The sequence below is a fragment of the Anopheles moucheti genome, chromosome 3 (genome assembly GCF_943734755.1).
Source record: "Anopheles moucheti chromosome 3, idAnoMoucSN_F20_07, whole genome shotgun sequence".
Lineage (NCBI taxonomy): Eukaryota > Metazoa > Arthropoda > Insecta > Diptera > Culicidae > Anopheles > Anopheles moucheti.
Window position 1 is genome coordinate 21,354,314 of NC_069141.1, and position 130,687 is coordinate 21,485,000.

The following is a 130,687-nucleotide window of genomic DNA, read 5'->3' on the forward strand; positions in this document are numbered from 1 at the left end:
AAGGTTATCTTCCTTGTAAAAGCGATTGCGTAAAAACAAAAAAACTAGATGTTTTATCGGTGTTCACAGTGACAAGAAAAGGGTAAATGATGAAAATATCGCAAAATAAATCGTGCAATTCAAATGCCAGTAGTGGAATGGTTTAAACATCCGAAAGAAGTTACTAGAATGGGAACATATAGTGTCAAATATTGATAACGATCGGATAACGAAAGTAGCTCATAATAACTACCTGCCAGTTGATCCCACCATATGGCGGGAGCTGTTTTAGAGCTATTTGGGAAGAATTGCTTTCAAAGCATATACATTTGGGGCCGCTTACAGAAGATTATTTGAAAAATCAGGCGAAATACTCCGAATACGGATGGTAATTGAGGAGCTGGGATTGAGACTTCCTGCTTACGAAGTTTTGTTTCCAAACCTCTCATTGTGCGGCGTACGCTCCTCCTTGGCGTCTGTAAGTGTAAGTTTCGTTTGCAAATTTGGCTTGGACCACACAGACCGTACTTCACGGTTGTCCGGAATAGCAATAGTTACGAAATGCTATCTTTTTGTCGCCCTTAACCAGTTCCGCATTCCTACGGAGACATTGAATTTCGGATAGTCGGCTTTTATTTTGTTATTGTTTACCTTCTGCCTTTATGGGGCTACCCAATGCGCGAATTTTGACGTTTTGAGAAGTTCTGAACAAGCCCAAGATTGCTACAATAAAACATTTCGGAAAAAGCCATTCGTTTTCAAATAGCTCCGTTGTAATTTCCTCTATTCATAATGAAGTATGGGGAGCATTATTTACAAATTTATTGAGGTATTTACTTAAAAGCGTAACAACTATGCAACAATGTTTGCACCGGCCAGCGCATCTACCAAAGGATATTAGGTCCGCAAATAAATAACGGCCTTTTTTAAATCGACGGGGCCACTGTGGACTGTGGCGCGATTTTGACGTTTACAAACGTCATAAATCAAGTTCGGGAATGACATAATCAAACTGAGTAAACAGATTAGTGATTATTTCGTGCGAGTGAGGCCGTCTCCATATGGGCGTCTTGTATGCCACTTCGCCGCGATTGCCTGCCAAATCTCCGCGGCAGACTGTCAAACAGGCGCGGAAACGCGGCTTTGTTCAAGATGGACAACGCTGCGGAACAGCAGCCGCGGAAGATTTAACAACGAAAGTTATCGAAAGGTACCGCGGAAAACGCGGCCCATGTGGAGACGGCCTAAAAGTTCCTAGTCCTTGAAAATGTCTGATTTTGAGCCGGATAAGCGCCATATGCGGGAGGTGTTGCTGTTTTTGTTTCGAGCGAAGAAAACGGTAGCCGAAGCGCATCGAGAGCTTTGGAGTGTTTACGACGATGCTGCTCTAAGCGAAACAAGGTGTCGGGATTGGTTCCGACGCTTTTGAAGCGGTTATTTCGCCGTGGAGGATGCTCAATGTGAAGTAAGGCAAAAAACGGTCGCCGACGCAGAATTGACGGCTTTACTGGAGGAAAAACACTGCCAAACGCAGGAAGAGCGTGCAGCCGTGCTTGGTGTAACTCGTCAGGCCATATCATCACGGCTGAATGCGTTAGGCATGATACAGAAGGAGGGCAAATGGATACCACATGCATGTGTGAGACTCTGCATGTGTGAATTGCTGGTCCAGTGGCACAACAGAAAGGGGTTTCTGCACAGAATCGTGACGGCAGACGAGAAGTGGATTTTGTTCAGCAATCCTAAGCGCAAAAAATCATGGGGATCCTCCGGTCATACCCCAACATCATCAGCTCGACTGAACATGCATAGCTCGAAAGTTATGCTGAGTATTTGGGGGGACCAGCTCGGCGTCATCGGCGTACGAACTTCTGAAACCGGGAGAAACAATCACTGGTGAACGCTACCGGAAACAATTGATGAGTTTAAGCCGAGCACTGCGTGAAAAACGACCAGAATACTCATCACGCCACGACAAAGTTATTCTGCTGCATGACAATGCTCGGCCACATGTTGCCCAACCTGTGAAAAACTACCTTAATACCCTCAAATGGGATGTTTTACTGCACCCGCCATATTCACCGGATCTGGCACCATCAGATTTCTATCTGTACCGTTCCATGGCACATGGATTGGCTGACCAGCAGTTCTCCTCCTATGAACAGATCCAGAATTGGTTGGATACCTGGATTGCGTCGAAAAACGTATCATTTTTCCGAAAAGGAAATTGCGATTTACCCGAAAGGTGGAAGAAAGTAATAAATAATAATAGCCAATACTTTGATTGACCCAATTTCTTCGAATAAAAATGACACGAGTAAAAATAAACTTATATTTGCGCACCTAATATACTGGCTCGCGAACTAGTTTTGCTGCCGTTTGCTGGGAGAAGGTTTTCCAGGGCCGACACCATAAATGTTTGGAACCGATGGAGCTGTTTTTCCCTACCTATATTCAGAATCATCCGTTCGAAGGACTGCCCATCTGGCTAAAGGATAAATAAGGTCAAAGAAAGTCAGAAATTACCTAGATACAGCAGAAGATATTCAGGGTCATGTTGAATAAATATCATTAGTATGAGACTGTTGGCCATTAGATCGATCGATCTTCAAACCCATTTCTTTCTTCCAATATGTTTTGGTTTGAATTCGATAATGGCGTAATTTGAGAACAAACTGTACCATCTCACCCTTTGCCTCTTCATACACCTTGGTTTCTTTTAACAGGCGCACGTCATTGTTGTCAAAAAATCGGTGTTGTGTCAGCTGAAGAATTTGATACGTTGTGTGTATTTTTCCAATCCCCCTTCTCGTTGTTCGTATCATTTATTTGTACGGGTGTCCCACGTAGACCAAAGGCCGGACGTTACTTATTGTTTCACTGATAAAAAATATCAGCACCCTGCTGTTGGGCAAGGTGTTTCCAATCACATTCCCGCTCGTCAGTGTTCGTTGTGATCTCATCGTCTTGTTTGTGTGTGCTTTCGGACGGGCGGCGAGTCTTCCCGTTCCAACAATATGTGCCAATGGCAAAGCCTACCTCGGGAAGTTTCGATCTGAAGGAACCTCCGCCTTGGCAAAGCTGTCAATACTGCCTTTCTCCCGTATCGACCCGGACTGATCCATCGCTGCCGCAACATCATTATCCGCAGCAGCAACAACAGTGGCCACTGCACGACCCACAGTCTCACCAACAACAGCAGCAGCAACTGTTTTTGTTCAAAAACACCGAAGAGTTTGTAAGGTAGGGCACGGCATCTTTGATTCATAAAACCCACAACAGAGATATTTTAGTGATAGTGTGTCTGCACAGTCACGGTATAAAAAAAATCATCTGTCGATCAAGTTAACTGTGCATCTTCCATACGGCGGGACCGTATCAGTAACCGTGAGGTTAATTAGCACCAATTGCCGAAAACCTTGCGGGCCTCTCTATCTCTCTACCGTACGTCGCTCCAGGTCATAGTCGTCGTCGGGAATTGATCGGTATAATTGTTTTTACAGTTCCGTCTTTAGTTTCGCCTCCGCGTGTGGCGCAATCGGTACCATGCCCTCCCAATTTGAACGCTCAATTTGCTAACATGCCTTTCTCACTCTGCTCTACTTTTCCGATAGGCACCTTCGCCAGCAGCACTGCACCGTGGAAGGTGGCTCGTACGTGTGTCGCTATGGTTACAATGGTGTGTGCTCGTCGCTACCGTTGGACGGTGTTAGCGATCGTGATTACGACATGCACGTAACCCGGTGCCACGTAAACGCGCAGCAGAAGGAACCGCACGTCAAGTGGTCGGTGTTTTCGGCCGCCCAAAATCTGCCCGCCGTACTGAACGATCCGAGCCGGGGCAAGCAGACCAACTTTTTCACGAAGAAATGGGGCGACGCATTTGTAGAGGGTACGTCGATCGGTCCATCGCCTCGGCTCGCCGACATCCGGTGGGACCAGTTCGAAGCGTACCTGAAGCGCATCGGCAAACGCTACCGGGTGCATACGCGCATCGCTAATGTGCCGACAGCGAACGCTACTAGTCAGCAAGCGCTCGTAAGCGATCGACTCCCGAACGGTGCCACCGCCAGTCTGAAGGATATCCCGGAGGTGTTCCTCAAGCAGAACCTCGAACTGCACCGGCCGGCGACGTTTGGGGCGGCGTTTGCCGGCATTGGCACGGAGGGCGGCGAACAGACGAGACAATCGAGCCGGCAGCTACAGGAGCGGCTTAGCCACTATCTGGACATCGTGGAGGTGCTGATTGCGAAGCAGGTCGCGGACAAATCGTCCGCGTTTTTCCACGCCATGACGTCGCAGGATGCGATCATGGAGCAGATGACGGACGCGCTGGCAAATGTGAAGCGTTTGCGAGGCAAGATACAGCAGATCGATGATATGATCGTGAAGGAATCGCTCCAGGTGATCCGGGCGGAACGGATACGGGTCAACAACAATCTGGTGCTGGAAAAGCTAAAGCTGATGTCGACGGTACACCAAACGCAACCGATGATACAGCTGCTGCTCAGCACGCAGGACTACGTGGCGGCACTGGACCTCATCAGCACGACGCAGGAAATTCTCGGTCAGGAACTGACCGGTGTGCACTGCTTTCGCCATCTGCCGTCGCAGCTGTGCGAGATGGAGCTGCTGATCGATAAGATGCTAAAGACGGATTTTGAGCGGTACTCGACCGCTGATCTTAACCGGCCGTTTCCGGCCGACGCTGGCGAGGAGCGCGTACTGGAGGAGGACAAGCTGATATGCATCATCTCCGGGTTGTTGCGCAAGCGAAGCCTTGACTTTATCGATACGTACCGCGACGAAGCGATCACCACGGTACGGGCGATCGTGAAGCAGCTCGTGATCGAGGTGATCGCTTCGGGCGATGCGGAAGTATGTTTGACCGGGGCCGGTGAAGAAGCGCAAAGTTTGTCACTGTCGGAATGGATTCTGCTGCTCGAAGGCGCAACCGGGACGCTGTTGAAGCTGTTGCGGCGCATTCGGGCCGTGCATGATGTAATGCAGCAGACGGCCGATGCAAGTGCCGGCCGGCTTACGGATGACGTAAGCTTTATCGACACGGAAGCGTTCCTTTCGGCGGGTGATTATAGTGTCGTGCAGGATAAGCTGGCGAATCTGCTGCAGAGCGTATGCAATTACTGCCACGAGCGTTGTGCAAATCTTGTGTCGAACCAAAGCCTCGAGAAAAGTTCCGTCAGTGCGGAACAGATCGCACAGTTGGCGCAGATTGTGGAGCGGTTTACCGACGGATGTCAGACGGCGTGCGGTGTGCAGAGCGTCCCGTTAAAGCTGGCCCTCTGTGCGCAGGGCAATCGATTCGCGCAAAAGTTCCACACCGAGCGAAAGTCGAAGCTTGCCCTGTTGCTGGACAGCGAGCGCTGGAAGCAGGCCGAGGTGCCGGCAGAGTTTCAGACGATGATCGATTGCATTGCACGGGGAGAGTTTCACTGGAGCAAACCGCAAACACTGAATGGACCGCAGCAAACGAATGGTGTAACGCCATTACCACCACAATCCGTGCTAAAGGTGGAAGGCGAACCGTTCGCACTGGTAGGAGCCGCCTTGCTGTTGGTGCAGATCGTTAGCGAATATTGCCGGTGTGCGTCACAGTTGCCGGTGATCGCGCCGCAGCTCGGCCGGAATGTGGTCGATCTATTGCGCATGTTCAATTCCCGCTGCTGCCAGCTGGTTCTGGGAGCAGGAGCACTTCATGTAGCCGGCCTTAAAACCATCACAAGCAGCAACCTGGCACTGGTGTCCCGGGCGCTCGAACTAGTCCTGTGGCTATTGCCACACGTGAAACGACACTTCCGCTCACTTGACGGCTCCGGTGCGTCATCGCTTGCCACAGTCAATAACAACATTAACAACAACACCACTACTACCTCCGGAACGACCGGACCACAAACGAATGGAGGATCACACCCGATCAGTGCCGGCGGCAGTACTTCCTCCTCTGCTGGGTACGATTCGGTGGAGAAAGATTTCGTCAGCCACATCAAGGAGATCGAGAACAAGGTGCTGTCGATCGTGTGCGACGTGGTGACGGGTCAGCTCAACAATTGGGACGCACGGCCACCGGTGCCATCGCAACCGTTCCGCAACATTAGCCGCCAGTTCGTGAAGCTGCACGAAGCGATCGCACCGATCCTGCCGGAAAAGCAGGTGCACACGATCTACCGGACGGTGCAGCGGAACTTTAAGGATAAGCTGCGGGAACAGCTGCTGAAGAACAACATCACCAACAACGGTGGCCCGCAGCACGGGGTCGTCGTGTCGGAGCTTACGTTCTACATGGAAACGCTCCGGACGCTCCGCGCGATGCCGGTGAACGAACTGCACGACGATACGATGGATGATATTTGGTTGAAGTAGCACCAACAGCGGAACAGAGTAGGTACGGATACCCGGTTAGCATTCCAGCGGCTTCGGCATCAAAAGGCAGGAACAGGGGGAAACAGGGAGCAGAAGGGCTTTTAGTCATGTAAGAGGATAGGGAATGGTTCGTGCTTTTAGTTTTCCGATCGCAGTTGCACTAGCGCAACGGCTTTACACCAGTGCATTATTAGCTTCCTTGCATTTTTTTTTATTTGTACCAGGACGTACTTTGGTTTGTAGATTATTTTTATTGTGTGTGCACGCTGGCAAAGCCACATTCTCCTACCTTGCCAAATGTTTTCGGTTGTGTATAGTTTATGGAGTGAGTGAGTAGTAGACGTTACTTTCTGTCCAAGAATTTTCTTTCCTAATCTGGAGTGACTTTACCAGTACCGGAGTAATTTCCAGTCACAGTTACGGAAAGGAAACAGTTGCTAAACCTTCATATTAGAAAGCTTTTTGTTTTCGAAACAGTTTGTGGTAGATAGGAGCCTTTTAAGCTACGAATATGATTATTTACTTAAGCTTAAACGCATTACTAACTGTATCAATTCATACCAAAAAGGAAAGTGCTTTCAAACACACAAACACACACGCTAGTATTACGTTCAGAGACAGTTTTGTGCCGCAGTAGCATGGTTATTCGTTTACTATAGTGAGCGCTTTTCAACTTCCGTTTTCAAAACCACGAAACTTTCTCCTTTCCCAAAGGGAGGGATAGCTAGCTTTTCCACCCGTATCTAGTTCTAGCAAAAGACAGCAGGCCACAGTGGCAATGTGCAAAGACTGTGTGCGTGTGCACTAAGTGTAATTACGTCGCGTTTCGCATGTAGCGAGTATAAAACGCTTTAGATGTAAAGGATGCGGACATATGATTATAATCGATAAACGACAAATTGATAACGCCACTACCAGCACCACCGTGTTTAGGCCTCGGAGGGATTGGATGAATAGAGAAACGTAAGGTAGAGCAATTGCAGAAAATAGTGGAAACGAGTACCCATTAAAACCAAACATTCAGCTAGCCCCATATTCGGTAAACGCAACTCTTTGACCAATTCTGTGCTGCCCAAGCGGTTTTTGGAAGGAATTAGGCGGTGGCAGAATACGTTCAGACGTTTAGGTAAAAATATATGACGATACTTGCAGCAACAGGTGGATTTAATAAATAAATACAATTGGCAGCTCTCGTGTACAAATGGTGTTCGGGTGGGGAATTATTCAATTGAGAGAACACATGTGCTTAAAGGTAAGGTATGCATGCAATAAGCGCCATTGTTGAAGATACCCGGGTTGGATGCGCATCTGGGGGAAAGTTTTTAGTTTTGACAGAGATTGGACAATGTTTTGTGAAGCAGAAACTCCTATATTATCAATACTACTATCAATTGGAGTTGCGCATTCCTAGTACAATTGTACAATAAGATTGTGTTTTGGACCGGAAGGTGAAAAACCAATTGCTAAACTACAAGACGTGTGTAGGCATATTCGTCAGTCTCATAATCGGCTTCTTGTGTGTGAGAACCGGAACTATATAAGTTCTATGTAGATTAAGCCCAATTAAGCTCATCGCGAGAGGTCTTTTAACGATCCTGTTCTAATTTAATCTCGCCCAACGGCCAACTTGACTGAATTTGGCTCATAATAAATAGAGGCATAGGCTACACTGACAGGTACGTAAACAATGCATGACAATCGAAACGTCACAACAAAGCGAAAAATTGCGCGAATTATTTGTGTTGTGCATTTGCCCCACATCACATTGTTGCGCTTGTATCCTGGTAAATCTTCAGCGAAATAGTTAATTCTAGCCGTGTGTATTGCGATTCGTCCCATCCCATCACGATCCAGTACAAGTGTCCTTCGCCATGGATGTAGAGCAGTTGAAAACGTGTCACCGTGAAATTGGACACATTGTGTTTGATGCTAATGAGAAGGTAGTCCAAATCCTGTACGACTCGTTAGGAAATGATGAAAATTAGATTGCTCCGTTTCTTTTTCTAGATTACTACACGAAGAATTAGTAACACGTGGAATTTGGATAGTAAACAATCATTGGAAATCCTGCAGAAATGGGTTGAAGAGCAGAAAGAGGCAAAGAAGCTTTCCTTCGAGTATGTTCTTCGTGGGATCGATAAAAATGGAACCGTTTTTATCACTGTAAGTAAACAGCTGACGTAGGATAATTGTCGAGTGTTTGATGATTGTTTTGCGGTTCTTCTATTTCAGTTAGCAAATGAACAGAAAACGGAAAAAATATGTAAAATGTATCCAAAGTGCTCGAAAATGTTGTATTCCGCGGTAGTCGCATCGGACGTAAGGCCGTTGAATGTGTCGAATGATAACGAGTTCAGTGTCATCAATATACGGTTGAATTCCGAAAAACGTCTGCTTGATCAAGGTTCCTCACAACCTGCTCCAACCCAACCTACAGCTTCGGTGAAACAGGACCCAAAACAAGCCAAACCGAACATGTTTTCGATGGCCAGTAAACCTCCAGTGAAGGAGGAAAAGCGTTCACCACCGTCAACGCCGGCAATTGTGAAGTCGGAACCGAAACCGGCATCACCAACAAAACCTTCACCGAAGATCCAATCACCGAAAAAGGAGACAAAGAAGCTCGTCACTACCGGGAAGGGTGCTATTTCATCATTTTTCTCCTCCAAACCCACCCAAGCTTCTGCCCCCAAAGCTCCCATCAAACAGGAACCACAATCTCCCGCTCCGGCTGCTGTAGAAAAGAAGGAAACGGAAACGAAACAGGCGGAAAAGGAAACGAAACCGGCGGAAAAAACACGCAAAAGAACCATCACCGACGATGAGGCTACGGAGGAGGATGAAGATGTCATACCCAGCACGCCCCAGGAGGGCAAGAAGCGAAACGATAACAAAAAGCGCACCAGCAAACCGCTGTTACAGCGCAAAAAACCATCGAACCCGTCCAAGAAATCTCGCATCCTGCAAATTTGCGATTCATCCAGCGATGAGGAAATGGATGGGAAGGAAGCGGCCGAGCAACGAAGTGAGCGTTTGGTCGAGTTTGATGAGGAAATGACTGAGCCGGCGACGGAGCAGGAAGCAGTGCGGAAGTCACTTTCACCGGAGAAGCCCGTCGAGAATGATTCGAACAGTGTGAACCGTAATCGGGGCAAGGTTAAGAAGCTGATCACTAAAACTTACACCGATGAGAAGGGCTATTTGAGTAAGTGTTTATTGAAGAAGGTTTTGTTGAAAATCGTAATAATAAACATCACTTTCCCTCTTGCAGTCACCGTTAAGGACTATGAGATGGTATCGGAGGACGAGTCGGCGGGCAATGGAATGGAAACAGAAACCGCTACACCAACGGTCACAAAGCCTAAAGCAACGCCAAGCCAAGGGAAGGCGGCCTCCGGAGGGAAGAAGGAAACACCACCAACACCGAAAACTAAGCAAGGCTCAATAATGAGCTTTTTTGCGAAGAAATAAAATCTCAGTTCCCGCAAGTAAGGCCAACAATTGAATGGCGTTCCCTGTAAAGCAAAACAAATAAACGACCCCTTAATGGTCCTTCCGCGTTAATGTGTGGTGACCTTACGCTTCCTTACGGCATTATAGTGTGCGTGACTGCAACGAGAATGATGTCACACGGAACTTTTCCTATTCTTACCTTTTCCTTTATCTTTTAAAACCCATTGAAGAACCCATTTAAATCCTATTACCTCTATCGATGTCTCCGAGACTGTCTAATTGGACCCGTAATAACCTTCCTGCACTGAACGTAGCAGGATTCAGTACTGTTGTAGCTCGCATCCACAACAAACGTGTCCACGTATCGATGGAGGATGGCCGTGCTGTGGATTGTAGCATTGCTAATCTCTTTCTGTGCCGGACAGCTATTAAACGATACTTACGGTGGCCTTACTAAGCAGGTGACCGAATCGCCTCCAACACAAGTCGCTCGGTGGGACAGTTTGAAGCGCTATTCAATGTATTACGGTGCATCGGGTGCTCAAACTGCATTGTCCAGCGTGTCTGCTAAACGTGATTCGCTTTCATCGCGCATGTAAGTACAGCTGCGTCACCAGACATATGGCAATGTGTAAGCCCACGATTCTTTGTTTGCTGTAGGACATCGGGCGTCGTTGGTGGCGTCAAGCTGATCATCTACTTGTTTCGACTGATCGCTGATTTTCTGCGAAAGTTCGGTGCCGAACTTCGGGTGGCCAAGTGTCTGCTGATGTATTCGTTCACATTTCAACCGCTCAGCTCGAAGATCGCCGGCGGTACGATACAGAACTGGTTGACCGGTTACTTCGGTGCGGAGGATGCCCGCGATCTGTACCGCTTTCTGTCCCGCACCCTGTTCGCTCAGCTGGGACTCCCAACGGAGGTGTGATAGCTAGGTACGAGGGACAGTCAAACAACCCACCAAAACGCTGAACAACTCGGATCGTTTTAAGTCAGAAAATTGTATTACATTTTATTATAGTTTAAATCGACGGTGTCCCTACTGGACCGTATTCGTTCGTAGACTAACAGCACTACGGTCGAACGAATCTTTGCTACACATAGTAAATAAATCTCTACATATCATTTAGATCACTAGTTGCTGCTTACTGCTGCTCCGTCTCACATACGGTTTGAACCATTAACATACTTCTTCCATTCATTTGTAACCGAACTTCACAGATCGTCGCCTTCCAGCGTATGAAAATAGTAGACAGTGTACTAAGGCGAAAAATAAAGTAGTAAACAGTACACGGTTCTGTACAGCGCATTGGATTACGGTACGGATTGCGATTGTCGCACACCCTAATGCAGGGATTATAACTTAAGGAGTGGCGCAGTGGCGCGGAGATAAAGTGGTAAAACCGTAAATAATAAACACCGTTGAGAGGATCGTCGGATTGGGGCAGTTACGCGGTAGAGTAGACCGATGATCAGGGTCAATGGACCGTTCATAATTGGACAATAAAATAATAATAAAAAAACAGCAACGGTGTGAGAGAAACTATCAATTATGGCCGCTCAATATGTACAAAAAGGAAGGATGCTTCCTACACCTGTGCCAACAGCACCTCGTTTCCCTGGCTCTCTCTCTCTCTATCCGATAAACTGCGAAAGATCGGGGAACTGGAAGCCCTGGAAGGTGAACGGTTGCGATGCCGTTTGCTGCTGGACGATGCGGGACCGTGCCACACGCTGAGGAGGTGGCCGCAAGCTGATCGGGATGTTACGGCCCTGAGGAGAGGCGTTTTGTAGCACCAGTCCGCACTGCGCACTGCACACGTCGTCCCGGAGGATCACGTCACGGGGCCACTCGCGGGCAAGCTGGGCACAGTCGGTAATGCGTAGCGAGGCACATTGAGGCTGCGTGGTGTGAATAGTAGAAATACAAGTTAGCAAGCAACCACAAGCAGCAACCAGAACGGCTTATTCAACTGTGCTTACCCCTTCGTTGGTACAGATGCAGCTCGTACACGGCGATGGGAAGGCCGACTCTCCGACATTCACGTTCTTGCCACCGATCTGGCAACCCTGGACGATGTTTTCTCTCCACGCGCTGAGATCAATTTGTGGCATGGAACTGCACGGAACTCGTGGATTGCTAAAAGAGAGATAGTTGGACAATGAAGATCCGGTGCTATGCATGCTCTACCGAGTCATATACGTACAGGAAGTTGCTTGGCAGATCGAAAGCTGCTCGCTGCATATCACCGGTAATGTCTAGATTCTCGCAAATGATCCTCGCCAGTGTCGTCTTGCGGACCTCGGCCAACTGCTGCTCGGTAAACTTCGTCACTGGATCTTCGTTTTCGTACCTGTTGGAAAATACCGATCAGTAAAGACACACAGTTTCCTCCCCGTGCTTCACCAACACCTACCAGAAACGATCGCACTTGCGCAGCTGTCGGAACTGGATCGCAATAATGCAGGCGAACGTCGGTCCAACCAGTCCACCCTGCAGCGGACGCTCGGACATACCGCCCGGGAAGAGATCAATGTCGTCCACGTGTGCGTAAATGCGACGCAACCTAGCGATCACCTCCGGCGGGATTTCTCGACCCAGATCTTCCCATGTTTGAGCGCGCTTCAGATTACACAGCGCACGGTAGTTGTTGTACGAAGGCACACCATGATCACGGCCCCGGTGAATGTTTAGCGCGATCAAATCGAAACCCGAGAACGGAATGCGACGGTCCTCGAACAGATGGTTCGTAACCTCGCCGGTGATGAACTGATCGAGCGTTTCCATCGGTGTCGCGACGAGACCACGCGCAATCTCATCCACAAGTCCGGGTTGCAGGAAGTTGTCCGTGCGGAAGAATCCATCGCGCAGCAGCAGCGGTGGATCGATCGGTTGATGCTGCACGCTGAGCCGTGGAATGTGCGGGCGGAGCAACGAATGGCCGATGCGGAACGCGGCCGTTGCGAACTCCGTCACGATCGATGGATTGCAGGTTGGGTTGTACTCCTTGTAGTAGCCCTGCGTCAGCAGCTTCAAGCCGTACAGGTTGACCGCGTTCCAGCTGAGGATGCGTGGCAGGAACTCGTTGTAGGTGATGTGCTGGTTCTGGGCAATCACAATACGGCGCGCCTGCTCGTACAGCTGATCGCCGTTCCAGTGTGGATTGACACCGCGCAGCCCCTCGACGATGCGGTTATGCTCGCGCATGAATAGCGTGTGGATCGCGGTCAGACCTGGCTGTTCCGAGGCACGTCCATCGCCCGCAATGAAGCAGTATCCGCTCGGCGATTTACACTCGGGATGTACCGGGCTCTGAGGCAACAGTTCCTTGCCCTGTATCGGGTGGATCGTGGAGTTTAGACGACCCGAGAATCCGCGCAGCTTCTTCGCAATGCACCCGTTCTCGCCGTAGACCTGTGACGCATCCAGGAAGGCTGTATTCTGGTTGATCTGCTCACGGGGTCCGAGTGTCTGCTGACCGGGAAGGGAACGCATTGAAGGGAAGCACAACCGTTCGCCGCTGGTGACGTTCACCTCCGGGTAGTAGTGGTCGCGTGGTGGCACCGGGAATGGACTGCACTCCGGATGCACGGTACGGGGTGAGTCACACGACCGGCAGCTGGGGATCGACTCGTGGAAACCTTTGTGGATCGGTGTCATAGTGAGATCGTGATCAAGGAACTGTGCGTACTGCATCACCATCAGCGAATAGCGCGTGTGCAGGTTGGAGATGTCCGGATGGATTAGTGAGGATATGGAGCGAGGATTTGGCAACGGTGTGCCGGTGACGGAGAGTGATCGTGGCTGGGAAATGCCGTCATCATACACTGGAGGTAGTAGTCGGGCAAACACGGTAAGTGATTGTCCAAGTTCTGCGTTGCGCAGATTGTTACAATGGGCGGTTAGTGTACGGAAGGGCGTTGTGGTGTCACAGGGTGCTTCCAGATTTTCACACTGCGGTTCCAGATTGATGGGCGAGATCGAACCAGTAATGAACTGGTTGACGTCTACGCTTTGGAGTGCATTGCTGAAGTCGTCACTGGTAAATCCGCCCAGATTGTTGTCAAAGACTTGGCGCTTGCGACGTCGGAGCCTGGCGAAACACAAGAAGTTATGTTAATCGATCTGGTACTGCCCACCAGAGGTTCGTGCGAGACTACTTACGTATGCAGCGAGTTAACGATCTCGTTCGTGGCCAGCTCGTAGAACAGTGAGGTGTTAGCGATGATCAGTGCATTTCGGTTAGCTTTGCTGAAGGAAGCGGCCGTTCCGTCCGGAGACTTGGCATCGATGCCTCCCTCTGTGGATGATGAATGCGATGCAAATCAGGACAGTGTGATTAATGGCACGGAAAGCAGCACGCATGCAAGATTACTTACGTCGTACCCACGCCTCGTATTCCTGTCGCTTGCGTTCGTTGAGCCTCGTTTTGGCCTTGTTGATGGCGCTCGAGATCAGATCCATGTTGAGTTCCTCGAACTCGGGCGGTGTTGGCTGCTCTTCCTGCATGTACTCCTCCACCTCGTCGTCCTGTTCCGAGCGCCAGGCCGAAACGTCGAGCCCACCGAGCTGCTCACAGTTAAGCCGCGCGTTCAGGTACGGATCCTCGCGGATGAAGGCCTTCGGTTGGGCCCGCTGTACGTCCTTTGTTTCGCACAACAGACCGGAAAGCGTGACCCGGCGTATAGCCTGCAGCTGGGGCAGTGTCAGCGAGGACGGTGGCAGATCGTTCTCGTACCAGAACCGATCGCTGCTACGCATGTTCGCAAACTGGATTGCCATCAGGCAGGTTAGCGTGGGTCCGAACACTGTTCCCAAGGCCGAAGTTTCCATCAGTCCACCCACCAACAGATCGATATCTTCCGGATCTCTGCGGGTTTGAAATGAAGCGGTTAATTTAAGTACGGATAAATGGTTAAGTTCGATGGAATCGTACTCCAAGATAGACAGACTTACTGGTACATGCTCTCCAACACCTCGCGCTTGCCCTGTCCCAGCCCAAAGAACTGCATGTCGTCGAAGTTGAGCTTCGTGCCGAACGGTTTTCCAAAGCGCTTTTCACACAAATTGATCGCCTTGTGGTAGGCCGGTACGCCATGATCGCGCGCACGATGAATTGCCAGCGAAATCGGTGTCCACTCGTCGTTAAAGCTGGCATGGTCGGGGATGAACGTTTGCTGCATTGCCGGCGAAGAGAGCAAAATCTCGGCCGACATCGAGTCGTTGTACATGTCCGGAGGTAGCATCGTGAGGAAGGCTGGAATAGCACCGACGGCCACCTCTGCAAAGATGCCGGCACGGTTCGCGCTAGAGTAGCCACTGTAGTAGCCACCGGTTTCCAGCCGTAGATCGGGATTGTTCGTGATCTGGCTGCCCAGCAGGATGGGCAAGAATTCGTTGAACGTGATGTGCTGAATCTGTGCCATCACGATGCGGCGCGTTTCGTAGAACAGCGTTGTGTCGCTCCACTCCGGATTGAGCTTTGCGAGCTGATCGGCAATGCGGTTGTGTTCCTTTAGCAGCACCGTGTGCAGTGCACCGATGGCGCCCGGCTCGTTACAGCGCAAGCAGGCCCCGGTATCTACCTTCCCGTTCAGGAATGTGCGCAGCGCGTGAATTTCCTTCTCCGTCGTGCCGTACAGTCCCGAACCGTCCAGAAAGCCGGATGCCGCATTCATCTGGTCGCGATAGTGGAACTCGCAGTTGGAAGGATCGTGCGACGGGATCGATCGCTTGTACTCGCGACATCCTTCACCCATCCGTACGTAACACTGCACAACGTCGTCCTGCGTTTCGTCCGTTTGCGTTTGATTGCGACAGCAACGGTAGCGTGAGTTCGGGGACAATATCTGCACAAGATCGTACGCTAGCAGCTGTCCCCAGGCCGGCAGCATGGCCGTGATGTGCGGATGGAGGGCCTTCTCGTCGACGGACCGCTGCAGTTGATTCACGATGAAGTCGGGCGTGGGCAGTGCATGCGATCCGATCGACGTACGGGGCTTAAGTCTGCCGTCCGCATAGTCGGGCTGGAGCAGTCGTATGAAGGGATCCCCGCGGGCACCCCAGTAACGGCGGTTGAAGTTGTTGCATTCGCCCGACGCCGAACGGAACTTGCTCGGTGGGCAAGGTTGAGGCTGCTGCACTTGGCAGCTGGCAGAACCGTTCGGTTTTTCCAGTAGTAAAGCGGCACGGGCCCGTTCCTTGAGATCGGCTCCCGCCGTGCACTGTGCTAGGACTAGTAGTAATAGACCGCAAGCAGCTAGGTGCCATAGTCGGTACCTGGACGATTGGAAAGGGGAAGAAAACAAAGCAATTACGTTAAAAGGGCCCAAATGATTAGCGAAGGTCAATAACACTATCTGCGTTCATGGTCGTGTCGATAAAATGTCGTTTTCATTTGAGGCATTCATGAGCTATTTAAGGGAGAGTTCTTAATCCGGTTTTGTGTTTCGAGCGTCACAAGAGCATTCCGACGATGAAAACGGTAACGCGTGAATGGAGATGATTTGAATATTTAATTGATTAGCAAGGAGTCATCTGGCAAGTGGTGGCGTGATACGGCAAGATGGACGACGTCGTCCAACCTCGAGAAAATAGGCGCCCTCGGTGTACGGGGAGTTGAAGATGTAACGTGACGAAGGAATGCTGATTATCGTCACACCCCAAGTGGCGTCCGGTGGCGCTTGAAGGTTTCATAGCATGATAATGCTACAATCCGGTTTTGGGTGGTGTCATCATTGTGCGGCCGCTACATTCTTGGGATTCTATCTGGCTATTGCTGTTTTTGCTGGTGCGCGACCAGTTTAAGTGGTTTGTTGCTATAAATATATGAACAGGATCGTGGCGTGTTCGCGATTTAAACGAATTAGGAGTAATATTGTTTACGACCAGTGTGTGGAATGAAAGTGAAACTATGCAAAACTGACCAATTCGCAGAGAACTAAATTTTTCTCCATAATCAGTGTCATGCACGGATAGAATGCCGTTTACTGCGGTTTCTAAAATATAACCGGCACTTAAACAATAAGAAGTTCCAAGACTATTGATTTACTGTAGGGTAATTTCCCCGGACGTAGAGCTGTAGTAATTTATGCATCACAATCCGATCCATTTTTGGAGTGTCTGTGGACAACCTGTGTTTATGGTCAGAACCATAAACTGTCCGTGTAACTCTCCAAAAATGGGGAAAAGAAAGCAAGGCAGTATGTCGCGCTGGTGCGTTTGTTGCTTGAGTTGTAAAATTAATGAGCATCCCATTTCGAGTGCCATGTTTCGCCCAATATTACTGGAGAGTTTTGGTAAATTTGTCGCAACATGTCCAACAGGGGTGTTTTTTTGTTTGAATTTAAATTTATCGACATTCGAAAACCAGTTGTTTCCAGAGGCAGGGTTGATATTTACCAACCACGAGAATCCATCTTTGTGTTTGAATTTGGTTAATGCTCGGAAGATGTCGGCATGGCGCGTAGTATCAATGCCCCCACAGAGTATGTCGTCGGGCGGTAACGTGTACAGGACAAACAATAATCGTGTTGGAAATTGTTAGAATACGCTATAATAAGTACGCAGCACTTTTCTACTCGACTCGTCACACGCTTGGTTTTATTCTCTCACACATGTATACAATGACGCTTTTGCGTATCAAAACGGAAGTAGTTAGAATGACAGAAGAAATGTCATTTCGTTATTATGTCGTCTGCGTTGCACAGTGGGTGATCCCATGTCCAACACTCCTCCTCAACGAAGACGAGTTTACTTCCTGACGCCGATAGCTTCGCGATGTTTCTCGAGTTTGATGCGCTCCAACGGCTTGGTCATCATATCGGCTTGCATTTCATCTGTTGGCAAATAACGAAGATCGATTATGTCCCTTTTTCGCAGATCTTTAGTGTATGCATGTTTGGTATCGATATGCTTCGATCGATTGTCGATGCGGTCAGACTCAACCATCTTAATGCAAGACTGATTGTCTTCCCAGATGACGACGGTCCCGGGATCTGCTTCTCCCGAGTCGTTCAACAATCTTCTGATCCACATCAGTTCCTGGCAGCACGCCGATAGGGCCACGAATTCTGCTTCTGTTGATGATAAGGACACGCAAGTCTGTTTTCTGGTAGCCCATGAAATCAAGCCTCCGCCGTATTTGATCAAGAATCCAGAATTGGACTTTCTGTCGATTTCGTTGCCTGCCCAATCAGCATCCACAAAACATTCTAGCTTTCCTGCTTCGCTGCCCAGGTGCAGCCGAAGGTCTTTAGTACCTTTCAGGTACCGTAGCACTCGTTTAGCTTCCGTCCAATCACGGTTTGTTGGCATCGACACCTTTCTGCACAGTATGGATGTACTAACACTGATGTCCGGTCGGGTATTCACTGATATGTAAAGCAAACTTCCTACCAATGAACGATACGATGTGTTGGTTTCCAGGACTTTCTCCTCCTTTTGCTTTAGATAACATGGATCGAGCGGAATCTTCGATGGCTTTGCATCCTCGTGTCCGAATCTGCCAACTATCTTTTCGATGTAATTCTTTTGATCAAGTACGTAATGGCCGTCTATTTTCTCTATGTGTATGCCTAGAAATTGCCGCAAATCTCCCAGGTTGGACAGCTTAAACTGTTCTTTTAACACAGCGCTAATATTGTCGAATTCTTTTTCCGATTTGCAGAACACCACCATGTCGTCCACGTAGATCAATATGAAGCACCTTTCGCCTTCCTCGTTCTTCACGTACAAACACGAATCTGCCAGGCCAGGTTGGAACCCCATGTTCTTGAACACTCCGTCGATCTTTTTATTCCAAACCCGTGCAGATTGTTTTAAACCGTACAAGCTCCGTTTGAGTCGGCACACTAGATTTTCATCCGACTGGAACCCTGGAGGCTGCTTCATATATACTTCTTCTTCCAGATCTGCATACAAGTACGCACTCTTTATGTCCAGATGTTTTACCACCATACCCTTCCGAGATGCTATCGACAGCAAAGTCCGAAGAGTGGTTTGTTTCGCCACGGGGGCAAATACTTCGTCATAATCTGTGCCGAACTGTTGGGAGAATCCTTGTGCGACCAATCTCGCCTTGTACCGTACCACTTGACCATTTTCATTTTCCTTTCGCTTGTAGGTCCATTTACAACCTACTACTTTCTTTCCTGCGGGTAGCGGTACTAACTCCCACGTATGGTTTTCATTTAACGAATTTATTTCGTCTTCCATGGCTGACTGCCAAGCATCCTTTTCTGCGTGCTGAATTGCTTCCGAGTAGTTTCGGGGCTCACTTGCATCATGCTTTGTCAATCCCGATACTTCGACGTACCGCTCCGGTGGGACTCCTTTCGTAACTCGACCAGATCTTCTCGGACCATCTTCAGTATCCACGCTGTCGTTGCTACAGGGTGCTGAGTCTTCATCATTGTCGCTGTTGGCCGAATCGAATGTTTCTTCCTCGTTATCGCTGTTCTCTTCCAGATGATATGAAGGTTTCTTTAACATGGATTCGTATTCAACCTCCTCCTCGATGGCTTTAATTGATGATGCTGGTCTGATTCTGTTAGCGCTGAAATTAAAATTTTCGACAAAACGAACATCCCGGCTAACAATAACCTGTCGCGTTTCAAGATCAACAAATCTGTACGCTTTATGATCCGGTGAGTATCCCACGAACGTGAGCCGTTTTGCGGTAGAAGAGAGTTTGTTACGCTTTTCTTTTGGTATGTGTACCCACGCGCTGCAACCGAAGACCTTAAGATGCTTAACATTTGGCTTAACTCCATGCCATAATTCGAATGGTGACCGCTTTACTGCTTTTGTTGGTAAAATATTTTGGAGATATACTGCGGTATTCAGAGCCTCCGCCCAGTACAATTGGTCCATATTAGCATCAGCGAGTAAACATCTCACCATTTCGACGAGATAACGGTTCTTCCGTTCTGCCACGCCATTCTGCTGAGGACTGTATCCTGCTGTGAATTGCGCCTGTATGCCGTGACGTTTATAAAAGTCCTTCAGCTTATGTCCACGGTATTCTCCTCCTTGATCAGATCGGATAATTTTCGGATTGCGACCGAAAATATTCTTTACCATCAATACGTATTCTTCGATCTTGCTGGCAACGTCTGATTTGTTCTTAAGGAAGTAAAGAACACAATACCGAGAATAATCGTCGATCAATGTCATGAAGTATCGATATCCGGTAATGGAGGGTGTTTCTACTGGCCCACAGACATCTGTGTGTACGAGATCCATCGGAGCATTCGTCGATGAAAAAGATTCCCTCGGGAATGGAGTACGCACACTTTTACTTTTCATGCAGCATTCGCAGGGTTCATCAACGCCGCAGTGTACCATTTTGTATCCGGTGACAAGGTTTTCTCTGGACAGACGGTCAATTGCTCTGATCTCGCGGTGCCCGAATCTTTTGTGCCATACGTGCTCACAGTCTATGTTGTGGTGGCTTTGTGTCGCTAGCACGGCCCTGCAGGATTGCTTCAGTACATATAGGCCGTTAACTTCATATGCACAAGCGACGGTCGTATTTCCCAACGTGATTCGACATCCTATTCGATCGTCAAATGTTACTGTTGCACCTTTCTGGATGATTTGCGACACCGACAGCAGGTTTAGAGTCAAACTTGGTGTATATAAAGCATCACTTAGTTTAACCTCCCTGGGCTCTCCTTTCTCGTTGCATAGTGTTACCATCGCGGTACCCTTGCCTTTGACTGGAGCCTGTTTTCCATCTGCCAGCCTCACCCATTTTACATCGCTGCTTCTTAATTCGCTGAAACAATCCCGGTCTGCAACGGTGTGGCTGGATGCACCAGAATCTACAACCCAAATTTTGCTTTTATTATCCGTTTCACTTACCCCTGCAAACGCAAATGATACGCTGTCGTCCTTCTTCTGTGGTTTGCCACGGCTGCTGCTTCTATCAGACGCCCGAACCGATTGTGGACAATTCGGCTTCGTGTGGCCCGTCTTGTTGCACCGGTAACACACGATCGGCCTTCTCTGCTTGCTATGTCGTCCGATGCCAACCTCCAGCACGGAATCCGTTGTTACCTCGCGTTGCTTGTCGGCCTCGTCGATCAGCTTACTCTTCACGAGCTCCATTGTGAGATCGTCGTCTGCGCGAGCCTCCAAAGCGGTGGAGAGTGTGGCGAAGGAGTTTGGCAGGCTCCGCAGAATCATCGCGACCCTGAGGTTTTCTGGCAACTCCTGTCCAGCATTTCGCAGCTGCTCGAACAAATCTTCCATTTTAAATATGTGTTCGACCATATCTTCGCCATCCGAGTATCGCTTATCACAAATCCTTTTTAGGAGTGAAACTTTTGAGGTTAGAGTTGTCTTGCGATGATGGTTCTGTAGCGACAACCAAGCCTCGCGTGCCGTCCTCGAAGCACGAATTAACCCGTGTTGGTTGTCCTCTATCAGCAAACCGATTGTCGCCCTGGATTTTAGAACACCAGCGTCCCATGTAGCCTGCGATTCGCCATCCGGTTTGACACCCGGTTCTACGAAACGCCAAAGCTCCTCCCGGACGAGTAACAGCTCCACCTTAAAACGCCAACTGTTGTAGTTGCTGTTATTCAGCTTTGTTATGTTGAATCGGCTACCCTCCATTTTCGACATCGACTCAAAAGGATTTACAGCGGATAAAACGGTGTGCGCTGGGCCCATAACCTGTTAGAATACGCTATAATAAGTACGCAGCACTTTTCTACTCGACTCGTCACACGCTTGGTTTTATTCTCTCACACATGTATACAATGACGCTTTTGCGTATCAAAACGGAAGTAGTTAGAATGACAGAAGAAATGTCATTTCGTTATTATGTCGTCTGCGTTGCACAGTGGGTGATCCCATGTCCAACAGAAATTGTGTGCGTAATTTATTGATCGTGCCAACAAACGGAATTGAGAAAGAAAGCTGTACAGAAATATGTGTGGAGTTGGCGTGTATTGCAAGCACGCAGAAGCATTTGATCCGACCATTGATTTTGTCGAAGGTTATCTAACATCACTCAAGCGAGCTTACCAGCGTGCCAGAAAACGATCAACCGATCCGTCGTTTATGCATCGCGAAGAATTGCTTTGCAGCAGCAGGAATTGATGGCATCTCATTAATGATGATATCTAATCAAGCGCGAAAGGTCTTACCATACCGATCCGTTGTGCATCTTGGACCGCACGTCCAAATGCAGCAAACCGTAGATTAATCCATCGAAAAGCAATCCTCGCACGATCGTATAGCAAAAGCGCAAGGCAAAAGCCATTTCGCGAATGTGTTTTGCTTCAATATGCAACAGTGGACGACCTTTCGAGCTTAGACAAACGTTGGACACGGAAAAGAAGACACTTTACGGTTTGATTATCTGTCGCTCAACAGAAACGGTTGGAATGATACTAAAAGCTCCCATTCCCATTCCGTATGCGCCATCGAGCCACGTGGCCGCCGAATGCCGAAGGATTAATGGTGCGGTGTGCGAGAGTCAACAAAATGGCGTTACGCAAACAGGCTTGTGCAAATTCCGTTGGTGGAATCGTCACATCGGGAATGTGGAAGCGGAGGTTTTGTTTTAGCCGGATTTGTTCGGAAAATATTGAACACTACAGTCACGTACGAAGGTGACGTGGAGAAGCTGTTACCATATTTGATTTGCTGCTAGTTTGTACAAGTGCCCTTTTTTTGTCCGCGACTGTTTGTTTACATGTGTCAAAGGGAGCTTCTGTTGCCAGAGGGCTAAAATTCGATCCAGACACAATTCATTAAAGTAGGCGCGCGAGCAGATTGTTTGTAAAAAGTGGTTTAAGTGAAGTGTTGTAAAGTGCCCTATTTCCTTTCTTTGTGTCCTGCTTTAAATCTTAGCGTAAGTACTTTAGTTGGCAAAAATAGTAGTATAATTTGATAAGTAAGTTGTCGCAGACTTTTCTCCACATGCTCGCTGCTTCCGATCACGCGCAATCGTAGCGTGTTGGTTCGAGTCACTGTACCATCTTACGGCATGTATTCCTTGCCCGTCCAAGCACGGCAGCAGCTGGAAATTAGGTTATGTTTTGGTTTCACTTTCGTGCCTACGCCGGGTAAAAGTGGGCGAGTCCAAAACCCTCTCCCCCCGGGGTGGATCGATGGCACGATCAGCAATCACCACCCCATAACACACCTCCGTGATATTGTGCATTAGAGGTTGCTCGAGCGGAAAGACACAGTTTCTTGTGAGCTATTATTTATTTTGTGGCGAAAGGAGGAACACACACCTTACCCACCCTATACCAGGTTGGTAGGATCTCTGGGTATTGGGAATGGCCCACATTATTCCTTTAGCATTGCAGGTTCGTCGCAATTCGCGCAACGCAAATTAACACACTTTTTTGTTGTTGTTGCGACGATTATCGACCGGAACTATTTTTTTTTTTGGGCGGTTCGGTTTAATTCTTCTACAATCCCCCCAAACAATCGATTGGTGGTCGTTGAGTAACAGCTGATGAGCTATATATGGCGTAATATAATGGTGCACGAACCACTTTCTCCGGATTACTGATCAGCTCAGGTTGTTTTCTTCCGATCGTTGTTTTGCTGCGGTTTCGAGGATCTCTAGCTAGCCATCACGATTAAGTCGTGAGGGCATGTGACCTTCACTCCGTGCGGTTGGAGATTACATCAATCAACAGGTACCGAAAGAAGCATTTTGGGAATGAATGATGGCACGAAATGAAATAAGAAACATGACGTCAGGAACTAGTTTTAATTTATTTTGTTTAACTACAAAACTCAACAAATAAAACTTTTGAAACATATTTCATGTCAATCCCACATCCGCGTACATAAATTTCTACCGTCTTTAAGACGCACACAAAAAAAACACACAGAGCGCACACGCTAACTAAACAGGTTGTGATGGAATCGTTCGGCCTGACATGTCGGTGATGGATTTCGATTAAATCGGTACACGCACATGCATCGGTAAACGATCCCTTAAGAACGGAAACATAAATACAGCAAAACAAATGTATGTGTCCGGATCGTTTCTCCTTGTAAATGACTCGTCGTTGGTCGAAGATGGCGATGAGAGAATTGAGCATTAGGACAATAGCGACAAAAAGGCCAGCCTTTTAGAGGGAGGTACTGACACCGGTTCGTCAACGGAACGTGCGCGTCATCATCGCGTGTTGTTAAATGCTTTCGGTGATTTGGTTCGTTTCCGGCGAAGCAATTGCAGCACGATCGGCACGATCACTACCGTCCCGCCATCAGGTAGGACAGTTGCGAAGATATTCCGAGTCGAAGTATACGACCGTTATGGTAATGTCGTCCCGGAACAGCCTTACGATGTCCTGCGGCAGCGATAGCATGTGCGACAGTTTCGAGTGCTCCACACCGTACTCGGTTCCACCGAGGGCGTTCCGGATGAGATGGGTTGCCGCATTACGATCGAGCGGTTTCTTCTGCAGGCCCGCCTTTCGGGTGCTCAACATTTGACTAATTTCCCCAAGCGTAATATCCTGCTTCGGGAGCGTTAGTGGCTGCAAGAATGCCTTCCCGTACATGTGCTCCCCGACGAGATGGACCGTCTGCATCGCGCTCATCGTATCCCACAGCCCATCACTTGCGATGATGAGAAACTTGTCCCGGGGCGTCAAGATGTGGTGCGTAATTTCCGGACACGCGCTCAGGTACGGTGGCGTGAGGTAGTATGGCGCTATCACTTGCTCCCCGAACTGTGGCACGACCAGCTGTTCGAGCTGCTCGCGTGTCCACTTGTAGCGAAAATCACCCATCGCACGCAGCGGCGCTAATTGACCCAGTAAACGTTCGCCACGAATCACCGTATCCCGCTCCGTGGCCGGATGCTCGCTGAGCAAGCGACGAACCTCCCCAACGTTGTCGGAGTTGTGTTCGTTGGTGAGCTTCTTCGCAATCCACTGACCGGTATCGGTGACAGTGCCGAGCACGGCCGAGCAATCACCAACGGATGCAACGTGCAGATGGGGCCCGTCGATGTGTGCTACGAGCGCAACCGCTCCGCTCATCGCGACCGACATCGTCCGCAGGCTGGGCATTTCAATTGCCTCGCGGGAAAGGTCTTGATCCAGCCGGATAAAAGCATTCTCCAGTGTTTGATGCATCTGAAACCCGGCCAGCGTAGTGTTGGTGAGTTCGTTCGCGAACTGGTTGAAGCTTTTCTCGTACAGCTCCTTGATTTCGCTCACAAACTCAAGCTGCAATGAATAACCTCGGTCGGTTAGTGTGTCGGTTAAATGTTGTGCAACGCGGCGCATGTTCTTGCCTTATCATTATGGCAGCTCAGGAAGGAAAAGCTCTGCGCACCGCCAAGCATATGCTGGCGAAGATCATCCGGTGGCACGAGCGAAGCGGCAATGTATCGCATCAGCCGCTTGCTGATCACCTGCGAACAGGCCGGCCCACCATGACCATCGAATATCCCCACCAGCAAACCGGAGGTGTGCACGCAGCTCGCTTCGCTGCGTGAATCTTCAATAGGCGAGTTGGAGGCGAGCTGATTCGAGTCGTAGCTTTTAACGGATCCGCCAAAAAATTCTTGCGTGTGTTCGTTCCCTCGCAGTATACAGTTTACCTACGGATCGGGTAAGAGCGAGTGAGACAATATGGTAATTCGCAGGAAGGAGGAACCTGTTTCTTAGAAACCAGACCCCGTACCGGTACGTACATCGTATGGCGAGAGTTTCGGTGGTCCGGTTGGACGGTGGAGAGCACTGGCGCGGTGGTAACTTCGGCTGAACGTTGTCGCCAACGAGCGCATCCGTATGGCGAGGATTTTTGGCGACCAGTTTGACATCTTGTTGGTGCGCTTCCCGCTAGTATCGGATGATTGGGATGCGGAATTTCACTGTTCTCCGCTTCACATTTGTACCGCACACAAACCCGGCCACCGGCTGCTTATTACGACAAAGCAAATCGTACCGCCGGACGGTATAAAAATAGTTTATTGCACCTTAATGGCCCCTAATTATGTTCCGGCCGTGCATGTGTTTTGCTTTGCCACATTCGTTCGCGATGAAACGGTACACCAAAATGAGAGAAAAACGTAATCGGAACAGAATGTAAACAAACGTGTGCGTTTTGACATTTACTTTTCGCCGTGTAGTTTCGCTCGGAATGGATTTTCGCTTGAGCGTAAGATTTCCGGCAGAGGGCGATAGTATTGGAGAATGTTGTTTTTGAAGGAAGGTTCAAAAATATATTTTTTTGAAAGAAATGATGTAATTTTTTGTGGTATTTTGGGAACATTTTGATTCACGCTACCAACGAAATGCATTCTTTCCCATCAAATTAAAACGGCATGCTCTATTGGGATAAAAAAAAAACAAATATTCAAACATTATCGACCTTTTGAATTCCCTCCCGGAACTCGCGCAGATTCCGCAGGACCCGGATGTTGTGTTGCCTACCCGGCGGGTTATTATCAAGTACCGCCCAGTTATATCTTGGTCGGTTAAAAAGATCTCAAAAATCGATCCCGGACATTAATTTGGTTTAAACCGCACTAAACATCCGTGGGGCGAATTTAACTCAACATGTTGTTCGCTGCGATCCTTGTTCACGACAAAATTCGCTTGTCATGGTCTCGCGCTGTGTAATGTGCAGATCTTGTGTACCGGAATAAACTGCAGATAGTAGGACACAAAAAAAAACAACATTGGACCTCCCTCGGGGGCAGAACTATGAATGAAAATCACGGTTTTGCGCCATTAGCGTGAAGGCTCTGTACAAACATTGATGAATCGTTTAGCATGGCTGAGATAATAAGCCACTCATTATTGGGGATCTTTGCTGCAGGATGATGCTAGAATCCGTAGCTTGATTGGCGTGATAATTGAATTACGGTTGAAAAGGAGAGTACACGACGGTTGCCGGAACGTTAACAAACAACGGAACCTTTGGCAATGCTGTGCAGAATATTAGTTGTTCGTTGTCGTAATCGCATTCTCGGAGGCATCTCCATGATGCTATGAGCGATGAGAATGACATGAAGAATCAGTACAAAACACAACCCACTTCAATAACCTTCGGAGATCTTCAATTTGGAGATGATCTGATCGGCGTTGGTGATCGTGATTGATGACACCGGTTTCAGTAGTTCCCTTTTTTGGGTGATTTTGTGCAGCTTGTGCAAATAAGCAACTTGTTCGTCGTACCGACCGGCACTGTTGACCATTGCGAGACAATGCTGACCTTTATCATTCGTGGTGCGTTAGATAAATGGATTCGCCAACAGGGTGCAGGAGTAGCTAAAAGCGGCACACAGCGCTATGACCCGCGGTAAGATATGCGGTAATAAATCCTTCTCCCAATGCGCCCCCGGGGGGGACCGATTAAGTGCCGGCAAGAATGTGGCCGGTGGCACCCAATAATATCGGGTCGGTAAAAAGTGAAAGTAAATTGGTACGATCGTCCCAGGTGCGCACACGTCTGTTATATACAGCGGAATGGGATTTGGGAATAGTGCAACACACTCGCCGTCTAGTTCGATCCGCGTGCGAATAAGAATATAAATCAAACCATCGGTGACGTTGAGCGATCGGCTCTTGTTAGGAGCCGTCTCCCCCGGTAGAAGGACTACAATTATCTAACGCCATAATGTTGCGCCGTGTCGTGTTACGCTCCATTCGTGCCAGGGTGACTTGAATAGAGTCATCTTCTGACGCCAAAGGGACACTGATGAGAAGGCAAGTCGCGCATCGATTGTGAGTTTCGTGCTGAGAATTGCAGTTCGCAGCAACTGCCAATTTATGACTGTAACAGGCATCGTAAATCGTCCGGCCGGCGCGTCACCGTAGTCGTGCCCACGAGATATCTGCCACCGTCGTATTACAGCAGACCCTGACCGGCTTCTGTACTTTCGCCGCTAGGGATAGCGTCGATGTTTGTGTGGATGTTTGCCGAGTATGTCGCGGAATGCTAATTTGAATTCTTGCTGATGTTTAGTTTCGCCTGCCATCCCTGCGTCCGAGGCGAGGCTCATCGTCGAACGTGACTTGTGGCCAACGAGGTCTGATAGGTGGCAAGCTCACCACCAGAGGGCTGTGGAATGCATGTTTGTCCATCCCCCTGTGTGTGATTAAATCATCATCAACCTGGTGTGGTTAATTATGAATGGGTTTTTGGATAAGGTGTTGATTGTGCGGTTCTCCACTGTGTGTGCTACATTGTGTTGGATGCGGTCTTGGAATGATTTACGGATAAGCTTCGATGCAGGAGGCAAATAATACAAAGACAAAAGACTTCTCGTTAAGGAATGCATTATTCAGGCGACGAACCCTTTCGAACGCGGATGATACTATCTGTGAGCGGAAAGTAATACTATTCGCAAGTAGAAACAAAACAGATGATCTCACTATCGCCATTATGCCGTAGTTGATCTTGGTACACCTTTTTGACAGCTGCTCCGGTGTATGCGAGTTTCACAGGGCCCGCGTCTCGATGATCATGCAAATCTGCAAATCACAAACAATGTACTACCCGCCCCCAGTGCCGATGGTGGCTAAGAGCTCAAGATGTAATGTTTGCCCTTACCAGCTGTTTATTTGCGCACCACTTCACATCGACAAGCCACTAGCGCTGTAAGTGGAAGCGACAAGTGATTTTCGTGATAATAAATGCCGTACTCACACTGTGTTCACGCGGCTGGTTCTCGTTAGCGTTCTACGATGCCAAAAGTTCATTGTCACATTCCAGGAACTTTGAGCGGCAAAACATGTTCGGAATGGGGGATTCCCTGAATGGATGCGATCATCAGCATCATTAGTTGGTAAATGTAATTGATTTCGGATTGTTATGCATCGGAGTATTACTCACTGCGTGTCGTCGTGTAATCGCACGACCTTTGCATGAAAATTCTTTTTCGTTCACCTCCTAAAGCCACTAACCTCCAGAGCTGCAGTTCTTTGTGGGAAAATGTTGGATATTAATTAAAATTGTGCTAACCCAGTCAAGATGGCCTTATTAGTCTTCTTGAAACCCCCCAAGTGCACAATTGGTGATCGGTAGATCGATTCCATTTGGTCGATCGCTTATAAATAAAAGTGATTCCCTTGAACGATGAGCGTTACGATGATTGGTCGAAGTGTAGCTCTTTTGACCTACTAAAACCGTCGAATCCAATTCCCCAGTTGTCGATTAATGTATCAATTCAAAAGCTTTAAGCTCCACACACTCACTAGATGGCCTTAGCTGAAGGTTGTAAAGGGTTGTTGTGTTGGTTGTTTCTGTAAGATTATTATAAGCGAGAGCTCGAGATGGAAAGAAATCCGACACATTAAAACCCGACACAAGAGCCAATCTTTGAGACTAAAGGAATCGAAGGGTTCGAGTGCTGCTCGAGTGGTACCGGTAGTGAAGGGTTTTCCATCCCTGTTACCTTTACGAAAGAGTGCCAGAAGATTTAAAGTGTGCTTGTGTTATTTTTCGTGCTTGTCGGATCCGTCGGAGCTGTTTTCCATCGGTAAGTAAGCACTCCATGTGGCAAGTCTGTTAGTTTATGTGTAGGCAAAAACCACAAAATGAGCCCATTCGAAATCACTTCACAGCTGATGAATTCCCATCTGAAGTAACGACCGTACCGCGCGGCAGCGAAGGGTTCGTCGCCGCCACCTTAATGCGGTCGCGCATCGTTTATCGAAAGCGAAATCATCGTCCCTTTTTCGGCACGCATACACAACGGCTGGTTTCTGGTGCAGTGGGTCGGATGCAATAATGACACTTTGGTTTACATTTTTACGCTACCCCTATGCTCTAACCCGCTAGCCGCCTTCGGGCCAGGTAGCAATTGACACATTAGTTGGTAAGCACGGCACGTAATTATTGTGCACAAGCGTGGTTGGTGGTGTGGCGTAAGCGTGTGTTCCATAGACGCATCAACACGCATCGAGCGTGGGTGCATTTGGTCTTGCCATAAACGGTGGCAGCCACATTTACGAACAATGCAGTTTCGTCTCGCCGGACGGTTGGATGACCCACGACCGGAAGGGGTTTGGTTTTGAGGTTGCAAAATTTAATGGCCTTATTAAGGATTGTTGTGCATAAACATAGGCTTCAGGGGAAATGTAAATATTGCAACAGTAACGTGGCGTACACTCAGTGCGCCGGTTGACCTGCACGAAGGTCCGCTCGGGTCAACCCCCCTGGTTGGGGCCATTGACACCTTTTATCTTATCGGGTCGGATTGAAAAGCGAAGATAACCGCAACGGTTTGTAAATATTTATCATTGTTCAACATATCGATCTCGATCGTTTCCTACCGCATTTAATCGCTTTCCACGCAATTAACTAGATCGTGGTGATCGCACCGGCTTCCATTACAAAACCCCTTGTCGCACACACGCACCATCCACCCGGTAAGATGATTCCAAAGGCGAGGGCCGTGTTTAATGCTGTCCGAGCAACAAAGTCCACCACCGTCGGCCTATCGTTCCACCATAAATTGTCTGTGTTTGGGGTTTTGAAACGCTCGCCAATCGCGATGCAGTCGACTGGCGGCTGTTTTTCGGGTGTGGTGTGGAAAACTTGCCATTACGACGCTGCCTCAGTTCAATGGCTTAGCGTGTGTTTGCTGGACGCTTCGTGCCATCAGGAAGTGTAATGATGCGGCGAATGCGAAATGGTATGAATATTTTAAACCATGCTACTAACCCACCACACGGGTTCGGGTTAGTTTTTCCCAGCCCACGGTAAAGGGTAAAAAGATCGGTAACTTCCGCATTTAACGGTGTGTTGGGGTTGAGGTTTTTACAACCGTTTTACAGGCAGGCAGCGGGGAGCCATTATTATTGGGCTCGAGACCGCACACATTTCCCAGGCTCACCAATCACCGGGGCGCAATGGCGGGTTCGGGCAGTGGTTCGACATGATAGTGGGGCGATGCGATAGTGTGGCACACCGGCATGTTTAAAAGCCAGCGTGGGAACCACTGCACTGCATTCAATGGGACGTGCAATTCGAAGATTCCGCAAGATTCCGAGATTGCCTTGGGAAGAAGTGCGAGTTTCCGAACCCCTCCCCCCTCCTTTCCGATTCGGTTCGATCGCCAAACACCGGAATTGCGGTCACCCCGAAGGGAGTTCGTGGCATTTTTCGGCGGGAAGGTTGGAAATCAATTGGTGAGCATTTGGTGGCGCTTGGTAAGGATAAAAAAGGGAAAGTTTATGCAAAATAAAAGAACCATTTTCGGAATGGAAAACGTGATGGAAAATGCGAATAAATATCGCGTTAATTTGCTTTTAGTTTCTTAATCAACAAATGGTGTGTCCATTGCATAAATTTAGGCGCAAAACCTTTGTGGCGGTAATTTCATCATAGCTTACCAAAAAGCTTCCAGAAGTTCTCAGTTAGCTTGTCCGAGTCACCCACACCAACACTGGCAAAACCGCGATAGGTGTCAGGGCTAAACCATCCGACCAGCTTACCAGTTGCAACAGCGGCTAATGGTGAAATCCGTCCGGCGGTGGCAGAGTTGGACAAAAAGTGCGCGCGCGCGGGCAAAAAATATCATAATCGAATCGTCTTTCGGCAGCGATCGAAGTTATTACCGGAATGGTAGAGGAATTTCGATTCGCGTGCCTATTTCGAAATCGGCCTTCGGTGGCAACATTTTGGCAAGTTGGACCCCACGCCGGACGCCAGCAGGGGAGGGGTGTACATGCTGGCAATCAAATTTTCTGCTGCAAAGCCATGGATTTAAATTAACATAGTACATAGCAATTAACTTACCAGACTTGTGGTCGCTTTTTTTTCGCTGCGAAAGTTCTTTGAACCGGATGCAACTTGTAAAACAAAAAAATACCGTTCACAAATACCTTCATTGGAGGGTTCGTCGCTTGTGTCTGAAGCACGCAGAGAGAAGGTCAACAGAATCACCCTTTCTGGAGCCGCCCCCCCGCGACTGTGATGGGGAGAAAGTTTTGCACGACGAGCAGTGTTCCAAACCCCGAAGTGCAGAGTATACCAGAAAGCGATCGCTACACCCGCAAGAGTAAAACCTCTCGATCGATAAAGAAGCAAAGCAAACGAAGCTAAAGCATCTGCATCAGAAGTAGAGCGCACGGCGGGAACGATCGCGCACAGAGCGAGCCCGTGGAACTTTCATTTTCAATAAAACCCTTCGCAAACGTGTGTAGGTCGTCGCGTCAATTCCTGGTAGTAATGGGACATTCTTCTCTCTTTCTCTCTCTCTCTGTCTATCTCTTTCTATCGGTGGGTGCAATTTTCTCCTCTAGTCCGATGCAAAACAACGCGGGTTGCTCGAGCAGGGGGTGAGTTTTATTGCCATTCCCGGCTTAAAACAAGAAACTTCGCCGCGCGGTAGCCGGAAATGCAACCGAAAACATTATCTACCATGTACGGACAGACACATATATTGTTTTAGTTGTTCGAAAGTGGAAGTGGCTGGATGCTTTCGCGCTTAAATTATTACTCATAATTGAATACCAAAATAATAAAAAAAGTCCGAGATGCACACAAACAGCTGTCGTGGTCTTGGGTTGGTTTCCCTTTTTGCGTCAGTTGTTGGCGTAGCTGCACAACACTGCATGACATCGATACTGACCTGGAAGTATGGAGAGAAAGAGACAGAGAAAAGAAAGGAAACACATTTCATTAAAATGATGCATTTTTGTGTGTGTGTGTGTGATGTGGTGGCTTATGCAAGGCTTATGTCTTTGTGGTGGTGATTTTTTTGTGTGTGTTTTCTTTGCCATCGACTTATCTCCTATGCAAACTCCCTCCTACTACACACGGTGGCTAATAAACCGCCAAGCCCCTTTGGCCATGGGAAATGTCATGATCATTAGGAGAGAAAATTATAAGTTTAAGCGCAATAAAATATCGAAATTGATGTTAAACGCTCGAGCGTTTCATTGTGGTGCTAGAAATTGTATTGCATATTAAGTATGTTTAACACTCAAACACTAAACCCCCAACCATTGTGTGGGGTTGTGCTTAAGCATACGCATTCAAATGAAACTACTCAAACGCATCACTTTCCGATGGCCGATGGGTGCGGAAAACGAAAGCCCATGCTGCCCAGCAGCATCCCGCATCCACCGCAGCGGACTCACCCCGGGACGGACGCACACTTTCACGCGCATTGCCGCATTCACTTTCGATCTGCTTACTTCACCAACCTGCACAAACCCGAGCGGCACGCACCGCACCGCGATCGAGTAATGTGATGGGTTGCTTACGATCGTCCGTCCGTTTTCTGGGTGTTTGTGTGCATCACGAAAGGAAATGAAGCTCTTTCACCGTTTCGTTCAAAACCCATCGCCCCAATGCGGGTATAGAGGTTCGTGCGACTTGTGGTTCGCTTTTAATGCCAACGGTTCACTTCTTGCTCTCCTCCTCCGTGCGACATAACGTTCACGAATTGGAGGGGTGGGGTGGGGGGCTGGTTCGGGTGGAAAAAGAAGAAAAAGATTTTATAACATTTCCCACTTCCCCCCCCCCCCCCGCGGGAAAAAACAACTTCTTACGATCGGATCGAGTAACGCCGGATATGAGGCGAGATGTCGTGAAGGTTTTGTTTTTTTATTGGTGCTTGGTATGGCTGGGCTTAGCTGTGCGTTAAATAACACCGTGATAACAACGGATTGTTAACGGAGACAGAAAATTACGGGATGAGAGTGTAAATGTTATGCCATTTTCTAAAAACAAAAAACAAAACAACAACCCTTTGTTTTGAGTCACTCAAATAATAATTAAATAATGCAATAAATATCGAAAGACTTCAACAGTCGGGCAAGCGAGAAACCTTTCGATTCCCTTTCGTTGCACTATTTTATGTTAGCGATTGCTCTACTAATTACATTAAATTATCCACACCATTGCCCCGTTTTCGGAATCGGTGTGAAGGTGAGAACTGAAATTAAACTGTCTCATTACTGGTGCTAATTGGTTGCGAACCCGGGGGTTTGCACTATGCGATGCAAAGTCTTTAGAACAACGAAGCATCAGGTCAGGCAAAAGAATGGCATGCAAAACTGTGTGTGTGTGTGTGTGTGTGCCGATGCGCACGCGGAGACATTTTGCTGTGCTCATCTTCGCCCGGATTCCGAACCGGTTCTCCTTGAGCGATTCCGACCGGTATGCATCCGGCTGCCACCGTCTGGCAGGTTTGTTCGGTGCTGTATGTCTGTGTCGGTGGCAAAATAGTGGGTGTCGGAAAAGGAGCAACAACCTTGCGGGTAAAGTGTTGGCTGTGCAGCACAAATCCGAAAACACTAACATATCGCTGCAAATTTGCGTTAATTTGTATAAATATATTTTTGCTGCTCGCCTGGCAGCTGGGCCGTGTTTATTTGCTGGCAAGTGCCAGGTGTTTAATGTCACCATTTGTCTTGTTTCAAGTTCATAGCAGATAACCCTAGCCGGGGTTTCGGGGCACTCGCGGTACCGCACCGTGATGCGCCGAAACGGGTAAGGTCGCGTCAGTGTTTCCTCCACCGAAGCAATCAATCATGCACAGTGCGGTGACGCGCGAAGATCACCAACAGCGCTGTCTGTGCGTCGGTTGCAACACTTCGGCCACTCTGGCCCTCTCGCTTTGTATGTTAATTAAAGCTGGAACGAGGAAATGCAGCCAGCCCGCGTGATGGCGAACGAGTTTGGCAGTTTGGCAGCGGTCGGATCGGGCGCATTTGACAGCTCATTGGCGACCTCCTCCCACCGTGCCTGGAAGGGCGGCGAGATCGCTATCCGCTGTATGTGGGGGATCGCGCTACGAGTAGAAAGTGAAATATGGCGACGGTATCGAAATGCGAAACAAAAGGGTAGTTGAAGCGCCGGGAAGTGATAGAAAAACGAAGAGGTCGTCGCAGATGACGGCGATGATGTCAGCCATAAACGCACGGGGGCCCACACCGCAACACTCGGCCGACGGTTTTTCAAACGGTTACGGTCCGGAAGGTGACAAAACCGGAGCCGGTTTTCTGCACGTGCGTATTACAAAACCGCAACGCAAGGTTTCGTTCGTGGCGGATAGCACGTAAGACTCGTTTTTGTGATGCTGCCCTACACAGGGTGCCTCCACGGTGAAGTCTTCCCCGGCGCGTTTGTACCAAAAATAATCGCTCTCTCTCTCTCTCTCTCTCTTTTTTGCTCTCTCCCTTCCAATTTAAATTTGTATCTCCACACCACCAAAACACGGGGACGGGTTTGAAGATTTATGGGCTGGTGCGCGGGTTACCTGTGCGATCCCGGTTACGATCCCGGATCTTCGCGCGATTGGCGTGTCGCGGTCTCGCACTACACTTCTCACCTTACACTGCGCTGCGTCGTGTGATGGTGTGGTATTATGGATTGCTCAGTTGTAGGGAGAAAAAAAAACGGAGCACGTGTGTGTATTTGTCGAGAATTCCGGAAAATCTTCCCCCGTTTGAGTCAGAATCCGGGATTGCCGGGCGACGCATTCATTTGCGATAAGCGCTTCTTCCAACTGTGCATCTCAGAGTCAATTGCAAAAGCAAAAAAAAAAACAAGCACTTGAAACGATTGATCCGAAGGGTTGGGAAAGGGTAACAATAACGAGCGCACAGAGGAAAAAGGTTAATGATGTTAATTGGACAACATTGGGGGAGCATCGGTAGACGTGATGGGGCAACGGATGGGTTCTAATGCGATGCTTGCTCGTTTGCTAAGTATTTCCGTGGGAGCGTCCATTGCAACAGCTGCTCGGCTGACTGACGTACGGCACAGCACACAGCTGCGCGATCACGGGCCACGATCGGTAAAACCTGCCCGCCATGTCACGGAGTGTCACACTCTGAAGATCAGCCAAGCAGCCTCTTCTAGATGATCTGCCCTGGTGGTAGGAACACACAAACAAAACAAAAATTTAAAGATTCTAAGTTTCGCCTCGCACGGTGTTTGGCAGGTTTGTTTTTTTTTTCTTATTCGTGTCAAACCGGTCACGATCGCACTCGCACCGATCATTGTGCCGCGATGAGGAATGTCCAACACAGACAGTTATACCGAATTCATTCACCTTCGCAGTGGATTATGTTAATATGCGCAAGGATCGTCGAGGTTGCCGAGGTAGGGTTAGGGGTTTTTTTGTTAAATTCTTCAACATACAAAGTAGACACGATCGTTACGGTGGATAACTCGCACATCGGGATCGTATAGCTCCGGGCACATTGAGTGACACAGTGTACTTTCACTAGCAGCGTGTTGGCATATTTTTATTAAGTTATAAAATTAATAAAAACTCCTACTTAATGAGACAAATGATCTTATCAAGCTTCCGGGGGTTGCAAATTGTTACGATTGAAACTTAATTTTGCAATAAAGCAATCAAAATTCTTAGCAAAATCATCTCAACCGTCAAAAATCTGTCATGTGTGGAACAAAAGACTTATGCACGTTTTTGTAAGCGACGAACCCCACAAAACTGTGCCGTTGTTGCTCTTCCGCGTTCTCGTGCAAATTGTTCATGAAAATTCATCCGAATTCACCTGACGAGTCAGATGAACGATAGATGGAGTTGTATTTTTTCTTAAATTGTATCCAATAAACAAGATAATCTCTTAATGGTTTCGTAGAATGATGTTGTTGAATTGGAATGTCCTGTGCCGCGTACGATGCAATAATTATCGCGAGTGATTCATACGATCGTGTGCGCTGTGCAAGTCGTTGTCTGCACGCTGCGTCACGTCTGATCTCCGCACACACCGTAAGTGTCTGTCTCGATACTTGGCCAGCTCGCCATTGCCCTTCAAATTGGTTTGCAAATAGCACGAATGTCGTCCAATGCCAACCGGGAAAGCAGCACGGATCCGGGTGGCCTAAATTCGACTTCGGTGGGTTAGTAACAGAACCGGGGGGTGGTGGGAAATGATTATTTTGACGTTTGCCCAGCGCCAGCGTACTTATACCGCGATGCTTATCGAGTTTATGGCGTTACTGAGCTCCAAAACGGTAGCACACCCGTGGAACGTTACACATGTTCGATACGAGCGACGCTGGGCAGGCAAGTTATGCTCACGCTCTGCACGTTATGTTTGCATTACAGGCAAGCAATAAAATCGTAACAAGTAAACGCCACCACTCCAACCCGTTAGGTGCATAATATATTGGTTTCGGATTTGGCCGGCATCGTACGGGTGGCGTAACAGGGAAGGTCTTTATCTTCGGGCCTTTACTGGTGGTGCGGTGTGTGCGGTGCTTATCGCTGGTGGGGATGGTAACGAATGTCTCCGGGAAAGCTTATGTTTTATTAATGAGCCACAGCAGCGACGGCCGAAGCGAAAGGATCCGGAGCGTCGTAAGCAGGCGGAGGACTTCGCCAAACTTTTGGCGCTGTTACGTGGCCAATGCAGCACTACGCCACCGTCTGGATGGTTGCAAATTGTGTTGCCGTTGTTGCGAATGGATTCTGATTCGGGGCTTATTTATTACCATCGCCAAATTGTTTTTCTCCCTGGTTATCGTGTTTCTCCGTGCCAGTATCGGTCAGTAAGCTCCTCCAGCAGCAGCAGCAGCAGCAGCAGCAGGTGCAGAAAGCGTACAATAATGTGCTGCCCGTTCGATCACGGATCGACAGCGACAATAACAGGTCTTTCGGGTCATTTTGGACCGGTCCTGTAGGTAGGCGAGTTATTTCGGTGGGTCGATCTTCCTGGACCGAGAATTGGATAATAAGCCCCGGGCATTGGGGTTCATTTCAGGGTGCAGGAAGACAACAAAAAAAGCTGCCCATAGGAAGCGCAATCCTGCCCGGCACAGTAAGCGACAGCGTGCCAACAGGTTTGCGAACACTTCCAGCCGAATATCGTCCCAGGCGGCAGGTACTGTTGCCAACAGCCTTCCAATTGTCGCTGTTGCGTGCAGCCACAGTTCCGCGTTTGGGGCATAAAATTGTTCTGAACGGCTTTTCTTTACTCGTTGATGCGTTGGCAAAATTGTCAAAACGCTCCGTTAATTGACACGGCAAAACCACCAAACCGAATCACCAGACCGGCATTCGATCGATGCCATAAAAGATGATGTCAATTAAGTGAAGTTGGTTCGCGATCGCGAATTCGCCGGCTACCGACAAAAGCGCGCTTTGTTTTTCTTTTGGTTTTTGGTTTTTGCGTTTGATTTTATTTTGGTTTGGATTGTTTTGATGAATCTATGAATAGCGAAATTGTCCGAAAGTTGCTGGGGAATTGCAAATTGATATGAATTGTTGTTCACCGATTGTAGCAACAACAAAAAAAGAAGCGAATTAAAAGTCTGTTTATGTATCGACGAAGAAAGCATTTTCGATTTCACAAAGGGGTTTGAGTGTTTCCAGCCGTTTGTGTTTGTTATTTTCTTTTGCAACATAAATAAACAATCGTAAGCTACGAATTTTGGTATCATACTGTACACTAGTGGGTGTACGGAATTAATCTAATAATTTCACCAAAGGAAAGACTTCTTTATTCAACTACAAAATGCGCCAAATCCCTGGTGCTTGGTTCGACACTGCAAAGCATCACGCATCACGAGACAGGGAGAAACTTCGAGGCGGAAAACTCCAAACGATACCTCACCGAAATTGCCTTTTCGTACCTTACGCAACAGTGAGTGAGTGTGAACCAGTGAAGAAGAGAGCGTGGCGTGCGGTGGGTCCCGACCGGTGCGGGTGGAACGGTGTGCAAACATTGGCCGGTGCGCAAGTTGTCGATGCTGAAAAGTTATCTATCACGAAAAAAAAAACGACGATGTGGCACAGTACCCGCACCCCGTGAGATGAACCGGCCACGCACTATGGGGGCGTTGTAAAAAAAAAACAAGCAGTTGTAAGTTTATGCAGCTAAGAAAGGCTCGTCGCGTTTGTCGAAACAAAAAAGGCCGAAAACAGAAAAACCAAACCATCGTGGAAAAATGATTTAAAACCGTGAACTGCAAAAAGGCAGAAGGAAGTGCGTTACTGCTGCCCTTCGTGAAGTCCGCATTGCGTAGGCTGCAGGTGGCTTGGAATCACCAAATGTAACGACGGACAAAACAATGTTTTGCTCACTTTTCCGTTGTGGTAGTTTTTTTTTTAAGCTGGGAGCGTTGTGCAGAAAAATTGGAGAAGTGCATAAATCACGTCACCTCCAAACACCTCCGCGATGCGGTGAGAACAATAGCGGCTCACGAGAACTGGAGACTGCCGGAAGGCAAATGTGTTTTGTGCTTTGCAATTTGGGCTAATTGCAATGAGGCATCGAATTAATCTGGTTGAATCGTACAATTTCACGTCATTACATTAATTTTGCGCTAGCAAATTCGCTGCAATAATTCTGACTACGATGGGAAAGCGTTTTTATTGCCGATATGATTGCTAGAACCCATCTAGGTCAATATATTTTTGAGAGTTTCATCGTTTGAAATAAAAAAAATGTAAGGCTGCTTGTTGCTTTATTTAACTACATTAAAGTGCACAGCCGAACAAAAATTAGACTTGAAGTAGTAAAAACGGCTTTTTGTTTTTGTTTTTTTTTTACATTGCATAAATTAAGGCGTTAACGACTTGTAACGACACTCGAAATATTGATGCAAATACGGCAATAAAAGCTTATGGCCGTTATGCTGGTACTAATTAAAAATTCAAATTCACTTTTAAAAATGCCTTCGCCTTTTCGCGGTACTATAAAGCACCGGCACTGGTACAGGAGATTAGATTGAAAATGAAAAATTATTTTCCCAAAACAATAAAACCTACCTTGCTGAATGGACCGTCGTTGTGGTAATTAGATTCATCTTCGTTTCGTTCGGTGTGTGTGTGTGTGTGTGCTGTCAAGGCGCACGATTTACAGAAAACTGAACATAAGGTGCACTACGGTTAAACGATCAGTAACATAAGACGTATTGTTGCTTTCGTTCGAGTGTTATGGTTTGTGGCGTAACCTACCAGCGTGTCACTTGCAATCACTTATCACACTCTGTACATCAAGCACAAAAACTGCTCTAAGAATAAAATGGGAAATAAAAGGATAAAATACATGAAATGCACACCATTCACTTTCACACTGCCGGAAGCTTGTGTCTGGTAACGGAACACTTTGCGCGCGGGATGAGAATTTGCATCGGAAAAACAACCCCTTGCGGCAGACACTCTTTTGCACAACAACAAAACCAAGTCACCGTTTTCGCTTGTATTACCAACTTTCTTACACTTTAAACTGCTGGTTTTCGGCCTCCAATCCCGATGGTGGTGGCCAGACAACCCTCACACACCCTTTGCTTCTTCTCCCTTTCCGTTCACACTTCACCCTTTGCGGTGCCTTTGGAAACCAAACATTCAAGAAAGAAGATGGACAGACGATGGGACACTAATTGTTTGGCACACGGTGCTCACTCCGCAACGACTGCTCAGCGACTGGCGTGCGGTGCGTTGTGCTGATCGTGCTTTTATGAAATCAAACGGCACAGGGTGGGTGTTCGATACTCTCTCGGTCCTGGCTCTCTCGTGCTCGCAACGGTAGCTAACTGGTTTTGGACGGTTAAATCTCGTTAATGGTGTTGTGCACGTGCGTGCAGTTTGTTTTACGCTGAAATCCGCGAGATCCGCGAGATCCGCGAGATCGCTCTCGTGCGCGCGAGTGATGTCGTGTTTTTCTCCGTCGATCGACACCCGAGTGGAGAAAGTTTTGCTGAGCGCGCCCGGACGGACGGTTGGTGCAGCTGAAACCATCCAGCGAGCGTGCGATCGTGATCGTGAGCAAACAGTGCGCCAAGGCTGGAGCATGTTGCTTTGGGGGTGCGATTTGTGTTTTTCAATTTGCATAGGTAAGAACACGGCGGTTCGCATCCGTGTGGAGCAGCGGTGGCGTCATACAGAAAACATTGGGGATTTTATCGACCGTTTGGCATTTCCAACGATGGTAGAATATTTTTCGCTGTGTAATAGAGGTTTTTTGTTCATCTCCACAAATGATTCACTGCCAAATTTAGCCACTGTGTACCTTGTGGAACAAGCACTCGAAGAGAATTTCCGCAAGATGGCAATAAACGACGAACCTTCGTTCTGTTGACTTTTCAATGTTTATGATGTCATTTGAAAGATTTTAGATTTATCTTATTGATGTTTTATTTTTTTATATTATTCTACTCATTTTAAAGGATCTTAAAAAGGTTTTTAATTATTTATTTCAATATGAATTCTTTACATTTAATATAATTATATAATTAAAAAACAAACATGAGTACAAAGTCTTACAAAACAGCTCTTAAGCAGCTTAAAGTACCCGGTACAATGCGATTAAAACCGGCATTTGTTTGTTTTATTGTCCATCGGGCGGAAAAAATGTGTTCATGAATTGGAAGTTTGTTAATTGTGAGTGAATTTATGCGATCGCATGGTTCGTTGAAGATAAAGACATGATCCAACTTTATGAAACGGCACGTTCATCCGGTACGAAGTCATTTTCCTTCCCATTTATTGCCCATTGTGCCTGCTTAATCCTGTGCTGAGAGTGTTACTAGCTGGTACAATATAAGCATTTAATACTTAGTTTCTAGTGCACTTAGTGTGGCATTTCGCTTTAGTTGGCTCACGTTGTGAAATTGTTGTGACACTGCTGTGAATCAATGGTGCGATCGCCCCTAACCGCAACGATATTGTTGTTGCCAAAAGCACCATTTAGCACCCGAAAAATCCCTATCGGACGAATGATTAGAATTCATATTTTAATATGTCTAGAGTAAATTTGAATAGCAGATTTGGTTGTTAAATGGATGGGTAGAATGTTTTCTGCTGCTGTTTCCTTTCCATCAACCACAGCGCGCGTGTAAAACTCGATCGTAAATAAATAAGAAAAATAAAATTCTTTATACGACTCAACTCGACCCGTTGGGGGTTGAAGGGAATCCTTTACCGTAATGGTACCGGTGCAAACAATGCCAGCCGGAACCATCACGAAAAACAAAACCAGTCCCCAGTGGACAGGGACAGGCCCACCTGCTGCTGTTGGGGTTGAGTGCGTGCGTGTGCGGGTGTGCACAAAATTAATAATTAAGTTGCCGTTGCGCAACACCGCATTAACGCAGGGACGAACCGATGATGGGTTTGTGAGGGATCCGGACCGACCGGACTGGACTGTGGAAGGCCGTCCGAGTTCGTCGCGCATCTTGACGCCACTGGCTGTGCGCTACCCTAACGGACATTGTGTGCTGATTTGGTGGCTGAATGGTGTTGTTTTTGAATGTTTGTTTCCCTTGCGCCTCGTCGGAGCTTGAACCGTGCGATCGTGGCGGTGTAAATGACGTGGCGTGGAATGTAGGAGCCGGTATCGTCGTCAAACTTGACCTCGATGAGGATTTTGTGCGTTGTGTTTGAGTGTCCACCAAGGTCTTCTGCTTGATTCTCTTAATCCCCTTTCTCTGGCTGTCGTCTCACCTTCATTTTTCGTAGCTCTAAAACGGAGTTTGAATGCATCTTTTTTCATTGCACTTTACGAGTTGTGGCATAGATGCAACAGTTAACATAACCTCACAACACGATATCATTGAACTGAATGTTAAAGTTCATAAGATCTTTCAATTGGCATAAATATCACGATAAGACACCGGTCAAAGCCTTGCAATTCCTAGCACGGGATCGTTTCATTGCAACATGTTAGCATAAAAAAAGAAAAAGGAAATGTAAATGAAGGAAAAACATATTTATGCTAACCAGAGGAATGATGATTAAGCATGCGCAAAGGAATGCTTTCGGTTGCGCAGATTCACGAACCGATCAAGATCGAACCGATCCGACGATCGTTTCGCACGGTTTGTTGGAATTTACCTTCCGCCAGGGTGGTGGAGCAAATCTGTATCGATTAATTTTCATCGGTGCACGTGACCGAGGATAAATTTCATACCATTAATCTAAACCGAACCCCGTATTATCATAAAAGTTTCATAATTTCGTTCGTATCATAAATTATGCTACGACCGTGTGTTAGGATTGATTTCTTTGCTCTCACCGTGTTAATTTGTACAGTTCCAACCGACTTTCGGCCGGCAATCACAAACAGGAACATTATGCAATTTGTTTTGGGGTAAAAAGTATGATATTTGTTTCTTTTGGTGTACGATCGGGTTCACTTATTACCTCGAACGTGAAAACGATAATTCGCTCATCATGACAATGTTTTCGGCGGTAGAAAGTGCGCACTTCATCCCGTCAGTGATTTGCCAATTAGTATAGGAAATGTTGCAAAATTATTCAATCCGCGATTAGTCACTCAGAAAGCAGCCGGGAAGTAAGGTTTACGGATGTAAGAAAGTATGCTCCGGTTATGTGCGGTGAGAAAAACACGATCGATTGAATGAGCTAAACAGTTGCTTCAGCAATAATTCGTCATAGTTTGAGGGGAATCGTTCGGCATGGTGTAAATATCTTGATGGTGTCTTTCGCTTTTTAGAGGTTTTGGGGGCTTTTTAGCATTTATTAATTAACTAAAGAACAGCCTTTAGTATCTTTGATTACACTCATTTATGCTCAACCTGCTAAGGATTATAAAAGACGAAATATTTTTTTATCTACATCTAAAAATCACATTTAAATCTTTAAAAATTCCATGATAATATACATTTCTGGTATCTATTGATTGGAATGTGTGGATGTATATGTGGAATTTTTCCCATTTTCTAGTGCTTTTAAATGCAGAGTTTAGTTTAGTTTACAGCTGTTCCTATTCTTACATTTCTATAGCTTTCGGTGTGCAAGTTGAAAAAGTTTCCTGAAAGATTCCGTAACTACTTCAACACGTTCCAATTCCAGGTATAAGGCCTGCCATTTTTGGCTTACTTTGTCTTTATTTATTCGTACCAGTATAGTCAGCCCAGCATTTGGGAGATCGATCCGGATAGGATTTTGAACCGGTCCTTTCGTGTGAAGACCGTTGCCGATATCAATATACTACCAGACCGCTCCAAATCACATTCCAACTTCAACTGGAAAATAATCCAGGAATGATTTGAGCTATTCCAATTTTAACTCGTATAACCAGGATTTATAAATAACAAAAGCTAGGAAATTGTGCCAAAAACACGTGATGAAAGTTACAAATCAATTTGTTTCACTCAAAAAGCATTTGAAGATATGTTTATTCCCATAAAGCTAAGCTTCCTTTTTGAATTTAATTTTTAACTTCTTTATTTTTTGGCGTATTGATTAGATTTGTACCAAGTATTCCTAACATACTTAACTGATCTTTAATAGATCGTTATTCTTTCGAACCTAATAACTATATATCTCACCTCAACCATAACTCATCAGTAATCATCCTAAACATCCTAAAGCTCAAACTACCAAAGATGGTGTCTAAAAAAATCTCCAATCTCCACAGACCGCCGTTTTGCTGGCAGGAAATGTATGTCAGAAATGGTAAAAGGGCACATCAAGCGTGAAGAGAACTTCAAATATAAACAAAGCATAAAATGATGCGCCGTACCAAACACCGGTGGTGGAAGGCAAACTATTAGCCCCAACAGCCTCTTTCGTCATATGCACCCGTAGTGCACTCGTATGCTCGATCAGGCGCATAACCACCGTTTCTTGCCGGATCGTGCCGTGCGCGCAGTGTTTTCTACGCTTTTCTGTGTCACTAGTGTTTTAGCATTAGTGACCATACAACAACAGCGCATAGACCCGTACATAGGCAAAACAATCCTGCACCGGGTCTGGGGGGTGAGTAAAAGGGGTGAAAAAGGGGAGAGCGGAGGGTTTAAAGGGGTGGTGAATGTGGGAATGTAAAGAAGAAGCAGATTAACAACTGCTGCAAGTAATTGCTTTTGATGGTAGGTACTTCGCTCCTCGCCACTTCCCAGACACACACACACACACACACACACACTCTCTCAGCGGGGGAAGGGTTGGAGTTTTTTGTTTTTAGGCTGGTTTTCCTTCACAACACAGCGACGGTGTTGGGGTCCCAGTGCAGCGTTGTCAGCAGTTTAGGCCGTCCTTTTGGCTTCTTCTGTTGTTGCTACTGCTGCTGAACTTTATCTTCATGCTTAACGATCACCGCTTAAGCGGCGCTAGATGGCACCTTGACTGGATGGGATTAAGATGGGGAAGAAGAGAGAAGGAGAGAAAAAAGATGGGGGAGAGGGTTTGTGCAGGCCACTTTTTCCCGAGGCGTTCCTTCAATCGAGCGGAAGGTGATGAGGTTATGTGATTTAGAAATGTCATAATCAGCGGCGAGTGGCACGTAATTGCGTAATAGTGAGGGCACCGAGAGCCGTTTTGGGGATGGTTTGGTTGTTGTTGGGTGATTTCTGGAGCTAGGTATGGAAGAGGGACTCGGGGCAACCTTTCCCCACAGGTCCTTTTCCTTTCCCGCGAGGAACTCTCCTCGCGGTTGCATACAGGGAGACGCAGTGAGATTATATTTCACCTTTCTAGGCGCACGTTAAATGCTTGTGGTGATTTTTGGAGCACTTTTTGTTTGTTTATTTGACATAAATTTGGGGTTCGGAATATTTTACCGCCACGCTCAAACCGCAATCGCAATCGCGTATCTTTTGCTGCGTATGCGTTAACGCATTACTCTCCAACAGAAGGTGACGGGTTAGCACAACATGCGTCTGATCCAATTTCTCCCCGCGCGGTAAGCTAATGAAGCCGGCTTGATGTTGCAGGGCCAACGTTGTACAGGGCGCTACCGTCCCACTACCAACGCGACCGCGCTAATCATCACCACTAACCCGTAATCGATGGTGCAACAATGCACCTCACCGGACAAGATTTATTTTGCGCGCGCAAGTAGCTGGTGGAGTCGAGGGCTCCTACATGGAGACCCATACACGATCATCTGCTCCAGTCTTCAGCTGTTATGATGACGCCCGGGGAAGGTTTACCGTACCCATTAGCACATGTTAGGATGAACGTGCAAACGGTTGCCGTTTGCTGCATTCGCCACTTTCTCGTTCGTTTGAGCGGCGGGTTCGCTTCCGAATTTCCTTTCCGGGAGACACACAAACACACAGGCGGACGATGGGGCGGTTGTAATAATTTAGACGTTCAGCAAAAAGTGTCAAACATTTTAGCACGTCCGGCACCGAGTAACGATCAGTTTGGTTGTGATGAGCGAATGCCACCTTAGCCGCACGTGCATTTGATGTGCTGAAGGATGCGCGTAGGTACGCTGTTGACTAATGTATTCAGCGTTAATGTACGAAATGTTGTAATCGCTGCTCAAGGTTGCAGGAAGAATTGTGGTTGTGGGTGAGCGATTGAAGGATGCTTCAATAAAGTTGTCATGATTGCGAATTGTGTAATGAGGTTAGCGAGTTTGGGGTAAACACTAGAATTGTGCTTAATGTATCTTTTGCGAAGAGTCATTCATATGAATCTTTAACGAGGAATCATTCAAATCATGAGTCGATTCTCAAAAGATTGATGAATGATTGATCCTTAGAGATTCATGAGTCCTTAAAGATTCATGAATCTCTGAGATCTCATGAGTCCTCAGAGATTAATTAATATCTTCGGAAACATAATTTTCGGAAACATTAATCTAGAGGATGAACCTAGACAATTCATGAATCTCGATTATCCATGAATCTCTGAGGATTCATGAATATTCGGAATAGAGATTCAGATTCATCCATTCAGTTCAAAGATTCATTCAGATTAATGAATCTGAATCTGAGTTACCCAACGCTAGTAAACGCATCTATGAAGACGGTCATGTATGTTGTGAAGTATGACAACAAGTCCATTACTCCAACCGGCAGCCATTTTGCGTGATCCAGTGATCCAGTGATCCAGGCGGAGAATCAATCAGCCTCTAACGCTCGACAAACGGCGCACAGTATGATGGAATCGACAGACAAACCTACTGACTGAGTAACATAACCAAAACCAGAAGGGAAACAGCTGCCCTTCACCTAACGCGCGGCACCGCGCTTTCTTCCGACCGCCCGGTCGAAGAAAAAAAGGGGAGACAAGACGGACAAGAAAAAAATGCGAAATGAAAGTGATCAACATTTATGTAACAGGTGACAGCAGGGGGTGCACCTTGCCATCGTCTTGCTGCTGATGAATCCGGTACCGGCAGTTGTTTGTTGGTTGGTCGGTTGGTTGGTTGGTGGGATACATTATCTCGGTCCGGTGTCTTGTACGCCGGTGATCCCGGAGAGTGGAGCCAACCGTTCATTATCACTCTCATGGTGATGACGTATTTTTTCCCCAATGCTGGCAAATGGATGTTTGGATTATCGCAACCTAACCTCTTTCTCCGTCTCTGTTTTGGCCGGTCCCACTTTTCACTGGTCGGTTCAACTTTCGAAGGATGAAATTTCGCCGATATTTTTTGGCGCCCCGAAACGACGGCGACGAACCGCCAGACGACGGTTTTGCGGCTGATGATCGCATCCCGATTACGACGTTTTTTTTTTGTTGACGATCGGCGTTCCGACCGCGGGTCTCCGGGTGTGTGAATACGTGAGTGCTCTTTTATCGATTGTTACACATTGGATTTCCGGTTACTTAATAGTTCATCTTCTTTGCCTGCAGGTGGATGCTGCTAGTGGCATGCGTGCCTAAGGAACGCGAGCTTTCCAATTCGAACCAATTCATGCGCTGTGCTGGTTGGATCATGGCAATGTGCCATTGCTCTTCAATGGCTGCGATTTGTTTGATCCAACCCCCTAAATGGATTGTGCAATGGATAGGTTGGTGGTCGCGGTACCGCTGCAGACAGTACCACTTAAGGTTCTGTCCACCTCGGTACACCCCGTAATCATGCGCGTGAGCGTCCACGTGAGCGTCCAAGCGTCTAAGGCGCCAATGCGTACAGGAAATGCCTTCGGGGCGATTGCGCGATGAAGCCCTGCCGTGGACGCACGGCATCCATGTTGGGCCGGGTGGCGTTGGAAGCCGATTCATCGTCGGAATCGGACACTTTGGAGGCATTGATCGATTGCGAAAGAGGCATTGCCCGTGCAGAGCGCATCCATGCGGCGTACCTTCACAGTACGTTAGTTCTATGCGGCATTACACAGCTGTTGCACATGCGCTGGGCTGGAGGAGTTTGATTGCGCACGCGTGTGCTGGGCGAGGGAGGAGAACATAACCGGAGCGTTCTCTTGACACATTACCGCGTGAACCCGCACCGAAGCCATAACGGCGGGGCTCATCTTTACGCATAATATGACGCAGAAAAAAACACACACAAACCTGCTGGCATAATCGTGCACCGTGTGGCCATGATCCCAAAAATGCACCTGCAGCTATAGAAATGCCGTCACAGTTGCCGACAGTTGATGACCGATTTGCGAACGAAAGCGAAGACAGTGTTGGCACGGTGACCGTAAGTGCAACGGAGCGAAATTATAATTAAAAATTGGTCCCATCCTTCCTTGTCGCCATCCATTTGGCGCGTCTTCACATCCCCGCGATGATGGTGGCGCATGGCATGATCGATTGAAGAGGGTTAGTACTAATAACCACCTGTAGGTGTGTGGCATGCGTCACTCTCTCAATTAATATTCAATCGTCGCGTTGAACCTGATGGGACAAGGGCACGTTGTAAACACTCACCCTTGGCACGGGCACGCGGTTGTATGTTGTAATCGAGTTGGTGTTTGGTTTTTTGTCGTTGAACTTCAAACGTGCTGAAGAGCCAAACCACCGGCCAGTAAAAATTGAGGTATTGAAGGATGGTTTTTTTTCTCAATTGCCGCAAACGTGGGAACCTTTGTAAGATAGCGGGTTTTGTGGAATGTTTGACAATTTCACATGGAAGTGATTTATTTACATTGTGTGATCAGCTTTTTGATGATCAGCGGTACACGATTGTGAAAGATTAAATTTGTTGTAGTTTAATAAATACAACGGAGCGCCGATTATCCATGCTCATAGATACTCGGATAACAGACACGGATAATAGACACATATCCTATTTATGATTTATTTAGCGTATAATGTGTCATAGATAGGGCTTATTTTTCGAGTATAATTTATTCTTCCTGTGTGTTTTAATGTTGCAATAGAAATTGTAATAGTTTTCACTAAGAATTTGAGCTCATTTGATCGTATACAATTGCGGTTTTCAATTCTTCTGTCAACGGTGTTGCTGGAATATGTCAAAATTCCTTTAAAACTGTCATTGCCGAGCTGCACGGATAATCAGATACCCGTTTAAATGGCATGTGGGTAATCGGCATTTTCTAAATTTCTTAAAACGAATATGAACAGTCAACAGCAGAATTCGAGTTCATCTATTTGTAAGTTGAATTTGCGTTGAATTTTGAAGTGTTATGGTATAATGAATATTCCCATTGAATGTTTGGGAAGTCGTTTCTAACCTGGGTCAAAAATTCAAGAATTCCAAAAGCCTTTAAAAATATTTTACGATGGATTTGAAAATCTTAGGAATCTCGGGAGCTAGCCAAAATAATTTTAATATTTGGGAGTTCGCCAATAAGTAGTAGGACAGATTGAAAAAAGACTGATAAATTATTGAAACATCTTCGGATGAATTCTAAAATATCTGAGTGAATGTATGATACTGACGGGATACATTGGAAAGTCCAAGTTATGTTAATATTATTTTTCTAAAATTTATTTTCCATCAAGAAGGATTCAGTTAAAAAATAACATCAATTTCAATTAGCACATGACGTAAAAAATAGTAAAGATTCTTCATCTGCCTCTACATGTCTCATTTCAAGCGTGAAAACTGTTAATAACTTTTCAACATGAATGGTATAATTTTGTAAACTAGAGAAATATTGCAGTAGTAAAATTAGGGGTTCTTTTTGGTATAAGAAAAATTAATCTTTTGCTTGCGATAACAAATAAATACTGAATCAATTATCGTTTCGTGAAGAATGGGCCTCCCTGTGGTGGAATTTAACAAACTTGCATCCAATACTGTTAGCGGGCATACGTTTCTGTTGCGTACAAACCGGCTTTGCTCAGTTCACAACCTTCACATTTGGTGTAGCGATTCGAGCGTCAGTGTGCTCGCTCTTGCACATTGTGCTTTTATGTTGCTACGGTGACGTCAAGCATAAATTGAAAGCTGCGCTATCACTCGGTGCGCATGATGTTGGTAGCTATGTGGATTTGAAAGTATTTTTCAAAGCTACAGTTTATGCTTTTAACACATCATTTCAAAACACTGCATTTTAAAGAAGTTTAATTGTGCAAAACGAATTCCAAAAAAAAAATTGTAACAATTTTAAATATTCAAACAAGTCTTTTTTACATTAATCTACATTAGGAAGAAAAAGATGATCAGGAGGATAATTTAATAAAAACGTTTACTAAATCAGAAATACAAAAATCAGTTGCCTCATTTATACAACGTAATTTTATGTAACCCTAGCGAGTGCTTAACATCATTGCATTGTTTCACAGAAAAAAAAAAATGCTTGGAAAGAGAGCTTCTCCTACAGGATATAAACTTTATTTTCTATATCGCAAATTAGTTCGGTTTGTTTATTGACATTCTTTTTATGTGTTCTAATTTACTTTATATTAACAAAAGCTACTCATTATTAAATTTTCGATTATTGTTCATTTATTGATAAATTTTAATTGTTTTTCATTTTAGATTCGTCCTTTCCAATTAAAACCCTTTGTGAAGGCATAGTACAAAGGGTCTTGCATCGCTGCTACTACGTTTGAAGGTGAGTGTTTGCATTAAAACCAACGCAAGGGAAAAGCACCATCGCAATCGCCGCACTCAGGCACTCACGAGTGTCTTCCGCCTTTTTGTCGTCGTCCACGGTGAGTGCTACGATGCGGGCGAACGATTTTGTTCACCTCTCATGCGCGCGGGTGGCGAAAGGACATTTTTCGCCGACTGCAGGCCGCCCGAACCGTGTGCAGGGCGCGCACGATTTTCACCGTTTTCCATTTCGCCAGTCAAGGTTGATCACTCGGCAGGAGCGAACGGCAGCAAACGACCGCACCGGCTGTAAACGGAAGGCGTCGGACGACCGTGTTAGTACGCGTAGCAGATTTTTTTATTTCGGTATCCCCAACCGTATGTCATCCGACTGCGTGTGAACGGAACGACCAACAGTGCTTGTTTTGGTGCATGTGTGTGTGTGTGTGCGTGTTTTGCAAAACAAACCCGCCCCGAAAAGGAAAGGAAACGAAACAAAGATTCCCCCCGCACAAAACACCCCCGGCCGGGGGACGAAAGTGCAACCGCGTGCGCGTGTGTTTATGTGCGTGACCGGCCATTAGCAAAAATCTTCTTGCGTCGTCGTACCCCGACCAAGCGACCAACGCGCGAGGGAAAATGTCACGGGGCGGAAAATGGGGGTGGTACGCACCCGGATGCGTGTTGTTGTTGTTGACCCGTTGACCCGTGCACGGGATTTTCCCACGGTCCACAAAACCAGGCTGAGGGGTGGGAAGTTCCGAGTGGCGGAGGGGGGGGGGCTTGGATGGTGCAAAATTAGCCCCAACTCCGGTATGCGGTACGGAAAATCGTCGGAAAATGGAAGGTGTGTTTGTGTGTGAGGCAATACCCCGCGAGCGTGTATCTGTGTCGCCATTTAGTGTATGTATGAGTGTGGGTGTGTGTGTGTGCGTGTGTGCCGCAAGGTTTGTGTACACGGGTTGAGTGTTTTTGCGTGCGCAAAAGATAAAGAAAGCTCCGAATCACAGCAAGGTAAAACGGGATGAAAGAAAGTTCGTAATGGAAGGAGCGAGAAAAACAAAAAAAGCGCAAAACAGCTGGAACGGAAATCGCTTTCCGCTTTGTTTCTGCCGGGTCCGCTACGGGGGCCCGGTGCTGCGTGTGTACGGAGTGGAGTGGTCGCCACCAGGCGATTGTGAATTTGTAAGGAAAGAAAGCGTGGCGAAGCAAAGGAAAAAAGGTAGAGGGAAAGTTTGAAAAATCATCCCGGAAAACTGGCACGGCGCGGGAGTTAATACACTCGTCCACCCAAAGCTACTGCGTACTGCGTCACTTGCGCCGTCCTTTTGCAGCCGGTCGGTTCGTTGGTTCGTTTCGCTCCTGCCGTGGTCACCCGAAAACCTGACGAAAGCATGACGACGCGTGTGAATTTTCCCACAAACCCCTCCCCCTCCTGGAGGAGCCAGGAAGGCAGCAAAAGGGAATCGATGGGAGATTTTAAAGCAAAATTTTGCCGAAAATTGTAATACAACAAAAAAAAAAAACACGAGGATACGTTAGTTCGGTTCTTTCGTTTGACGTTGAAAGCAACGGTTCGTTCGGTTTTTGGTTTGTTTTCCCCGTCACGTCACGTTCTCTTCGGTGGTGCATCACCCTGCGGACGGTTGGAACGTTTCATGGGCGAAGAGTTCCGAAATAATTCGGTAATGAATATCCCAAACAAAGGGTACAGTAACGCGCAATGAACGAAATCATCATCCTGAGCGAGGGCTACTCGCGGTATGAGGATGGAGCGGTCCCGCAACCCGACGCCCCGATGCTGGCCAACTGCACCTGCACCCTGATCAAAGGCCCCGATTGCAACGTCATCGTCGACACGATGACACCTTGGGATGGCGATCTGCTTTTGCAGCGTAAGTACTAAGCCTTAAACACACATATTCTTCCATTAAGCCATTCAGGACACTCCGCAGCCGAAAAAAAAAAAAACATCAACCTGCCCCCTTCCGAAAAGAAGTCCGGAAATTAAGAGTTTAGACGCGTTGTATATATTTCGCATCTTCGTCCTGGGGAGGGAAAAGAAGGCTCATTACCTATACGGCGGGGCGCACTGGAAGTCCCGGGGTCTGCCAAAATCGAATTGCCATTTCTTTTGGCAAATGGTACCGAAAAGAACACGAGGGGCACACCAAACATTCAGCCGAACAGCAGCAGCAACAGCAGCAGGGGTCAAGTGCGAGCAGCATTTTCACTTTCCTCTGGACCCGTTCCAAAGCCATTTGCGATGTTTGTTCGTGTGCGATGTATGAGGACAACCTCATATGGGGGGGATGAGAAATACAACCACTTTCCTTAATCTGTTCGGTCTGGGTTTTTGTTGTTGTTGAAACCTGATGGAAGATGGTTAAACATCTCCGCACGACTTGTGACTGCCGATGGACACAATGGCTCAATATCCTTCGGCTGTGCTGCTGTTTCGCGCGACCCATCCACACACATCCATTCGAAGGGCGGCCATTTACTACGTCCATTGACTCGCACCCCCGGTATGTTGATATCGAGGCACACCAAGATGCCATTTTCTTTTACTTTTTTCTTGTGGGGCCACCCTTTCGGAAAAACCCTTTTCTTGGCGAACATTACCCGGAGTGGTAATGATGGCGTTGGCGCGATGGAGGCGCCCGGTTTTGGGTGGGCCCGTACACGCATTGGGATGGCGCGCGTTACCGAACAAACGATTCACAAAAGCGATTGTGGCAGCACGGGTACAGGGGTGGAAAGCATGGTGGGAGGTGTGGGGGGAAGAACTGGGTTCCTAAGGAGTAAGTTTTCCTCGTTGTTCGACGTTGATGTGCGTTGAGTGAGGTTTTCGGGGTGGTGCGCGCACCTTACCCGACAAGACAGGACTGTTTTGCGAATAGTTTTCCTTCCAGTGTGTGTGTGTGTGTGTGTGACCGGGAGGGAAAAATGGAAAGGGAAGGGGGTCCAGCCCAGCGGGGGGATGTTAGGGATTGGCACGACTTCACAAATCAGAAAACTCGGCACACAAAACCCCCAAAGCCGGGGAAACTTGGGGGCAGGTTTCAACCTTTGAAGTGAAAATGTGGAAAAGTGTTGGTGTACGGTTAGTTTCGCTCAGGTTTCCTTTTTCTCGGTTCCCGCAAACCAATCAATTCTTGTCACTTGGCAAAAAACGGGGAGGAATCCCGAAGAGGGGAGTGCTTTTGTATATATCCGTTCGTTTCAGGAAGCTTTTGTTGGGTAAAACTATCGTAAGTAGTAAGAGCGCGATATTATGGCAGTAAGACAGTGGAAATCATTCGCTTCGGGGTGAACCGGTGGGTTGGCCAGTGGAATGGAAAGAGGAAGCGAGACCGGGACAGAATAAAACATTCAAACGAGGGTTGAAAACTAAACGAGGTAGGACTGGCTGTGGGTTGTGTGTGTGTGTGTGTTTGCGAGCTTGCGAACATTTCCGGAACGAGGTGAAACATCGGAAAAGCACGCAATGACGAGCAGAGAAGTTCTGCAGCGCACCAACCGTCATCCGAAGCAGCGAAACAAACACGGTGGCAAAACATTCAGCAACAAACGCTGATACGGTACAGTTTTAGAATCCCGGGGTAAACGAAACCGTCCCGTCGTGCACACCGCTGGCTAAACGCCTTTCGCTTGTTGTTTCTTCGCCGGAACACACCGGGGCACGATTGCGAGTCAGCCTGTGCCACAGTAGTGAGTGGTGAACTTTTGATTAAGCTTTTGTCGTTTTGCGCGTTTGGTGCGTTTTTTTTTGTTTCTTCTTCGTCTTGTGCTTTGTGGCCGTTTGTTTCTTTTTTCCAGCTCAAACATACCGCAACGTACACACACACCGGTACACGGGGTCACGGTTTGGCCACCCGATGATGACGGTGGTCATTTGAATGGTTTTCTCAGTTTCTTTGCACGGGCACGGGACACACGGATACGACACGCGACACGAGGGGAAAATTGTTTGCCCCGAGGACGAGTGCGCGATAGCGATTTCGGTTGGCGTTTCCCGCAGTTCCTTTTGTTTTGTTTTGTTTTGTTTTTTTTTTGCTATTTATTTTCGCCATGCTCCAGAAGCTTTTCGAAGAAAGTTGGGCGAAGGTTTAGCCAATCGATGAGTACGGCGGGGATGAGATGAGGGTGCAAAGAAGCAGAGCAAATGGTTATTGTGGCCACGGGCTGCCACGGTAGGCTATTGGATGTGGATTTAGAAAATGTCTGCGCTCGGTTAAATGTGAGGTCTACAACGAAGTGTCTGTGCAGTTTTGCAGTGCACAATTGTGTTTATTTATTTTAAACAGCTTTCGTTAAGCGATTGATTAAGATGAAATTGAACTGTGTTTCCACAAATAACAAATAAAGGTATGGTAAACATGATACAAGTCCTAGCGTCGTAAATAATTCGCGTTGGCCACTCCAAACTATGCATAAAATGTCCTCGGGTTATTTAAACTTCAACTGTAGTCGTCATTGTTCGCCAGTGCGGTCCATGATCGCTTGATCCCAAATATTTTGATCCAAAATTCTGTTCTCGGAAGTGCCTTACACCGTAAAATGCTATCAAATACTTGGAAATTTTATTTTTAGACTGAACATTCTTATAATTCAGTCGCATATTGGCGGATGTTAAAATATGGTTTATATCATTCTCCTATGTTTTAGAGCTTCCAGTTGAAATAAAATGTTAAGAAGCACATGTAGTATTTGTTTCTTATGCGAAACATTCATCTACACATTTGATGGAAAGAATTAGGTGTTACGGGATAAAGTTTACAATTTACCATTAAAAGTTGGATTGGATTTGGGGTTTTTTGCTTTACGTATTGAAGAACATTTCAATCTTCCAGTGAAAGTTTATAGGGTTTTGGATGTAAGCTGCCGTTTTCCTTGAAATTCGCTGTTACCGTCGAATGGACCATAGGCTTCGGATAGGCTTCGGTAGAATTAGTACCAAAGCAGAAGCGATACGGAAAGGACGTACAAGAAAGTTTCATAATATAAGGAGGAACAAAACGTAGGTTTTTTTGGGATTTCGAGCAGAAGATGATAGAACAAAATACGAGATTTTGCTCCCGCTGAGCTGATATGGAGTCTACAACAGATTTATAAAATTATAAGCTAAGATGGTTAATTGCACAATACGGAGCTTTTGGAGTAAACAGATCTCTGAAACTCATTGAAAAGCTCACGAAGTCTTAAGCTGTATGGAAAGATGTTGATGTCTGGAAAAGTCGTCGAGGTATTTTTTTTATTGAACTACCATTACCAACATTAGGTACTGTCCCAATCATAATTATGGTGATGACGACTAGGAAACAATTTAATTATTCATTAATAGCTGCATATGTTGTTTACTGATTGTTGCAAATTCGGATTTTAAAAGTATATCTTTAACAGCCTCGTTATACTGAGAGAAGTTCAAAATTTATTGCTCGTCTTTTCTCGATTGCAACATGAATAGGGCGCGATCCTCGCAATGCAGCCCTTTTTAGTGCCTTGCTGGTGGCGCCCTCTCCCTTCATTTGTTTTAAGCTCCGATCCTCCAGATGAGCAGGTTGTGTCAAAAAACTTTGACACTGATCCTCTACGCCCCAATTCTGATTACCAGAAGTATGACTAAAACCGTGATGGAACTGAAAAGAAAAACCATGGTCCCATGTGCTATTGAGGTTAAACGTTTGGTCTAACACACCGATAGTCGTAGTTCGAACCGCATTTGAACCGACTTATCTAGTCTATCTTACTTTTCAAATTTATATATAATAAATAGTTAGTTACCTTATTATTATTATTTTTTTTTTTTTCGTTAGAACGGCCTGGCCGTATCGACTTATTTTACAACGTAGCAGGATAGTCAGTCCTTGCTACGGGGGATTGGTCCGGATGGGATTTTGGTCCGGTCCGTTCGTGTGAAGACCGGCTCCGCTACCATCATGCCATCGGGCCGCCCCTAGTTACCTTATTATTTCGAATAAAAAATACTTAAATAGTTACCTTATTATTTCGAATAAAAAAACACTACACACTTTGTTGTGCACCCCATGATGAACTATGAACCGCCATCAATTGGAAGCGACCGATTCAAGTTGAACGATATTTCAAAACACAATTCCGTACAGTTCATTTATTTTGCGCTCCTTTTCGTTGTGCCATTTTCCATCGAAATGGTTTGCCCCACAGCAGCAAGCTTAAAAATTTGAGAATAGTAGGCGAGCAAAAAACAAAAAAAAAAAAAAGAATCCAAGTAGGAACAAATCGCACAAAGGAGAGCATAACGCACACTGTGTGCAACTAATTTGGAAAGTTTTTTCATTTCCATTTCGGAAACTGCCCCCCCGCTCCCACCACCCGGAAGTGGTTGTTTTGAGTGTGTGTGTGTGTTCACAATTGATCGCGATATTGGCACACTAGATTGGTGAAGGTGGTATGTCACCGAGGGGGGAAGTGTGATCTGCGGTAGTTGCGAAATAAATTGATCCGGTACAAACGGATTAGAGGGGTGATTTTTGATTTTTTTTTTGGGGTTGCTTAAACTGCGTTTGACTTTGCAATTTTCAATTTAGAATCGAGTTGGTGGCAATAAGGGATGAAAAAATAATTCCTCGCGAAGAAGAACAAACTGATTGATGAATTTTCCGTTGTTGGTAAAGTGCAGATAAACACAACAACAACAACAACGAAAAAGAAAAACATTCCGTTTAAGTGGAATGGATGAATCGAGGATAAAAGCGGCAAAAGGACATGCTCATGTACATTAACCATTCGACGACAAATGGGGAGCGGCGAGAAATGTTATGTAAATAAGGGATAAAAGTTCGATGGTTTTTAACAGCAGTGCTGTGGCAACGGTGCATAATAAACGATGAAGAAGTTCGCTCGAGAGAGAAAGGGAGAGAGATGGAGGGAGAGAGACCGAGAGAACGCAAATGAAGATGGGAATCGATATAAAGTTAGCTAAAACCGACTGCGGGGTAGCAAATTATTTCGGTTTTTGCCGCAGGAACTCTGCCGATTGTCAATTCTCGACCGTGAGCGTCTAATAGCGTTTCTCAATGGCTTCCAACCCTGCCATCTCTTCATCCCCCACGGAAAACTTCATAATGATGGCAATCAGGCCAAACGAGGATTAACCTTCCGTCGGATTTTGCACATTCGCAATCGGATTGAAGAATCTCGCGGTAAACTTTTCTTCCCCGGTTTCACTGACACGCACCGGCCGCGCTATTGTCTCTCACCCATACACAGCTGCGGACGCTTTACACACTGACCTCCCCTCCCCCCGAACAGCGAAAGCGAGCGTGTTACCACAATTAACCGGCTGTAACGACTTTCCGACAAGGGGTGGAAGACCACGGAGGGCTTGAGCACAAGAAGCTCTTACTGGCGCTTCCGTTTCCGGGCTAGTAGGGGGGATGAGATGGGCACACTTGCCGCACAGACTGGACTGTAGTTTGGTAGTTTTCATAAAGTGGTTTTAGCAAACGGTCGGGAAGTTTTGTAGAACTCCTCTGCCCCCTCCTAACACCCTCTAGAACCTGATCCTGTGCAAATGATGGTCTGGTACGTTGTCCGCAGCACCGAAGTTCACTCTCCGGTTCGGTCTAATCTGCTGTACTAACCGGGCGCATGGGAGGCCGTTTTAGATATCAGCACATTACAACCAGTCCCGGCAAGCAAACTGTGATGCTGCCGCAACGGAACCATGTTTCGTGTTTCGCTTCCTTTTTTCTCCCTAAATCATATTTAGCTTCTCTGTTTCGGCTAAAGTTGGATGTGCACAGTGTCGATTTGAATAATCCAAGCAGCCAGCGGAGCAAACGTTTAGCGGGGTGGGGGTTGAAGCAAAACAAAAAAAAAATACCCAATGTGCAGCTGATGAGCGGGTGGGGCATTCTTTGCGAAAATGAGCACCCCCCCCCTGGTATTCGGTTTCGGGTGGTAAAGTATGAAATTTTGATGAATATTCATCGCCCGCTGAGCGTCGGGCGCCCATTGCAGCGGCGTGTACGGCATCTTGCGCGCATCGTGAAGTGGAATTCCTGTAAACTCACACACACAGTTCAAAGTGAAAAACACAGCGCGTATGAATATTTTTTGTTGTGATCCGACGTTAAAGCGAAAGCGAACGGTAGCTTCCGTAACATTATTCATGGCCGAAAGTGGAACCGATTCGACCACACAATCTCAGCAAAAACAAAGTAAAACAAAAATGTTTCTTACCTTCAAAAGTTGGGTCCCGCGCCGCCGGGACACAATGCGTCCTGTGTCGGGAAGGTATGCAAATTTAACATCCACTTTGTCTTCCATCGGTAACGAAGCACCTTCAAGCATGTCAGCTACAACCAATAAAGGCCACCCTGCCAATTCCTCTCCCCACGGTCAGCCACGAGGTTTGCCGTTGATCGATAATTTTAATTTGATGTCTTACATTTCAGATCGCTTGTTGTTTGTGAAGGATCCCTAAGCAAGAAACCTTACCGGTTGAAGGGGGGGGGGGGGATAAGAAACGCACCGCTGCAAAGGCGACAGCGCCGTGCTGGAACTAAATGGCGAGAACCGACGGTACACATTAACTTACCAGCATCGAGACATCGTCTAATCCCTTTTGATGTCCGATTATCAGGATTTGTGAGGCTTACGTTTTTCATTTCCTATATCTTCATTCAATTTTCGTACTCATTTCCCGGTGGAGCAGTGGCGTGGGGCACAGTGTGCTTTTGCGTTACCTGTGCGTTACCTGTGCTGGCAGAAGCATTATACCACGCCGATCCGGTCGACTGCGAAAGAAGCTTACGCGGGCTGATAGTGGTGCCGTTGTGAAATCCGGAAAGGATCTCCCGAGATTTGTAGGAGCCAGCGCACACCACTACTGCCAGCGAGCGAGGTTTTCGTGTGGCTATAGTTTATTGGGTTTTGGGGGGGGGGGGGGGGGGAGGGTTGATATGGTACAGAGGAGGAGGAGGTGGGGGGGGGGGGGCGGTGTAGGGGATCTCGTGACCGATTCCCCGAGAGCAGCACGATAAAACCACAATCGTTGAGAAGGGAGGATAGGGAGGATGGGGGGGGGGGGAGGTCATCGGATTGAAATGGGTGGCCGGAATGCGGCGGAATCCTGCTTTTGCCGAGTCACTCACGAACCGACCGAGCCGTTCGTGCTCGTTATCCTGTTGTAGCTTTTGCTGTATTACTGTACACAGCCAAATACGGTATGGCTACCGGAGAGAAAGAGAGAAAGAGAGAGAGAGTGAGAGAGAGAGAGAGAAACCGCACACGGGACAAGAAGCAACCGAGAGCGAGTCAAAATCGTTGATGTTGTTGGGGTTGTTGATGTTGTTGTTGAAGGCACTGGAAACTGTGCCCGTGAGTGGACGACTCTGTTCACGTGTGTGTGTGTGTGAAAAAGGGAATGAAAACTGCAGCCAGGCATTCGTGTCGAACCCATTCGCCGGTGGACCGCCACCCGCTAGTGTGAGGGGTTTTCCGGCTTTGCCCCTAACTAAGTGGAGAATCAGGAGATGAATGTAGTTATTGATTATTATAAGCCAGCAAGAAGCAGGGAACTGGTACAGCATCCCGGCCACAGCGGGGGATCCTCTGTGTATGTGTGTGTGTGTTTTTTTTTAAGTTGAAAGGATAGGATCGTTACGTACGGTTGCTGTGTTTTCGCACACACTCTCAACGGAAAGGTCGGTAAAAACCCCGAGAACCGTAATCTGCGAGCCGACGACGGGTACGTGACCACCGAAGACATTCGCTGCATGGGAATGCCGTTGCTTCCCCTTTCCAACTCGTATGTTTCATCCTGCCAGAAGCAGAAGGAGGGTGGTAATAAAAAAAAAAGCCAAGGAAGCAGCAGCATGGTGATGGTGATGGTAACGGCAACGTGTACAAGATACGGCAATTGTGCGATTTATGCGCTTTTGTTGTTTGTTCTTCTCCGACACCTAAGTTTCGAGGGGGGGAAGTTGGCGGGAAAAGGGTGCCCCCTCTATCTCCCCCCCCCCCTCCGCACGTGGGTTCATAATCGAACGATTCTGTGCTGCCTTTGCGTCGGTGAAGGTGATAAAACCCAACCCAACCCACCGGAAAACGCATAAAACCCCGTAAACCTCTGTACACACAAGTAGGCACAGCACAGGGGAAAGGCTTGACGGAAGCTTGGAACACGGAAAATCAATAGCGAGCTGGGGGAAGGGGGGGGGGGGGGGGGTTCGATTTTGCACTGTGCACCTGTGTGAGGAAGATTTGTTATATCGCTACCCGTGCGTGAGTTTGTTTTTTGGTTGAGAAGAGGTGGTTGTTTTTTTTTTGGTCAAAGCAACCTGTGCGAAACACTTCCGGTGTACGATGCCGACTAGATCGCATGTCATGTGTCGCATGATGATGATGATGATGGTGATGCATCATCAAAAGATTCTGGGAGATCAATTATGAAGGTCGGGAGTGAAGGGGCAGGGGGTGAGTTGTCTTTGAGGTTTGTGTATCACGGAGCCCTTAGCGAAAAGCACAAAAGCTGTACAAAGTGTATCGCATTTCTCATCGTTTTCCATCTGTCAGTGCTTGGTGCTGTGGAGGGGGGAGGGGGGGAGGGGGAGGGTGTCCAATTCGCCCTAGTCTGCTGACAACGGGGTTTTCCGTGTACCGAACACTCGCATCCCTCATTCTACTGTCTAACTGATGTGAAACCGCTTTGCTTTTATTCTCTTCCCCCGCCTGTTTCTTTCTGCCATATGCTCACAATGATGAATGCGCCCGTGGATGATGTGCGGCCCGTACGGAGCACAGGACTGCAGGAGCATCAGCTGCATCCGGACGACATCGACTACGTCGTGAGCACACATGGACATTCCGACCATCTGGGGAATAATAACCTTTTCCTGCGGGCGAAGCGGCACATCGTTGGCACTAATATTTCCCACCGGAATCGTTACTACGTCCATGATTTCGACGCCGGTAAGTAGCTGGGCTGAATTTGCGGGATGTGTGTGGGTGGTATATGATTCGGGATGGTGGGCCAAGTTCTCAGTTTTCCCTTTTTCGGTGAAGCAGCTAGCCAAGATGCTCGGGACCCCGATTTCGTTAGCAAAATGCCTTTGATGGTTGTTGGTCTGTTTGTATCGTTTCTTAGAACGAGCTCCACTTTCGGTTAGCAGATTTGGCAAGCTTTCGTCTAGGCGGGAGGATGATTCCCGGATGGACTTGATTGTTTGACATTAAGACAACGAACAAAAGCGCTCGTCTCGTACCGGCGGCGGCCCGATACGACAGACGACGCAAAAACGGAGGAATCCGACACGAAACCATGTTCATTTCAAAGCGCTTCCAACTGCTGCACGCGTTGCGCTTGCCATCGTCTATTGCGCACTTGGGATCATCGTCCTTCGGGTGGGCGGAGGGTGCGCCCTTTCCCGTGCGGCGGCACGGGGAACGCTATCGCTGTCCGAAATTGATACCGTTTTAGCAAAATCTTTCGACCCATTCCCCGACCCAGACGGAGCGACACAAGATGGAAGACGATAATGATGATCTTGGGGTTGTTTCGTTCGGTCCGGATCCGTACCGGCGGGGTGAAAACGGTGGCGTGCGACATAAACTTATTTACCGAAATAAATAAACAGAAAATTGACACGTCACCAGGCAGCGCCAGTGGACGCGGACCCGAGGGGGGAGGTGTTTTTTTTTCCTTCCCCGGCGCAGGGCGATGTCGTGGGATTTTGGGCACTAACGAATGCGAAAAATCAAGTCGAAATTAGATCGCCTCTTATAACCACCCCAGCCCCTGGCCGTCGCACCCGATGCCGTCGCCGCAAACATGGCGAGATGTGGCACGGATGTGCCGTTCCGGTCGCGATTTAGCCGTGCACCGGGAAGGATGGGGTGTAGCACGTTCGTTCTGAGCCTTCGTCCTTGCTGTGGATCAGGAGAAGATGTATCATTTTTCGCCCTGGTGGCCTTATAAGGTTGAACTTGTTTTTCCTTCTGCTGCCATTTGACGTTCAAAGGGAAAGAGAGGGAGAGTGAGATAGAAATAGAAAAAAGCTTTCCTTGCGTGGGACGTCTTGGAGCTGGAATTTTATTTTCTTCGCCTCATTTCCCGGTGACATTCTTGAGCGGCTGCCAGTTTTTCGGGTCCTTTGCTGTGTGTGTGTTTTTTTTTTTCATCTGGCCCCCTCCCACCCCCAGGATGGATGGAATTTGTTCCCGATCAGCGTGCCAATTCCAGACCGTGTTCCTATTTTTCATGGCCTACGTTCGATTGCTCGTTACACGGGGGTTTGAGCCTCCTTTCCGGCCAGGCTCTGTTGACCTGCGCTTACTTTTCCGGCTGGTTGAAGCTATCAACCACAAGATGTACGAGCTAGGAGCTAGTCATACGGTGTGTGTGTGTGAGTCTGTATGCATGAGAGGCAATTTAGTCGGTAGCGGTGTTTGATTGGTCTTCAAGAAATACCTTACGGTTGAATTCCGAATTCCGCTGCCTTTTGTGCAATAAATTTATTCTTGCATTCGAAGAAGCCATTTTGCCTTCTGGAGCTAACTTCCCGGAATATATTACCTTCCTACTGGTACGAGGCGTTCGCCATCTCCCATCGCCTAAGATAACCATTTTTCGGGTGGTGCTTGTAAAAACAAAACGGAAACGAACATATGAGCGCTGACGTGGGTGCGCCTGAATGGTGTCGTTGATTCACAGCGCCTAACAGTATGCAATCACCCGTCTTTCTGATTCACTGTTCATGCTGTGTACGGCGTGCTAGGGAACAGTAATGACTCTTTTGACGCCCGTGTTAATTCCATTGTCCATAATTCTTTCTGAGTGACTTTCAAAATAGGATCAAACATTGCATACATCTAGGCGTTTACGAATTAATTCTCCACCGTTCTGCAGTAAGCTCGCTCGGTTGGGAAAGTTTAATCAGTATCAATAAACATAACTGGACGCCGATTCCTTTTCCTGCAAGACAGTTCGCTTAAAACCAAATTCCCAAAAATCGATAATTTTAATTTTACCCATAACTTCCACTACTTTACCGCCGGGTTTTGCTCGAATGCGCTTGTACCGCTGGTCGCGCCGCGGTTTTTCGCTCGGTTCTGCTCGTGTGCCCGTGTCTGACTGCGTCAGATAGTGCGGCTATACACTGCGGAAAAAACGACACGGGACGCCAGGTACCAGGACGGGTGTCTCATAAAACCTCTCCCGGCGCCCAATCGCACCGCTTGCCGTAGCGCAAATTAATGGTGCGATCCTATACTCTGGATTCGGTGCCCCGTTGCCCAAGTTCCATTTTGTTTGCTTTATGAATTCTGACGGTTGATGGTGCTGAAGACTTTTCAATTACGCGGTTGTTGGTGGAACGGATGGGAAGGAGGGATGTTGCTTTTTCGTATTTTTAAACTTCTTTGTGTTAGGCACTACGATGCTCTGTCTGTGTGTTTGTTGGGGGAAGTCTTTTGTGATTAGGACTGTTCACGGGAATGGGGATGTGATTTTATTTTTCGCAGCATCACTACCACCATCAACGCGATAATGGTTGCCGTTGGGGGGTTGCTCGAAGGATGTCGAAGATCGAGACGCGCTGGTGACTGACTATATGCTTATTAACTTTTCCATTGTGATGTCTTGTCTTGCCTGGGTGTATGTGTTCACTGCGCCATCCAAAAGTCAGGCGAACGAACACAAGAAAACACCATCAATGCCGGAGTACGGTTTTTGCGACACCGGCGATGAATATCCTGCAGGAACGCGTTCGTGATGCTTTTCATTTTTGGCTCTGCTGGCTCTAGAAACAATACGAGCAATAGAGCATTTTTACTGTGCACAGCGCTGGCGCATGCTGTCGTGAAAAGGATTTAGATAAAATTTTATGAAAACATCCCATCCCCAGAACGTTTTTTCTTTCGGTTACGGTACATTACCGAGCAGTGCGATGCGACACAGTTCGACAGTCAATTTGATCGCACAAACGGTTTTCACTTACTGATAGCGTAGTAACACAACAGAACTACAAAAAAAAAACATTCTTCAACCGTTCGCGAGTTCCATATGTTATGGGGAGGGGTGTTTTCGGCGAAAAAAGGCAGAAAGTTTCATTCACTTACTTTTTATCGCAGCAGTAACAACAACAACAGAACAAAGCAACAGAGTGCGAACGTGTCAAACAAGCTTGATTAGGGTGTCCTCTGGTAGGATATTGGGGAAATTGTGTGTATGTGTGCGAGATGGCGATAATAAACAGCCTGAACTGCATGCGAACTGGTTATGTATGGGGTGCGATATTGGGAATTTTTCATGAAAATTGTCCACTTAAATATGATGGCATGAATGTTGTGCATGGGATATGGATGATGGGTAGTTGGATTACAAGAAAACAAAAAATGGAATGCAGTAGCGATAAAACGTTTTGATGCTAACTTTTCACAGAACGAGTTACACTGTTTATACGTTTTTAATATTTCGCCATGGTTTTGTAGACATCGTTTAGAGAAGCTTTAAAATTTCGAATGTTCAGTGTGACTTTCGAGATCATGATCTACTCAGAATTAGAGTTATACACTGGGTTGTTCGGTATCATTCTTAACACATGATTAGCCTTTCAATATAAGCTGTATTACAGTACAATAAAACTCATGTGTAGTTTTCACCCCGAAAACATAACGATTAAAAGTTTTGGTTGTTTGGTATCATTTTCAAGAACCGACTCATCTGGATTACACAATAAAATAGGATTGTTTATATATATATTTTTCGACGTTTTAATGTCTGAGTTACTTTAAAACAGGTTTGAAAGCACGGTTGATCGGTGTCATTCTCGTTACGTGCCTGCATAATCGATTTTATTATTAGTTGGACAGTTGGACAAAGTTGGACTTATTTTATGATATTTTTGAATTTTTCCTCTACATCAGAGCATAATATTTTTTTTAATGGAATTTATATTGTTAAAGGATTCCTAACGACCGTTACGCGTTATGTTCAATCCTAGTTTTATGAACAGCGTTGCTTCTATTGTTCCCTTCCTGCCAGCGTTAGGTAATATTGTACCATGCAATAAATATGAAAAGTTTTCAATATGCTCTCTGAACTGAAACTGCCTTCACTTATTCCGCGTTAGCTCTTTTGTGCACAAAACGTACCATGGTTCGGTTCCTTTATCTTGATTATGAAGCGAACTGGATCGGATCACGTGAACAGCGCACTCGTCTCGGCACACCGGTACCGGAGTGTTTCGGTTACACCGTGAATTGAAAGAGTTGAATGCAATTTTGATTTGAGAGTTTGCGTCGGCCTGGCAACAATGTATACCTGCACTTCACTCTGGGACGGGGGTTTTTTCGTTCGTTCCGCGTTGCCCGGACGACACAAAATAGCGAAAAGGGCGTTGTTTTGTGCTTTCGGAACAAACACACACACACACACAAGATGAAGCAAAAAAGTAACTGGTAAAGAAATATCTGACATCCGGTAGGTGTTTCCGTTGGTGCGCCCGCCAACTGCGATCGTTTCGCTGTGATGACGTCTCTGTCACTGTCAAGTTAAAAAATCACGCAGTTGCTAGGATTCGCTGTAATTTCATCTGCGCTGCGGTGCTCTGTATGTGTGTGTGTGTGTGTATGTCACGATTTGTGTGGCAGGAATACACGGTAAGTCGGCACGTATTTGTTCGTGGTAAGATTTCCTATATCCCACCTTCCCATCCCACATTCCCTCCTTCGCGTGCCCTTCACACAGCAGGAGGGATTTTGATTTCCGTCACACCCGCGTGTGAAGCGCACGGCAATGATGTGAGACGTTTCGGAAGAGGAAAATTTGAGCGAGTAACACGATGATGATAGTAGGTACTTTGTGGACCGGGAGCCACCATTGCTTAAGCTGCCACTTGGTGCAGACTTGGGTGAAGATCTGGCGGATCGGGATGTTGGACGGGAAGCCGGAAAGCTATCAGAAACAGTGTGAAATTCCACACTCCCCACGAAATCCTGCCACGATGCTTCCCTCTCTCTCCCCACCCCGCTGGGTTCCGGTTGATCCGGCTTTTCCTTTTTTGACGAGACAGCTTCGAATCCATATCACGCTGTTCGTGTACCGCACGACGTGACATTTCCATAATCGAGTTGCCTTTGACTGAGAGCGAGACAAACACACACACACACACACACACAACCACACACGCGTACGAATCGAGAAACAGTTGACGGATATGGGCTTCATCCCTACGGTTAGCTGTCTTTCCCGTCTGGAGCCTACTTTTCTACAGTTAGTTTCCTGGCAAAAAAAAAAAGGCGGAAGGTGTTTCCACATAACTGTCCTCCCTGTTTCCCGAGCAAACGCAATGGCAAAAAAGGAAGCTGTTTTGTTGTTCATTGTGGCAGCGATCTGCAACTTTTTTTTTGTGTGTCTCCGATCGATGTTTTGCTTTCAACGGTGGCTGTGATTCCTTCCGATTCCCTTCTCGGGGACGTGCGGTGAAAGGAAACTAAAATTCAATTTCGTACGGTTTGTGGTGATGGTAATATCCTGTGTATGTGTGGGGGGCCATACCACATACATATGTGTACAGTGTGTGCTCGTTAAAGCGGTGAACAAATGAACCGACATTGCCGACATGGAGTCGATCAAACTCCCGGAGATGGGCGTGCGGGCGACATATCTCGTTCTCGGGGTCTAACTTTCATCAAGACGGTTATGAGTTCACCGTTCATTTTTCCCCCACCATTCCGCTCGGGGGCGCTCCGGCAATTTCACTCGCACTGCCAGTGTCCTGCTGCTAGTCTTAAGCCGTAGCCATTTGTTACTGGAGGCCACAAAACGGAGACTTCCTTTTATTTCCCGCCAGCCTTGGGGCAGACCGAAGTCTCTCGAGCATCGGGGAGTGCCGGAAAAGCTCTCCGTTCGGACTAACTTTTACCGGATGTAGGTTTGTTATCGTCCAGTGACCGGAACCTCATTTGAAGTGGTTCTTATGATCGGTTACCCCAACAGGCCGGGGCCCAACAGTTGGCGTTTGTCTCTGCGTTGGCGTTGCCTGTCGTCCCAGGGCAATTTTAATGCTGTCACCACACCGCAGGCTGGTGCAAAGACTTCTTTTCGACTCTCGTCTCAAGTCGCTTTCGCTAAACGGTTTTTGTGTTGGTGAGGAAATTCTGCTTTGCCCATGCTACACATTTCCCGCTGTGACTTCCACACACACACACATGCGCGGCCATCTGTGCTGTGGCGTAATATCATTTCCTCATGTGGGCGGAAATTCGATTTCAACAGCGAACGTATCACGGCCTCCGGCAAACGTTAAAGCGAGACATCTGTGTCTCTTGGTTGGGAAAGGGGTTTTTTTTTGTTTGTTTGCCGGAAAACTTGCCACCCAACATACCTGGGTGGATGGGGTGTTTAAGAAATAAAATATAGACCCCCCTCCCTTCTTTCTAGCGCCAATATCTGTCATTTGTGAGAATGATAATTGTCGCTAAAGTACATCCATTCTTGTCACTTTCTGTCAAGGGAACAGCGACAGCATGTGATTGGAAATATTTGTTCAATCTTCAGGCTATGACGCATAACAGCAAATGTTATGCGCAATGTTCCGCAATAAGCCGAAGATGGAAGCGAAATGAGACCGCCGCAATGGCTAAATACGCGCCCCCCCCCCCCCCCCCCCCCTCCCCCGCGTTACGGTAAATCGTTCCATTTTATGGAAATATTTATAGACTTTTCCGGCAAATTAACTTTTATCAGTCGATTAGCGCATTGGCACTGGTGTTGGGCGGTTCCGAGGTGTTGTTCAACGCTTGGCCGCATGAATCCGGGACTCATTTTAGATCATTAAATTTTCCCATTTCCCGAACCGGCTAAAATGCTATTTGGTCGCTTCGAAAGCCCCATGAATTACCTTGATATTTTGGATCACTTCCCACCGAGCGCGCGAGTTTCACCTCCGCTGCAGGATGATTGTTTCGAAAGCACTCGGAAACGGAGATGCAAAACAAACAAACAAAAAAAACAACGAAAATCGTTTGAAAATCTCAATTTCCTCCCCCCGTCGAAGGTTGGAAATGTGAACAACATTGGTATTGGTAAAATCTCATCTAAAACGCCCCGTGAAAGCGGAAAGCGCACATTAAAATCATCATTTATTCCTTTCGGTGTGGCTCATAATGTGATATACTTTGGGTTTGCTTCTTTTGGGGCCATTTTTCTTCGGACGTTTTCCACCCACCAACAGGGGCGGGTGGGTGGGTGGGAGGCTGCGAAACACCTGAATGTGTGCGTGTTCGGATCACTGACTTCCTATCGCTCTTTTCGCATCTTGATTTGCGGCCATGAAATTTATTCCTTCTGGTGGGCGCCCATCCAAAAGTTGGGCGTACTGGCAAGTGGCTCTTGTCTTTTGTCGACTTTTCGCATTGGCAAATGGTGTCGAATGAAGCGGGGTCCGTGGTGGGAGAGCACGGGATACTTCGAGGCACTTGGCGTAAACAAAAAAAGGCGATACGGAGGTCCCTCTTTGTGGCTTAAAAAATGGTGACTTTATGAATTTTGCAAGCCATATTTCATAACGGTTCCACCGAACGAAACGTTCCTTTTGCGTCCCCCTTACTGCTGCTGACGTTTCATCCCTTCATTTGTGCCTTCGAGAAGTATACGATCCTCCCTGTCTGTCGGTGTACCTTTTCGTTCTACCAGCATGACAAGACGGTGACTACTTTCGGAGCTTTCGGAAAACCGGTTCATTTTGTCGCCTTTATTGCGTTCGTCGCACAACACAAAAGAAGTTTCTTCACCATTTTTGTGTAGGCTGCTGGCTGGCTGTGGGAGAAAATATTTCTTTTCGATGACAGGTCGATGGAGGCGCGCTACCTTAATTAAGACGGGCTTGCGCACACACAATCGCTCCAAATCCCCTCCCCCCCTCAATTCCATGCTGTGCTGCGGGAGGAATGATGGTGCATGAAATCGGAAATGGGAATGGAACGGTTTTGTTCCGTTGTGTTGTTTTGATTAAGGGTAAAGCTTTGCGTTAAGATTGGTTTCCATTTTCTTGTCTTTTCTGTGTGTGTGTGTGTGCGGTAAAATAAGACATATTCAGTTGCCCTTTTTTGCTTTCCAATGGGCTTTATATTTGCATTGTTCAAGCGCAATGAGCAGCAGAAGATGATGGTGTCTTCGGGATGCATGTGATCGGATGCTTACCGATTCGCTTAAGCATAAAGGTCACGAACGCGGAACGTTTGTTCGCGCCAACCTGAAATCCTTTCAGAATTCAAAAGACCCACTGCCGTTACCAACCGACACACGAGCAAACGAGCAAATGAACAAAAAAGAAAAGATGGAGGCAATCCAAACCACAGTCAGCAATTCGCCATACTTTCGCTCCCGGTAAAACTGTTGCCGAGACAACGATGAATAATGGATTTTCTGGAAGCAATATTGGGGGGGATAGGGAAGCTTTCGAACAAAGTTGCGTTTTGTGCGGATTAGCCCCGGCATGTTTGGTTGGCTTCCGCAGTGGTTTTTGCCGGGCTGGGCTTTATTACGCGACCGAGGGCAAACGTTCCACGGCCCGGTGGCCGTGATTAATTATTCAACTCCCGGGGTCTATCCAAAAATCGGTACCAACACGCGTGAACTCCCCCATCCATATGCTGTCCCGCGGATGGAACTTCAGCGTACGATTGCAGCCTCAACGCAAGCCGACCGGACGAGTCGGCACCATTCCAGAACGGTCGAATCACAACGTGCAGGCTGTCGGTATGGGTGTGTGAGCTTTTTGTGTTTTTTTTTTTTGGCGAAGGGGTGAGGGTTTGCTTGAGTTGAGTTTTTGTGTCTGTTTATCCTTTCGCACTCGAGTTGAACCCTGTCAAGCATTCGGTGGGACGCTTACTTCGAGATCCGTTCCTTTTCCGTGCCTCCGTGGACTGGGATCCCGCTGGGGGGATGGAACTGATGAGATGGAAAAGAAAAAGTTTGTACCAGCAGTGAGTCTCGGAGGCCCCCCCTCCTCCCCTCCCGCCCCGTTACGGGTTTGGGTGTTGCCGGGTAAACAACGCCGCCAGCGTAAGCGTACTTCAAATGGTTGCACCGGCAACGCTTGATTGCTGCCTAATTTCTATGTTTGACTTCTGGTTCTGTTATTCGTCACAGTTGGTGCCTCCCGGCCGGGCATGCCTTCCTGGTGCCTTCCCCATTGCCGGCAAGCTTTAGGCACTGGATCCCACCAGCTATTCAATGTCCCCGTTTTTTTTTTGCTTTTTTGCGGTGTGCAGGCTTGTGGCTTGAAAGGACGGATTTACCCGTCAGGTACTTTATTTTTGCTGGCAGCTGTGTGTAATAGGCGTAAAAGAGGCGGTTGCAGCTTAGAAGGTTGAAGAATTTGTGTGTGAGTGTGTGTGTGTGTGTGTGTTGTCACTTTCATTGTTGTTACACATAAAACATACATCTTTATTGATGTTTGGTGAAGTGCCGGACGTACTGTGCGCTCAACTTATTTATTTAAGATACTTTACACATACTGTTTGTTGGTGGGAGCAAGTTTAGATAGTGTATTGTGAGCTTTTTTTTTAAACCAAAGTTTATTTTTTTATATCCAATATTTTGGGTGGAAAAATTAGGAGAAAAAAAGAAAATAAGCGTAAAACAAGCACAAAAAACGTTTGTGCTTATAACTCATCGTTTATAGACCGAACGATAAATGAAAGCAAAGCACTCGAACAGCGAGAAATTAGTGGTACAGCTTAAAAAATGCCATTCGTAAGGAAATACACACTCTTACACACAATAAATCCTTGTTTTATTGGGCACGCCAATTTACATTTTTACAACAGACACCCACCCCCCTCCGAAACAGAAGCAAAACTTTAATGTTTTGCATAAAATTAAAGGACCCAAAAAAAAAAAGAGCAAAGATTGTGTCACCCACGGGCAACAATAAAGGCAATATCAAAACGTCACACGCGCAAAATTGATTATCATCTAGACGCGTGTGCCACGAGCCAGTGTAGGGCTGGCGATTGTAGACCGGTGCTGCTTCATCGGCAGCATTAAAAAACATGTTTTCTTTTTTCTCTCTCTCTCTCTCTCCCTCTCCATATGTACACCGTTTAGGGCACAATTTTTCCCAACGCTTGCACGTTGCTTGTAAAATTTATTAGCCCCTCAGCGCGTGCTCCAATAAAAGTGAACGAAATTGCCCATCTTGGGCAATGGCAGCCAAACACACTTACGCACTCGAATGAAACATTAGAAACAGAAGCGGCGGGAAGCACCAAACGCCAACCATCATCGGTTTGGTTGTGAAGTGGGGAATCAACAACTTTTTTTTTTGTTTAATTTTTTCCTTCAAACTCTCCAACCCGCCTGGTTGGTTCGCTGATTCGCGAGAAGCTTTTTTTTTCGGGAAGAAAATTCTACCCACACAAACACAGATACACAGATACATACACACACACAGCTCAATGATGCACTTCGCAACAAGAATTGGCCCCTTAGCGATATGGCTATGGAGGGTACTCGAAGGGTACTTTGGTTCCAATTTCCCTCTTTTTGGCCCGGTTAGCGATGGGCTTAAAGTTGGGCATTCGGTACGCTTACGTACCGGGGTTCGTCGTCTGCTTGCCGAGTGCGCACAAGAATCACAATGTAACAAGCGCAATAAAGTAGAGAGGCCACTTAAACAACAAAACCTCTTGGCTCCGTTTCAAGGGGTTGTGTGTGAGAGAGAGAGAGGGGAGAATATCCCCTTCTTTTCGCTTGCAGATTGTGCTAGAGTTGAAAAATTTATCCTGTCAAAATGGAGTCCTCGAGAATTGCTACTGCCGGGGGTGGCCCTGCAAAAAAAAGGAGGTGAAATGGGAAGCATCGAGTTGTTGGGGATTCGATTGCAAAATTCTGAAATGAGGCAAAAATCCGGTCTCAAGCAATCCCGGAGCAGATTTTGGGAGAGTTTTTCTTTTCGTTCTCGTTCGTTCAACGTTGCTTACCGCAGAACGATTCGTATTTTCGCTTCTCGAAGCAGTAGCAGTCCGCTGCTTTTCGTACCATCTTAACGTACTGTTAGGTGAGGAGAGTTCGTGTGTGGATTTTTTATTCGTTTAGTTGAACTTCTTGTGAGCTTTCGTCTCGATGCAATTGTTTTTTTTTTGTTCTACTTCATTCTTCTTTTTTTGTGCGCATTATGCTCTGTAGCGTCCAAATAAAGCTCGCAGCAACTGCCCACGTCCCGGTGTGGCAGATGTTTCTCTATACTGGTGATGTGTTCACCTTGCCGGAAAACGGATGGTCTCAATCAGAACCAGTACCAGGTTGCTGGAGAGGGAGAGAGGATCAAGAAAAAAAAAGGCACGGAACCGCGGCATGGAAAATTAATTTGTATCCATTTCTCAAAGCTTTCGGACGTTTTGTCTTCTGGCTGTTGCTGCTGCTGGTTGCGATCTTAAAGAACCAGCAGCACCATAAAACCAGGTCAGGAATTTGAGTGGGAGAGTGGGTGAGATGTAGCAATAAGTGGAAAGGAATGTTTTGGCACCATGTTCTTTGCCTTTGTTTTCTCTCCCCCTTTTCTTCCCTATGTTGCCGGTGCGGGTAGATCCGGTTGGGACAATGTTTGTTAAGAAGCAACGGAAGAGGTATTTGGGATTTGAACGAAACAAAAAGGGAATACAAAAAATAAACCCAAGCTTACCAAAGGTGATAAGCAACGAACGTGATGGACATTTTGCGATGGACCTTTGTGGTTCATCAATTTGGAGGAGGGGGAGGCAGGTGGAAAATTGGATAGAGTTCCGTGATGGTAGTGAAGCGAAGCATCAGCTAAGAGGATTGGAACAAAACAGATGGCACACAGATAAAGAATACAGCAACACAGGAGTGAAAAGGAAAACAGAGCCATTTGGTGGATCTTTCCGCATCGCAGAAGGAAGTGAAGAATGCTTGGGAAATATTTCAGCAACAACCATCAGGTGTAATTGTTTGTGTCTGACTGAGTGTGTGCTTTGACGAGGACGCTGTTCATTGGAAGTGTCCGCACCGAACCGGGAGTGGCAGCAAAGCGAGAAAACGTTATAGCTGGCATGGTCAGTGTGGCGCGCTTACGCTTTATGATGGCGGAATCGTAAAGATGAAAATGTAGCACACAAGATGGGATGGGAGGGGTGGGCAGGGAAACGGTTCAAGAGGAAGGAAAGGTGGAAGAGGTGGGCGAGGACTAGTTAAAGATTGAACTGGGGAGAAAAAAAAGGCATTTGAATCAATGATACCGCCGGGAACGGAAGAAGGAATGCTTCAATGCGCGGTGAATGCTTTTCCCGTTTTTCTGGCTCGTTTTTTTTTTTTTGGAGGATGGGACCGGTTCTACGCCCGGGTAGGTGTGGTGTGGCTTCAAACGTAGTGTTTAGTTACTCTTTTCGAGAGGGCGTGCGAACGATCGTTCAACTCGTCGACGTCGTCGTGCACAGCTCGTGCGAAAACTCACATTATTATGCGAAGGAGCATTTTCATTATCATCATTCATTCTTTGATTTTCTTTTTGCCTTCCACGGCACCCGGCCGCCGGTGGTGTTTCGTCCTGGTCGAAAAGAATGAAGGGAAGAAAAAAAACACACGGGGAATGGAATTTTACGGGTGAAAAGGACGAGCGTTTATATACGTTGTTTTCTTCTGCTCCGGTTTTCGGTTATGGTGGATATGATGGTGGTAAAATTAATTTAAATTCCCCACCGGTATATGCCACGGTCTCGGATGTTCAGCCTCCTACCCGGCCGGGCACGTTGCGTCTGGCCCGCTTCGTGTGCGTTCGGGCGTGTGTTTTTGTGCACGTGTCACGGGGAGGCGAATCCAATACAAATGAGCAGTCATTAGGTGGGTGTGTGTGTGTGTGTCCCGGGTGTTATTTTTTTTCGCGATTCGGGCAGATACCGGATGCGAAACTGCTTTACTGACACCGAAATGCCTAAATTTGACAGCAAAAGATGCAAAACACCAATCTCGTCCCTCTTTTGAAAGCTTTCGGGGGCCTACGTTTTTCTTACAGGGTTTCTCGCTTCGTGTAGCGTAAAATAAATAGAATCATTTGACCTATGCAACTTCCCTTTATTGTATTGAAGTGACTTTTTTCATTCGCTTTTATTTCTTTTATAAAACAGTTTATAGGTACCATGTTTTAAATATTAATTGAATTTTAAAAACACTTTTTAAAAGGTTTACATACAAAATACAATAGAATATCGAATATTTGGGCATTGACAGATGGGTCTTTCTCATTTGAATTTTATGTTGTAATATTTGACATTTAAACATTTCGTTCATTACTAAAATTGACTCCATTTCTTGGGGTCAAATTGAAAAGCCTTCTAAAATTCCTAACTCAACTATGGTACACTTTTTTAATCTAAAAAAGTAACGTCAATAGATGGAACCGAATCAGTCAACATTTTACCTTATTTACTGTTGGTACTTGTACTGTTATAACGCTAAAATTATTAATATTCACACTTACTTAGTAATCCTTACTAATTCTTAATTTTCCCAAGTACTATTAACTCTTTTTTACCCTGTTTTAATTACCCTAAATGTTTAATACTTAAGTGATTGTTTAACCAATCCTGAGGGAAAACCCTGCTGCTGCAACCCTGCCACTATTCGGTACGGGTAAGGTGAACTCATTTTTTATTTCACCGCAGGCTCGTAAAGATGGAGTATTATATTTTTTACCCCCCGCCAACCCCCCCCCCCCCCCCCGCCCGATTTTCTTCCATTCCGGTGGCACTGCTTTTTTTTCACGAAAAAATCATGCTACGGATGGTTGGTTCCCCCAAACCGAGAGTCTGTGAGAGCTTTCCCACCCCGATGGAGGCGCCTGGTGGCTCAGGTTCGGTGAAGTCGCCTGGGCTTAAATTGACGCTGATCAAATAAATTTAGCAGCTCCGGCACCGTAAGCGCCCGTTACCGGCGATATTCCGAGTTCGCGCGCGGTTTCGTACCGTGCGCATCGTTTGCGGGCATCTGCAACCCTAGTGCCATCGGCACACGATCCATTACGGTCACTGCACCGAGGGTGGGAATTTGTCCCGCTTTTTCTGCACCCCATGCTAAGCGCTTGCCAAAGGAGACACGGGATGTTAATAGCGAAAACCCGGGGCCTGGGCGGGACGGTAAATTGCAATAGCTGAAAGTATGCTGAGTGGTGCCGGGAGTGGAGTCATTGTTGTCGTTGGGTTGTGAATGTCGAATGGCCCGGTCCCCGGTATCGCACTCTTTCGCGGGTGTCATCAACTCCCGGGCGATGCTGGATCGCCAACGTGAACTCGCTGCTGTGATGAGTCATCTGCTGGTTTGACACTAACGAAACGCCCACTGAAAAGTGTGGCCGCTGCCACGTTGGTCGTATTTTATGCTCACATTCAATCCGGTTTGGGCTCCATAATTCTACGATCACCACCGAATCGCAGAGGGTGTTCGGGGTTCGGGGATGTTTTTCATCAACCAAATCCCAAAAAAAAAACCCCACAGGATGTTATGTGATGTTTTTCTAGGCACAAAGTCTTTGTAGGTATATGTTTGCGTTGTCTCTCCGGCCATTGAAATCTGCTCGTGAAAGGTACGGCCGCTGCTATGGTTGTTGTTCGTCACGCTCTGGGGTTTGTTTTTATTTACCCCGTTCAAAGCAAAAGACATCCCAAACATCGCGTGCAGAGCGGCTCGGTGTAGGGATTTTCTCGGTAAAATCTTTACACTACTGCCTCCCTCCATTAAACGAGCTGAAAATGTGCTAAATTGTTTTCGGAGCAAACATTTCTGCCAGCGAACGAGAGCTTTCGAGTGAAGAAGTGAGATCGGTGCGCATTAATTCAGCCATTCTCGATAAATGCGATGCGGAGCACGCCAGAAAGGGCTTTGAAGTGGTGGTGGGCCATTCCATTCGGTTGACGGAATTGCAAACGTTAATGCGTTTCAAGGTAATATTATTAGGGCGCCACACACAAATGACGGCAGCAAAGCGTGTGCCACGTAATGGGAATGTTAATATTTTGCTTGGCCTTTTACTGTAAAGCACGGGGAACGTGTTTTGACAAACGTCTTGAATGCTAAAAATATCGCATTGACATTTCAGGAGATGGCGGCCCGCCCCGGACTCCCCGAAGTGTGTCATGTTTATTGGAATATAAAAATCTCCGAGCAGTATAATTGATTGTCTTAACATTATTGTGCCCTTCAACAGAGTCCCCCTCGGCTCGCCCGTTTGCAAGACGTGATTGAAGTCGTTCAAACCATTAACCGTAAAACCCTCACACTCATGGGTTCCAGTTGCAAGGTCGTCCCCCGTTCAGTTCGATGAGCCTCATAAAAATGATGATCGTTTTGTAACCTCATATTTTATATTCGGCCGAGAAAAATGGTCTCCCGGGCGAGTGAGATGGTCCATGAATGCATAAAACCGACCCCATCCGGTCGATGCGTTCGGCCTGGGGTTTTGCTGGGGTTCGATTTTTATCGCTATTCCAGCTGTGTGTAACCCAAATCAAACTAACGGCTCTCCACACATGACAAGTGTGATACGTGTGGGGGACAGTTGATTAATACACATCCGACCAGGAAGGAACTTGTGTGGGTGTGTGGTGATGCTCGTAAAGGTCGTCTCCCAGGAGATCTCTCCATCGAGGAGTGTTTGAGCATTCTCCCTACAGCTGGAAAAGGCTACGGAGCAAATATGGGAAAACTCATAACCCACTGGGAAACAGACATTCCGGTCGGTTCCGACTTTTACTATCGCTCGGATGTTTATCGAACACCCACCCGGTTGGGAACGATTGGTGGGTAGGTGACCGACCGTGGGTGGGTTGTGGTTTTGTTTGCATTTTTTTTCTCTTGTTCGCTTGAAAGTTGATAAAAGTTTGATGTATTTAATCATCACAGGGGACATGTAAATCTTCAAACCCAAAACCCCATAAAAGATTCGCTTCCGTACGGGGTCAACCCCGTAGCAGGATGTGGTTTATGACACCAGGAAATGCATCCGATACACCGAACGCTGCCCCACGAAAACCACAAAGCTCAAATCCGTTTTGCTGTGGTTAAGTAATCTGAGACTTTTCGAGGAAATGATTCTTTCTTCGCTTTGCTGGCATCGATTACCTGATCAAAGTGAAGTTGAAAGGAAAAGTTTGGGCGTATCGGGCGAACATTCCCAGCGCCCAAGCTTTTGGGGTTTTGTTGGGGGTGAAACACTGTAGCAAAACGTGGCTGGTGTGACTCTCGTGGTGATGGTTCCCTCCCTCCCTCCGAACGGCGAAAAAAGAAATCATGGAAATGGTAAAAAAGCTTTTAATTTCCCGTTCCCCGCGGGGCCCTTCAAGATTCATGCCAGGGGGGGGGGGGGGGGGGGGGGATACAGGAGACGGATGAATAGAAAAGTTTTTGACGTGTGTCAAGAGCCAACACTCATACTAATTTGTTGGCAGTTGGTCGGTTTTTTTTTTCTTTGCTTTTCTCGTCCTCTCGCTTTGCTGTCTCGGATGATCTTCATTCTCCTCGTGGCTTGTCGACTTTCGGCACCGGGACCGGTCACCGGACTTTGGGAAACACAACTTTTCTGCTTGGTTTCGTTCGGTACCCATGCGAAACAAATTACTTCTACCCCGGGAACGACTGTTCTGGCAACTTTTGTTGCGAATGCAATAATGTACTTTTCATGTTTTTTAACGCTTTGATTGACTTGCTGGGAGGCCATTTTAAGGGGGGGCTCTTTTTTGTGTTTTTTTTCTTTTCCCTTTTGGCAAGAATAGGAGTTTTGAAGCTGAGGTGTGAGTCACATTTTGCAAAGTGTTATTAATTATGAGTACTTAATTCGGTCTAGCGTTACAAGCAGCGCGCACCGGGATGACATTTTGCGGTGACAGTTAAAGCGCGATTAAAAGCTCCTCACATCCGTGAAGGGTGCGATGCACGTCGATGCCGTTTCGTGGTATCTTGTCTGATCGTTTATGATACACGCGTACGCCGTTCCCGTTATTACGACTGTGCCAATTGAGGGGCTGTTTTTTTTTTTTTGTTCGCTCACAAACACCCATTAGGAGTTTATAAAGTTAAAATGATTATTTGCGCATGCACTCACGTACGACGAGCGCGCGGTTCCCGGTGCTGTGCATACGCTGCATAGGAATATGCGGCTGTGCATCAACTTTTATAGCAAACTATTAGCACGTACCACCGTACCCGCCGGTTGTTTTGCCAACATCCTTTTCCGGGCCTGTGGGTGTGTGTGTGTGTGTTTTTTTTCACTTTAATTGATACCATTAGCAAAACACGTCAGCTCGTTTGTAAAATGGTTTGCAATTTAACTTCATCCTCTTTCAAGGACAGTTTGAGGGTTGTTTTTTTAGTTGTCGTGCGGGTTTCGGTTCCGTGGGTGAGTGTGTGCCTTTTACCTGGTCTGGATATTTTTTTTGTTTCTGTTGGGTCATCCACCTTTATGGGAGTTTTTTTTTGGTGTGCAATTTGTAACGCGGCCGAACGCCAACCGTTGGGAATTCTAAAATGGTTTAGAGTTTGACAGAATGCTGTTTTCCCCAACGGTCAAAACTTACTCCTCGCAGCAGCTGGGGATGGTGTTATGTGTATCCTTTTGTTATTTTGTTGTTGTTATCTTTATTTTTTTGTTAAAAAAACTTTTTCTCACCCCCCCCTCCCCAATGAACCGAGTGGGACATATACAAGAACAATCCACTCCCATAGTACAAAAGCTTTGACGGTTTTTTGCAAAGGAACAACAGTAAATTAAAAGTAAAAAAAGACACAAGCAAACAAAACGCATCAGGCATTAGAGTTTATCAAATTTCCCACCCAAACAACACATACACGGGTTGTTTCGAACCAACACGGGTTCATTCACCAGGGAAACGTACGAAACTCATGTGTATCTGTACTGTTTTTTGTTTGTTGCGATCTTTCCCCGAGGCGCGCAGGTTTAGCTTTTTTCGGAAGGTTAGGTTTTGTGGGGAGGGGGGGCGGGGAAAGTTTTGTGCCACTTACCGACCGGGTCCCGGTGTTGTCCCGGTGGTGGGTGAAGTGCGAGAGGAACTGTTTTTGGCAAATCGCGTTCGGAAAAGCGGCGTTCAAAACGGCTCAAACTTTGGTGCCCACTGGGGAACGTAAAACGAGGTGGAAAAATGGCGAATATTTGGTGCGATACATCCTATTTCCAATAGGAGCGTTGGTAATCCGAAAATGGAAACAATTTACAGTGATTGTCAAAACAATAACAGATACGACTTTTTTTGTTTGGGGAAAATGCGTGATGAACTTCCGAAGAGGTGCTACAAAAACCTAACTAATCAATCGACATAAAGGAAGATTGTTAGGCGAAGTTCAAGAAATTTTGCTCATAAAAATGTTACACATGTAACAATAAATTGCAAAAAAAATTAAAAATCCTCAATGGTTCGGTTATTCTGGATATTTTGAATCAGTAAGTAATGATACCATTTTGTATATTTTGTAATTAAAAAAAGAAGAAACTCATTTTCATGTGGAGGATGTATCTAACACTAATCCTGAAGCTCTGGTTTTTTTTAAATATGCTTACCATTAGTTAACACATCGATTTGTTCTGTTTATCATGAGCCACTTTATACCACGACAACTTGCGAAAATTATGAAATTTAATATTCAATTAAAACTCCTTTGTTACACTAAGTCAATACGAATGGAGAGTGTAGTATTGTGGCAAATTAAACCCACCAATATTTGAGAATCAATATTTGAATAATAATTAACAAATAATTGAATATTTGCTTAATTTAATGCAACATAATCTTTGGCTCAGTTCGTTGGAATAAAAGGAGCATAGAGTTAATAACAACAGCTTTTTTATGTTTCGCATGATAAGATACCTTCTTGTACAATACAATAGTCGATTCGCAAGTACTGTCCTCTAATAGATATTACGAACGAAAGGTTTTTAACGATTAGCCACTCTCTGGAGACTGGAGACCAACGTACGCAGAAAAAGCACTACCATTGATCCCGAAACGAAACGATCATTCCGAATCATTGATGCAAATTTCCAAAAAAATGGCCATATTTTTCAAGCTATTCGGCCAATATCATCTTCAAAAAGTGACCAAACTAATGATTTTGAATCCAACTTCATTAAAGATAAATATTTCACAAAAAAACGCCCATTGAAAAATTAATTAAAATACCTGTAGATACACCCTGCGATGTTTAATGTGTTTGTTTTAATCTAGAAAAGAGGGAATGTTTGCTACACTTTGTTAAAATGTTCGCCAATTCACGGTCGTTGTCGGTTTACGAATCACAGCGAAAAACAAAAACGCAAGGTACAACATTTAGCGCTACAAATTCGTACAGCACTGTTCACTACTGCTGCTAGTGATACTTCTTGCATGATGCAACGTTCCCATGAAGCTGTGTTGTTGACGATGATGGCACACGGTTACCTTGGTTTTTCCTGGTGATCCTATTTCCGCCCCAACATGTAGCTTTGTAGCCCCATCGTCCCGCATGCCTTCCAACATGACACCCCCGGTGCTCCGGTGTCCAAAAGCGGACGAAGCAGAGAGACGGCTGCATTGTTGCCCCAATTTTGTGTTACCCGTGGATGGTGGACATGGCCGGGGCGTACGCCGGGAACTCATCATCAAGAGCATTTCGCTGTACTTTCGATGCCCGGGACCGGGCCCGCACGAAACGGACGGGTGCCCGCACACACACACACACACTCACACTCAAGCTCAGATTGCTTTTAATGAATGACGAGTGTGCTTGTGCAAAAGGACACACACCGACCGGACCCGAGTGTCCTGTGGGAGTGTTCGGTACGCTGTACGGTCCCCGGGAAAACGAGTACCCCTAGGAGGGGGATTGCGCGCGGCCAAAAACAAAACCAAAAAAAAAAGGAGGAAGGAAAGAAGCGAGCGCATCAACAGCAAAACTAAAATGGAACACATTTGTTCCGTTTAGCGCAGGAAGGAGGTCGCAGGGAGTGGCCCCGAATAGGATAGTACTGGACGGATGATGGTGGTTTTGGTTTTTTTTTTACCACTTCCACCCCTCTGGTCTGGAGATATAACCCCAACACTGCTGTCCAGCATGTCCATCGTCCATTCGGGTGCGCTCTACATGGTCAACTCCCCGCGGGCTGTCAAGGGACGGAGAGATGGCTTTTTTCCTCATTTAGGCATCATAACCAGACCACCTCGGTCTTGCTGTGCTGTGCTGTGTCTGTGCGCTTTATTTTTTCGGCTTTGGTTTAGCAATGCGAAGGACCATAGCGAAAAGCATGAGGATAATTCGCGCAAGGACGACGTAGCGCACGTACACGGTCGTACGGTCGATTGGGTCAGCCGGGACCGTGTTCCCTTCCCTTCGGGCGGTTTCAGCACAACATCCCTGCTCGGGTTGAGCTCATTGTCGCCGTTGATGTTGACCGAATGGAAACAATAAAGTTGATGTGGCTGTAGGGTTGTGTGTGTCTGTGTGGCCGTTTTATATCTTTGCCGGTACGTACGAACGTGGCCGGATCTGCACGGAACAGAAAAAATCAATTAAAACCAAGTCACCTAATGAAGCGGCTTATCTATTACAGCACCCCACTCGAGGCCATTTACGGATCGTGTTCATTTGGCCGTGGACTCGCCACGACTGGAAGTATCATTCCGGCCAACATCCATCGCATTCGGGGGGTTCCGTAGTGCTTGATACACCGGTTTGATCGGCTCTCTATACACACACACACACTCGAGGAGTCGCAGAATTTCCACTTCTTCCGTGGAAAAGGACACGTGTTTTCGAGCTTTCACGGTCGAATGGTCGCGATAGAACCGACTGGTTGGACGCGTAGCCAAGGACTCCGATACACACGGGCCCGCTCGCAGTGGAATAGGATTTGAGGCTTTCGGTTGGTTTGACTTTATTGGGCAGGATCAAACCATCCCCATCAAAGCCTCCGGTCGGCAGTAGTAGCGCGTAGTGTTTCGTTTGAAATCGACCACCTCGTCGTGTGTGGTTTCCGGGCATCGCGAGATAATGCCACCTTTCTGAAGGGAGGGCCCCCACCGCGCATGATGTGAGCCGTCTGATGTTTATCGTAGTGCTACTACCCTTGGCACATTTGGCACAAGTTCCCGAGTTCGGTGCGGTGGTTCGGGAACGAAAAATGATTTATTTTTAGCTGCGCCCCAAAGCCTAATCCGGCTTCTCGGGTGTCCGCGTAAAAAGATACCGTTCTGGTGCATGCCTGCGTACCAGCCCGGTAGGCTTAAGGAGGCGTTTTAATTGATTGCGGCATAAAGGCGGTCGGTGTGGTAGCGACGTTCAACAGCCAAGGCAACAGAATTCAACGGGCGGTGGCCGCTTGGCGTGTCAAAAGTTTGCGAGTTTGGTTGAGGGTGTGGCTGTTGGGGGGGAGCGGAGTGTCTGAAGGTTTGTGCTGACTATGCCATCACACGGGGCCAGATAAAAGAAATCGACTGTTTGCGTGACCTACAAGATTCAGGGCCGCGCATCCGGTTTTTCCGTGGCCGTGGGGAGTTCGGTGTTTCGGAACCACCCAAGAAAGGGATGTTGTGAAATGATTCGTGCAAAAATTTGAATCAAGCCGAAACTTGGGGGTTTTTTTAGGTTTAAAAGCGTCACCTTCTTCGCGAGGTTTTTGGAGCGAAGAAACGCACGACGGCGAAGAGAACTAGAAGCAATCGTGTCAAAACGCAATTCACAAACGAATCATTTCATCGGAATCGAGACTGGCTGGTGTGTGTGTGCGCTGGGTGGACTGGTTCGGTTTTGAGACGGATGCGTGGGTCCCTTGTGGGCTTCGTGTAAATATTGATATTCCAAACGAACGGAATGTGTTCCATCCAAAATGCTCTCTGATTGGTTTGGTTAGGATGTGTTTTTTTCCCATCCTTTCGCCTGATGTTGTTGCTTCGCTATCTATTTCTCTAGCTTTTCAAAAATGTGTCACATGGTTTGGCACATCGACGACGTTGTTGTTAGGCAAATCAATATCGATACGTCTGATGAGGTTCCGATGGGTTTTGATGGAATCGAATGCAAAATCGCTTCCTTTTTTTCTTCTCTGGAACCACAGCGTGATCTTTCGTTGTCATTTCATCTAAAGGTCGGCTACGTGTGAAGGGGTTTAAATGTGGTTGGCCCGTCTGGCGAATGAGAAGATATGATTACTTTTTCGATTTCCATCCTGAAAAAGGTGAATGGTTTTGTGCAAAGCGCCTAAAGTTATGCAATTTGTAGGAAACGATCAAGCCCATACCAAAATGCGTTTAAAAAAATGAAAACAAGCTTGTATTTTGAGAGCTTTCTTTTTGGCATATGCTTTCATGCATACAAAAAAAAAAATTATGAAACGTCACACGCAGCTGTTCCCCATTTTGTTCGTGGGCATAAATTTCTGTAGCATTCTCGTTAATTATTTCCGCCTGGCAAATGTGTTCCTTCATTCCGAGAATGCCGTGCACGGGAACTATTAGACCGGGAGGATAAGATAAAATTGCTGTCCGCATGAAAAGAAAAAACCGGACGTGACTCCCTTTTACTCCCACTTCGATACTCCCACTCCGGACAAAAAAAAGAAACGCAAAAGAAAATCAGGTAATAAAGAACAGCCGTGTCCAGTTCATTGCGCTTTTGATGAGGCATAACGCATGCTAATCGATCAGTCCAACAGAAACTGGTGTCCTTTACTGGTGCCCGGCGTGTGCCGATGAGTGCCGGGACAGGACAGCGCATAAAAATGAAGCCAAAATATTATAAAAACGAAGGGGGCGAGAAAAAAAAGGAAGATGTATGCGACCGTGATTATAGCATAAGGAAGGGCACCACCGTAAATAACAGCAAAAAAATCAACGAGAGAGAAAGAGAGAAAAAAACTGACGTTCGCTAAATAACCAAACCGAAGCATAACGAACTTGTCGAAGAAGTTCGCCTTTTTGGTTGAACAATGTCCTTCCCTCTTATCCTTAGATGGAAAAGTTTTCGCTTGAGGAGTTTCCGGTCGTTTTTTGGGGAGGTCCCCTCCCCTCCCCTTTCCGGTGGGGTTTCGGGTTCGGGTCCGGTTTGGCCATTCGGTGCGTTTTTTTTTGTTGCTTTCGTCTCCCATAGTCTCCTCGAACCGGTGGTCCCGTTCCCACTGTTTTGCCGTTGCTGTTATTTATCTACGGACATAAATTATCATGAAAGACGAGTCGAATGATTGCGGTGGCCGGCAATAAAGTTAGGAAACAAATTAAGGAACGGAGCTCTTCGAAAGGTCCGACCCTGGGATGCGTCCGTGTGACAAATATATATATCGCTCGTGAAAGAGTGGAGTTGTGGCGCGGCTATAAAAACTATACCCGATACGGGAATTGGTTAAAGACAGGCCAACATGAAAATAAAAAAAACAAAAACAAGTGACTAGCCCAACAAAACAGACAAGTCACGGGCCGAAACAGATGATGCATTGCGGAGACGGTATTTAGGGTTTAAAGGTCTCTACAATGACGTCAACGCGAGTGTTCGGGGCTGGTCGGTGGAGAGTGGAGAGGGAAAAAGAAATATGAACGCGCACCAAGTGGGTCGAACTCACTCGCAGTCGTAGATAGTTAAGTTTTCGTCCGGTTTTCCGGGGTTTTCCTCGGTACCAGGTGTGGGCGGGTGAGTGTGGATGAGTGCAGGGAAAAGCTAAAAGCTTCCCGGTGCAAAGTTTGGAAGCAGAAAATTGTATTTGAATTGCAGATAAAAGCGTCGTGTGCATCTGATGGTAAAATGAGCCACGTCGCCAGATGGTGACGAGTGTGCTCGGGACCGCACCACGGTTAGGTGTGGTTCGTGTGCAACCGATGCACCGGTTAAGAGTGCACCGTGGGCTCGTAGCAAGCAAGACACACAGCCTTGCCTTTGTCGGAAGGATTGCCGTCTGTATGCTTGATTCGGCCGAGGATTATATTAGTCATTAGTATAAAGCAAATGAATGTGGCAACCGTGTGGTGTGGGTGTGGTGATACGATTATCTTAATGTTTGATGCTATATAAATAGTCGAAACTTTCCTTTCAAGATAAATTTCGGTTTGAGTTTGAGTGGAAGGTAAATTATCATGAAAGCGCCTTGGTTCCTTGGCAGAACCAGTTTTATGCTTGAATACTCAAATAACATCTTCAAACAGCTTGTAAAAAGCGTATTATAGAATAAAGTAATAAAAAAATTGCATGAGTTAAAGTGTTTTTGAAACCATATTAGAGAAAATTCTTCAGTTTTTGCAACAATAAGGTTTTTATATAATTATTTTAGCACATTTGGGACTATTAAATATCCTTCGCAGAATAAAGCCTTAAATAAGTATGACTATAGTAATGCATAAAACATATTATTAATAATATTATTATACTAAATATAAAAGCGTAAGGTTGCTAAAGAAGCTTTAAATAATAATTCAGTCATTAAGATGTACCTATTTAAAAACTTACCATAAAAAAGAAATCATTTATTTGTCATACGTTTCATACCGAACAGTAAACGCCTGCAGGTATGCAATGCGCTGTACAAATTGACCTTTTTACTATCCAGACACGCTAGTTATACGGCGATTAGTGTAAATTATAGCTTTTTGTTTAATGCACCGTGTAACATCATACCGCATTGTCTCAGATACTCCTTCAACACAAAAGCAGTTTGTAACGATCAGCTTACTTAATCTAGATGTAAAACCAGAACTGTTTCCACTTGGGGCTCCTCTGATATGTCATTACCTCGTACCTCGATTCTGGTGTTTTATTTTTTGCTAGTCCTTAACACTCCTCAAAACACAAACTTACCTTACCTAAGTACGAGGGTGTTCATTTGTCATGCAGCTCATGGTGCAGCCGAAACAGAAGTGGAATCGATGCATTCTTGGCTGTTCGCAAAACACCGAGCGCATCCACAATTGGCAAACCATCACGTATGGTGCGATGTGCTCGAATACGGATTGGTACGTGCGGTGGTGGAATGTCTTACTTTCCTTTGTCACATTTTCCCGTGCTTGTGTGCATTGCATGACAGACACAACGAACAACACACTAACGACTTTGTGGCAGCTGATCATTTTACTTTTTCTCCCCGTTTTTCACCGAGACCCCGTTTTTTCCTTCCTGCCTCTGCCAGAGTATCACTTTCTACACCCTTCATTTGGGTTGCACTGATAACGGGGTGGAGGGTGGGATTAGATTTGATGGGCAAAAGCATCGACAATCGTCATCCGCCGCCCGGGTGTGTGTCACGAGTAATGCTAACTGCTTATGCTTTTGTTCGTTCGTCTTCATTTCTTCACTTTGGCACTTGCTGCTCGTTAGCGGATGCTCACAGCGCGCACCGGCGTTATGCGATACGGGCATTGTTATCGTGAGGCGGGAAAGATACCGCGATAAAGATACCATTATCTTCCTATCAGATATCATAAATAATTCAGCACGGTTTTCCACGGCCCAGGGACGACGACGTTCGATTGTAATATCAATTTGTTTCGTTTGTGGGTGTGCTTTCTCTCTCTCTCTCTCTCTGTGTTGCTTTTGTTGTGTGCTTTATTTGGTGCCTTTGTTGGTTGGTTGGTGCGTTTTATTTTTGGCACGATCCCGTCGGTCCCTGCTGGCTATTATTTTTGCTCTCCCTGGGCCAAACCTGAAGGGAGGGTGTGTGGTACGGGGCCAAAGTTTGTGCTAGCGGCAACAGTGAGGAGAGTGGTCGTTCGCTGTTTGGCGTTTTCCCATGGCAATTGATTGTGATGGAAACAGTGCTTTGGCGAATTAATCTCTTGTGCTGGGTGGGCGGTGGAGTCCGTGCGTGGGGTGGCCGCGGGAACGGGAGGGTTTGTTTGCATTTCATAATCGAAAATCTCGTCCAATATAAACTATGAATAAACAGTGGCGTGTGGAAGCCGCACGGGGGAAAGCCACCATACCAAATCATAATTGATTGTATCGGTTTTGAGCGCCGATGTCGTATTTATTCGAAGGTATTTTATTTTCGGTTGGGAAATGATTTAGATTAGTTTGTTCGATTGGTATTGTCACATTCTACGAATTGAAAATGTGTGCTTGACATGTTTTCATTTCAGTATCGTGGGGCCATAATTGGATTATAGTGTTGTACGTAGTGCATTTTTAGAGAAGAGTCAATCATATGAAGGGTTAGTGAGGAATCATTCAAAACAGGAGTCGACTTTCAAAGGATTCATGTATTCTCAAAGATTTATGAATCTTCAAGGATTTAAAGTCTCATTTATTAATCTGTTCAGATTCATTATTACCAGATTCAGGTTCAGGTTCATGAATCATAATTTAATTCACCTATTGCACTCACGTTGAACTGGAATGTATTCTGATAAGTGCATTAATTTTCACACTTTCTGAGTCTTGTTGTAATTCAAGATAAGTTTCCCAAAAAAACCCCGTGAAATCTTGTAAAACCTCGATAAAAGTTGCAAAATTTTACATCTACTTCTTTATATTCCAATTTTGTCTGTAAAGTATTCAGATATGGCTGCCAAATATATCTTTTAAGCTTGAAAACCCTGCAGTTATATCAGTTGTTGCTGAGGCTGTTACCAACGTTACTGAGGTGTCGAGGATTTTTCGAGAAATGTTTATATTTTTCCGTGCGCTGCAACAAAGAAAGTAATAATAAATAAATGGAACAGAATAAATAATACGCTTTTCTATCGCTGTTGGTCCATCGCCCGAAACCGATGTACGGCCCCGGGATCAGATAGCTGGAAGTCATAATCGTGCGCCCATGCCTTCCAAATGCCAGACACGGGACAGGCAAATAAAAATATTGCCATCAGCGCCTTCTGGGAAGTGTAACGTGCCGGAAGAAGCATTTGAATAGCACCGAGGCACCCAGTGTGTTTTCCTTCCGGCGATTACGCAATTCACCGTAGCGCAGTGGCCGTCGGGCCGTGGAAAAAGCGTTTTGCGAAAAACGGTACCGGATTTTCTTTTGCAAAAACTCAAACCATCGCCAGCATCCCACGATTGTTATCTATACGCGGCAGCGCTGCAGCTATGAGATGCGGATGAGAAGCAACCGGCTCGGATGGGGCCATCTTTGAAGGGCAAATCTGCGGAAAAGTAAACTCTCACCCGTTGTCCGGCACAGGGAGTTTTTCTACCCCGTCCCCCCCTCCCCCTTCCCTGGTCACCCGTCGGGATTTTGTGGCAAATGTCAATTTTCCCATGCGCCAACAAAATGTGGCCAGCCAGCTTTCCGATAACCCCTTTTTGGGTGCTTTTGTGGATGGGTATTAGCAGCCGTAGCACCCGAAATTCCAACTGTCCAGCATGCTGCATGTCGCCTTCGCTTACCCACTTTCTAGCTTGGTCACGCTTGGAACGGAAGGAAAATTCAACCCCGCAAAGGCACAGCAAGGATTGGCAGGGTGGTGGCTCCAAAATCCCACCAACAGTCCCACGCATCACCTCCCGGTTTTTTGCTAACGGGGTAGGCAAGTGTGATATTGCCATTTCCCGGAGCATTGGGACACCGGGCCCCGAAAGGGGGAAGGGATGCGGAAAAATGGACGATAAAAACATAAATATGCTGACTCATTCGAGAGCGAGAGAGACCGGTCGAATGCGCTAACTACGCGTCAAATATCCTGGGTCGTTCGATTTTCGAGCTTATCGAGCTTTCAGGCGGTCGAGCTTTTTCGCACAAAACCGATCATCACCATCGACATCGCTCCCGGGGGGTGGCATGGCCAAAGAAGAAACCAACGTGCCACCGTGTGATACTGGCGGAGGTAAAAGAGAGCCACAGCAATGAAGAAGCAAACAAACAAAAAAAGCCGAATATGCCTTACTCCATTAGCTGATGTGGCTTTTACGCTAACGAGAAGTAAGAGAGACCAAGCCGAAGAGCAAACGACAACAACAAAAAAAAAAACAATACCCCTGATATGCCAAAAAACTGTGTGAAATGGAAATTTCAACATCAATTATCACATTTGTTTGACACCGGGAACTTGGACCCCGGGTTGCGTGTGGACGTTCTTTCCCAGGCAGGCAAAACGTGATGGCACGGGCATCAACAACACTATCGATTAGTGTTCGAACCGTTCGGTTGCGCTCTGCGTGTTCGACCAGGGTTCGACCAGCTGGCCCCGGGAAAAGGTTGTGTGCGATCGTTTATTGGATTTTGCTGCGGTATCGTACCGTCCGGGGTGGGGATGAAGGGCGCAGGATGAAGAAAATGATTACACATGCACAAAAACCGAATGCACACCGGAACATGACATGAATCACTTCTCCTTCCGGTCGTCGATGCGGCGTTATGGTGGAATGGGGTTCTGATAAGCTACCGTACCGGGCAACCCCGTGTACATATTCACGGGGTCGACTGTGCCCGGCCGGCGTATGATGAAGAGGGGAGCGGGACTGGTGTAATCGTGTTATTTCATTTCAAAGCCGGTAAAGGGCCTCTCCCCGGGTACGATCGGACGACCGAATGTCCGAAGCAAACCCCGATGGATGGTTACTGCCTAACAAGCTTTAACGATGCCCGTGTAGCGGAACGGTGTGGTGTAGAGCAGGTGCCGGATCAGAGAACCGGAGGACGTTGCGTATGTGTCCTTTGCAAATCACATCGGTTAAATGAGATACGGAATGTGTGATGCGGTGAGAACGTTGCGTGAAAAACCCCCCCCTTGACAGGACATCCTCAACTGTGTGTGTGTGTGAGTGGGTGTTTTGTGGATTGAGTCATTTAATTAAAATTATGTAGCCTGTCAGACGGCAAGCAGTAGCGCGTGTGTGTGTGTAAAAACATCTCTCTCTCTCTCTCTCTCTCTCTCTCTCTCTCTCTCTCTCTCGCAATACCGGGTGGTTGGGAAGTTACACAAAATCGCACCTCGCCCTTTTAAGTCTTGGGGGTTCCAGTGTCGGTGTGCGGTTCTTCATCCTTCAATTAATTTCTGGTCTTGCCTTACTTCCACTTCACTTGCCCCGGGTGGGTGGGCTTGCTGTACCGCTGCGCGCATTCGCTGTGCACATATGCAATTAAACAGACACTACTCGAGCGTTCGCCCGCACACCATAAACGCGTCACCAAACGTTCAAGATCACTAAGCTGTGCCAAAACGGACGACTACGCTGTGCAGTTTGGTTGGCATTTATATGGCAAATCGTTAAGTCACTTGACGTCGGACCGATTCTACAGACACACACACACACATACACTTACCATGCAGTTTAATTTCTGTACCTTGCTCAACTGATTTTACTACTCGGGCGGACAAACAAAGTAGTTTTATACGGCGCTGTGCGCCATGAATAAAAAGTCATGCTATAGTATAGACACTGCTTTGCCTTAAGCTCGCATATCTGCTAGTTCCCATCGCTGGGGACAATGACTCGTGCACCACCGCCGGTACCGCCGAAAGAGATGTCAAATCGTGCGGCTAGAAAGTGAGCAGCAAATTGCAAACCGTCCCCGGCACCCGGTGGTGGTATTGGTGCTGCTGCAGCAAAGCGGAAAATAAGTCAGGAAAAATTTCTCCACCAGAGGGTCTTCAAGATGTGGCCTTTTTTTGTCTGCCTCACTGAGGGCGTTTTCTTTTTTTTTCTTCACAGAAACTTGCCCCATTACATGTTTTATGTGTTCACGCAATTTCCCGAACATCCCTTGCAGTTTCCGAGCGGTGAGCGATTGGGTGTTTTAAAATTGCTTTGCGTTTGTCTCGCTCGCAGAACAGGGCAGAAGAGTTGGGATGGGAATGTAAAACATGTTCCATTTCCTCGGTGCGGAATGGTGCGTGTGCGGGCGGGTGGGAGCGGACACGGGTTTTGCAAAGTATTTCACCTGATGGCGCGCAACTCCGGAAAGTGCTACAGGCTGTTGGCAATTTTGCATCACCCAGCTGGATGTTGTGTGTGTGTGTGTGTGCATTGGCATTCGGTATTTCCGAGCAAATTTGCATCCAACCGATTTTACCTCCGGGAACTATCCGGCAAGCAAGCAGTCCGGTGTAGTTTCGGTTTGGTTTGGGCTCCAGCTGTGAAAACGCACCGGAGAAACGGGACACCGTTATTATTTTGTACCGTAAGTGCACACCGGTACTATTTGCACACTCCCTTCCCATCTCTCCCAAGCACGGAAGGATTATGTTTACAATTGCATAAACATGTGTTTGGGGAGATGGGAGGGCAATGGGGAAATGTACGATCAAAGAGAGTTTTGGATGTTCGCTGTGGGAAATGAAAATTTACCTTTCCTGGAAAGTCGAACGAATATTGATAGCAGGAATGGCAGGAATCGATTTCAGGTGGATGTGTAAAGAGAGCATTATGAGAGTATCATGTTTTGCTGTCGTTTGTGGTGGAACATAATTGTGAGATGGAGGTATATTCGACAGTTACACAAAGTGCGTTGATTGGTACAGAAGACCAAGTTTTGGTAATTTCATCCCGAGTGCTGCACCATGTAAGCACATGCTGTTTGGCAAATAAAAGTTTTTGACAACACACCGCATTATGAATAAATTACTGCATTCGTATAAAGTATACATTGTAGAGTGACTTCTGGTCGATAATGTACTACTGTCGACTCAACGACTCAACAGGACGCTCGCTTTGGGTTCAAATTGCTGTTGTAGCCTACCCAACGATGAGTCGTCACATGGTGTCGTACCTCGACCTAATTTATCGATATGATGGTGATTCAAATGTCATGTAGAGTTGCCCTATTCAACGCTCGATTCTGCCTTACTAGACTTATTTTACCGTTCGTGTGAAAACCAGTGCTGCTACCACGATGCCACCGGATCGCCCTATTCAATATGTTTCGGAATAAGTGGATTTTCTCATCCATAATCAAAACAATGCTTGGAAAATGGTGGAAATTCGTGTTGGATGAATGTGATTCAGATTCATGCATCCGTCTGAATCTTTTAGCTGAATGGAATGGATCGGAATCTAAAATTCCAAGGATTCTGAAAGGTTTTAAAGATTCATGATTCTATGAGTTCTCCTGACTCGACTCCTGAGTTGAATAACTTCCCACTACTAATTCATATGAATGACTTTTCTCAAAAGATTCATGCATTCGTGCAAAAATATAGATTTTTCCTGTGGATATGTCATCAATTAATTATCAAGGATGTCTCCTAACTAGAAGATTTATATCCAACTCCAACTCCAAGCGAAACTCCATCACTGAACACACCTAGCTAGTCTATCCTAATAAATCAATTAAATCAAGGAGATATGCTGTCAGACATCAGAATACACGTGATTTGTCTCCGGTTGACAATAAAAGAATATTTTTTATTCATTAAAACTGAAATGAAGTTATCTCTTCTAGGATTGCAGCTCTGTTATAACAGGTGGGCTGATAATTGTTTGGCCTATGACAGTAAAACACTTTTTTTTGGCCAAATTTTTTTTTTGTATTCAACATACGTCCCTTCAAGGGTGACCTTGTTTCGGCGATCACCTCTTTATCCGACGAAAATTTCTTCTCAGAGAACATCCTTTTGGGATTTGAGAAATGGGGTTAGTCACTGAGAGCCAGATCTACGAAATACGGTGGGTGGCGAAGCATTTCGTGGCCTAATTCATGAATTTTTGCCATTGTTTTCACTGATTTGTTGCACGGTGCGATTTTTTGACGAAACAAAACATTTTTTTCTTCAAATATGGCCGTTTTTTTGGCGATTTCGTCCTTCAATCGCTCCAATAACTTGATATAGTAGTGGCTTTTAATGGTCTTTCCTTTCTCAAGATAGTCGATGAAGATAATTCCTTCCGAATCCCAAAAAAAAAAAAACTGGGGCCATAACCTTGCCAGCTGAATGTTGCGTTTTCCCCCGCTTTGGAGCAGGTTCATCGCGTCCAGTCCACTCGGATGACTGTCTATTGGACTTTGGAGTGAAGTGGAGAAGCCAAGACTCATCCATGGTAATATATTGACGCAAAAACTCCGATTTATTTCGCTCAAACAGCTCCAAACACTGCTCCGAACCATCAAAGAGGTTGTTGTTTTTGGTCAAATGTGAGTTCGCGCGGCAGCCATTTTGAACAAAGCTTTCTCATATCCAAATACTCGTGAATGATATGTCCAACACGTTCCTTAGACATCTTTAGGGTGTCAGCTATCTCGATCAACTTCACATTACGGTTGCTTTTAATAATTTTGTGATTTTTTTTAATGTTTTCTTCTGTAACCACCTCTTTTGGGCGTCCACTGTGTTCACTATCTTCAGTGCTCATTTCACCACTTTTAAATTTAGCATACCAATATCTGATGGTTGATTTTGGCAGAGCAGAGTCCGAAGACTCTTCATCAAGCCAATATTTTATCATCACGCGAAATTCCTTCTTTTCCATGATTACTCAAAGCACAAAAGTTGCGTCACACAAAATGCTCTAGCTCATTAGGTTGTGGCCCGAGTGCTGTCAAATTTGGACAGCATTCGTTTGAAGGTTGGTACAAACGAAATATGATATGGATAAAAATCTTCTAGCGCGATAAATGTGTTAGGCCAAACAATTATCAGCCCATCTGTTACCTATCTAGAACGATCGAATTTCTATTGCGAAAGACATATCATAGAGTTCGTGCTTGAGGATCGCGTATCCACCGAGGATGTTAGCTTCCTTTGAACTACGTTGAAAACGTTGGAGGAATGAATCATCTTCCACAAGGGGAGAAGTCTCCTTCGTTGATGATGACGATGACTAGTATGATCGTGTTCTACTTGGGGGATGATCAATTGAGTGAGAGACGATGAAGAGTGTTTACGTTAATTGATTGGAGGTTTCCATCATACGTGCGACGTAAATCATCCAGTGGCGTTTTTCTTCACTCGGTGTTTGTTTATATTTTTTTCCTTTCTTCATTTTATCGGTGCGAGTTTTCTTGAAGATCGCGAATTTTGTGTCTATGCTAAAGGATGGGAAATGAACAGCTATGGACTGAAGTGGTGGCCACTGGTGGCACCAATCTTGAGTAGCTTATTATGAATCAACTTCCTTCCATCACTGTAATTTGTCCCGAAGTCCATAAATATGAGCTCAATTTTTAATTCATTAACGTTGATACACTATCTCTTACACATTCCTGCAACAGCAATGCTCTCATAATAAAACCATCCGCACGTACTACCATCCGGGCAGTCGCGCAATGCGCACACAAACACCCTGTTCTCGACCAGCATCACAACTTTGCCATCTTGTAATGCAAGCACTGCGCCATAAGCACACGAAGGTTACAACAATTTTGCTCACATTCAAAACAGCAATTTGCGACCATGCTTCCCATGCTTCAGTTTCGCAGTCACCCCTTCTTTTGCAAGCAAATGTACAAGTGCGCGCGCTCTCGGTTCGCATCAGCAAGTTCATTATAGTTCTGTAAATGATTTATTCTGGTATTTCGTTCATTTAGCTGTTTTTTTTCTTCTCCTTTCTCTTCTTGTGTGGAGTATGATGTTGTCCTCCTTCCCACTTCCAGAATGGTATGTTGTATTTTTGCATCCTATTTTAATTCTTCTGTGCCGAGAGGAGGATGCTGGGGAGAGTGTGGTGGATGGAACCAACCCTCATTCCGTGCGATGGATGGATGGCACAGGGATGGGGCAATGAAATTTCTTTCAAGAATGGACCAGCAGTAGTTGTACCGAGAGCAGCTTGTACAGCCTTGACGTGAGCATATGATGCTGATGAAGGCCGGATGAGTACTGTTGGTACTGCGAGTACGGCACACAAAGTGGTGGTGAGTCGACGATGACGGACCCCGTACAGGCGTGGTACTCGACTCACACACAAACCCATATGCATAGAGATTGGAGCGCCGGATGATCCTGTCTCGAAGCAACAAAAAAGCGAACGGCAGACAAAGTAGTGGCGGATGGAGTGAAATTGCTTTGAAGCTAGTGCCCGCTTTCAAAATTTCCTTTCTGGTTGGCCTAGTTACCATATCATCATCAACCCGTGTGTGTGTGTGTATGTGTGTGTGTGTGCCCTTCCCGTTTTCCCTCTCGGGCCATCTTATCTGGGATGGGATTTTTGGGAAACCGGCAGCTCTGATTGTTCTGGAAAATGATGATTCTTTGCAAAAAAGCTGTTCTGATTTCATCACTGCCGAAAGTGAAACGACCGTGGAAGATCGGGAGAGTCCCATGTTTGGTGTGTGTGTGTGTGTGTGGGTTTTTTTCTCCACTTTTTTAAGTTTCGTCACAGTGTGGCGCCCGGAAGTTTACCAACTCCTACAACAACTACCCCCTGCAGAGCTTCCAGAGAGAGAGGAGAAGGGTCACTATATACGACGGCGTGTGTCTCGTGTGCCGGATATTCTGTGCTTAAATGATCGAAAGATCCGTCCGCTTATCCTTCGTGGCATGGGAGTTGGAGGGGGTAGGGAGGCGAAAGCAAAAAAAAAAGAATACGTGCACAGATCCTTTGTTGTGTTGTGCGCCTTTCTTCGTGTGCTTTTCACTTTGACAGTGAACCGACCCGTAACCTCACCCCCAGCATCATCTCACCATCGACAATCATAAGCTTTGGTGGTGAAGAAAAGAAAATTTTATCCCACCTCACCAACAACAAAAAAAAAGCATAAAGAAAATATGAAAAGTTCACATGAAAACAAACCTCTTTCTCCTTTTTGGGAAGGTAGAACGAAAGCAACAAAATCGGTGGCGAACTTTTACCCTGCAAAAATCCTTCACTGCCAGGGCCAGGACGGGGAAAAATCGCGTCAACACGAAAACTTCTCATCCTGCATCCGTGATGAACGCGATCGTTGAAGAAAAATCGAAAAGCGAATGTTCGTTTTTTTTTGTTGTGTTCACCCATTCTTCTACTTTGTCGATAGTAAAATTTCCCCAGTTCCACGTGAAATTGCCACTAGGGAGGGGGACAATGGGCAAGAAAGTACACCTTTACACACCCGAAACAGGCACACACACAAAGTAGCAACACTTCTCGGCTTTAGCAGTTTATCCTCCCGGGGTGAGACGAGTTTCTTCGATGAGCTCTCATCTCACCTCACACTCACACACCCAGCAGCTCAGTCTGGAGTGTGCTGGTGCTGGTGTATTTTTTATCCGGGTTTTATTTTCCCGTTTTTTTTTCGATTTTCGATATTTGGAACATCTCGTACGAGAACTTTTACACTCGAGAACGATGCTCGAAACCGAATACGAATTAGTGCCCGTGATACGTGGTGCTTTATTTCCGCTTCTTTCGCTCATTCGGGTGCGATATATATATGTAATGGGGCAAGTAAGGAATGGCAAGCAAAAATTAAAAAAAACGGGCACGAACACGACCAAGAAGGAAAGCACCACCCAGCGCGATACGGTGGGAAAGGAAAGTTTTAACGGTTTTTGCTACATTACACGGCGCTCGTCGTCGTGCACCGCGGGCGGTAGATCTTGGATCGGTCGGTTTGTTTCTGTGCTGCCCTGTGTGTGTGTGTGTGGTTTTTTTGTTCGTGCCTGTTTGCCTTCCATTTTAGTACTTCCAGAGACTGGATTTCTTTTTTGTTGTGTACCACCGGCGGTAAAGGATGGCAGAGCGGTAGAAAAGCAGCCACATTGGCAACTTTGTGATTGCACTTTGGCTAAGTGAAGTGTGTGCGGAGTATGCGGAGGGGTGGCCTTACCCTGTGGCTTTGGTTAGACATTGGCAGACTCGGCAGTGTGGCTATGGGTTCCAGCTTTCGTAACGGCGTCTCGCGTGCGCCCACGTGGTTTTACGAGCGCTTAACTCAAGGATCAATTTTGGGCTCATAATTTCTTCAATTACGCGCCCACTGCCCGCGCACACTGCCCGGGTGCTGACGGCGTTATTTTTGCCTGGGTCGTCCCTGTGTACTCCTGTGCGCTGGAAGGATTTCTTTTCGCGCAAGGATAATGCTTTTCGTGGGCATCTTCTTTTCGGGATGAGTAGCGTCGGTTCGCCTTCGCCTTATTTGTCCTTATTTGTGTGTGTGTGTGTTTGTGGGGATGCGCTTCTTCTTGCGCTTGTTTATGTTGCTGCTTTTTCCGCAAACACTGGCGCCATTTTGCTTTGTTAGGTGGTCCGCTTTGCGCTTACGGGATTGTACTTGGGTTCCGTGGTCCGAAGTTTTAGTCAGGGCGAATTTGGATGCGTTAATTGTGCCTAATGCCCTTCCCGGCCACGCCACGGCCACTACCCTGTGTGTGTTGTGTGTTGTGTGTTTTGTGAGTGGAAAGGGTGTGGAAAACAAGTTGGAGGATACTTAGAAGAACTTGCCCTTCTGTGTGTATGTGTATGTAATTAAGTTTGATAAACGACACCAACGGTGCCGGAACTAATGGGGGTCCCCGTGATTTGAGGCCCTCTCCCCCACCGGTTGCGGGGTGCCGGATAAGGCTAAAGGGATGTGCGGGGCGAGATAAGGGCCCGCCGTAGAGTTTGTGCATAAATCTCGGTCAATGAATATATTGTGGCTTGGGGGGGGGAGGATAAATACTAAAGACAAAGAATAAATGATGGGACATATAACACGAGCCGGCGCGTCATGCGCGCGAAGGAAAAATAGTTTCGCCGGAGAGCAACCTCAAACTGCTGCTTTATGTGAGTTAGTGTTTTGGTTCGCTAAAATCCATTTATTTATGACGTTCGTGATGGCGGGCAGGAACGGGGCTTTGGTGGCGTTAATTCGTTAGGATAAACATTTGGTTATCTTTGCTTACAGTTCAACGGCATAAGGATCAATAATTTGGCCATAAAATACGCATAAACCCCCGACCCCCGCAAATGGACTGTAGCGCTTAGCGAGATAAAAATGGAACCGAGTTTATATTATTTCGATTGCAGTCGCAACAATTCTGGTGCCCCGCCTACGTTCTGTGGCTTTTCTAAATTAATCGACATTTAGTAGATAACTCTTAGGAGACCACGTGAACTAGTGAATCCTATTCGGATGCGCAACTGTACACAAACACCGCATTACGCTACGGTTAGCAATTATGGATTGCAATTTGATCGTTTCATTAAGGACCAAAGTTCGCTGCCACACGCTTCATCGGCCACACTATCGATCGGTGTTTGAACGAATCTAATTTATAATTTCAAAGAACCTATTTAATTTTGCAAACGCAAGCGCTACTCAGGCGGGTAATAAATTTTCCCCGTACGTATCACCTTCCGGGTCAGCTTGGATGTGGTGCACCTGGTGGGCACCGGCACCGTGCAGCGCATTACGCGCTAGATAGTTTGATAATTATGATGGAAATCAGTCTTGCCCTCGGGCTTTTGGTACCGTGCTCGTTGGTTGGTTTTGGTTTCGGACCGTCGTGGTCGTGGTTGGTAGTTGGTAGTTCGTAAATGACCGAGGACCGCAAATTGATTGGCAAACCAATTGCCTGTGTGACGACATTTGAGCCAGCGGTGCAATTTTACTTACCGTGCAAATGGTTTTGCATAATGCATTTTCAATTTTGCTTCATTAGATTAAATTTGATGCGGACTAAATTTCGTTCTGGAGGTTTTGGGGAAAACAGGTCGTCTAAACTTTATACAACGATATCGTTGTTTTCATATCTATATTTTATTTGTTTTCCTAATCGCTTTTAGTAGAGGCACTAAGAAAGTTATTAGGAAATGGGATTTCTGGTTACAGCAAATACAAATAAACGCAATAATTCTTATACATTTTGCAGTCTTTCGAAAACTATTTTTTCTATTCCCCGTGGAATATATAACGCGAAACCAAAAATACACTCACGGTAACGCTACTTTTCCATATCGATCAACAAGTAGATTTCGCAGTGCCAAATTGCATTACAAATACGCCGCAAAGTATGCAATTCGCATGACAAAAAACTTTAAATCGTTATAACCGTGTTGTTATCAATCTGAATTCTCTTGATGCTGATAAACAGAGTCTGAAAATAGCGGTAGCAAGGTAATTCATTTATAATTCAAACATCAAATTTTACCAGCGATATCTCATGACGCCAAAAACTATGCAATCTGCCTAACAAAATTACCTCGTTATGACATTGGTGGGTCGGGTTGGAAGTTTTAAGCAAGTTGTGTGTTATCTTGCTGTCGAGTCGTGCCGCTGCTGAATGAATGTCATTTATTTCACTCTCACGGCACTCGTTTCGTTCACTCTTGGCACTTCGTTGTCCAAAATTTCGATTATTTGTGGTAGATAAATTTTCCCACCAGCACCCAACCAAAAAGCTCGAAGATGAGCCCAATATGTGTGACAATGGTGGAGAAAGTTTCTCGTATCTCTTTTTTTTTTGTACTCAGGTGGACAAGTTTTCTTGGGACTAGCACAAGCTAGCTGGACAGTGTGTACCGGGTGGGTGTGGTGCTGGGAAGGGCAAGTACGATTTTCCATAAATATTCACACTTGTGATGCTTGCACATGCCACGGGACAAGGTGGCCACCGGATATATCTGTCCGGGCCATTCTTTCCGACACTCCTGGGGTTGTTGGAACGTCTTGAACAGCCAAAGTGTGCTGGATATCATCCTGCTCGGCGGGCTTAATGTCATTTTGTGGTTGAGGCGAATGTGTATCTTACGTGTAGACAAACACTGGACACAGAAAGACCGGTTGTGGTGGAGTCGTGGCACTTGTGAGCCGGATGCTCCCCACGACCGTCGGATCAGCACCGACCCGCTCCGGGGATCGCTCATTCGCTATTTCGCAAGCAATTACCTATTTCGAAACTTCTTTATTGGCAATGTTTAGACACCGGACGGAAGTTCAGCCCTCGCTGCTGTGCTTTGCATTTAGATTTTATTTGGCTACGTTTTGTAGCACACCGGCTTGTTTGGCTGTTGGCCGCAGACGCCCGTTATCTCGCACACAGCGCGGACCACAAGCGAAACTAGGGGCGAACGAACACTATAAACCGGTTTGACCTTACCGAGTGCTTCATTTGTGCCTGCGTTTCAACTCATCCCGGTTCACACACACACCGTGCCGGTTCATCCCTTCGACGTCGCTGGGGTTTCACCCGGCATTGCCCGATATACTGTGAAAAGATTTAATTTACGTCAGCGAGCTTCCGCTTAAGCGGGTACGCTGATGCTCGTCGAGCGTCAGCCACATTGCCGGCTCGTTGGGAAAGCGAACGAAGCGAACTGTGCGAGCGAGCGACTTCCATACATAAATCAATATTCAACCCCTCTCGAAATGACACATTCCGAGCGACGAGTTCACCCCGGGTAGAAGGCGCGGGCTTTTAGGGGTTTTTGTATCGAGAGGTCCCTTTTCGAACGGTTCGAAATTGAAATGAATCGATCCGGTGGTAGCACTACCGTGCCGCGGTAAGGTTTTCCGGTGGTCATATATATATATTTTTTCTGAGCCCATTTCCGCCCCGTGCGCGATAACCTGAATCCGGGAACCTGGTGCCGGATGGATCTGTCCTCTCGGTGTTTCTGTGTTTTATGCTCATCTGTATGCCGCGCGTGTGCATGCGAGTGAGACGACAGAGAGCCATAAATTGAGCCATTGAAGCAGAGTGTATTTTATTTATTTGAATATCACATTTTTGTGAACGAGACTCTGGCGTCGTTTCTACGTTACGGTGTGCTTTTTTTTTTTTTGGTTAATTCAATCACAGCATGATCACACCGGTCACACCGGCACGGTCCACATTCGCACGAACTGTGGCTGCCATTTTCCATTAGTGGTTTAATTTTACACTCTGCTCGGTGAGGCAGAACGGGATATAACACTGGCCGGAAGGATTAATACCCGTTAACGCAGTGCCGCGAAAGCCCTTCATCCCCCTGGTGGGCAGGTGGCGGTGGTGTGCACTACTAAAGTCTTATTGAACGACCGTTAGAGAAATATTCGGCAAATGACAGTCATCGTGCGCTCGGTTATGCCGAAAAAAAAAGCGGAAGTGAAGAGAGCGAAAAAGCGGCAAGTTAAATTAATGTCCCTTTCGGAAAAAAGGGAGTAATCCTTTCAGCAAATACCTTTTTCAGTTCGATTTCTGTCCCCACTGTTTTTTTTTCGTTCCACTGTGTGTGTTTCGTTACATAAGTGTGCATAAGAAAAATGGTGAACATAAAGGGAATAAATTCAAACACCAGCTACAAAGAACAAACTTTTCTTGCAAAATCTATCGAATCTGTCTCGTTCGTGTACGAATCCAGCCTCTGTTTTTGCTGTTCGCTAGAAGTAGTGAAATGTTTTTTTTCCCCCCAAACCTATATCCAAGCGCCATTTTCTTATCGGAATTTGTGCACAATTTATTGTAGCGAGAAGTTTAACTCTCCTGTCGAAGCGAACTGGCCAACCCCCCGGGCCAAAGAAAAGGATAAGCGACGGAGAAAATGAATATGCGCTTGGGTGCACTTTTCTTTTGAGGAAAAACAATGTGCAGCAAACAAAGTTTCTCGAGTGGAACAGTGATTTTGTCCTGCCACTGTGCGGGAGGTGTATGTATTTATGCGAATTGTGTTCTTGTCTTGGTTGAAGTTACGTAAATGCCATCATACTGGTTTTGTGATTAGTGATTGTTTTTCAGTAATGTCCCGAGGGAAATGATCTCGTTTTTTAGTTTTAAAATAAATTAGTTACGTAACTAGTTTCATTATGCAAATCTTTTTAATAGAATCGGGGAAATTACTTTATTGTTATTATAAAAAATATTTTTTTTATGTTTTATTTTAATCAAAAAATACTTTTTCATCGACTCAAAAGAAGAATTAACCGCTCTAAAACCTGCACACATCGACAATACGTATAATATCATGCACCACCAATTTCTTTCTCACTATTCTTTCAATATTTGTTTTACCCTTCATAATGCGAGCCACACAAAATTGGACCCAGAGTAAAAACTCAATCTGCTCTCAGCACACACACATTCGTGCAACAGCAACAAAAAAAAACCCCCTTCGCACGAACCAAATCCCTGCAGCAAACTCGCCTACAGGAGGAACAATTTATGGAATATCACGCGGGATAATACTTCTTTCCCATGGCTGGCTAATAATTAATCATTTTGGCGTTCGCTTCCGCTTCGGTACACGCTGTGCGGGCGGAAGGAACGGGCGCTGCTTTTGCACTTGGCATCGTGAGTGCCATTTCAATCGTCCGGGATACACTTTTGCACAAAGTGGAATAAATTGAACCATCGAACCGGCAGTGAAGGCAGGGTGATCTTTTGCTTTTCACTGTTTTTTTTTCTTTCTATCAGCAACACAGAGCAAAAAAAAACAGACATCCCCCATTCACCAGAGGGCATTCGTGAGTGGGATTGGGACGAATTCTAACGACGATTTATGTCATCCATCGATTACATAAAATCGTTTTCAATTCATTCGATGATTTCCATTCGGTAATGCCCGATCACCAAGGGGTGATGGTGTTTCCGTTTTGTGCTTTTCTCGTGCTTCGAATTCAATTTTTACCCATCGCTACGATCGCCCGGTTACGTTTGCGAAACCCAAGAAGGTGGCAAGAAACATCATAGATTACAGCATTACGGAGGCTTCTCAAATTTATTGAAAAGAATGTACTACTTTATGTGTTTTTTACTTCACACACACACACACACTGCCGAATGAACATGGCACACAAAGTTGCGAGACCCGACCGAATGCTGCTCATTATTTGGCACTCACAAACAAATTTGACGCATTTATTCCGTGATCAACACCCCGGCTACATGGATTCCATTCCATTGGAACGAATCCAACATCGCATGGTTGGGATGATTTTTCATGCATTTCATAGTTATATATTTTCGGTTTTGCAAAAGCAAGAAAGTAGAAAAATATACGCGCCTAATGCGCATGGAAATGGAAGCGCTGGTGTGAGTGATAAATCATTCCCGATCGCAACGGTGGATGAAAAATGGAGCCCCGAACCTACTGATGGAGGCGCCTGGTCGTTCACGGTGTTTCGGGCGCACACGTTGCATCCTAATCGGAAGTGTGGAAGAAATGTTCACACACGAATGATTGAGTTTTCTTAGTACGAAACGGATGGTTCGTTGGCACGTTCTTTTTTATTAGTTTGTATAGACTTGTTCGCAAACAAATAGAGCTTTTCGTTCTCTAATATTGGATGGGGTATATCGCAACTTAATATAATATTGATATTGAAAAAGATTAAAATAACTTGACTGTGGTTTAATAATGCCTTATTTATTGGATTTGGTGTGTTATACATTAAAATTAAAGTAACTCCAATAAAATATTTGTGCCTCGATCAAACAGTCGCACATGTTCCCTTTCGCCAATATAGCTCCTAATGCAAGAATAAATATTTATTTGGTTCGATAACGGAGTAAAACAAATTTACAACCATCGCCCCTTCATAAGTAAATAGAAAAAAGGATGCTTCTTGTTTACTTTGGAATGGAAACCTTTCGGTTTGTAAGCTTTTTTTCCCCCCTGTTTATATCTCCCTTACCCGAAGAAACCGTACCGCACATTTCGGCCCGACACAATTTTCACGCTCAAAAGCACATAAATTAATGTGCGGGGAGTTAATTCGTTGTATCTGGTTGCTTCAGCGGAAACGCCAACACGCGCGCCAAACGAAAAAAAAAAAACGCGCACGGTATAAAATATATACACCTTTCGGAAACCATCCATCTGCCATTAACCGATCCCGGGGCCTAGCTTATTAATATTTGACTACCCTGTATCGGTGCCATCGTCATACCGCCTTTTTCTTACGCTTCTTCCACGAAAACGATCGTGCCACCTGGCTTTCAAATTTACTCAAGGCCAGGCGAGGTAAAAAGCTCTTTTCAATTAGCTGTTTCATGTTGTACGTTTGGTTGCTTGTCGCGATCAAATGCGCGCACACACAGAGATAAAAAACGACGGCTGGAAAAGCGGACGGTGCCCGTTTTTCTGCGATCGTTTCTTTGAACCCACATCCTTCATCTTAACCCCTGGGACGACGAGAGTGAGGTGAGTTAGAGGGGTGAAAGGTACTCCGATGTAGAAAATATTAACTGACGCAAATGCTTACTTCTCGCCGCGTCCTCCGCACCGTGGCGAGCGGCTTTTTACTAACCGATGTTCGTTAATTTTGCGTTTCAGGGACGGTTGTGCCTTACAACAGCACACCTGAGGTCTACATCGTGATGAACTTCGCCTTCGCCGAGCGCGAAGAAAGTAATCTTCCATTTTACGGATGGCATCAGACACATCTTCGCTTCCGTCGCTCCATTGCAACTCGCCAACTCTCCCCATTCCCCAATCCTCCGCCCGCTCTCTTCTAATCGAGAACGGCAAGTTTTTTATGTTACGTCCGGACTTTTTAAATGTTTATGTTATTACACACAACAAAACAAAACAAAAATGCGCGTTCGTTAAAGACCCTCGACGTAGAAGTTTCAATAAATTACGGCGGTTTGGATCCGAAAACAACGATAGAAGCACGAAGAGGCGCAACAGGAAAAAAGAAAACATTTAAACGATAAAAAAGTAAACTTTTGGCCAAATGCGAAAAAAATGACTACCAACAAGAACCGGGAACAGCGCTTACCAGAAAACGATACCACGATGAGGCATTTGGTGAAATGCCTTGCCTTGTGTTGTAACCCTGCGAAACAAGCCACTAGTTTACCGTGGAAGGAGTCCATCCACTGTCTCGGATTCTTGTTCTTAGTCCACCTCCAGCGGGAAAAGGAAACATTTGAGCTGCTGTTCTTTTAAAAAACTAACAAAAAAACACACAACCCCTCAAAACCGAAACAGTTTTTTGAGCGCAACGAAAAAAAAAAACCCAGCCCCAACTGGGAACGGAACCATTTGTCCGGTTCCGGATCTTTTTTTTCTTCGAACTTACGCCTTAAATCGACTGTAATCAAGATTTTCCTACCTAGAATCAGTTACCGCAGGTTGGGTTGAAAATTACCCTGCGTGGCACGTATATGCCTGTGTGTGTGGGGGTTTTGGGGGCCATCCGTAATTTTCGTGGAGCGTTGGGGGCAAAGGTGAAAAGTGAGAAAATAAAACGCTCACTGGGTAGCGATGTATTTATCGCTGTACCATCATCAGCAGCAAATAAAGAGAATTTCCGCTTACGGTTTACGGGGCCTGCTAGGCTCGCAGGTGGGCAGTGAGTGAAATAGGACGAGCGCGGAAAGACAACCGGAATCGCCGAGGGTTGTTCCATTCCACCCCGGGAGGGACACAACTCTAAGCTTTTGGTGAAATATTAATGCAATCGCTGTTGGACGCTTTTAGAGAAACATTAATATTTCACCCTTGTCCCTCGTGTCTCTGTGTGGGGGGGGGGGGGGGGGGACCACTGTGCGGGCCAATAGGGGAGGTCAGCGTGTGCGTAGGTCCGTGGGGCCCTGAAAAGCTTGTGCACGGTACGTAAAGCAGCGGTGCGGATGAGGGTTTTTCCCAGGAATCGAGTCTCTGGTAGATTGGAGTTTACAATTTAATACGCATCACTACACTTCAAAGTGAACTTCCTGTGTTAGGGTGACAGCAAATGGGTTTTGCGTTTCACTGTGCACGAGTACTTCGGTTCGGATGTTCATTGAAGCTAGCGCTCAGATAGCACATCATGTCTGGATCACTTTTCACTCGGAAACGGTGACTATTGGCCCCTGCGTCGCATGAAGGGGGACACTGGGAAGGAATGAATTTCATTGGAATGCTTAATTTGAATGTTGTGCACTACGCCCGGCTTGATAAAGTGAGCTGATCCGGCTCGCAGGGTGTACCGAGAGCCCGCATGTTTGATTGTCATCGCTGTCATCGAATCGTTGGCGCTGTTTCGGGTTGATTGAAGTTAGTAATTCTGTCCTTGCCCCCAACCTCCCTCCCAAAACAACGCGTTGGAATCGAACGGTGTGGAATCGTTTTATCTGGTCGTACAGATCATGCATTCTTTAGTGAAGGAAACGTAAAGTCCTAGAATTAATTACCGGTTTGGCTGGAATGCTATGATGCAAACTTTGCTGTGCGACACGGTGCTGCGAGTGTAGGACGGCTGTGGAAGGCACTTTGCAATGTAACTGATTACAAATCATGCAGAGGCAACGACACAGCAGCACGTGTTGGGGGTGATGACGAACGAAGGACCAACGATCAACGATTGAAGCATAACATCAAATCAAATCAAACGTTCACAACCGATCACAGTGAGTGCTGGCACGACACGGAACGGTCTAGACAGTACCGAGTTATGATTTGATGTACGCCTTCAGCAGCATTTACCGGCGCGCTGGCAGGAAAATTATATCCCCGGTAAATTCCCCAAACTCGGTTAAGCGATCGAATCGAATGCGGGACTGTGTTTAAGATGTGGACGCTTCAATACCTGCACTAAATGTAGCGCGATTAGAGTACGCGTGCTTCGGAATTCAATTATCGTTAATTGCACACCGCACTGGACGATTCTGGACGCACGTGTAAGAAGCATATGCGTTCCGTTTCGTCCTTGTGTGTGTTTGTGTAGTGGCCAACGGACAGTGACGATTTGTGGAAGGTGTTAATTTGATTTCAAAATCACGCCTCGCTTTGTTTGCAGTGTATTGATAATGCAAATGTACCTGCGTAATTGGTGTTTTAATATTTGTCCTGATTGCTGGTTTGAAAGTGCACGACGACAGTTGTCTGGTGGCCATCGAAACTAATAGAAAGGATCCATCAACTATTCGTACAATTAGTTGCATACATGCAGGCGTATTATTTGACAAACCAGTACTTAAATCGAAATAATATGAATATATATAAAAAATTCTAAATAAAATTGCAATAAACGTTAACTAAGAAAACAAATGTGATACAAAAAACTTAACTGAACTAAGAGGCGTGATTTCAGTTTAAATATCTTACAGTTAAGGTTCGAATAGGGATTTGACACTCGCACCGTTTAAACGCCTACATCTATGCAACCGAAATCATTTTTTCCGTAAATTGTACAACACAAATGCACGAAATGAAACCCATTGTTTTTTTTAAATATAGTTTAAATCACAGCAGGTTTTTCCATCACTCATTGCAAAAGCTTCTATTCGGTGTAATATTTACCCAAATTATCGGCTTAGCGCCTAACAGTATGCAACAGCTAAATCATTTCACGTTTGATTAAGCAAACGCTCCACAATTTCGATTTGCCGTCCGTCCGATTTGGCATGAAGCGAACCTCACTTTCTATGCTAATGCTGCTGAAACAGCTGCATCCGCCGGTAGGATCCTACTGATTGGAATATTTAATCAGCATCAAAGTATTCAATTTCCATCATTGCAAACGAGAGACCCCGTTGGCCCGCCGTCCTCCCCCGTAGGGCGGATCCCGGCAGCTGGCAGTTTCATTACAGCTCATCCTCCCGCACGCAAAATTTGCCGAAACCAGCTTCCGAATTTATAAGCTTCCGAATCGACAGGAAGAAGGGCAGGAGTGTGTTTGTGTGGAAGGGCCAGTGTGCCTGGTAGAGGCAAGTGAACGAAAACCAATTACGCGGTGCGCATTCTTCGGTACCGACGCGCCAATGAACTTTTGCGATGTAATAATTTGTTGCAACAAAGCCTTAGACGAAACTGCAGGATGCCCCGACGTAACGCCACCTTGTTGGCTAGCTGATGAAAATGGTACCTCCTTCTGTGCTGCACCTCCACTATCCGACCGACCGCCTCCACCTCGCCTGTGGTGATCTTGTTCGGTGCTTCGGTTGTATGCAAATGTGTTGTATGCACTGCAGGAACCGACCAGTTACCATCGGATGAGCACCGGAACCCTGCAGTGCGGTGGAAAGTTCACCGAAATGAACTTTCGGGTCTTTTTTTTTTTTGCTACACTGCGCTTTGTGGTTGATGGAGATAGGAGTAGGAAGGGAAGGGCAGCAGGGGGGTGGCAGGACGTGGAGGACGGTGCGGGAAGTTTTCATGGTTGGAACGTGAATGGAAAGCGTAGTTTCTCCCCTCCTGTTCCATCATCGTTACAGCTATCCCGGGGTCGAATAGATAGGCCATCGAACGGATGAAGGTGCCCATGACCATCATGATGGTAATCTTCATGGGTTTAGATCCTGCGTCAGTCTCTAGGCACTGTGTGTTTGATCCCTTTTTCGGAGCGAAACCGGTGAGCCCGTCGTGGGGAAAACTGTTTATTGGAAAGGAAACCGTACAAAAGAGCTTCTTCCATCATCGAATAAATAGCTCCAGCTCCACCCGAACGTCGATGCATTTGCTGGTTGGAAGATCTAGTTAAGACACGATTGTCGAGAATTGGGAGGCTAAAATTCCTCTTTCATCTGCTGCGCAACTGCTCGCCACTGTCGGGAATGAGTGACAGCAAGGTTGTACGCTTTTGATCGGTACAGGGGGGGACCTTGAATTTGCATCGAATATCTATTAATATCGCTTGCCAAATCTCATCTGTCACCATTCACATCGGTGATAATGGTTGAACACCATTTTGGGTTCAAACTGATAGTCACCTCTCTGGTTGGTGTGATCGCCCTGCATTCATTACCGATGTTTGGCCATCGTTCAACAACAACGAAAAAAAAAAAAACACCCCATTTTCATACGTTCTTTCTCTTCCCTTTACAGCACCTTTCGCGCTAACGGATGATATCGAAATTCAGGCCACACCGGGCCACACCATGTCGTGCGTTACGGTACTGGTGGCAAGAAGCAATCTGTCCCCCGGTGGACTCCCGGTTGCGATAGTGGGCGATCTGTTCGAGCGCCGGCAGGACATCGAGGACGACCGGGTGTGGCTCGACGCTGGCAGTGAGGATGCCCGTGCCCAACGCTTCCATCGGGCCCGCATTGCCGGCCTGGCCGAATGGATCATCCCGGGTCACGGTGGACCGTTCCGTGTGGATGCGACGGTACGTGAAAAGTTAAAACATCAGGCTACCGAACCGTCGGACAGTGTCATATAATGGATCCTGTCCCAAACAGAGGTGGAGAAGTCGCTCGAGCTTGCGGTAAATTGATTGGCATTGATGTTTGCGAAGTGATGGAATGGAAAAAAAAACGAGAACTACAATTAAGCATGTTCGATTGTTGGGAAATCGATGTAAAAATGTGGCGGGGTGATGTTGATGTTTTGATCTGTTCCCTTTATTACGCCAACGGTCTCGTTGAACGTTGTTGTCATGTGTTTAGCTGAATTAAAACTGCACGCGCATTTACAAAAAAAAAAACGCCTGCTAGCAAAATGTTTCTTACAAATGGTTTCACGCATTGGTTCCATAATTGAACAACAAGCTACAATGTTTAATATTGCAAAACATAAGGAAACGACACTGCTGCGAATGCAAAAAAAAAGTATATTAATAATAAGTGAACTATTACATATGATTACTATCCGTGTGTACTTGGACAAAATGAATGCTATCATTGTGAATTACAAATTATCGATTGTTCGTTCATAGTGTTGTTCATGTTTATGGCAAGCAAAACAAACAAACAAAATGTACACACACACACACAAACAAACACACAAGTAAATTAATTCTCCCACATGGATTACCATACCGAACCCCGCATGAGGGACATGATGTGTTAAGTAATTTAACAAAAACACACGACCCCGGTTAGCACAACCGGTAAAGCAAGATGCAGTTACTAATTGTTAGTGCGCAGCGTTGATTGTTGTTTGTGTCGAGAGTGACCGTTTCCGTTGTTGTTTTTTTTCCTGTGTTTTTGTTTTTCTTCTGCCTCCATCGTTAATGTAGACGTCAGATGGCGTGGCTGCAAGCATGTTAGCGAGCCGTTTATATACCCCGTTAAGCATGTTTGGGTGCGAAGGTCTGACCGCGAGTGTAGCGCTTCATTGCGTTGCCGTTTTTGGCGGAAGATGATGAACTTGGCAACGGAGAGTGCAAGAAAGGCAGCATTCGTCTGTCCAGGGAAAGGTCGGGCACATTCATTTGTAGCCATTGGATGCAGTTAGAAAGGGGGAATGAAAATGAATGAATGAAAGTTCATTTGGTTTCCAAAACGTTAAGGTTGAAGCGAAACGCTTACGAAAGATGCGCGCTTTTTATCGCTTATTTCCGTATCCTTACCGGTTTTGCTGATCGAACATTCTTGTGCAACCGGATATTGCGAAGTTGGGGATGCCTCGATCGGACCCCGTTACGCAGGTGGTGGTATCGAGTTGCACCCGGAAACAATACGAAATCGCAAAACATTAGCAGCAAAAAAAAAAAACAATAATAAAACACCCTACCAAATGTTCTTAACGGACGGACGGCATTACATGCTGAATGTTGCAGACGCAAGCTTTATGAAAAAAAAACAAAACTTACATAAGTATGCTTTATGGTAAATGGAGAGAAAAAGGAGAAGAACAGAAGGGATAGAACAAAAACCTTTGATTGGGTAGTTTAACTGAGAAGAAGATGCAACATACACAATTTACATAATACACGATATATAAATAAGCAGTTTATTGATCATACATGTAAACGTTAGTGGACTTAGAGTTTCAAAAGTTTCTTAAAAATACAAGCGAACAAGAAATGGCGCGCAAGAAGTGGAAGAAAAACAGCCATACACAACACAACATTCACAACACAGACAAAAAAAAAATTACAAGAAGTATATGGCAAAGTTGTTAAACCGTATTCTAAACGGAGAAAAAGAGGTACACAAAACTGGCACAGAAACAAGAAGAATGGGAAAACATACACAAACATGTACACACACACACACACATACACGAAGGAAAAAAAACACGGGAAACCAATGGTACCAATTTTGAAATGGTTGTGCAAAGTAAACAAACAAACAAAACAAAACAAAACAAAACAAGAAATCTACCCAATCCCGCTAGGGGATCCGCCGCTACATGATCTTGTGCAAGCCACGCCTGTAGGAGAGAAAACAAACAAAGCATAGCAAACAGAAGAAGTAGTACGAAGCAAACAAGGGTATAAAAACACACACACACCAACACATTAACAGACATTACAAAACTACACAAACACAAGCAAAAGTATATCTGTACACGTTTTTGAAATCTATGGGCTTACGAACAGGGATTGCTGGTGCGCCGCACTTCAGCCGTTTTCCTTCTGCTTAAACAAGGGAACAGAAGGACGCTGAAGCGCTGGTCACACACATACACCTGGATGCCTTCTTTACGATGCTTCTACCGATTTGCCAACTTTTTGAGACAATGCCACAAACACACATAGGTACACCAGAGCAAAAGAAAGCAAACCAAACATACATACAATAAAAAAAGAAAGCAAGAAACATACACAAGGATATATAGTTGTAGAGTGCGGGAGGCTTTACTAGTAGGAAAAGGCCTCGGGAATAGTTGTTGCCTGACAAAAAAAAACACACACTAAATACACTGACGAAAGTTCACACAAAGCGGAAGCTTTTATACACCACACACCGACACGGATATATCCAGCAAACGAAACAAAAGAAGGAGAAGAAAAAAACCCGTAAAATGCATAACTCTACGTATAATGGATGTTTAGTTCTTAAAAACAAACAAGCAACAAAAAACTGCAAGCAAATTACAAGAAAAAAAGTAATAATAATCGAATAAGAGTTATATATACATATATATATCTGCTAAACAAAGCAAAGTAATCATCTCATGAATCATCCAACTCATACAAACGGTAAATTAAAAATTAAACGTTTAGTGCAATAAACCCCTGCGAAGGTAATAGGCGTACATAAGGTCAACACGTGTGCGTGACTGCTTCGCCCGGCCAAATAAGATCCGTGTGCCGGGCGAAAATGGCGCACAGAACGCTACACCACTTGGATCCGAAAACTTCTAGTCGATAAGGAAGTTAGACACAGAAGAAGATGAGAAAAAAACCCCTGGCAAACAAAGAAGAACAAGATGATAAAGAAGTAAGAAGAGTAATGACGTTTAATTGGTAAGACAACATTAAGATTAGACAACAGTAAACGAGTTACGAGTAGACATTAAGCGAGAGTGTGCGTGTGTGTTATAGCATTGGTTAGAACGAGTATCTCCACAAGCCGACCCAGATGCCGGAGGTGGAGAAAGCCTGGCAAACACGATTTTCTACTAAAGAATATTTATTCGTACAATATATTATACACATACACCATACATATATATATACAAGCATATATATATATGGTTATACAAAACAAAACTAAACAAAAACGATAAAGAGCATGTAGGCCCTTTAGTAGAATACAATAGAGAGCTATTAAGAAACAGCATAATGCGATAAAGCGAAAAAAAAATAACATACACACAGACAAAGAAAACCAGAACATGTTTAATTGTTTCCTATAAACACAATGTAAGCAAACAAAAAAAAACCCACACACAAACACACTTAACCAAATGCAAAACTGATTTAATGATGATGATGTTGTTCATACCAAACACGGAACACAAACGTGACACAGTTGTGGCCATTGTGGACCCACCCTGACCATCGTTGGAAAATGGGGAAAATCCGGGAAGTAGGATAAAGATAGAACGGCTATTAAAAAGCCACGGCCATTGTATGGAGATGGATGAAATGAAGACAGAAAAGGAAGAGAATCATAAACATGTAGGTCACACATGTTACGATCAAAATAGCAATGTTGTGTTGCTGATAGTAAGGGCTGGTACAATGTTGTACAAGTGCAAGAGGGAGAATGAATGATGGGAAGGGTAAACACACTTAAAACAATAATTCGACCGTTAGAATAGAAGTGATGAAGGTATGGATGGGTGGGCAATGGAGATGATTGTCCCATATCCCAACAAAAGTGCTCCGGAGCTTTGATGTTTGTGGAGTAGCAAAATGATGGCAGATGATTAGAGACGAGCAGGGCGAAATAGAAAATAATCAATGACGAACAAAAAACAAACCCCCATATTCACGCCCTCGCTGGCGCTGTAGTGTAGTGTTTATGGAAGATGAGGCATAAACAAATCCCAAGAGAAACAAAAACAAAATACACAATGCGTAGAAACTAAAAAAGAAAACACTATTTCAAACTCTAATATGACTAACGTAGCATATTATTCTATCAGTTGTCACGAGTATGTGTATGTTGTTAGGATGGCGCAATGAACAGAACCAGTCAAATGGGGACATTGGATAATAATGTTTGAAAACAAAGTAATGCGCAAAAAAAAAATATATATATATATACATAAACGAATACACAACTATATATACATATATACATTATACATGTAAACGAAAGACGTTACAGTGGGGCGAATAGTAGTGCAAGCATTTGTTTCGAAAGACAAATTAAAGCAACTAGCAAAACATATTTAAAACTACATTTAAAAGATAAAAAAAGCAAACAAACAAACACAGTATATCTTGACAGCAAAACAATAGATTAAAACTGCTGCTATATTGCAAAACAAAACAAAAAAAAAACACATCTAAAACCAACACTCCCAGAATGGCAAAATGTCGTAGCTTGACGAATGGCGGCTAGAGCAGTAATTGATACATTATTTAAGCTTGTACTTGTTAAATCGCCGAAAAAGCGCAGCCACACATACACAAACACTCATACAACACTTTCCACCCCCTTTCAACATTGCTGACTGGTCAGCCCTCAGACACACAGAAACAACACGCATAGAAACAATGTAGGATTTCAGCAACGCGCCGGAGAAAGCGTTTAAGAAATGGCAGAACAACAAACACTACTATTTAGCTATTACACATTTAATCTACTTTAAACGACGGAGGAGAGGCGCAAGGGGACGAAAAAGTGGGAAACCAATTTCCGCTGTCCCAAAAAAAAAAAAACAGTTTTGCAAAAGTTATGAAATACGCAGTAGCAACAATCCTTGAAACTTGAATGAAAGCGTTATATTTGAAGCAACAAAAAACACAGAATCACAACACCGACACATTGTTAAGTACGTATTCGAACGCATGTTACAGCTCCGGGAAGAAGGTAGCAATTGGCATAGCGAAACGGCAAGTTTGTGTGCGCGAAAGAGATTACATAAATCACAAACACTCTGTCGGCAAGAGCGATCACGCTCACGTGTGAAAAACCTAACACCGGAAAATGTTCGGACAGAATGGCAACATCGCATACTCCATACTGCTAAGTCAGCTAAAAACAGGCACCGGCAATAAGTGCTAGGCTAAAGCAATCAAGCTAGAGAGCAAAGAAATGTGTGACATAATGCACAATAAAGTCTACCCGTTCCTCCCCGGGTCGATAAACGTGCGCGGCACCATCCGTGTGTGGTGATGTGACAAAATGGCAGCAAAGGAACAAAAAATAATCAGGTGATAAAAACAACATCCATCAAGCGAGAGATGAAGGACAAGCGCAAACATAATGTTTGGAAGCGATTGCGGTAACATTTTGTCACTCAAACACACACGCACACTTGGGTGAGAAGGTAGAAAGGGAAAGAAAGAAGGAAGGGGAGGAACAGAGGAGAGCTTATACAGCTTACAAATAACAACCTAATGACATGAGAGCGCTCTGCGGTGATAGTGATGATGTAATAAAAGTGCAAAAAAAAACGAAGCATAACAGTAATGGAACAATATGCAACGCATAGACCAAAGCGGTAGAAAGATAAACAAAAATAGAAAATGTCAAATACAGTTCGTAAAAGAAAAACAAAACACACAAACACACACACATCGACGAACAAAAACACAACACAGCAGTGAAAATAGCATGGGCGAAGGATAAAAGCAAAAGAAGAAAAAGAAACCCAATGCACAAACAGTGAAACCAGCATACAGGAGCATATATTACAGGAATATACATTGCTACACAACAAAACAGAGAAGCGAAGCAACAGCAACAAAAAAAAAACAGCGATAAAAACACAACAACAGCAGCAAAAGATGATTCATTACATACGTTCACAACAGACCACCCGACGGTGTGGTGATTGCTTGATTGGCAGCAGGAGAGCAAAATGCAAACCCGGAAAAAAATGATTAATTGAAATTCACAATGCGCCATCATCATCAAGTGCGACACACCATCACATCACAGCCACGAAAACAGTAATGGAACAATATATTCGGCAAACAAACAGAAAAGTGCTTGATAAGGAGAGAGAGAGAAAGAAAACAATAGGAAAAAGAAAGAGAAAAACAACTACACACAAACCCAACATAACAGGAGACAGAAAAACTGTAACAACACGAACACGAAAATAGAAAAGTAGAGAAAATGGAATGGGAAAATAGTGCCCGGAAATTGGCTAAACGCAATCATACGCCTCACACCGGGCTGAAGACAAAACAGTTGTAAAACGGAATGAACGGCAAAGAAACAAGGAAAAGAGAGAAACAAACACAAACACAACCAAAAACGGCGCACAACCCGTTTGTCACGGCGGGCGCGCGCGTGTGTATGTGTTTCATTTCGTTTCTGTTTTAAAGTGTGTATGTGTTTTTTTTTTTCTGTTCCCTCACCTCCCCAATCTTGTTTATGCCGAAATTCGTTTCTTTTATTCTAATCTTATTGTTTTGTCTTTTTAGTTTGCTTTGCTGTGCGCTGGGCGATATGTGGTCTGCCCCGGGTCTGAAGTGTGTCATTTCTCGGTGCCTTTGGAGTGTTGCTCATTGTTCGCTTACTGCCTGCGGGTGTTGTATGTACAGCAGAAAAGCTTACCGTTTTCATCACAAAAGCCGTACCCCCAACACACACACACACATACAGAAAAGGCAAAATGAAATGTGTACCCGTCGCTGACCTTAGCAGTGGCAAACCTTGCCCGTCCATTGCCCGGGGCCGTATTCGGTACGATTCATCAATTATTTAACCCGAAGCGATTTTAATCCAATACACACGGCGGCATTTCGAAAGAGCGGGTGCTTAAGGGGCTGTGGGTTGCCGACCTAGCAGGCGCAAAGATGAAACAAAAGGAAGTGAGAGTGGGCACACAAAAAATGAGAGGAAGAAAAAAACACACAAAAACAATGGCCTAACCCCTTTTTTCCGCTTCTTTTGTTTGATGCAGCAATCCCGTTTCATCTAGTACGCTGGGATTTGTAGATTTTGGAGATGCCTTCGCCAAAACGTGGGTGTATGTGTGTTTGCGTGCGTGCGTGCGTGTGTGCGTTTGTGTGGGGAAAAAAACAACGGGCTCCCGCACAGTCAGGTCCCCGAACCCTTGTAGCCGTGGTGTTGTGTGTCCGGTTGATGAAATGGGGGGACAGGGTTGAAATCGGGTGTTTGATTGGAATGGGAATTCGAATGGAATGTCCATCGCCGCCGGGTAATCTTACGGGGTATCCTCTACACACCACCACCACCACCACTACCATCATCATCATCATCATCGTCGGACAAGAAAAGGATTGTTGTTTAGGGTTTTCATCAACATTAATGAAAATGACGAAAATGGAGGCGCCTGGTAGCTTTCGCCGAGCGCAAAAAACCATTCGATCGTAAAATGTATCTCTTTGTAGCCGTATATATATATATTTTTTTTATTTATCTATTTTTATGTGCGAGTGAGTGTCTTTTGCTTCCTTCTCATTCGGTGGTCTTTTATTTTCCACCATTCCGGAACAACCGTACCTGTGTTCCGCTGGTTTTGTAGCGCTCAGCTCGCTAACTCACCCCCGACGTGGAATTGAAAACTTTTCCGTTCCGTATGGACTTTCCATTTCCAGTTTATGGCTCGATTCGTTTCGGTCGAAAAGCACTTCTTGTGTCGAGAACCCCGCGGTTCAAGACACTCGGATGGAGTTGCCCTCTTTACGACCCTTTTTTGCTGTTTAGTGCCCGAAAGCAAGCAAAATGCGACGTCCGCAGTGGAGTGGAGTTTTCATTTTTGGCATTTCGGTTTTAGTTTTTCTTGCTTTGCACCGCAAACGTAAAAAATTTTGAACCAGCCGAAAGCAGAAAGACATAAAATAACATACCGTCCCTACCGGGTCACACACACACACACACACGCACACACACACACACACACACACACACACACACACACACACACACACACACACACACACACACACACACACACACACACACACACACACACACACACACACACACACACACACACACACACACACACACACACACACACACACACACACACACACACACACACACACACACACACACACACACACACACACACACACACACACACACACACACACACACACACACACACACACACACACACACACACACACACACACACACACACACACACACACACACACACACACACACACACACACACACACACACACACACACACACACACACACACACACACACACACACACACACACACACACACACACACACACACACACACACACACACACACACACACACACACACACACACACACACACACACACACACACACACACACACACACACACACACACACACACACACACACACACACACACACACACACACACACACACACACACACACACACACACACACACACACACACACACACATTCGCCAATGTGGCCACACGGAGAGCGCGTAAAGAGGATCGCGTGATTGGCTGGTATTACAAATTATCACATTCTCATTAGCCTTACCGTGGGGCCAGGGACGCGATTTCGTCGGGTCGGATTGCTAATCGAATCGGGCGTGTACGGTACTCGCGTTCGGTCACTCACACCAGGGCGGTACTCGCGATCGTATGACGGTTTTCGATAAACTGTAGGTAAGATTCGATAATGGGAGCACGAGCACGAGTACGGGCACGCAGGTAAGCATCGTGGTGGGTATTTATTGAGTAATATCATCGTTAATTGGAATTTACATCGAAGCGTAATGGGTTTCCGAAATGGGAAATCCATGAGCGCAGCGGGGGGGGGGGCGAGGCGAGCAAGGGCGAACGACGCGGAACTCGTAAAACCGTCGCGTATACTTGTTGCAAAAGTGGGTGGGGGTGAATGTTGTGCGCTGTTGAATGTCCTCCCCGAAACATAAGCATTCATTAATGGTTTTGTGATCAGTATGCTAATAATGCTTTCTTACGCTAAACGAAGAATTATAGGCGGAACTGCAATTAAAGTTTCGTTTTGTGTTCACGCATGAAGGGCACCGGTCGGAATGGTGGCAAAGTTTTGGCTACGTGCGAATAACACGTGATAAATGGTTGTTGAGGAGGCAAGGCAATGATGCTGCATAATGGGATTTATTTCTTAGTACAAGAAGACATACTTTAGTAAGCAAATTATTTACCAAAAAACAGAGGGTAGTTTTACATTTAGTAATTTAAAATATATAAACATATGACAAAAAAAGACAAAATAAATGGGACAGATCATACCAAAGGTTAGAAAACTTAAGCTTTCAACCTGTGTCTGTCATAAAATACAGGTACCGGGCTGCACTATTTTGAATAGATTCGTAAAAGACGTAGCTTTATTTTTGCAGGTTGATATAAAGAATAGCCTAAGGGAAAAATCGATAAAAGTTTAGAAATTATACATTAAATTCAAATTATTTAAAAAAAAACAATATATAATTCTTTCAATTAAAATAGTCCTTCTTTTGTTGTTTTCATTAAAACATATTTATTTACAGTTATAGCACATAGGAAACATGGCCTACTCTGGTTTAGACCAGCTAGCAAAATGGGTTATTTTGACATTTCTCGATTAGCTAACCGATGCTTTGAAACGTCAAATATGAAATATGCGTGGCAATGAGAATGAATCTAATGTTTTAATTTTGTTAATATCTTAGTAATTATTTATCGTGAGAGTTTGAACACCAAGAAAATGCATACAATATATTTTCTTTACGTTCACCTACATAATACCGACTGTGAATCTTTCCTTGAATGCGTAACGTCCATTACTAAAGGACTTCCATTCCCAGTCCGATGTGTGCTTGTTAATATTTTCCCTGTAAATGTGTTTGTTTCTTGGCGTACAGCAGCAAAAGCTACTCATGAGAACAAACAGTAAATAAGATGGATTTTTTTTTTGGTGTTTGCTTCTGGTCCAATTCATTCCAAATCATGCCAAATGGAATACACATCACCGAAGCAAAAATCCTCTTAATATAAATAGAGAGCTTGCCTTTGTAAGCTATTACAAAGCACACACACACACACAGAGACATATCTCAACTGCATAGCCCCAACATTCAATTCATCGCAAGCCATTCGGTAAGCCTTTCAATTAGCCACGCGCTTTGGTGCGCGCGGGTAATGTGTGACGGGCCCTTGGACACGCACACACACACACACACACGCGCACTTCATTTCGGGCGAAGTGTGCCGTATACGTGTAGGCTGTGCTTAGTGTTTACCGAGTGGATTTCATGTCCTGGGCCGGTACACGGCCGGTGTTTGTATCTTTCGTGGATGTGAAGTGAATCGGCCGGGAAATGGAGACGCCTGGTGACGTGTACCAGTGCACAAACATCATCACCAACCAGCAAGCACCAGCATCATCATCATCATCATCATCATCTGTGGAAGTATAATTCGACGAATGTTTTATTCACATCGTACAAGGCAATTGGTTTGCTTCCAACATCAGCATCCATCTGGGAGTAGGAGGGGGTGCCTCATACTCGTCCTTGGCGGGCCATTTCCCCCCCCCCCCCCCCCCCCATTTCCCTCGCGTCATTGCAATGTGGAATGCCGGCAGCAAAATTCCAATGTACCAGCAAAAAGCGGTTGTACAATATTTATTAAACATCGTTCAGTTTCTTTTTTTCCTTGATTCCGCGTCCAGCAGGGGGGGAAATTTGATCCTTAACCTCATTGTGAAACGTTCAAGTGCACGCCCCGTGGAAGGGTGTGATGAAGGTTGCGTATAAAAATGCATAATTGAATGCATTTAATGAGTTTGTGTTTATAATCGCATTATCGATTCGCATCGGAGTGTGGCTCCATGGCATAAATATTATGTTGTGAAATCAATTAAGGTATTAGCTTTAAAGCTCACGCTTTAAATTGTTTGCAGCTCGCACACAGCACGATCGTGTGATGGATGGTATTGATTTTCGATTTGTTTCTACCGATTGATGCAGTCAATTTGCATTTCTTTTTGTTTTTGTGCTCGCAGTGACACATCGTACAGGTGACGTAATCAACTAATTTGCTTTTAGTTTTAAACATTTTCTCATCTTTTGATACTAAAATTGATGGAATGTTACCCTCTGATATGTTTTTCTGGAAAGGAAGAGTAAATATTCATTTAATGTACTCATTTAATAGCATAAATACGTGTCTAATATGTGTCTATACATGATGATCTAATCCCATCAAATCACATCTCATTTGCGAAATGCGGAATATCCATGCGGTTCCTCGGAACACACTCCCCCTCTTTCAGGGTACATGGCCTTTCTTTATTGTATTTATTTATGAAATATTAAATTTAATGAATTTAATCCATCAGCTTTCTTCGCTCTTCATCTTTATCTGCTGCGCATTATTTTGCCGCCGAAAGCCGACTTGCCGCTGTTGATGCTATGATTTACGATGCTTTACGAAGTGAAGTTGGTGGTCGCTTTTGATAGAGCGGACGGCCAGGGATACGGCCGCTGCACCTGTTGTTGTTCGACCATCCGTAAATTGCGTCCCAACACAAAGGAGCGGAACAGCGCACGTTACATCAAAACAGATAATATCTACCACACACGCACCCACGCACACACACACACAGTTGGCTACTTTATGGCCCCGGACTCATCATTTAGTGGTCAGATCGTTAAAAAGGGTTCTGACGTCAATCGGCCATCGGCCGGTCGGGCAGTAGCATTATCGGGGTTACCATCCCACCCGGAACACAAAGAAGGTGTCGCTCAAATCTGGCATCCCTTTAAATCACGCCTTTCCAATGGCCGGGTTTAGAGAGGGCCGGTTGTCCCCTTCGGGGGTGTTCGAGAGGAAATTATAACCAATTCAATCCTTTCCGAAGTTGAGCAAAAACAAGAGCAAAAAAAAAAAGAGACGGGATGTCACCTGCTGCTAGAATTCGTGGCCAACGTGCGGGGCTGTCCCGCAGCATGGTTGGGGGGGTAGATATGCGTACATTAATTCTAGCACGACCACCTTCGCCGTCCCACCTTCCTCTTTTTAGCCCTTTTCGTCGCGAGGTGGTTAGGGGACGAATTAATCCTTTTCCGTTCAGAAATAGAACGCCGCAAGTGTGAGGGCCCTTCCAATTATTACGTAACGCAAATGTTAACATTGCCAATGTGCTCTTAGCATTAATATTTCGTATCTAACTTTGTATTATCGATCATCATTTTGAAGGTTTGTGAGACTCAGAAGTATTAAAAATCAACTATTATTAATTGAAAACTCGATCATTGTTCCGAGAATGAGGAAACAGCAGAAGATCGAGAATCTGAAGATCAAGGATGATGAAATATTCACAATTAGATCGATAACAAGCAACTCGTTTGAAGCTAACAAGGAACACTACCAAACCCGAATCTAAGTTCTATTTTATTGCATCTTACAATACCCTGTGTAACAAATAACAGGTGGGCTGATAATTGTTTGGCCTAACACATTTATCGCGCTAGAAGATTTTTATCCATATCATATTTCGTTTGTACCAACCTTCAAACGAATTCTGTCCAAATTTGACAGCACTCGGGCCACAACCTAAGGAGCTAGAGCATTTTGTGTGACGCAACTTTTGTGTTTTGAGTAATCATGGAAAAGAAGGAATTTCGCGTGATGATAAAATATTAGTTTTTGAAGGGGAAACATATAATTAAAGCCAAAAATTGGCTTGATGAAGAGTCTTCGGACTCTGCTCTGCCAAAATCAACCATCAGATATTGGTATGCTAAATTTAAAAGTGGTGAAATGAGCACTGAAGATGGTGAACACAGTGGACGCCCAAAAGAGGTGGTTACAGAAGAAAACATTAAAAAAAAAATCACAAAATTATTAAAAGCATTCATACTGTGAAATTGATCGAGATAGCCAACACCCTGAAGATGTCTAAGGAACGTGTTGGACATATCATTCACGATTATTTGGATATGAGATAGCTCTGTGCAAAATGGATGTCGCGCGAGCTCACATTTGACCAAAAACAACAACGAGTTGATGATTCGGAACAGAGTTTGGAGCAGTATGAGCGAAATAAATCGGAGTTTTTGCGTCAGTTTGTTACCATGGATGAGTGTTGGCTTCTCCACTTCACTCCAAAGTCCAATAGACAATCATTCGAGTGGACTGGACGCGATGAACCTGCTCCAAAGCGGGGAAAACGCAACAATCAGCTGGCAAGGTTATGGCGTTAATTTTTTTTTTGGGATTTGCGAGGAATAATCTTCATCGATTATCTTGAGAAAGAAAAAACCATTAACAGCGACTACTATTTCAAGTTATTGGAGCTTTTGAAGGACGAAATCGCCAAAAAAACCGCCACATTTGAAGAAAAAAAAGGTTTCGTTTCGTCAAGAAAACGCACCGTGAAACAAATCAGTGAAAACAATGGCAAAAATTAATGAATTAGGCCACGAAATGCTTCGCCACCCACCGTATTTCGTAGATCTGGCTCTCAGTGACTAACTCCATTTCTCAGATCCCAAAAGGATGTCCTCTGAGAAGAAATTTTCCTCGGATGAAGAGGTGATCGCTGAAACTGAAGCCTTCTTTGAGGCAAAGGACAAATACTACTACAAAAAGGGTATCGAAAAATTTAAAGACCGCTAAAATCGGTGTATCTCCCTTGAAGGGACGTATGTTGAATATAAAAAAATAATTTGGCCAAAAAAAAATGTTTTACTGTCATAGGCCAAACAATTATCAGCCCAGTCGCCTGTTAGTAACGCTAGTACTCCCTGCCAGCGTTACGTAATAATTGGATGATCCCTCATTGCACCCCTCTCTCCTTCCCTCCCGTTGTCTCAGCGATGTCTGCTGACCTGGGACGGAACCGAGTGGAGTATACGTGTGGAGGATCATTCATTCATATTCGGTCGTGCACGCTGTGGCAGCGCACAACCTTCCGGCCAATGAAGAAGGACACTTACCGGTTATCCTTACCGGAATATTCAACAACATGTGTGTGTGGACGTGTTTGTGCGCTGTGGGCAGGCCACTGGTGAAGGTCCTTGCCGGGTACAAGGTTGTCTCCTTTATTTGATCTTCTCGGATGAACGAGAGGGAGGGGAAGCGCTTGCGAGGCGCACCAATGCCGGAAGGAAGACAAATGTCACCCGTTCCAACCCTCCCGTTCGTCCTTCCTGGCTTCCTGGTGTGGCAGAAGGATCTTCGCCTGTCGGCAGTATCTCATCGTCACCCGTCAACGTGATCCGCTTCTAGATCCTTCATGTTGTGTTTCTGTCTGTGTGTGTGTGTGTTCGAGGGACAAATGCCTGCTCGATGATGTTTTGGTTCGTGTTTGGTGGCACATTCGAGCATGATTTTACCTCCATCGTGCGAGAGAGAGAGAGAGAGACGGCAACCGCGAGCGGAAGGTTTCTGGGGCTTTGTTTGCCATGTTGACATGTAGTGTCCGTAGGTGAAGTAGGTGCTCGAGATTGTTGCACCGCCACGAGAGGGAACTCGGGCACACACATACAACACGGCCGTGTGCTTACACGGCACGAATGGAAAGAAAACACCCTGGAGCCGTTTTAAATTAATCATTGATGGCGATGATGTGCTACGATGGTTTTGTTGCTGCCGGTTGATGCTGTACCGTTGTTTCGTGTTGTCGTGTTCGGTTCAATTTTTCGTCCGTAAGTACACGCAAGGACACACCACTGGCATGCGGACGCACGCACACACAGAGACGCCGCTACACATTAAGAAGCAATGAGCAAAGCAGTTGAAATTGTTAATACCCAAACGGTGTGGCAAGCGGTGGGGACACATTCGGGACGCACGCTAACAAACGCAGCCAAAGGATATTTATCGTTTGTCCCCACTTTTGCTTCACGATTTCCACGATCTGCCTTTCTTGGTGGGAGGTGGTGTCAGTGACAGTGGCAGTACTTTGCATCTAATAAAGCAAACCCCAGACGGAAGACCATTCTATGGCACTTCATAGCCCTAACGAGATTCAGGCGTGGAATGCGAAGAATGGCTCCGGTTCCGCAGCACGATCCGACAAGGAGAAGATACAATAATTGGGTTTTGTAACCGAATTTAATAGTTAAAATAATGGATTAAGTGAAGGTGGCAGGTGAGTTGTGCCTCGCGTAATTACGACTCTATACAACCATCCTAATCTGTGCCGCCGCTCTGTGCCTTCATCGGCAGATGCTTGGCAGAGTAGCTTTGTCTAGCGAATTGCATACCTTGGGGCGTTTTGTTAAAATTTCTTGTGATGCTTTCATCTTCGCATCGAATGAGTTGTACAACGCATCAGATGATCAAAGTTTGACCCATTAAAGTTGATGTAGATGCTTATCAGTGTCATATAGCTAATTCTCGTTTTGTTTGGAAATTTGATAACATATTTACAGCTCTATATGCTTGGTAATTTACGTTCTTTTTCACGACAAGTTCTTGCACAAGTTTATCTATTCTTGATCCAGTTCGTGGTCATAAGTCATATATCCTGACCACATGTCCCGACCTTCGTCAAAATTTCTACCTCACCAAACAACTGAGCTAGCTGGTTGGTTCTGCTTCTGCGTTATCTATGCTCACGAGAGATTTGACGACATTTGACACTCTAATGTCCTAAGAGATTATACGTTTCCTGTACGAGTATCTTCCAGTCATCTTGACCGTAGTAGTTTGTGGAGCCCATAATTGACACTATAACGAGGCTCTATTGCTCGAAGTAACGAGCGTGTAAATGTTGCAAACTTCCTTACACTTGGGTGAAATGAGTAAAATGTATGAGTTAAATTTATCTCACCGCTTATGCGATCTGTATATAAATAACGCCTTAATGCATGCAATCTCCATGACTATCTTCTCTTAGCAAGATAATTGTTTGTGCAGTAGAAATGAACAAAATACAATTTTTAAAAAGATTTGATTACGAAGAAAAATTTTACTGAAAGGTAGTTAAAAAGGTTCGAATTTCTTTACTTGATTTATTGCAATACCTTTCATGTTTTATTCCGTGGTTCCCTTTGCTACTTTGCACTCACTTCCACCATCCAATGCCCTCAACGACAGTTTAATTTACGCCTCCTCTTAGCAAACCATTCGTCATAAAGGTATTTGACTTAAACCAAAACCCCATTTTACCGTCCATCAACCAACGGTGAAATGGTTGTCGAGATCCTTTTTTGTTCTGCAAATGGTTTCGTCCTGCTAGCGGTGAGCGGTGAAATGCTCCGAAGGAGAAGAAAACAAAAACAAACGCTTCCCACGGGAACACATTGCCAGATACAAACGACAGCCATCGTCCCAACAGAAACCGTTCCCTCGAAGCGAAGCGAACGAATGAACTGTGTCTTTCGCATTCATATTGCAGCGGATATGTCATCCACCGTGCGACCAGGCGACCTATGGCACCTTCTTTCGCCGAGCGGACAAAATCTGGTCCGATGCGGAATGGTCCATTTCCATGGAGCCGTTTGGTGAGCCATCGTCCCGAGAGGAAGGCTCATAAAAACCGGAGTTGTTTTATGAAGATCCGCCTCCTCGCTCCGGCTCCGGTGTGTGCGTGTGCGTCCGTCTGTCTGTCTGTCTCATGGTGGGAAACGTTGAAGGTGTCGGACGGTGTCACGCGCAATACGAAAACACGGGTTTTTTTTACGAGGTGCTTCATCACCGCCGGTATGCATCAGTGTGTCATCACCGTGATGACAAATAATTGCGTGCGAAGTGATAATGAGCTTCGATGGATTGATGTCATTAAGGGCAAGGCAGACGCGTGAGAGAGAGAAGATTTTGGCGACGGCGGTCCATCTAATAAACACATTTTTCCCCGGAGGATGGATTTTATTCGTTAGCAAAAGGTGTCCAAATGCAGATAAATGAAGGTAATTTTCGCGCGCATTACAATTTACGCCAGCGTAATGTTTTGTTGATCCAAAGATGAAGCTGTGGGCACGATCAATATCTGTACCAGAACGCCATTTTCCACCCATCGTTTTGTCGCGCGAGTGAGAAAAGCCAGTTTAATTTACAGTTTCAAGTGCATATTAATATAAATAAATTAATCCTAGGTTTCTCGAAGCGGAACGGTAAAACTTTCCCGTCGATTTTTAATTCGATAATAACTAACACCAATTAGCACAGCTTAGAAAGGCTTGCGTGTTGTTGGAAAATGTTTCCTTACCGGAGCATCTGTCGGCCTCCCCATCTTCATCGTAGTATTAAATCCTCTTTCACAACTCGCCGCAAGAAAGATTGCGATTTCGCTGGAAAACAACGGTCGGGTGCGTACACCAGACAAGAGCTGAACCCATTTTTATCAGCACCAGTTGGTTGATTTGTTTCCGAAAGTGTTAGACAGCAAGCAAGAGGTAATTGCGAAAAGTTGCGACGAAGAGTCTGTGCGCGTTGCGTTGGCTCAGGTGCGTGATTGTCTTGAAGTGGCAAATCTATGGCTGGGAGCGATTGGTGCTGCTGGAAACGTGGGGGATATTCTACCAAATTCGCCTAAGTAGCGTACTTTAAAGTTAAACGAGCCTACAGACGATGGCACACAACAATTGAGTTGGCGAAAATGGCTCGTTTTTATGATCAGTGGGTTGGGCCTGTAGAGACTGAAAATGGAGAACGATTTTGCTGTTGAATGTGCAATAGTGAAGGCATTTAGACGGTCGTTAATAGTTGTTAAATGATCATAATAATCATCATGATAAAATGCTATATTTATTTCGTGATTATTGTTTGACATGTAATATAAATACGTGTCAAACAGTCTGTGTTTTGCCGAAATAAACCTATTGTTTATGACTTGTAAGTGCAGAAGCCACTTACGATAATGATTCGCTATTTGTGAATAAAAAACGAGAATCAGAAATCAATCATCTATTTGCAATTTTTGTGCATTTCGATTATTTGGAAAATTTTAAAACAAACTATGCAAGCGCCACCTATATCTGACTTTATTAAGCTAATTTCCCTTGCATTTGTAGTACTAGCGCCCCCTGTTGAATGATAGCAACACTAGCCTTATTACCCTGATAGTATGCAATGTGCAATACTTTTATACGTCAGCAATGTGCAATAAATAATAAAATGGTTGTTTCCAGCAGGGAGCAGGGATCCTAAAATTATGCAATTTAGTTTTTTTTTCTAGGTAAAATGGATTTTGGCGTATTCGATAAAAAAGGTAAGCTTATTTGCTTGTGTGAATAAACCAGAAATAAATCGTTAGTAATCCTACTGGTTCGCGAGCAACCACCACAATGCATTTGACATCATTTCTTTGAATGACGTTTCGGTGAACCGATGCAGTGGTGTGCAGCACTTACACTCTTCCATTGAGTAATAATCTTCTTCACGATATTAATAAAAGCAACTAAAGGAAACTGAATCCACAAAAAATATTCGTATGTTTTAAATATCCACTTTATTTTGTGTGTACCCATGACGGTTCAATGGGTGAGCATATGCAGTCGATTACAATATCAGTTTAAGTCATGTTTGCCCTCCCATGTAGGTGGCCCATTAGGCGTCCTTTATATACCAGTTAAACCCTCCGCCTCCGTGCAACACTTTCGTTACATTCTGTCAGTTTCTGCTCGCCTTTCCAGAGAATCTGCTTACTATTGTAAAAAAAAACTCTTCCACCGGCCCGGGATACTGGTCTGCATGCCTGTACAATAAATATATCCTGAAGCACCGTAAGCCTCATCGCTTGAACCCATTCACGTACTTTTCAATCGGAAGGTGCATTTCGTAAAATAATGTTTCACGATCGAATTGGTGTTGCTCGCTCTGGAGCACTCTTCATGGGCTGCACATGGGTTCGCTCTTTCGTTCTTTTATTTAAAACTTAATTCCTTCACCTGCGCATCCTGCGTAATACTGTAACCTGTACGGATAGAATATAGCTTTGTCTTCGTTCTTTATACAATCGTAAACATTGAAAGGAGAAACAGTCCCAATACATCGATTTGCAAAAGTAATGGCAGTGTTGTTTGGGAGTAATTTTGATAACTATACTCAGTTTTTGCTTCCTTAATTGTTACATTCATGTTTGTGTGTACTATCCTGTTCATTTGGCAGTATCGTTTTCTTCACCTTTTAATTCCAGTAAATCATACATTTGTATGTGTGGTTTGATTTTGACATTGTTTTAATAGTTTTGTTCCATTTTAATTCACACAATTCGTTGCTGAAACAGTGAACGTTTATGCTCTTGTTTTTTTTTGTTATATTTACAATTGATTTAGTTATGTACTTTAATTTTAACGTCTCTTCCATCGCAGAGAAACAGTGGTTATATGTGGACATCGGTTCAAATCTCGGCTAGTTTGTTGGAATAAAAATAGATGAGATTTGTTGGTATTATTTGTGCATGTACATCATTTGTTTTGTTTGTTTCAGTTTTCTTTCCATTCGCTACTTATTGTCTCTGGACGGCTTCCTGCCATTACTCGTTCTGCGCATTCCTTGTTGTATTTCATCTCGAATCATTTTAAAAGTTGCAGCTTTACTTTAAACCGATCAGCCATTGCGTCCGAAAACTATTAAAAATGAATAATTTCGATAAAAACAAAACTAGCCTTAAAAGAAATAAAACGAAAATTCCAAACACTGCTAGCGCCACTGGCGGTCGATAGTGCAACTATATTCATTTGTGCGCCTAGTGGTATGCAATCTGCTAACCAATGTTGAAATAAATTTTGGGAACATTTTGAAAATACTCAGTAAAATCGTTAACTCTGGAGCGTTTTTGTTTTCGAAATCAGCGATTCAAATCATCCATTTATGAGAAAGTAATTCCCTAACTAAATAAAACTTGATATCTATATCGACGATATCGTCGTTCAATCCACTCGCATTAATATTCCTGTAAAATTTGCTTCGCTCACAGTCCATTTTCACTTGTTTGCACCTTCTTTTTTTCCCCCGTGCCATTGGCGAACATCTCCGGTGCCTTTCCTAACATAATGCACACATTTCAACTAGTCGGTTGTGTATAAAATCGATTTAATATCACACAGTATTTTTCGGTTTTAGTGGTTTGCTTCCCACTACACGCACATCTATCTGGCTAGTATATTCTTATTTTCCCTCCATTTTTTCCATTCCAGTTTCGTACACTTTTTGCATCAGGCTATTTACAGTCGCACGACAAAACACAGAACACATGTACACTTACGCCACATAACGACTTCCATTTGTGAGGGGGCTAATTTCGAGAAGGGACAACATCAAGAAAAGGAAATTATGAAGAAGGAAGTAAAAAAGAACTAGTTTATGCCACAAACGAACAACCCAAACAGAAGCGTCTCGTGTGACAGTGGGAAAGTTTGCGTGTGAGTGTCTGTTTTCCATGTTTGCGGCCACCTACACTTACACGCTAATGCCGCTGAGGAATTAAAAGTAATACTTAAAGGTATGGGCCGTCGCCCGGGACACGGTCATCGCTTGCCTCGTCGGGGGTCGCTTCTTCCACTGTTTCGAGCCCACCACCAAGCACCGAGATGGCAGCGACGTCCGGCGCCGGATCCCCCACTCACGGGGGTTTGGTTTTATCTTTGAGACTAGAGACGGTTGCCTGAGGATGGCCAGTACCGTGCAGGATGGCGTAGAACGGTGCGGGGGCCGGCTGGTTGCCGCTTTGGCTTGAGGTCGGACTGGCTGCTTCGGCCGATTCATCGTCCAGCTGTACGCTGCTGTCCGCGGCGGACGGTATCGTGGGCAGAAAGCGAACGCCGAGGCGCGGTGGTGAACAGGATAGTTCCTGCGTGTCTTCCTGCACGGCTGACTGGCGGACGAGGCGCGGCTTACCACCGGGGATGGACTGACGGGCGGTACCTGTGACGAAGGGGGTTAAAAACGTGCAAAAGTTAGCATTAGTTCATTGATTATCAAAGAAATAGTCAAAAGCAACATTTTAACATGCGGATTGCATACTTCTGAGCGTTTTCAATTCAATAAAGTTCGATTTTAAGCAAAACAGTGCAACAATAAATGCTGGGAACTTACTGGGAACAGGGTGACCAACACCGTCAACACGCACACCCGGCAACACCACCGATGTGCTGCCACTCGAACGTGAAATGCGCCAGGTGCCGGTACTCTGCGTGGCGGTCGATCCCGACGAATCGTTCCGCGAGCTGGACAGGTTCGAGTCTTGCGACGTTTTGCGCGTAATCAACCAGGACGTGTGGCGGCGCCGTGGATCTAGCAACCGCAGCGGAATGCCACAATGGTGCTGAGCGTTGCGCCACGAGTCCGACCGGGACGAGCTAAAGTTCTCGCTCGATGACACGGAACCGGCCCGCTTGTGCTGCTTC

The 130,687-nt window shown here is 45.7% G+C and overlaps 7 protein-coding genes across 7 annotated transcripts in view; 4 read left to right on the forward strand and 3 right to left on the reverse strand.

The window, feature by feature from the left end:
* Positions 1 to 2,894: 2,894 nt before the first annotated feature.
* On the forward strand, positions 2,895 to 7,540 carry LOC128305936 (vacuolar protein sorting-associated protein 54). The gene is made up of 2 exons (XM_053043578.1): positions 2,895 to 3,222; positions 3,594 to 7,540. Exons 1-2 carry the CDS (start codon positions 3,005 to 3,007, stop codon positions 6,358 to 6,360), a joined length of 2,985 nt encoding a protein of 994 aa, XP_052899538.1. The 5' UTR covers positions 2,895 to 3,004; the 3' UTR covers positions 6,361 to 7,540.
* Positions 7,541 to 8,118: 578 nt separating this feature from the next.
* Positions 8,119 to 9,912, forward strand: LOC128303759 (DNA polymerase delta subunit 3). Its single transcript, XM_053040818.1, has 4 exons — positions 8,119 to 8,300; positions 8,368 to 8,523; positions 8,593 to 9,565; positions 9,632 to 9,912. Exons 1-4 carry the CDS (start codon positions 8,232 to 8,234, stop codon positions 9,829 to 9,831), a joined length of 1,398 nt encoding a protein of 465 aa, XP_052896778.1. The 5' UTR covers positions 8,119 to 8,231; the 3' UTR covers positions 9,832 to 9,912.
* A 275-nt stretch (positions 9,913 to 10,187) lies between these two features.
* On the forward strand, positions 10,188 to 10,741 carry LOC128305153 (uncharacterized). The gene is made up of 2 exons (XM_053042473.1): positions 10,188 to 10,408; positions 10,474 to 10,741. The coding sequence occupies exons 1-2, from the start codon at positions 10,188 to 10,190 to the stop codon at positions 10,739 to 10,741; spliced, it is 489 nt and encodes a 162-aa protein (XP_052898433.1).
* Positions 10,742 to 10,813: 72 nt separating this feature from the next.
* On the reverse strand, positions 10,814 to 21,436 carry LOC128300698 (uncharacterized). Its single transcript, XM_053036855.1, has 9 exons — positions 20,681 to 21,436; positions 18,212 to 19,417; positions 14,771 to 16,173; positions 14,194 to 14,684; positions 13,979 to 14,114; positions 12,231 to 13,907; positions 12,021 to 12,167; positions 11,797 to 11,953; positions 10,814 to 11,715 (listed from the first exon to the last, which is right to left on the reverse strand). The coding sequence occupies exons 1-9, from the start codon at positions 21,434 to 21,436 to the stop codon at positions 11,449 to 11,451; spliced, it is 6,240 nt and encodes a 2,079-aa protein (XP_052892815.1). The 3' UTR covers positions 10,814 to 11,448.
* Positions 21,437 to 22,501: 1,065 nt separating this feature from the next.
* Positions 22,502 to 112,750, forward strand: LOC128304386 (metallo-beta-lactamase domain-containing protein 1). Its single transcript, XM_053041567.1, has 5 exons — positions 22,502 to 22,682; positions 50,356 to 50,431; positions 52,120 to 52,307; positions 61,207 to 61,374; positions 108,950 to 112,750. The coding sequence occupies exons 3-5, from the start codon at positions 52,136 to 52,138 to the stop codon at positions 109,285 to 109,287; spliced, it is 678 nt and encodes a 225-aa protein (XP_052897527.1). The 5' UTR covers positions 22,502 to 22,682; positions 50,356 to 50,431; positions 52,120 to 52,135; the 3' UTR covers positions 109,288 to 112,750.
* On the reverse strand, positions 23,681 to 25,827 carry LOC128304385 (pyruvate dehydrogenase [acetyl-transferring]-phosphatase 1, mitochondrial). Its single transcript, XM_053041566.1, has 3 exons — positions 25,503 to 25,827; positions 25,101 to 25,409; positions 23,681 to 25,032 (listed from the first exon to the last, which is right to left on the reverse strand). The coding sequence occupies exons 1-3, from the start codon at positions 25,629 to 25,631 to the stop codon at positions 24,064 to 24,066; spliced, it is 1,407 nt and encodes a 468-aa protein (XP_052897526.1). The 5' UTR covers positions 25,632 to 25,827; the 3' UTR covers positions 23,681 to 24,063.
* A 17,153-nt stretch (positions 112,751 to 129,903) lies between the features above and the next one.
* The window catches only part of LOC128302501 (follicle-stimulating hormone receptor), a 61,788-nt gene continuing 61,004 nt past the window's right edge, over positions 129,904 to 130,687 (reverse strand). Inside the window, exons 14-15 of the mRNA XM_053039338.1 lie at positions 130,377 to 130,687; positions 129,904 to 130,205 (exon numbers count right to left, since the gene is read on the reverse strand). The exon at positions 130,377 to 130,687 is cut by the window's right edge and continues 1,423 nt beyond it. Coding sequence (XP_052895298.1) covers positions 129,904 to 130,205; positions 130,377 to 130,687 — 613 coding nt within the window. The remainder of the gene's footprint in view (positions 130,206 to 130,376) is intronic.

Excerpts from the sequence above, each read along its gene's own strand:
- LOC128303759 (XM_053040818.1), top strand. The coding sequence starts at position 8,232 with ATGGATGTAGAGCAGTTGAAAACGTGTCACCGTGAAATTGGACACATT. Across the intron at positions 8,301-8,367 it reads TGTTTGATGCTAATGAGAAG|ATTACTACACGAAGAATTAG; the intron begins GTAGTCCAAATC and ends TTCTTTTTCTAG. Across the intron at positions 8,524-8,592 it reads ATGGAACCGTTTTTATCACT|TTAGCAAATGAACAGAAAAC; the intron begins GTAAGTAAACAG and ends CTTCTATTTCAG.
- LOC128304386 (XM_053041567.1), top strand. The coding sequence starts at position 52,136 with ATGAACGAAATCATCATCCTGAGCGAGGGCTACTCGCGGTATGAGGAT. Across the intron at positions 52,308-61,206 it reads TGGCGATCTGCTTTTGCAGC|GACTGCAGGAGCATCAGCTG; the intron begins GTAAGTACTAAG and ends TACGGAGCACAG. Across the intron at positions 61,375-108,949 it reads CGTCCATGATTTCGACGCCG|CACCTTTCGCGCTAACGGAT; the intron begins GTAAGTAGCTGG and ends TTCCCTTTACAG.
- LOC128300698 (XM_053036855.1), bottom strand. The coding sequence starts at position 21,436 with ATGGAGGGTAGCCGATTCAACATAACAAAGCTGAATAACAGCAACTAC. Across the intron at positions 16,174-18,211 it reads ACACATCGTATCGTTCATTG|ATAGTGTTATTGACCTTCGC; the intron begins GTAGGAAGTTTG and ends CCATGAACGCAG. Across the intron at positions 12,168-12,230 it reads CGCAAGTGCGATCGTTTCTG|GTACGAAAACGAAGATCCAG; the intron begins GTAGGTGTTGGT and ends ATTTTCCAACAG.
- LOC128305936 (XM_053043578.1), top strand. The coding sequence starts at position 3,005 with ATGGCAAAGCCTACCTCGGGAAGTTTCGATCTGAAGGAACCTCCGCCT. Across the intron at positions 3,223-3,593 it reads AACACCGAAGAGTTTGTAAG|GCACCTTCGCCAGCAGCACT; the intron begins GTAGGGCACGGC and ends CTTTTCCGATAG.
- LOC128304385 (XM_053041566.1), bottom strand. The coding sequence starts at position 25,631 with ATGTCAAACTGGTCGCCAAAAATCCTCGCCATACGGATGCGCTCGTTG. Across the intron at positions 25,410-25,502 it reads CGAAACTCTCGCCATACGAT|GTAAACTGTATACTGCGAGG; the intron begins GTACGTACCGGT and ends CCCGATCCGTAG. Across the intron at positions 25,033-25,100 it reads TGAGCTGCCATAATGATAAG|CTTGAGTTTGTGAGCGAAAT; the intron begins GCAAGAACATGC and ends TATTCATTGCAG.
- LOC128305153 (XM_053042473.1), top strand. The coding sequence starts at position 10,188 with ATGGCCGTGCTGTGGATTGTAGCATTGCTAATCTCTTTCTGTGCCGGA. Across the intron at positions 10,409-10,473 it reads GATTCGCTTTCATCGCGCAT|GACATCGGGCGTCGTTGGTG; the intron begins GTAAGTACAGCT and ends TGTTTGCTGTAG.